Raw genomic sequence first — 144,179 nt, 5'->3', positions numbered from 1 at the left:
GATGTTAATTAGTTTCTTATATATATATTTTAGCAGCTTAGTCCTAGGTTCCAAAATGTCTAGGACTATATGTTAACTATTTTACTTGTTGCTACTGAAATTAAACAAAAATGTCATGCTGTGGTTGTTTGTTTGAGTGGAAAATTTTGATCTTATCATCTCAAATTTAAAATTTCCGGTGACATTCCATTAGATAAACCAGTACATATTGTTCTATTCTAAGAACGTTCTATTAATGTAAGAAATATTAAGAACCAATTATCCTCAAAGTCTAAATTGTTGGTAATAGGTAAAATAAATAATTTTATATTATTATTTTTAAAGTAAAAATCTGCCTACTAGCAGATGCCTAACTCTCTGTCATAGGCTCTGTTATGCTTGGAGAGTTGTGGCTTTAGGTGTGTAGAGGTTGAATCGGACTCTGCAGCTTTGGTAGCTATGGTGGAAGTTGAGAACTCAGACAAGTTTGACAATATTCTCAGGAAGATAAAATATTGGATGCGGCGGGTTTGGGAGGTAGATTTACGTTGGATCTAGAGAGATTGTAACAAAGTTGCAGATTAGCTAGCTCGAGAGGAAAAAGATTCACGCATTTTGGTGCTACTTTGATCGAGACGCCTTTTGTTGAGCCGGAGACTCTCATCTTGAGAGATACCATGCTTCTTCCTTAGTTCTTTTGTTGTGTCTAATTCTCCGATGTAAAAAAAACGTGTATATATCATTAAAAATGCAAGTTTATACATGGACATTCTCATCTAAGTGAATGTTCAAACATCAAAATTTAAAGAAATCTATTTTTACTTGTGAAGAACAATTATCCCAAAAATAATTTACAATGATCGAATTCTACACTTCTTGCTTAAAAATATTTAATGAATTAAAATATTGTTAATGTATCTATATGAAAATTTCTATTTGATGATAAAAAAAATAATATTTGCTAATTAGTAGCTTATTTATAATAATATTTAGGTATTTTAATATTTAGTGATATATTAAAACCAAAAACAAATAGAGTGCAAGATGAGTTTTAGTCCTTTCAAGTTCTATTTAATCATCTTCTTTTGCTCAATTTTATGACTGATTTGAACTTGTGTAGGGAACTCACACGTTCTTGAGCCCGAACTAGAGTTAATTATATGATTCTTTTCCATGATTCAATGATTTTCCCTTTTGTTTGATGTTTGTTTTGGATTCATCACCTAGAACATAAATTTATATTAGATAAGGTAGTGGGAACTGGATATTTAAATCTGAACTAGGTAACATCATCTAATAATTCTAATGTTTAGGATAAGGTTAGATCATTAGTCTAGTCAAAAATTCATGCTTAATGTTACTCACTATTGTTAGAATGAGTGTTAATATAACTAAGTCGAGAATTTTCTACGTCGGGGGACTAGATAGTAAGATAAGAAATGGTGGAAGAAATCAATTGCATAGAACAATATTTATATGTGAATGAATAGAGAGTACATAGAGGTCAAACAATGAAATTATAATCCGCAAAACTATCTACATTCGTGAAGCCAGCTCTTTTATCTGATTTCTATATAGTTTCATGTATAAACAAACAATAAACTATTGTGCAACCATCATTTAAGTTTGTTAACTATTAAACGGAAAAAAGTATTACACCTCTCAAAGGACGATAAACTCGCATCTACTTACTACGATTGAATCTTGATTGGGTTTAATTCAAAAGCATTACAAACAAGGAAAAAACATTTGACAAAGCGCAATTGAAATACCTAGAGAGCTATACATTTGTGTATTGATAAGACCATTCACTATTTCTTGAAGTTGTATCTCTCCCTGGATGAACCGTATAGCCAAGAGAAACCATGAACCAGAATAGAAGAGTGTGCCCCACCTATGAGTAAATATTTCGTAGTAGCCTCACTAGACTGTACATCTTTCTCAGTATATCCAAATATTAGATAGGAGCATAAATCAAAAAGATTTAGAGCTACAAAGATAGTTATAAAATCATTAGCACAGCATAAAAACATTCCTCATATAGTTGTTGTTAATACGAATAACCGAAACTCTTATAGTCATTTTTGTTCATTCAATGTACTCTACAGATAGAGGAATACATAGAATTGAACATAGTAAAATAAGAAATTGAAAGATTTAGTTGAAATTGTTCGTTACGAAATTTCCCAAAAAGCTAATTATAAGATGTAAAATATAATAGGTTGAGATCCCTCAATTTATATTAGATAATTAGATTTGAATAATTAACGTAGTGTGTTTAATGTAACAACATAGTAATTAATCAAAAAATAAATGTAGCAACATAGTCAAGATGGCCGAGTTGGTCTAAGGCGCCAGTTTCAGGTACTGGTCCGAAAGGGCATGGGTTCGAATCCCATTCTTGACATTTTTAAATGATAAATGATGTTTTCATAGTAATCAAATGCAATCTGAATTCATAGTGTCTAAAGGATAATGATCTATTTTTATTTTCTTTCACGAAGGTTTCATTTTCACTTTTCAGATACAAAATGTAGAGCTTGTTGTGTAGTACAATCATACACTGATACACTATGGAATAAGAAGAAACAACTAAACTAACAAACATTGAAATTGTGCTTTAATGTAGCCTACTATTTAGATGGTAAAGAATGAAATCTGTCTCTTCTGGCTTCAGAAACACTACTAGGCTTAATCTTACCATAAGTGATATCTGAATCAATGTCAGAAAATGAAGAATACTCCGCAACCATCCTATTCTTTTGTCCACAACAAGCCCAGTGCCTAGCACGCCTCATTACTCGACGACAGATTCTGCAAGGTAGCTTGATGAAACAGCCCAGAGAACCAATTGGACAACAGACACAAAGTAAACAACAGCTACCAAGGAATTCAACCAATTTATCTTTTATGGGATCTTGTTGCTGAGGAGGAGAGACCAAACTAGAACATGAACAAGGCTTATTGGCATGCCTTGCATCAACACAATCATGCATGTGCTTTCTCTTGTTGAGAAATGCAACTCTTCCTGTGTCTTCAAGGGCCAGTTTGCACTTCATTTGAATTTGAATTTAGTTAAGATGCACTTTCAACCCTTGGTGACGAGTGTATTTTATTTTTCTTCTCTACCTTGTTTCTTCAGTTTTGGGTGTTATTATACATCGACGAATCTTATTCGAAAAAGGTAAGATATAATATTGGACACTAAGTGCTAATGCTATGGTTCTTACCGAAAGTTACTAAATATAAAAGTAACCAATGTTTTCCATTCCTTTCTATACGCTAGGACCAGAAATTTTGAGGTTTACAATGACCAATTTTATTTTTTTGATCAAACATTACCATGTTATTGTCAACTTTTACTCACACAATCTTGGATCATAATTTGTAGAAAATCTTGAGCCTAAACTTGGAAGATAATGCACATGTGAGTGAAGATAAAATAAAAGAGGAACCATTACCCAACTCTCTTTTCAAAATTGTCATTTTTATCCTAAAAGATAAAAGATAATCAACTTGGACCTGCAACACTGAGGCACAGGCCAGAAAGTGAGAAGCCTCAAACTGAAGGAAGGCATCTTCAATCTTGCATCACTAGTCACTACTTTCACAGTTTAGTATAAACCGCATTTCAACAGTCCAATTCAAGTTTCTTTCCTTTGGTACATGTGAATTGGATTCTGGTCACGCCCACCAACCCTCATTCTCTTTATTCTTGAACCTTTATTCGGCATAATGATCTACTCACTTTAAACTAGAAATTTGAGTTTATTATCCTTTTAAATTTTATCAAGCTTACAACAAAAGCAAAATTTGAATGAGGCTCATAATCCAATGGTATTCATCATTCAACTAATCAAGTGCTCAAAGATTAGTATCCTAATATTCAGTAATCCCTAATCGACATCGTCCCGTTTGACCGCCATTTATATAGATGAAATTAAAATTTGATGAAGGAAGATACTAAAAATTATAGAACAAACGCAAGAAAATGTAGCTATTGCCCACTAGCCACCTAGTTATTTTTTTGTAAGGTGTGTGGAGAGGGTGGATTTTCCACCTGTAGGGGTTCGAATCCTACCTCTGAGAGATGTCTCTCAACTATTTTACCACTTTACTTCTTTTTGGTTAAAGGCTCCTAGATAAATGTTTTAAGAGCAGTCAAACGATACTTATATCCAAGGGTGATAAACCTCAAGAAATAAGAATACTACAATACTTCAAAATCAAAGAGATGCAAACATAAGATGCACATAACCACAAAAAACAACAAAAAGAAATGAGAAAAAAATTCTCAATTTGACAAGTATAATCTCTGATCCATTTTCTTCTTATATTTCATCATTCACTTTTTATTTGATGTCCTTATTTCCAGGGCTTTGCAGATTGTGCTAGAGCTGCTGCTGTAAAGAAATGTCTAACAACAAAATGTAATAGCTGAATGTGGTTTGTTTTTTTTAACCATACTCTCACAAGAGCTGACACAACTTTCATCTTCCTTCAGGTTAGTTCTCACACTAGTAGTAGTAGCTCCTTCGTATGCCTACAACTGATTTACTCTTTTACTAAAATTTTGTCTTAATATTTTTAGGTATATTTTTGGTTGATATTGGCAACCCAACACCAAATGAATATCAAATAATATGGTCCTGAGATACCACCTTGGTCCTTCAATATAACGCTAGCACCATCCTGAGATTAGGCGTTAGGAAGAACAAATTTGCAATTGTGTATAGCATGCTTCAGATAATATGTAGAACAATGCCTTAGAACCTAAGCATAGAAGCAGTGTGTAAGTACTATATATGATGTAATTTCTTAGTTGAGATTGAACACAAAATTCCAAAATTTCTATCCATGATGCTACAAACTAAGTGTAGAAATAGAAACAAACATAGTAAAGTTGTACTGAAGCATTCCAAAAGCCTCTTCTATGTGTTGCATTTACTGCTAACTATAAATCTTAAGAGTTGAGACTGGCATTGGCAATTGTGAATTGTGAGTTCATTCATCTCTTCTCAGTCACGTCACTCTTCCTTCCTTTAGAACCATTATCAAAATCCTCGTCTTCATAATCAATGTCACTCATTCCCTCCAAATCAGATTCCCATTCTTCCTCTTCATCATCTACATCTTCTTCCGATTCCGACACTGTTCCTTTCCCCAGAATTTCCTTCATCAACTCCGGGTCAGCTTCTATAGGCTTGTCTGTCAAGTACCTCTGCATTATTGCCTCAAACAACGAAGGTATCGCATCCTCATCACCTTCTTGAAGCCTTGCCACACGCCTCTTCAACTCTTCAACCCAATAAATAACACAACCAAACTTTAACCTTACAGTCAAAAAATTAAAACTTACTAATCAAAATTTTAAAACCGGAAAAGCCAATTCAATCGATCGGGCAATGAGAAAAAGGGGTGTTATGACTTATAAGTGTTACCAGTTTGATATCTGGGTTTTAATATATAGCATGAAACAACCAGGACTATTCACAGAAGCATTTTATCAAACAGATGGGGTGCACCCAGATAAAACGAAACAGAGAGCAATTAACAAGGAGAACGGTGAAAAATCCAAAATGGGTGTGTGGTATTACCTTCGTTGCTGATTTCCTCGACAACAAGAGGGTCTTGTTTCTTCTGGGCATGCGGGGGAAGAGGTGGATCACTCTGAGAAGAGAAGAAAGAGGAGGGTGTGCGGAGAGAGAGAAGGGAAAGAGTGGGGTTCAAGCTGCGATTGAAGGGAGAGAGAAGAAGACGGCGCGTGTGGAAAGCGAGGTTTCTGAGAAGGTTAGAATTCATGGCTGTGTTCCAAACAAGGTTTTGGTCCTCGACTGTTCTTCGATGAATGTTGTTGAAACCAGAAAAATGCTAGTTTGTGGACTTGGATCCTTCGTGGCTGTTGCACCTTCCAGCCTTGCAGCCCATGTGGAAATTACTATTTGTATATTTATAATTCTGCTGCCTCTATTAAATTACAATTATGATTGGGTTTAGGGTTTAGGGATGGCAACCGGTCCGACATCCGTACTCGTTCCTCAACCCGCGGGTAAATACTTATATCTGCGTTCGTCATCACCTAAACGGATATCTGTTTAATGAATTTCAAACATATTTGGATATTTATTGATAAGTGTGTTCGTACTCGTCTCATACTCGCGGATAATACTCATATTCGTGTCTCTGCCTTCATCTAAATCGATATTCATTTAATGGATTTGAACACATAATTCATGAGTCCTTTGGTTCTTTAAGGATATATATATATATATTAGATTGATGAAATCATATCCTAGATACCGTTCTTCTTAATTGTTTTTACTCATCGCAATTTCGTTTTGATAATTTAAGCAATTATTTCATTCACATCTATTTTTCACTCAAACCTTTGCTACCTAGTCTTTTTAGTGTTTCTTTAGAGGAAATTGATTTAGGCAACCTCAACCATTGAGTTCAATATCTTTTATTACTATGTAACGAATGGGTACACTTGTCTGGAGTTATCAATGAGGCTACCGAAGTTTATTTAACGCTCTTCCAGGATATAGCAGCACCAGCCAACATAAGATACATCAAGAAGTTGACTTTTGATCATAAGGGCATCCAGCAAAATCAAAATCAGAATCAGAATACCCTATAACATTTAAGTCATCAAGTTCTCTGTAGACAAGCATGTAATCCTTTGTCCTTTGCGAATACCACATAGCCTTCTTAGCAGCAACCTAATGAGCATGTCTAGGGTTAGATAAAGCCCTACCCAACACACTCACAATGAAGGACAAATCAGGTCTCGTGCATACGTGCATACATGGTAGCTTTATTGCCCTGTTAGAGGCAAATTTAAACGAGAAGAAATGGTATAGGAACAAACCAAAAAGAGAATGGAGATCAAAAAATCATCCCTGATTTGTGTTGAGAAATATGGAGAAATGAGGTGATTCTAAATATATTTGAATTGAATCAATTCGAAGAGTGAAAAACATAAAAGAAGAAGGGAGGGGAATTGGCCAAGAAGCCTAAGTGTTAGCGCCCCTTCGTATTAACCTCTAGCATAGGACGACTCTAAAAACATAACTGCTTCAAAGCGAAATGATAACCTGAGTAACATCATTCGCCGTACTCAAACCACAATATAGTGGTTTTGGAGGTGGAAATAGGTTTCTCTCCTTCTTTCAACCCAGAGAAGACCCAAAGCTATACTCTACATAATTCATCTTTTACATTTTTCACACTTTGAATCGATTCAATTCAAGTCAAAGGTTTTCATAACACCTCTTATGTCCTCCTGGCCCTACAAAAATATGGCACGTCGTTTTGATTTCCATTATCCATTTGGTTTTCCTGTATCCATCTTTTTCCATTTGAATTAGCCTCTTGCAAGCCATATTTCTCGTGAAACAAATGTCTTCCATTATGTCAGTGCTTGGAACTATTTCTCTCATATAGGATATAGTTGTTGCTTTGATTGTGCTGCTATGATTAGATGAGTCTAACCACAATAACATAAAATAAACAACGACAAACAATGACACAATCGAAGCCATTTGTTTCAATATGGTAGTTTTATTTCCCTGCTAGATGCGAATTTGAATGAGAAGAAACAGATACAGGAACAAACCAAAGAGACAATGGGAATCAAAATAGCATGCCTGATTTGTGTAGAGTGATTGGGAGAAAGGAAACTGATTCTAAAAATATTTGAAATTAATTGAATTGAATCAATTTAAAGAGTGAAAAACATAAAAGATGAGGGGAGGGTAATCGGCCAAGAAGCTCGAATGTTAGCGCCCCTTCATCGTCACCTCTAGCAAAAGGATGACTCTAAAAGACATAATTGTTTCAAAGCGAAACGATTGACTTGATTAGTCTTCGTCTCTCCCACTGTCTAAATTTCCCCGGGTTTTATGCAATTGGGGGGAAACACTCTTCCCTGCCCTTAAATCACGAAAATCCTACTTTATTGAAGCCATTGTATTATCCCCTACCAGTGGTTGTTGAATTCTTCCTTCTTCTTGCCTTTCTTTAACTTCATAAGCTGGTTCTTCTTCTCTATCTCTGGCCAAACTCGCCTAGTACTACTATCCGGAGTACAAATTTTCAGATCTTTTTCCTCCTAATACTCATGTATCTTTGTCTTCGTTTGGTTTTTCATAATTTTTCTTGGCTCCTCCTTTGATAGAAAACTTTCTACCATTAAAACAACAGAACCAGCTTTAACCTCCACTTCTGCTTCCAGACCCTCTCTAACACTCTGCCAAACTTTCTTCTTTCTATGGATTTCTTTCTCCTCAAAATCTTGACCTTGTACTCGTATGCATGGTTCCAATTTTGGTTGGAATTTCATCAACAATGCCTTCACAAACTCCCACCATTTTTCTTTTTGGTTGCGTCTTTTCGAGAATTACCACCAAAGTAAAGCATTACCTGACAAAGCCATCTCGGGCTCTAAGAACTTCTTCTCTTCAGCTATTCCCATAGTGTCACAGTGCTGCTCCACTTTGATCAGCCTTCTTCTGTAAGCATTTTCACCTTTAAAGTTGGTATTGTATTACTTTCTCTCTTGTAACTTGCTATCTCATTTTCCATTTCTTCATGATTCAATGGTACAAATTGATAGAGTCAGCCAAGAAGAAGAAGAAAATTTGTTTATTCAATTTAAAAAAGTACACTATTACTGAGTAATTCAAGAGTCTCAATTAGTCTCCTAAATCCCAAATGATCCCAAAAGATACTAATCCTTCTCAACACCCTATTGGCCTCTTATTTATAATTTTCCCTCCCCTAGACTTACCAACTCCGTAAGCTGAATTGCTAACTCCAACTAAATTTTTACTAACTAAATTAAGAATATCTAACTAACTAACCTAACTAACCTAAGGGATGCGAGTATCTATTAAGGTCCTTCACTAATCCCAAGTTCTCAACAATGTGATATATAATTCACACATAATCTCAAACAGTCTTGAAAATTTCTCACAGGATCAAAGAGGGATAACATGCTTAGGAAGTGATATTTATATTGTTAAAATGTAGTACCATGATACGCAATCTGCAAGTGTACAATACGATCAAAGTAATATAAAGAATGTCGAATTCACAGGAATTGTGAAGAAATAGTTGTTTAGAGCACAAGAATAGAAAAAGAAATATATATTCAATTTTGAAGTGAACTAGATTAAGAAGTAAAGAGATGATTGTGATAAAAGACTAGCACTTGGGTTTAGTTTCACCAAATCAAGTTATGTTCAAGACAACTAAGAGTGCATGAAGCTCACGGAATTCATTCTATGATTGATTTAGCCTAAGTCTTTACATGTTAACTCCTTAAGTCAAGCAAAGCTTTCAATTCAATCTCATTAGTCTATTTCCTTAGTACCTAGGAATGATTCAATTGAAGATGAGAGTTCTTTATCAGGCCACCAACTATTAGTCCATGCCCTTATTCCTAAGGTGCAAGCAACAAATCAAAATCTAATCTCAGGTTTCTTATTCAAAACTAAATTTCAATTTTTTGAAAAGAATAAGCAAAATTTAGAAACTTTATTCATAGAAGGGAAACTTTCAATTTCAAGCTGATTTTATATAAGGGAAAAGATTCATAGAAGGGAAACTTCATTCATAAAAACTCAGAAACTAAAACATAACAAAGAAAATGACTCACATCCCAAGTGCTAAAAGAAAATTTGCCAAGCATGGCTAAGGAATACATAATCAAATCTGGAATAAAGCTCCAAGAAAGCTCTAAGAACATTAATCCTAGCCTTTGTTCCGAAAATCTAAGATATAAACAAAGTTACACAAAGATCCTATTTGCAATAAAAGAAACTGGTGAGTCACGCATGTGCATGGCATACTTGCACGCACATCTGTGTCAAGTTGTCATGCTACTGCCCCTCCACGCATGTGTGTGACCTAAGTGCACGTACATGCGTGGCCTTCTCGACCAGCAAAGTCAAGCCTCTAACCCTCCACGCATGTGTGACTATGGTGCATGCACATGTGTGGGCACCTCGTTTGGCATCTTTTGATCTTCTTTCGATTCACTTTGCCCCATTCAATGCTCTTCAAGGCCTTCAATAGCTCTTACTCTCTTCATTGCTCAGTTCTGAAACCGCTAGAGCCTTTAACTTCTTCAACCTCTTGTCATTCTTCACCAAGAGAGATTCCAAGACAACCTATGATGAACATTTATGACTTGGTTGCACACTAAATGAACATCAAGCCTCACTTTGTAACAACAAACATCAAACAAAGCCAATGGAAGTTCAGAAGCTAATAATCACATGCTCAAAATTACAATGCTCATTTTACCCTTAATTGTTTAATCATGCTAGACCAAGGACCATAATACAAAAAAGACTCAATTCTAAGGACTAAAAGTGTAAATAAAGATGCTAAAAAGGACTAAAATGCAAATATTGACACAGAAACATAAAAAGACTCAATTATCACTAAAAATAAGACTAAAAAAGATAAACAGAAATAATAAAAACATAAGAAAAGAAAGGGAAAAAACCATATAATATTCATTGGTCATCATACTCCACACAGGTTGTGGTGAAACAAAGAACCTGACTTTATCAAATAGATCTACCATGCATCAGAAAACTGAAATTCTGGTTAATTGGAGGCCTCCTCGAGCACTTGGAAGTTGAATATTGATGAGTTTGTTCACCAATCTAATTGTAAAGCCTCTTGTGGGTGGTCTCATTCAAGATCATCAAGGGAAGGTGATTAGAGGCTTTTACTATAATTTGGGATTAAACCATTAAGAACTTCAATTAGAGCTAAATTATGAAAGATTTCAAAGGACTTAAAACTCAACATCCCTCGTTATCCCCCTAGCATACATGTGGAGATGGATTCGAAGGTAGTTCATGATCTTATCACTATATTAGATCGATGTTGCGTGCAAATTCAAAACATTAAAGTCCATGTTTCCAACATAATTGCAATTAAGTGATTGACTCAAGTGATTATTTCAATTTTGAAAAGCTAAGTTCTTCATTTCAATTTTGAAATTATTGACTCAAGTGATTATTTCTTAGAATGTAGCCAAAGAAAAAAAGAAGGTTGTAGCAAGAGGGACAAATTTAATAGAAAGTATGATCACCTAAAATCATATGACTATTTAACAAAGGCTTGTAAGATAACAAATTGGAATAGAAAGTGAAATGCACAAAGCATTCATGATCAACGGTATAAACAAGTTTGCATAAAAATAAAAAGTGGCAGTTAAACGGTCTTTGTAACTCTAAAATCTGTGTTGGGAAAAACTTTTGACCTTCAAGTTCCCGGTGATGATGGTGTGACCGTGACACCGGCAAGTGGTTGGCTCAATAGTCATTGACTGTGTTGTTGCTTCCATTGTGTCACTGTCACCTATTAGGCCAACAAATTGCAAGGTATCACGGTCACACTATCATCAATAGGTACTGCTGCTTGAGTTGGAAGACATAACAAGGAAAAGCAGATATATAATAGAAAAAGTTTCTTTTTTGAACCAGAAAAATTATGAAAAGAAGAGAGGAAGCGACTCTTTATATAGGACGGAAAAAACTTATCAAAAGAAAATTAAGAATTGCTCTCCACACATCCCGCTGAACAGTTAAAAAAATAGATGTTTTGTATGGACCAAATCAAGATCCCCAAAAATAGAAACTCGTTATGGATCAAGTCAGTATCACCAAAAGTCCAAAAGAATAGGTAATGCCGTCATTAAATTCTAAAAAAGATAGATAAAACTGAATTTAAGGTGCTGTAACGATATTCTTAACTAGATAGAATAGAATAGAATATTAGGCTATGTTTGGTAAAGGAATACAATTCCTTCAAGATACATACGTTATGATTGATGTGTCATTTCATTTAAAGCTTACTTGACTAGTTTATAAACTCTTTAAAAATTCTTTTTATTTAAAATAAACTCTTTAAAAATGTTTGGTAAAGGAAATGGACTTATTTTAATAGCTTAAATTTTTTAAATAAGCTAATGAGGTAACTTATCACATAAAGTTTACTTTTTAAATTAGCTTGAACCATACTAAGTTTATTGTCATTTTTATCCTTATCATTTTATTAAAACTTCATTGTTACTCTTTTTATATCTTGGGTTAAAAACTATAACCGTCCCTGAACTTTGAGCGAGATTTGAAAACCGTCCCTCGCCGGAAAATTATCTGAGAACCATCCTCAGACTTTTAAAAACAAATTGGACCCGTCCCTCCGGCCACCATAGCTCCGGCCAGTTGCTTACGTGGCTGTCCACGTCAATTAATGATCCTATGTGTAATTTTTATTATTATTTAAAATAAAATAAAAATCCTAATTAGCAATTAATCTAATTAAAAAATTCCTATTTAAAACTACTCATTTCCTATTCATTTAAAAAAATAAAATTTCGAAATTAAAACTAGCAATTAAAAATTAAATCTTTTTTTTTTTATGATTTCTTCATCTTCTTCCTCGGCTCTCTCTCTCTCTCTCTCTCTCTCTCTCTCTCTCTCTCTCTCTCTCTCTCTCTCTCTCTCTCTTCCTTCTTCTTCCTTCTTCCTCACCACCATCCTAATCTCTCTTTTTCCCAGCCACCACCGTACCACTTCTTCTTCTTCTTCTTCTTCTTCTTCTTCTTCTTCTTCTTCTTCTTCTTCTTCTTCTACTTCTTGCTGCTCTCCTCACCTCCTTTTCATTCCCTTCCATAAGAAAACCCTAAATCCCATTTTATCTTCCTGAATCAAACCTTAAATCCCTTCCCAAACAAATCGAACCCTAAATCCCTTCCCAAACGGCCAGATCTAAACGATTAAACTTTGATTTTCCATTTGCATGTTGTTGTTGCTGTGTTAGTTTCTTCTTCTCATCTTTTTTTTTTCTGGTTTTCTTGACAGATCTTTGGGGTTGGGTTTGAGTTTCTGGGTGGTGGGGGTTGTTCGATGGGGGTGAGGGTGGTGGGAGTAAGGGTGGTCGGTGCCACAAGATGTGCCATAGAAAAAAACAAGAGTACATGCCTCAATGCGAGGACAAGGAAAAAACAGAAACCAGCAAAACAAGAAAAACAGGGGAGAGAAAAACAACAGCAGGGTCTCACAATAAGGAGCAGTGTAAGACTACCCAATAACCCAACAAACAATGGGTCCCTTCATAAGAAATCGAAGCCCAGTTCCCACCAACAATGCTGCAGGTAGAAGACATAGCTTCGAAACCTATTGCCCTCTTCCAGAAACATTACGTGTGAAAACCAGTAATTTCGATGCCCTCCTTGCCCAAGCAAAAATCAATTATCCCGCTGCCTTGATGCAGAGGATCGGTTGTTGCATCCATTCTTAAGTTGAACAATTGAAACCTTTTCCTCTGCCTGATAACCACTGCCACACTCGAATTTGGGCCCTCTCTGATATTGACGTATGGGTTTCTGGGTTGGTGAGGTTGGGGGTGGTTGATGGGTGTGGTGGTGGTGGGTATGGGTTTCTGGGTTGGTGAGGTTGGGGGTGGTGGGTTTGATTGTTGATTTTTGTTTTAGTTAATTAGAGATTTAGGGAATCAAAGGGAGTTTAGGGTTAATTTGGGGATTTATGGGGCTTAATTTAGGGTAATTGGGTTAAATAAAAAAATTAGGATTTTTTTAATTTTAAATAATAAAAAAAATTACACATAGGCTCATTAAATGACGTGGCGTGCCACATAAGGGCCTCGCCAGAGGGATGGTGGCCGGAGGGACGGGTCAATTTAGTTTTCAATAGTCTGAGGACGGTTTTCAGATAATTTTCCAGCGAGGGACGGTTTTCAAATCTCGCTCAAAGTTCAGGGACGATTATAGTTTTTAACCCTTATATCTACAAAAGCATTCCACCCTAATAATTTTTATTTTGAAATAATTACTAATTATTTTTTAATATACATATATAATATCATTAATTTAACAAATATAATTTTATTTTGTTAAATTAAAATTTATTATATTTTTTATTCTCTTAAATTTAATAAAAGCATGAAAATGAAAATTAATTAAAAAATTAACATTATATTTTTTAGATGATAAATAATTTGAAAAAATTAAAATATTTAAAGTTGTAATTATTTTCAGGTTAATATCATATAGGTAATATAGGTAATGAAGTGTAAATAAAGTTAAATATATCTATAACAAAAGTAATTTTAAATATAAAAATAATTATTCAAGTATGTTTTTTTATGTCATTTTAAAATTCAGTTTGTTAAACAACCAAATTTACCAAACACTTTTTTCAATCAGGTAGTTTTTCAGCTTTCGAATATCAACTAACTTATAAGATTTCAGCTTTAAACTTTAACTTATAAGTTTTCAACTAATTTATTATCTAGATATCATACTAAATTAAGTTGATCAAAATCCCACAAAATTCTCTTTTTGTTTATACATCGGAATACTAAAGACAAGAAAAAGAGACTAAAAAAACAGTAAAACGATCTTTCAATAAGAGGATCTCTAAGTCCATTGGGGGAGCTTCAAGAAGGCACAAAATTCTCTATGTGGGTTTCAAGCTTTTAACACAAAATCATATTACCTTTTAAATGCAAACCGGCAAGTAATATATACTAAATTTAACATTTTAAAACCATATCAAATACTCAACTAATATAGTACTCCATTCAACCATTCCCTAACAAATGAATGTGGAAGGTTAACTTTGGCGATTGTTGCCGCATGCTTCTGGTTTAGCTAGTTTTAGCTTTGTTGCCTGAGATTATTGCGGAGAGGTTCTTGCTTTAGCTTCCTCAGATGTTGTGGAGGCCTCTCCGTTGTGATTTGGGAGACTCTATTATTTCGGTGGTCTCTCGCTTTAGTTGTTAATCTTTGCTTTCGACCGGCTTGTTTCAAGACGGATGACATGCTTGTGTTTGAGGTTTGGAAGAGACTTTTTAGGGATTATTTGTACTTGCCTTCTATGATCTGAGATTGTCAGGACTTAGGTTTATCTTTTGATTCAGTGGATCTTTTATTTGTCATTTTGATAACTCTATGGTGAATGTTTGGCCTAGCTTTCATTTTGGCATAATTTATTTTATTTGGATTGAGGAAATTTTATCAAGCAACAACACAAGTCATAACAACCACCACGAAGAAAATAGAAAATAAATGACTAAGATTACTTTTTTTTTACATTGGAAAGATGACTAAGATTACTTTAAAATAAAACATCACAAAACAACATATTGATGTAAGATCAAGATTTGGTCATGTGGTACAACTCTATGTTTTGATGATAACAAGTATTTATTTGTGGATGAACAACTATGATACTCTAATGTTTGTCTTGAGTGTTTTGACAAACAGGTTCTGATTCTGACACCAGAAGATATATTCGTCAGAAGTTCTGAAGATCAGAAGATCTGAGGATCAGAGGATCTGAAGATCTGAGGATCTGAGGATCAGAGGATCTGAGGATCAGAGGATCAGAAGATCAGAGGATCAGAAGATCTGAGGATCAGAAGATCTGAAGACCAGAAGCTCTGAGGGACCAGAGGCTCTGAAGGTTCAGAAGCTCTGAAGGTCCAGAAGCTGAAGTTACGAAGGTCAGAGGATCCAAGCATCCCTCTGACTCTGATCACCAAGCTTCACAAGTTCCAACACGAAGCATAACTCTGATCAGATGTCATTGGTTAAAGGCAAATGTCTCTATCAAGAAGTACAAGAGCAGTGTACTATTCTGACAAGCCTACCTACCAAGGTTCAGCCACAGCAGGTTCTGGAAGTTCCAGAAATGCCCTCCAACGGTCATATTCTCTCAACATAAATATCCTTTGCACCTTGGACTATAAAAGGCTGAAGAAAAGAAGAAAGCAATTGGTGTTATTTCAATTGGTATCAGAGCCAGGTCCCGTGTTCGAATCCCACAGAAGGCATGCTGTGCAGCTAGTTTGGCTGGCAGGTGCTGGGGGGGATTGTTGGGTCCAGGTGGGCCAGCATCCTGCCTGCTAGGTAGCGTTCGAAACGGGGCGCTGTCTGCTACGCTATAAGGAAATAACGTTGCGCCCTCACTAACACCAATTGGTTTTGGCGTAGTGGTAAGCGCGTGATCCTACAATTGATAATACATTAAAATACACCTTTTGAAATAATAATTAAAAATAGACACAACAGTTCTTATGTCATTCTTATTTACTTCATTGCAGTTCCATTATTATACTAGTGCGATAACCCGTGCGTTGCACGGAATTTTATGTTGTAACTTTTTAATAAATAAATAAGTTATTCGTTTATAAGTCAACCGTGTAAAGATATATAAAGAGAAAAATGAAATAAATCATTGAAAATGTATTGTATACATCAACCCTTTTCAAAAACTTCCTTAAACACTACATTTAGAGTACTGGTCTGTTGTTTGCCCGCGTCATCTAGTATACAAAGTTTAAGACCTTTTCTTGAGCGTGCTCTAGAGATAGCTACATATAATTGACCATGAGTGAAGACGGGCCTCAGAAGGAAGAGCCCAACCTGAGATAGTGTTTGTCCTTGGCTTTTGTTTATTGTCATCGCAAAGCATATTGCAATTGGAAACTGTCTTCTTCTGAATTTAATTGGAAATTTGGAATCAGAAGGATCCAAGTCCATTCTTGAAATGTGCACTTTGTCATTAGCATTTGTTCTCGTGATAACTGTTGCACCAATAAAACGTTCACCAAGTTCATCCACAATTAACCCGGTTCCATTGCATAAATATGCTGCTTGGTCTGTATTTCTCAAAAGCATGATTGAAGTACCAACTTTCAATAATAGTTTGTAGTTAGGGCTTTTTGAACTTTTACTGTCGTTCAAAAATTAGGTGGTAAACCACTCACCTCGGATTTCAAAAATTCTCATCAGATCGCAAGGCATAGTCGGAGCTCAGATATTCACGTTCTAATACAGGTATCATGCCAAGCATGTTAGTATTTATCATTTCAACAACCTCCAGTGTAGGGGTCAATATTGCTCTACCTTGAAAGAATTGAGTGTCTTTCATTTTGTGCGAAAGGTCAGGATATGTATATCTAATCAATTCCATTAATGGGTCATGACTAATTGAGATGACCAGATCTGGCGGGATTTGAACATTGTACTCTCCTGCTCCGGAATCAGGATGATCGCCATTTTCAATTTTAAGAATCCAATCTGCAAACTCTTTGATTTCTTTTGCTTCATCTGCCGTCTGGGCTGCGGTTAGCCGCATGTTCTTAGACAATTTCATAACTTTGCAATGCTTCCACAATGAGGAAGAGTTTACAGTAGTTTCGACGATTTTCTGTCTGCTTCCTCTAGTTATTACAGGTAGTATTTGTCTAAAGTCACCTCCAAGTATTTCTACTTTTCCTCCAAAATTCTTATGGGCGTTGTCTTCATTTTTAGACCTCATTAAATATCGGAGTGTAACGTCTAGAGCTTCGAAACAATACTTTTTCAACATTGGAGTTTCATCCCATATAATTAGGCTTGTTTCAAGCAGAAGCTTTGCTCTCGTAGACTTCCCTGCTTTATATTACATGTTGAGGTCTCTGTAGCATCTAATGGAATGCAAAATTTAGAATGAGTTGTTCTGCCTCCAGGCAAAAGTAATGATGCTATGCCACTGGATGCAACAGTAAGCACAATTAGTCCTCTGGATATAAGTGACGCCGATAAAGTGTTTCAGACAAAAGTCTTTCCAGTTCCACCATATCCATATAAAAAGTAGAAGCCTCCTGAGTTTGACAGCACAGATGTGACAACCCTCTCATATACAGACTTTTGCTCAGGTGTAAGCATATTAAGCAACTCTTCATATTATACCTTTAGTGCATCTTTGTCATAGTTTAGTTCATCGACAATAAATCTATTGTCAAATTGCAGGACTTCATCATATTCTGGAGTTGGAAAATGGGTAATCATTTAATGACCTACCATTTCGTTGGAGCAACTTCTCAATTTCAATGAGACATAATTTTTTCAAATCAGCATCTGCTATTCGTGGGCCTGCAGTCGAGAATAAAGATTACCAAAAAAATTTTTACTGTATCGAATATAACTAATGTTGTTCACACCCTATGCATAAGTATAACTAATATTGGCGGTTAAGTTTTTGAAATTGATTAAAAAGATTGTTTTTTTTAATCAAAAGAGTGTTTTTAATTGGAGTTCTTTAATATAAAATACATGCTAATCTTTTTTTTTTTGGGTTACAATGGGAAGATATAATACATGCTAATCTTGTCAGATATGGATACAATTAATTAAATATCAAAATGGCCAAACCATTTTCAATAACATATATTATCCCAAATAAAGGTCAAAATATATTACAATTTACTATATTTACACATGATATATACTTGCATATATAGATATGGTACTTAATTAAATTAGTTAGTCCTTAAAAAAAGATTTTCACGAAAGGTTGTTTATTTAGGTCATGAAAAATATTTAATGAGTGTTAAAAAAAGATTCTCATGATCAATTCTTATACACACAGCAGAGGTAACTCTTTATGGTGGTGTTCTAGTTCTCTAAGGGACTGCCTATTCTCTAGTTTATCAGTTCCAGCAAGGTATTGATCATTTGGGGCTTTGCCAATTGCGTGTTCTGCACTTTCACTGGTTTTGTTTTCTGTCTTTCTTTGTCTAGTGTACTCTACTGATGCTACTTTAGCTTTTATTTTCTATTTTGTAGTCTTTTGTTAGTCTTGGGTGGTTTAGGATAGTAACCTGTAGAGGTTTGTTACTCTTTATTGTCATTCCCTTACCTTGAGAGGGTTGTTCTCTTGGAAGCTTTTTATTTCAATAAATTATTCTCTTTCGAAAAAGAATGTATTCAACTAAAATGTCTAAACAATTGTTTACACATAGAGTGAGTGAACCATGAGTTCTAACTGCCCCCTAGATCAATGTATCAAGAATCCCCTAGTTCTAACTGCAACAAAGATCAACATTACATGTGGAACCAGGGAAATGCATGCTTAAAATTTTTGCAGCAAACTCACTTAACAGTAGCTATAAAGAAACCTGAGAAAAAACACCTTTTATGTGGCAAAAACAGCACCAAAGGACGAATATAGGGTATGTTGAATTAAATTTTGTCTTATGTAAAAAAAAGTGGAGCAATGGAGATACTTGAATGTAAATAAAACATCGAATTTGTCTGCGATATTGAAACATATAAAACTTAAAAGATCCATGATAATTGCAAAACACAAATAATCAAGAACTCAAACTGTGATAATGGGATCACAACTTTTGGTGAGAAAATGAGTCCCAATTCAAAGTCCCTGGTTCTTTCTTAATTGGCACCAACTTAACGCTTTCGGGAGTTGTCGCCTCAACTCCATCAGTCTGTTCATGGTCACCAACTTTTTTCGGTTTTTTGTGCTAGATCCTAGAGTAGCAGCATCATCTGAAATGGCGGAAAGATCGACGACCTCAGCGTCTCGCTTAACTTGAAGTTTGCTCACAAGGGTATCCTACATTTGTATTAAAATACTTAGGATACAACTTTTATATATAATACGGATGAAGAATGTTTCATGAATACGAAAAATGTGACACACCTTCATATTGTCACCAATGTACTGACATAGACCATCATGCTTTTCCAATTCAAAAGTAGATGTACTTGACATGTCATCAAATCCCTAATGAATATTATAATATGGAATTAGCATCAAAAGTTTAAAAAATTGTATGTAAAAACCAATGAATTTACAAATAAGTCACCTGAATTGAATGAATCCTTTTGAATTGGTCAATAAATTCCTTCTCTTTGAAAATTCTTTTAACAGCATAACTTTGATAACTCTCATTGATATTATTTTTTGTGACCTCTGTAACGACCTAAATTTTTCCCTCAACAAGAAATAATAGGAGTATTTTAATTAATTAGTATTATTATTATTATTATTATTATAAATAAATAACTAAATAAAATAAAAATAAAAAAATCAAGTTCTAGAAAATTCAAAGGATAAGGATGAGAATAAAATTTTTTTTCAGGAAGGACTAAACTGCAAACTGACCTAACTCTGAAGGACCAAAGTTAATAACCGACCTATTCTATAGGGACCTAACTGTAACATCAGAAATAGTTTTAATTCAAATTCAGCTAACCACCTATACCATTGAGTTCCTGGGAGTGAGAGGAAGCTTTTCCAACCGGTTTCCACCCTTAACTCCACCCTTCCGCCGGAGCGCCGCCGCCAGCCACCGTCTTCTCCGGCGAGCTCACCGGAAAACTGCTCAGAACTTGGATTTTCTTGCATAGTTCGAATCCTTGTCTTCCATAGGTTCCATATACATATTTGGTTCGGAAAAATTAACTTGGTTTGATAGGGTTTCAAGAGGAAAGAAGGTATGCAACTTCCCGGCCTTATAACTCACTATTCTTAATGATTCAATGCAAAGTAAGAGTTGATTATGATTCATGGGATTAAAATGAACATTTAGAAAGAAACAAAATGAATTTTGGAGGTCTAGAACAAAAGTTATGAAATTTTTAAGTTTAAGCTAAAATAGTTAATTTTATTCTTATTTAATTGGTTAAGTCGCTTGAATTTAAAGGTGACTCTGCCGCCGCATAAATATAAAGGTGGCTCTTCCGCCGTATAAATATAAAGGCTGGCTCTGCCGTCACACACATATAAAGGCCGGCACTGCCGCCTCATTTAAAAACTAATGGTCGGCTCTGTCGCCTTATCAAAAATACATAGTCAGCTATGCCGCCTTATTTAAAGTTATATAATGATGGTCGGCCTTGCCGCCTAATTATTTAATTTCTTACAAAATAAAAACGAATATTTGTTAAAAAAAAATAAATATAAAATTATGAAGAATAACATGGAATTTTATAACTTTAAGATGAAAAATTGACTAAAATGCCTTACGATATTATTATTGCAGATAATTATCAATTGGAGGATTTTTCCGAAGAAAGGTAAGGGGGGGAGAATGCTCAACTCATGAGGGAGTGTAGTGTAAATAAATAGGTGTTGGACCTCCCTTGGGTCCCTATTTGTTTTATTGAAATATTTTAAACAGGATTTATTTCTGGGAATTGATTCGATAGGAGCCTCCGAATCTTTTCCTAAACATTTTTTTACGAGGCATCCCGTTTTTTTTAAAGAAAATATTATTTGATCAATTCTCAGAATATTTCCATGAGATTTCTAACGGCTTGCAGGTACTCTATGAAAAGGAAAGGTCAGTGGCCCCAACTGGACAGTCAAGGCCAGACTGTGCCATTGGGTAACGCTGTGAGATCTAAGGGATACCTTTATGGTTGCGGTCCTTGGGGTGTGATTAGGTGGGACCTACCAACAGGTTGGAGATGAGATTTGTCCCATCCGGAACCTAATCACACTGCAGGCCCCCTGATGATCGTCCCAGCCGAGCGACTTCTCGGTGACTTTCCTGGAGAATGTTGGGCCCACATCCTTGTCTAGAGACCGAAACTATTTCTAATTAGATTTTTTTTAATGATTTATTTGATTATGCTATTACTTTTCACTTGATTTACTTGCTTATTTATTTTACACTATTCCTCTTGCTCGAGTGTGTTGGATTGCTTCTCACCCCTCTTGTTTTGGTTGGTTGTTCTAATTGAACAACTTAGGGACGGAGCCCGAGGAAAAAGAACTAGAATGAAAAAGTGACCAAGGCAGGAAGAGCTGTAAATAGTTGTGAATATACGAGAGGGTTCGAGTAGAATAAAGACCAGCCGATGGAAGAAGACGTGTGCGACTGGACTCGTACTCTATCAGACTGTAAAATAAGTATGAAAGCATTAGGTTTTTTGTAATTAAGTTTGTCAAAGTAATCGGGAAAGATTCAGAGGAGTCCATGCGAGACTCTGGGACATCTTGTCTAAGGAAAGGAATTGCTTTTAATGACGCTTAGCGCGGCTAACTTTCCTGGAGACGTTCTCAGACTATCAATTGGACAACGATGAATTCTGACCCAAAGGTCTTGTACTTTTTTCAAAGTTCATCAATAAAAGTGTTGTTTTCTGAAGATATTATTATTTTATAGTTTAGGTAGGGTGTGAGTTTGGTCGTCACAACCTCGACCTTGAATAGATATACCTTCTCTATTAAAGCATCGAATTGAGGCGGGAATTCAGAAGATGGGGCATCCTGTGGGGAACAATTAATTAAATAAAGAGTTTTATAAATATTGCATCTTAAAAGAACGTGAGGGATACAACATGTGAAAATACAACCTTTGGCATGGATGCTTTTAGTGCTTCCGCTGTTTGGTTCATCAGCAAGGATGCTACTCGATTAAATAGTACCAATGTGGCAGATCCGTGATCATCAATTACATTTATATGTAATTTGAACCTGACAGCGGAAATAGAGCATTCATTAATGATATCATATGCTAGCTATAGAATTGAGGCACACTTGCTCCAAATCTTCTAGGACTACATCTATACGCTTCAGGGTTCCTCCTTCTTTCTCCTTCTCCTTTAATTCATCTTTCTGCACGACTTGTCCTATAACATCTAAATTAAAAAATAAACAAATAAGAATTGATCAGTTATTTTGATAGGAAAATTAAGATCATCAGATAAATGTTAAAAAAAAACTAAATATGAAGCATTGAGTTTCAAGTTAGCTGGCAGGTAATATATGTGTTGCTTCTGGCAGCTCAGCGTCCTAATTTCTACAGACTCATTTTTATTTTTTGAAAGCTTATTATGACATTGATGAGATTGATGTTCCAATGATCAATTTTACGACTCATTTTCTATCACTTGCATAATGTAATAGACTCATTGAAAAATATACATTAGTAAATAGAAAGAGTTGATCAAAATCAAATTTTAGAACTCTCATGAATGAAGCATTATGTAAAGATAATTATTTGTTACTGCTTGTGAGTGGTGACTTGTAGCTTGTATTCTGTTTGGCTGTGGCTCCATCGGCCTACTAAGGTTTTCTATGCCAAAGTGCTATTTCGGTTTTGTATGTCCAAATTTAAAAATTGATCACACAATTTAAGTCAGTTTTGAAGGTAACAATGAGAAGAGTGATTAAATATATAGTAATTACATAATAAGTATTTGTACCTATCAAAGATGTTTGATCAACAGATTTTTCTATCAGTTCCGGAAACGGCACAAAGTTGAAGAAGTGTTTCGGTAACCCCTTGAATTCAGATCTCGACAGCCTTGTATTCCCGATGAAATTAAGTCTATACTTATTCATCGAGTTCTTGAATCGACCATCAACATTCGCCACCAAGATGTCCTTTATGATGTAGACATCATCTTCTGCTATACGCGATTCCAAATGTTTGCGATTTGACCCCAGGTGAGGGCCTTCTCGCCGAAGCCACTGGGCATCTTGGAGCAGGGAATGGAGAGGCACAGGAGATCGAACTTGGGTATACAGCAGGTACCGCGCATCATAGGAGGCAAAAAATTTGGGAGGAACAATCGATGGCGATGGCTCTCGTGTGACAGAGCAAATCAAACGACAACTCCGATCAAGCAGTAGCGATGCGAGGTGAAAGAAAGAAAGAAAAATGACCTGGAGAAGAAGGAAGGAATGGGAAGATCGAAGGATTTGCAGGAAGGCAGTGCAGAAAAGGAAGAAAAGCCCTTCTTCCGAAGAAGATGAAGAAGAGGAATGAAAAAAAATTGAAACGGTGAAATGGCGTAGAAGTAAGAAAGAGAACAATAATGTTATTTTTATTTATTAGGAAGAGAGAGAAAACATATATTATTGATTCATTGATTTAATTATTTGATATTTTTCAATTTTTTTTTTTGTCATCAATATGGACTAAATTAAAGTCATTAATGTATACCAAAAAGAAACTTATATTCCAAAAATAAGATGAACCAATTTTGAATCAATTTTCCACAGGTACTACGTAAATTAATGTTTTTTCAAATTTTGATTCAAAATTTGAATGTCATGTTTGAAAGGTGAATGATTTATTAACTTTTATATTTTTTGATTTATTAATTTATTTATTGATTTATGGACTCATTAATTTCAACCAATGAAAATTAAACAATGTGGACCAATCAGAATAAGCCATGTGGAAATTCAATAGTAACAACCAATAGAATGCAAACATTTGGAAATTATGTAGCAATGTGGCCCACTTTGGTGGATGAGCTTTATATATTACTAGTGTAATAACCTGTGCGCTGCACGGAATTTTATGTTGAATGTTTTTAATAAATAAATTATTTTTAATATATATGTAATTTTTAAATTATCATTAAGTCAATTGTGTATAAGTCAACTGTGTAATAATATATGAGAGAAAAATAGAATAAATAAATGAAATTGTGATGTATACATCAAACATTTCCAAAAACTTCCTCATTTACAATATTGGTCTGTTGTTTGTCCGACTCATCCAGTATACAAAGTTTAAGACTCTTTCTTGAGCGTACTCTAGAGAGAGGTACATATAACTGACCATGAGTGAATATGGGTCTCGGAAGAAAGAGTCCAACATGAGATAGTGTTTGTCATTGGTTTTTGTTAATATCGCATACTACAATTGAAAACTATCTTCTTCTGAATTTAATTGGAAATTCGGAATGAGAAGGAACCAAGTCCATTCTTAAAATGTGCACTTTGTCATTAACATTTGCTCCCTTGATAACAATTGCACCAATAACACGTTCACCGAGTTCATCCTCAATTAACCTAGTTTCATTGCATAAACCTGCTGCTTGGTCTATATTTCTCAAACGCGTGACTGAAGTACCAACTTTCGATAATAGTTTGTGGTTTGACATTCCATAACATTTAGTGTCGTTCAAAAATTATGTGGTAAATCACTCACCTCTAATTTCAGAATATTCAACAGATTGCAAAAGCAGAGTCAGATATCAGATATTCATGTTCTGGTGCAACTATCATGTCAAACATGTAAGTGTTTATCATTTCAACAACCTCAAGTGTAGGGGCCAATATTGCTCTATTTTGAAAAAAATTAGGGTCTTCATTTTGTGCGGAATGTCAAAATATGTATATTTAACCAATTTCATTAATTGGTCAGGACTAATTGGGAAGACAAGATCTGTCGAAATTTGAACATTATACTCTCATGTTCTGGAATCAGGATGTTCGTTATTTTCAATTTTATGAATCCAATCTGCGAACTCTTTGATTTCTTTTGCTTCATCAATCGTCTTAGTTTTCGTTAGCCGCATGTTCTTAGACAATATCATAACTTTGCAATGCTTCCAAAACGATAAAGAGTTTACAATAGTTTTCAAAACTTGTTGTCTACTTCCTCTAGTTATTACATGTATTATTTGTCTAAAATCACCTTTAAGTATTACTACTTTTTCTCCAAAATGTTTATGTACGTTGTCTTCATTTTTCAACCTCATTAAATCTCGTAATGCAACGTCTAAGGCTTCGGAAAAAAAAAACTTTTTCAACATTGGAGCTTCGTCCCATATAAGGCTTGTTTCAAGCAGAAGCTTTGTTCGTAGACTTTCCAGCTTTATATTGCATGTTGAAGTCTTTGTAGCAACTAATAAAATGTAAAATTTAGAATGAGTTGTTTTGCCTCCAAGCAAGAGTAATGATGATATGTCATTGCAAGCAACATTAAGCACAATTAGTCATATGAATTTATGTAACGCAGATAAAGTGTTCCAAACAAAAGTCTTTCTGGTTCCATCATAGCCATATAAAAAATGGAAGTCTCCTCAGTTTGACAACACAGATATGACAACCTCTCATATACAGACTATTGCTCAGGTGTAAGCATACTAAGAAACTCTTCATATTGTACCTTTAATGCATATTTTTTGTCATAGTTTAGTTCATCGACAATAAATCTATTGTCAAATTGCAGGACTTCATCATATTATGAAGGTGACAAAGATGGGTAATCATTTAATGACGTATCATTTCTTTGGAGTAACTTCTCAATTTCAATGACACATAAATTTTTCAAATCAGTATCTGCGATTTGTAGTTTTGTAGTCGAGAAGGAAGATTAACTAATGTTTTGTAATGGTTTCGAAGATAACTAATGTTCTTCACACACTTTGCAAAATTATTATGCACAACGTGATTTTCTAAATTTTGAATTTCATTTAAATTAAATCCAAGCAATAATTATATTATTAAAGAAACATTTCAAACCTAAATCATATAACTTGAAAACCTGCATACTTGTATTATGAAATGTTTTTCTTCTATGGTGTAGAATGTCTTCTGATAAGAGATGCCAGCATGCGTCATAAACATCATTAGGTTTTCAGATTGAATTCATCATTAACATTCTTACAAAGAGTTTCCCTATTTGTTTTTCGGAAGCTAAATCAAAGACTTCTTTAATTGCATCTATATATTCTTTCTCATTTGTTAGCAATCTCAATTGATCGCATGCTTCCTTAAAAGTATCATATGTTATTCCCTTCACCGTTCTCATACTTTTATATGATGTACAACATTTTTGCATAGTTAGCAGGATTCTCATGTAATATAACTCTCTGATGCTTGGAGAGATATATTGTAGTCTTCCAAAACCTTTTTTTCTTGGTTTTCAGATTCTATCCTTTTATGATTAACAAATCTACTGAAAATTCAGCATATGTTAGATTCCGCTCGTCCCGGTATTTCTCATTAGCTGCAAACCAAGCCATAAACTTTATGGATTTGTACCACTCTTTTCAAGAACATCTCCAACGTCTTCATCATCATTATTATATACCAAATATTCATTTAGAAGATTAAAATTTAGTTTTAGCACCTGATGCGGAAGTGGTTTCGAGCGAAAATGGAAAACAGATGGAGCCTAACTCAAAATCAAGTGAGTAAGGAGGAATTGGGTTGCAGTTGGAAAGCGGATGAATAAAAAAGTATTGTAATAATAATGTAGTTTCTTTTATTTCGTTTTAGAATAAAATGGACTGTTTTCAATTATTGTTATCACATTTTTATTAAGAACATATTCTAACAAAATTTACTCATGAATTTTCCTTATTTTTATCACAATTTTATTTGGTAATAGGTAATATAAAGTTATAATAATATAGGTAAAACCTATAATAATAATAGGTAATATATAGCTCCACATTCAAAACATGTCATGCAAGACAAATCAAGTTTATAAACTTAGAATGAAATAACATGATACTATTTTTAAAATAATAATAAGATTCCAAAATTTAAAATGCATAATAATAAGAAGAAAAAAAGTTGGTAATCTCATACAAAATCTTAACAGTATTTCACCCTTGTAAACTCTCACACCAATGGTTCTATACATACTATTGGAAATATTAAAACAACAGAAGTCGCCTTCATGGACGTTCATGAGGTAACATAACTTATTCCAACCGACTCCAAGCCTGATTTCTCATATTTTGGTTGACATAAGATTGCCGCAAACATCTTTACAAATTTGTGTGCGCAGGATAATCGGGGCTGGCCCAAATTCCATAAGAAATGGAGTAATAGTGGATGTAAAAAACTGTCATAAATAACAGTTTTCACTTTTAGCCAACAAACAATCAAATCGACGAAATGTTACTAATAAAAACATAAAGAATGCGACAAATACTCAAATGGAAAGTCCAACTTACGAATTGGACTCTTGAAGCCTCATAAGCCGAAAGTCTCACAATGATTTCAGGAAGTTTCCTTTTATATGATAAGAGCTCGGCGATCGCTATCAATTTTTGATTTAGAAGGAATATCTCTATTGTTAGTAAAAGGAACTAAAGGACGAATAAACATAAGATTTTTAGGTTTTGTGACAACAGGATAACTGTGATACGTTATCTCGTCTAAAGCCTCAATAGAGATATTAAAGGTGGATTTTCTTATTTGGCAAAAAAGAAACCAACAATTGAAACTGAATTTGTAAAATGATCGAATGTCAGTCCATCCATCGGTTATTACAGCAAACCCATCATGAACTTCGGACTTCAACACTAAAGTTTTTCCTAGAGGGTCAACAATGTAGCACGTCCCGACATTTAAAAGTTTAAGCTGCATTGCCTCGTATTCAATAACCAAGACAAAGTCCTGCAAATTAAAACAAAAACTAAAATTATATATGAGCCAATTGTTGAAAGATTTTTTACCACTCTACGTTTGAATCTCTCAAGACTCAATTGTAGTATAGTAAAGGGTTTTGTCGTATCCACAAGGAGGTGTAATACTTATGCCGTTCAATAGCTAACAGACTCAAATGATGGTTAACAGAGATATTAGGGGTTTGTTTAAGAACATGAAAATATAAAGAAAGCAGGTAAAGTAGTTGGATTCACCAAGGTAGATAGTTTTGCTGGGATTAGAGTTTCGTTGTTTGACCTCTATGTATTCTATTGATTCACATACAAATATCGTTCTATGCAATTGATTCCTCCCACCATTTCTTATCTTACTACCCAGTCCCCCGGTGTAGAAGATTATCAACTCCCTATATTAACCTTCAATCCCTTGATCGATTAACAATAATGAGTAGCATTAAGCATAGATGTTTGAATAGACTAATGATCTAACCCTATCCCTAGACCTTAGAATCATTAGATGATTTTACCTAATTCATATTTAAATAGTTAGTTCCCACCATCCTATTAAATCTAAATTCATGTTCTAGGTGATCAATCCAAAACAAGCATGAAGCACAAGGTAAAAATCATTGAATCATGGAAAAGAAACATATGATTAACTCTAGTTCAGACTCAAGAACGTGTGAGTTCCCTACACAAGTTTGAATCAATCAAAATACCCAAGGGGATCAAACCTAAGATGTAGCATGAAGCAAAAGAGAAAACCATTGATTCTTTAGCATAGAAACATGAAATTTGCATGAAAGGAAATCAAATAGATCACATGAGTATCAAAACAACTAGTTATAATCCCAACAAATGAGAAATTAGCTATCCATTTCCATGGATAGCTTTACAATCATAAAAGAGAAGAAGAACGATGAAAAACCGAATACGTGACGGTTCCCCGGCGATGAAATCGGCTCCAAAGCCTTCTCCCAAGTCTCCTATACCTCCCTTGATACTATCCTTCGAGTTCTCTCTTTCCCTAAGTGGTGGGTTTCAGTTATGATCCAAGAAGAAGTTCTTTCTGATGGGATTTTGGTCTTTTTATATAAAATTCGTGTACAGGGTGCTGAGCATGTTTTCTGGGCGCTCAGCACCCTGATTCCTTCACTGATGGGTTTTGCCACCGCCCTAATCATGCTGAGCGCACTTTTCATGTGCTGAGCGCATTTTGCACAGATTACCCTATCTATTGAAAAGGTGCTGAGCGCCTTTAAAGTGTGCTGGGCGCCCTTTTGACAGAACTTCCATTTTCCTCTTCTGTGGCAATGGTGCTGAGCGCTCTTCAAGGATGCTGAGCGCCTTTTTGACAGAAGCCTTCAAAACTATCCACTTCTCTATCAACTCTTGTATTTCTTCCTAATCACCTTCCTACACCAACAATTGAGATTGGAATCATATATAAAACATCTTCTAAATCAAAACTCTCATTTCTATAAATTCTAATCAAAATGGGGTCAATTTGCAAGATAATTTCCATAAATCACATAGATAAGTGCCTTAATAACAATGGAAAACTACGTAAAATTGGCACTTATCAACTCCCCCCAACTTAGCACTTTGTTTGTCCTCAAACAAAAGGTCAAGACTGCAATCAAGCAAGCATGACTGAAACATTTTCAAAGTTCAAATTGCAAGATTTCACACAGATTGTATGAATGATCCAAAATAGAAACATGATACCCACAAGAGAATTCATAACATTGATACAACTACTTATTCAACCTAAAATTCAATAGGCACACACTCAATTACTCTTGATCAGGAAAAATTTAATCCAGCCTAGATATAGAATATGAATCAGGCAAGGTTAGTGTCTTACTCATGTACATCACTGAATTACAAAAGTCAAGATTGTTACCTGTCTCCACAATCATCAAAATCACATGTGCAATCAAGGATCACTTAGGACTTTTAGGGTTGTAATGAGGCTAGGCTTCAATGAATTTGGTTTTTCTGGATAATCAAAGAAACTCAACAAGCTTAGAGAGCAATCATAGCTTACTTTCATGATATTCACTCCCCTCAACTTGATTTAAACCAACTCTCATTCACCATTTTCTTTCAACTTAACCCTTTTCTTTCATCAATCACTTCTTTATTCTCTTTTTGTTTTTTACACATTTTTTTTTATGCTTTTTCTTTTCTTTTACTTTTGAAGCACATACAAAGATATTGAATCCAAAGCATACATGAAATTTAGCACAAAAGCCTTCTCCCCCCAACTTGCATACAACTCACACTAGTGAATGCTCTCTTAGCCTATCAAGCTTAGGAAAATCGTTGTTTTTCTTTTAGGGATAGGGTTATAGTGAAGAACAATACACACAACATTCAACATTCAGGCTCAAAGGGGTAACAAATGGACTTCTATTGAAATAGGAAGGCTATTTAGCTAAGTAGCTATATATACATAACAAAATATGCCTTGATCCTTTCCTATCAATTCCATGCAGCCAATGATATCAGAGACTCAAACAAAATCAACCATGCAAAGAAGTGATGCTCTCTCAACTCACAGTGTATAGGAACACTCCCTCACAGGCTAAAAAGTTTCAAATAACCCTGATTTTCAAGTAATTTTCTTGTTATGCTTCAAGAATTCCAAGTGAATAATGCAATCATATCTAGTCATGACATCAATGAGTGCAAACACAACTTCTATCATAGAATCATTCATTTTTATATCATATATCAAGCAATTCTCACAACAGTCATGCTAGTATTGATAACAGTCAGAGAAACATGAAATCTAGGACACAAGTGCTATATATAAAACTATACTATTAAAAAGAAACTAGAAACAAGGTAAAGTGGACTCCCTCATGATGTGAATGCTTTGAATCCAAGATCACTAATCAAATCCTTGATGTCTCACTCCCTCCTTGAGAAATGGACTGTCCTCAGGCCAAACTTTATGATTTTCTTGTTAATCTGCCTTACAGTCACTTGAAACATGTTAGAATACAAGAGAGAAATGAGAAAATAAAAGTGTTATAATAGTAAAAACTCAAGTCCATATGAAAATAGACTTCAAGATCTTTCCAAAGAGTGGTCATTTTCTTAAATCCGATAAGAAATGAAGAAGTTATGTACATTTGAAGTAAAGCATGTATTGCTGTTTCAGGGGTGGCGCTGAGCGCCCAAACCTAGCGCTGAGCGCTAAAATGGCAGTGAATCCATTATGCTTTGCAAAATTCAGGGCGCTAAGCACCCCAAATAACACGCTAAGCGTGTTTTGGACAGAAATAAGACCTGCATAATGGTGTTGCAGTTGAAAACTCTGGTTTTTCACAAGTGCTATATCCAATGCTTGTTCTAGACTAAGTTTTCACTCCTCACCTTCACTAATACACTCTAAACACTCATTTAAACTTGCTCAAATCTTTTTCAAACTAAATTTTCAATCACAAATCCAAAATCAAAAGATCAAATTGACAATTTCCACAAGAACTCAAAACTCTCTTAAATCACAAGTGGGTAGGTCAAATTTTGAGTTTTGAATTTTCAGAGCATGCCAATTGATTCTTTCACATCCATTCATCATATGAAACATGCCTAAGCCTTAAAAATCAACACTCAAGCTCAATTCATCAGTGATTTACAATCCAAGCTTCAAAGTCAAGTTTCATGCATTTCCACAACTCAATAGGCCAAATTTTGATTCAAACAATTTTAACACATGCCATTTGGTTCAAACACATTTATATACCCTATGAAACTTGTGCATAACTTAAGATTAGAAATTGAAGCACATTTTGCACAAAAGTCACTCTAAGCTCCATTTAGGGTCAAATTTCACTTATTTCACAACTCAATACCTTATATTTTGAACTTCTTACATTTCCTTCATGCTAGGCCTCAAAACCATATATTAACATTATTTAAAACTTGTTGAGAGCTTTTAGATACACAATTGAAGCGCATGACATCATAACTCACTCCATGGACATGACAAGCACAAATAGACCTTCATTTTTGCAATTCCCTCACACCATCAAGAAGTTCACTAAAACTTATCCTAAAACTTGAAAAACGACATTCAAAACACATTATGAGATGGTTCACAAGCAATAGGAAGAAACTTTGCACAGTTTATGAAGAAAATACCATAGTGGGACTTGTTTTTCACTTAAGACCACACAACCACATACCTCAGATTTTACAATTCATACAAACCTTGCATACCATCAATCCATATGCATGATAAACACTTAGTTGAACCTGTAACAACCCCCAAACTCAAATTTTGAACAGAAATTTCACATGATCCAAATTCCATTCAAATTTCATGCATTTTCACAAGTCACCTCCTCAAATTCAAAGTTTATCATTTTCATTGCTTCCAAAGCTTATGAACACACTCAATATATCTATCAAAACTTGTGAAGCACGTTAAAGCACACAATGAATCAAAGCTTCACAAAATGACATTACCACTTACTAAAACACATAAAAACATAAATATAACAAAAGCAATAAAAACACTGGGTTGCCTCCCAAGAAGCGCTTGTTTAACGTCATTAGCTTGACGCAAGCACTATCACGGTGACCACAAACAAGGGTTATAGTATAACCCCTTCCTTTTTTTTGGCCTTTTGACTTGGATTTAATCTAGTTTTCTAACAAAGGTTTTCCAAGCCATCAGAATCTCATTCTTTTTCTTAATTTCCTCAATCAAACCCAATTCACCTATATTCAACTCACATGCCAATGTATTTACATGCATATGAATGAATGCAAATTTAAAGTTCTTTGATGAATTTGATGGAACTTTCTCGTCAAGCCTATCACCAAATACAGAGTCAATATGCTCAACATTAATAATTTCATCATTGCATTGGTGATGTGATATGCTATCAAAATCTTCAACGCTTACCTCATCCTCATCATGTTTTACCTGTGGAGGGCTTGAAGGAATCGGTAAATGGGGAAGGGTTGGATCTCTTTCTTCTTTTTTTGATTTTTCTTCTTCTTCCTCACTTTCTTCCACTTGTGCTTCAACCATTGCTCTTCCATGTTCAGCTACCATGTTAGCTAGCTTTCCCAATTGATCCTCCAAGTTCTTGATGGAAGTCTCAGTATTCCTTTGATTAATCATTGACAATTGCATGAATTGCACCAAGGTATCCTCAAGCTTAGAAATCCTATCCTCTTCGGAGGGATCGTATGTTTGAGACGGTTGATACATTTTGAGAAGGTAGTGATTCAGAAGCTTCTTGTCGCTTCTCCTCTTGAACTAGCTAACTAACACAAAAGATTAGTAGCAACAAGGAAAATTAAACTGAAAACAAAGACTATACACTATATTCACAATCATTCAAGAATGAAAACTATTGCAATGCAATAAGTAATGACACACCTCCCCGGCAACGGCGCCAATTTGTTGAAAGAATTTTTACCACTCTACGTTTGAATCTCTCAAGACTCAATTGTAGTATAGTAAAGGGTTTTGTCGTATCCACAAGGAGGTGTAATACTTATGTCGTTCAATAGCTAACAGACTCAAATGATGGTTAACAGAGATATTAGGGGTTTGTTTAAGAACATGAAAATATAAAGAAAGCAGGTAAAGTAGTTGGATTCACCAAGGTAGATAGTTTTGCTGGGATTAGAGTTTCGTTGTTTGACCTCTATGTATTCTATTGATTCACATACAAATATTGTTCTATGCAATTGATTCCTCCCACCATTTCTTATCTTACTACCCAGTCCCCCGGTGTAGAAGATTATCAACTCCCTATATTAACCTTCAATCCCTTGATCGATTAACAATAATGAGTAGCATTAAGCATAGATGTTTGAATAGACTAATGATCTAACCCTATCCCTAGACCTTAGAATCATTAGATGATTTTACCTAATTCATATTTAAATAGTTAGTTCCCACCATCCTATTAAATCTAAATTCATGTTCTAGGTGATCAATCCAAAACAAGCATGAAGCACAAGGTAAAAATCATTGAATCATGGAAAAGAAACATATGATTAACTCTAGTTCAGACTCAAGAACGTGTGAGTTCCCTACACAAGTTTGAATCAATCAAAATACCCAAGGGGATCAAACCTAAGATGTAGCATGAAGCAAAAGAGAAAACCATTGATTCTTTAGCATAGAAACATGAAATTTGCATGAAAGGAAATCAAATAGATCACATGAGTATCAAAACAACTAGTTATAATCCCAACAAATGAGAAATTAGCTATCCATTTCCATGGATAGCTTTACAATCATAAAAGAGAAGAAGAACGATGAAAAACCGAATACGTGACGGTTCCCCGGCGATGAAATCGGCTCCAAAGCCTTCTCCCAAGTCTCCTATACCTCCCTTGATACTATCCTTCGAGTTCTCTCTTTCCCTAAGTGGTGGGTTTCAGTTATGATCCAAGAAGAAGTTCTTTCTGATGGGATTTTGGTCTTTTTATATAAAATTCGTGTACAGGGTGCTGAGCATGTTTTCTGGGCGCTCAGCACCCTGATTCCTTCACTGATGGGTTTTGCCACCGCCCTAATCATGCTGAGCGCACTTTTCATGTGCTGAGCGCATTTTGCACAGATTACCCTATCTATTGAAAAGGTGCTGAGCGCCTTTAAAGTGTGCTGGGCGCCCTTTTGACAGAACTTCCATTTTCCTCTTCTGTGGCAATGGTGCTGAGCGCTCTTCAAGGATGCTGAGCGCCTTTTTGACAGAAGCCTTCAAAACTATCCACTTCTCTATCAACTCTTGTATTTCTTCCTAATCACCTTCCTACACCAACAATTGAGATTGGAATCATATATAAAACATCTTCTAAATCAAAACTCTCATTTCTATAAATTCTAATCAAAATGGGGTCAATTTGCAAGATAATTTCCATAAATCACATAGATAAGTGCCTTAATAACAATGGAAAACTACGTAAAATTGGCACTTATCACCAATACAAAAGAGATTTATACAATTTCATAATAAAAATAGGTAAGATTAAACATTCCCGATATCTTATAGAACAACAAAGTTTTGCAAAGCCATGGAGCAAAAGATATATAATTGCTGGGAAAAGATGAAATCAACAGTATGGAAGAAATTTTTTTTCGTGCTTGAACTGTAATGAAGTTGAGGAGTTTTATAGCACTGAGAGTATGAAAAAAGGGCACAATTTTTGAAAATTTTAATTTTTTTCAAGGCTTAAATATGTTGTAGGTCTCTCTATTATAGTGTTATTTTGGTTTTGGCCCTTCTAAAAAAAATTCTTTGGAAAATAATAGTGAGCTTTTAGCCCTTACCGTTAATGTCCGTAAAAAAATGATGATGTGGCTAATAGAAGGACTATAACCAAAACTCCATTTCATTTTTTTATTAACAAAATATAATTAATTTTTTTTATACATCATAAAATATATAATTAAATATTATTTAATCTTTCAAAAAATATTATTTAATTAGGTTAATTAAATTAATTAACCAATAAAACTCTTCTCAATCATCTTCTTCTCCCAATCACACACCCAGCAAAAATCCTTCTCCGATCCTTCATCTTCTTCCAATCATCACCTCACTACCAAACTTCATATGAAGCTTAATTATAGCCAAAATAAATATCTCTCCCAACACAAACATAAAACCCAAATCTTAAAGCTGAAGAGCACCGAATTAAAGCTACATCCGCCAAACAGAAACATAAACACATGAGGAAATCCACCACCAAATTTCAAAGCCACAAGCAGGAACTCAAATAAAAAAATTCACGAATAGAAGAATCAAGGTGAGAGAAGTTACGTTCAAAAAAAGGTGAGGGAAGTTATTTTCCAAAAACTTGGGGTGTTCTCATTTTAGAAGAATACCAATTCATTCATCAGGTGATTTATATGATTTATAAAGGCAGGATTATTCTAGTACTGATTTGTAGCATTTTTTCAATCTATTCATCTGGTGATTTAACCTATTGTGAGCTGAAATTTAATTTTTTGATTTAACCTATTGAAAGAAAACTTGCATTAGAATTTAGAAATGCGCCGTGTTTCAAATTGCCATTTGGTGTGTCCAAAATCAGTGCTAGGATTTGATAACGGGTTTGAATTCATTAAATCATAAATATTTATGGTGCGGTTATTTGGGAATTGATTTCATTCTCATTATTTTGGTCGATTTGGTTATATAAATGAAGCCATATTTAATAACTTTTCTTTTGAGGTGAATTTGTGAAAGATTCCATTCTCATAGTTAAAATTGCTTGTTTTCCTATTGTAAAAAAAAACAGTCACGTTCAAAAAACAAAACAAAAAGTCAAAATTGCGTGGTGGCTAAAAGCAAAAAAGTCAAAATCACATGTGTTAAGTGATAATAATTTTTTATCTTTCTTGATTGTTTATCTCCAGTGTTAATTTGTAGAACATAAAAGAAAAAATATTCTAGTCCTGTTTTCTAGCAACTAATTTGTAGAACATAATTATTTCCTATTTAAACATGTTTCAAAATTTAAATTTTAAATGTATTAGTTGAATGAATTAAATTTTGAATTTATTAATTTACTGAGTCATCAATTTGGACTAATGAGAAATCATCAATTGTGGACCAATCAGAAGAAGACATTTGGAAATTCATTTTAACCACTAATAAAATTAAAACATATATCATTTAAGTGACTATATGGCCCACTTTGGTGGATGGACTTTATATATTATTAAGATTTCGAATTTGAATAAAATTACATCAATTAATATGATCTTCCAAACATTTCTAGTTGACAAATTTTGCATTAAGTATTATTAAATTGATTTTTTTTTGGAAATAATGAGATTGTTAATCAATTAAATTCAGACTTAAAATAACGTGAATAACTTTTCATATAATTATAACATATTTAAACATGCTATTTATAGACTATTAATTAAAAAACTACTATTGATCACCTATTAATTATTCAAATTCGAATTCAACTTAATGAGTTAATAATATTTACTATATGTTTTTGAAAATTTTGGAGTGGATGAAAATAATACTTAGTTAAATTAATCCTTACTTTTTTAGTTTTTTTTAAAAGACTTTTTTAGTTTTTAAAATTATAATTATGTTTTAAACAAATAAAAGAATTATGCTCGAAGTGTTAAAAAAAAAAAAAAAAACTTCCTAGCTTTAAAATAAAAACTTTTATTTTGAGTTAATAATATTTTACATTTTTTTTGGAAATTTTTTTTTTTGATACATCGGAATTGAACAAAACAGAAACAAAAAAACTAAAGCACGCCTAACTTATCTTGAAGTACAAGGACCTCAAGTTCCTGGTCTAGAGAGTCAACAAACTGAGTCCCTTTCCACCTGCTTCTTGCACCTAGTTTGGCCATCCAATCTGCAACTCCATTAGACTCCCTTGGAATCCAGCAAAGCTCAACTCGCCAGCACCTATCGACTAGTCCATAAATCTCCTGAAGGAGCTTGAGCATGATGGGCAGTCTGGTCTCGCTTTTGTACTATATCAATCAATACCTTGCAGTCTGATTCGCACACGATCTGACGAGCTCCCTTTCTCCAAGCCATAACTAATCCCTCGCGGAGAGCCAAAGCTTCAGCCGCAAAAATACTTCCCTGCTCCTCATGACTAAAGAACCCGCAACACCAATCTCCAGCACAATCCCTCATCAAGCCTCCTCCTCCTATGTGCCCATTACTTTCAAGCCAACTGCCATCAACATTTACTTTCATGAATCCCAAAGGAGGAGCTGTCCAGCGGACTTTTAACCAAGAAAAATCAGTATCCAACATCTCTGGTTTAAGGAACAGATAGAAGGAGTCATGATCATGGCAGGCTTTCCTCCAGGCAATCTCTAGCGTCCAGGGTTGCGGATCCATACACATATTACACCTCCATTTCCATGTGCTCCAAAGTCCTGCTAGGAAGCGACGAGCGTGAGGACCAGTCGACAGAACTTGTATCCAATCTCTCAAATTTGTGGACCTGAAATTAGGCCATCTCCAAGCACCAAACTTTCCCCACAATTCGCGAGAATGGGGGCAGTCGCGGAGTGCGTGGAAAGCATCTTCGACACCTGAAGAGCATCTCGCGCAGGCACTCGAAGCTGCCAAACGACATTTATGTCTATGATCATTCACCGGCAGAGAATCATGAAGAGCCAGCCATATGAACATTCGAACTTTCTCAGGGACTGGGAGCTTCCAAACCCACTTCCATTCTTGGTGGACCTCTGCACCTGTACGCGCCTTTCTGATCCAAGAATACCCACTCCTCACCGTGTAGACACCAGAGTCTTCCCCACACCAGGTCCAATAATCCCCTACCGTCGCATCTAGAATGGGAGTGACACGCGAAAAGGATTCTTTAACATCTTCTGGTAGCAAGGTGTATAACCGATTAAGATTCCAAGAGTTATTTAGAACCAAATCCTTCAGGCATAGTTGAGTGTCAGAGATGTGGACAAACGGGAGCTTCATCCCGAGCTTCCCCTGCCCTGTCCAATCTCTGTACCAAATCGAAGAGGCGCCGTTTCCCAGCCGGAATTTGAAGCCTTCTCTAAGGCTATCACGGGCTCGCATGAGACCCCGCCAAACTGGGGAGGCAGACGCACGAACTGGAGCATTCAGCACTGAGTTTTCTTGGAGGTATTTGTGGGAGAGCGCCTCAACCCACAATTTCTCAGACTTGATCAGGAGATGCCAAATAGCCTTTCCCAGGAGAGCTATGTTATGGTCAGCCATGACCTTTACTCCTAAACCTCCAACATCCTTCTCTCGGGTTATGGTGTTCCAATTGACTAGATGCCAACCCCGATTGCCATTAGTTTTTGACCAGATAAATGACCTAACAGTTTGATCAATCCTGTTGGTAAGACGTTTTGGCAGCCAAAAAACTTGCATGGAGTAAGTAGGAATGGCTGACATTACAGCTTTAGAGAGACAAACCCGCCCTGCAAGGTTCAACAAATTTGTCTTCCAAGTAGCAAGCTTCTTAGAGATGTTGTCCAACAAAAAATTAAACCTCCCTCTAGTTGTAAGATCAAGTTTTGATCTAGTAGTACAACTCTATGTTTTGATGATTACAAGTTAACCTTTTGATATGAACAATTGTGGTACTCTAACGTGTTTTTCTGAGTGTGCTATTTACAGGCTCTGACCTCAACTCAATCTCACACAAATCAGAAGCACTGTGTATAAAGAGTGACCCAAGCAACGCTTTCGCATTCACCATGTTCAGTATGAACAGTGGAAAAGCTTCAGAAGTTCTGAAGCTATACAAACTCTGATGTGGACTCAGTCGCTAGAAGCTCTGAAGATCCAGAAGTTCTGATAACCAAGAAACACTGAAGGTTCAGATGTTCTGATGGTGTAGAAGACTCTGAAGATCCAGAAGCTGAATAGTGGAAACTCTGAAGTCCAGAAGCAAGAAACTCTGAAGGCCATGTTCTTCCCTCTGAGTTCAGAATCAGAAGATACAATGGTCAGAGGATCTGTGCTTTCCCTCTGACTCTGATCAACCGGCTTCACAAGTTCCAATATGAAGTATTCCTCTGATCAGAGGTCTCCGAGGTTAAAAGGTCAAGTCGCTATCCAAGTACAAAAGCAAGTGTACCTTCCTGACGACCTACCTAACGTTCTCAGCCACAACAGAAGCTGGATTTTCCAGAACTGCCCTCCAACGGTAGCATTTCCCATGCAACGCTCAACCCTAATCCTTGGAGTATATATAAAGGCTGAAGATTGAAAGAAGCGGCTAGAAGAAACTAGCAAGAAGCAATACACACACGCAAGACATATTCAAAAATATTCTAAGCTTTCTTTCATCTTGTAATTTATTTAGTTTACACTCAGCTTATTTAGAAGCAAACCTTTGTAAACACCAACCTCAAACAGTTGTTTGATTTTCCTTAAGGGACCGGGTAGGTCAGTATCCTTAAGAAGACTAAGAGAGTGAATCTTAGTGGTAGTTCCTTTAGGAGATCAAGGTTGATCGGATCCTAGAGAAGACTAAGAGAGTGAATCTTAGTGTGAGCTAAGTCAGTGTAATTGTTAGTCACTTGTAGGTTTCAAGTGCAGTTGTAACTCTTACCTGATTAGTGGATTGCCTTCATTCTAAGAAGGAAGAAATCACCTTAACGGGTGGACTGGAGTAGCTTGAGTGATTTATCAAGTGAACCAAGATAAAATCCTTGTGTGCTTTTCTATCTCTTATCTTTAGCACTTGAGTTCTCGAAAGATTTGCCAAAATCCTTAAGGTGGAAGTTTTGTACTGAAAACGTTATTCAAACCCCCCCCTTTCTATCGTTTTTCATACCTTCAATTGGTATCAGAGCGCAAGTTCTGATTACCACACCTAACAGTGTTCAGTGATCCGGGCCGGTGTGAAAAACAATGGCTGCCACCACCAGTGAAACTCAAAGAGATGGTTACAACGCAAAGCCTCCTATGTTCGATGGTCAAAGGTTCGAATATTGGAAAGATAGACTGGAAAGTTTCTTTCTGGGTTTCGATGCAGATCTCTGGGATATTATTGTGGATGGCTATGAGCGTCCAGTCGATGCAGATGGCAAGAAGATCCCAAGGTCAGAGATGACTGCAGAACAAAAGAAGCTGTACTCACAACATCACAAAGCAAGAGCAATTCTTCTAAGTGCTATTTCCTATGAGGAGTACCAGAAGATTACAGATCGTGAGTTTGCTAAAGGCATTTTTGATTCTCTGAAGATGTCTCATGAAGGAAACAAGAAAGTCAAAGAATCAAAGGCATTGTCTTTGATCCAAAAGTATGAATCCTTCATCATGGAGCCAAATGAGTCCATTGAAGAAATGTTCTCCAGATTTCAATTGCTTGTAGCTGGCATACGACCTCTCAACAAGAGCTACACAACAAAAGATCATGTCATAAGGGTCATCAGGTGTCTTCCTGAAAGCTGGATGCCTTTGGTGACTTCAATAGAGCTCACGAGAGACGTTGAGAATATGAGTTTAGAAGAACTCATCAGCATTTTGAAATGCCATGAGCTGAAACGCTCAGAGATGCAAGATCTGAGGAAAAAGTCCATAGCCTTGAAATCCAAATCTGAAAAGGCTAAGGTTGAGAAGTCAAAGGCTCTTCAAGCTGAAGAAGAAGAATCTGAAGAAGCATCAGAAGATTCTGGTGAAGATGAGCTGACTCTGATCTCCAAGAGACTCAACCGCATCTGGAAGCACAGGCAGAGCAAGTTCAAAGGCTCTGGAAAGGCAAAAGGCAAGTATGAGTCCTCAGGCCAGAAGAAGTCTTCAATCAGGGAAGTCACATGCTTTGAGTGCAAAGAATCTGGGCACTACAAAAGTGATTGTCCAAAGTTGAAGAAAGACAAGAAGCCAAAGAAGCACTTCAAGACCAAGAAGAGTCTGATGGTGACATTCGATGAATCAGAGTCAGAGGATGTTGACTCTGATGGTGAAGTCCAAGGACTCATGGCCATTGTCAAAGACAAAGGAGCAGAGTCAAAGGAAGCTGTTGACTCTGACTCAGAATCAGAAGGAGATCCAGACTCTGACGATGAAAATGAGGTATTCGCTTCCTTCTCTACCTCTGAACTGAAACATGCTTTGTCTGATATCACGGATAAGTATAACTCCTTGTTGTCTAAGCATAAGAAGCTGAAAAAGAACTTATCTGCTGTTTCTAAAACTCCTTCTGAACATGAGAAAATCATATCTGATTTGAAAAATGATAACCATGCTTTAGTTAATTCTAACTCTGTGCTTAAGAATCAAATTGCTAAGTTAGAAGAAGTTATTGCCTGCGATGCCTCTGATAGTAAGCATGAATCTAAGTATGAAAAATCTTTTCAAAGATTCCTGGCTAAAAGCGTAGATAGAAGCTTAATGGCTTCAATGATCTATGGCGTAAGCAGAAATGGAATGCATGGCATTGGCTATTCTAAACCAATTAGAAATGAGCCTTCTGTGTCTAAAGCTAAATCCTTGTATGAATGCTTTGTTCCCTCTGGTACCATATTGCCTGATCCTGTACCTGCTAAAGTTGCTAAACATCCTCTTAAAAAGGGATCTTTCTCTATGACTAAATATCATGCAAATATTCCTTTAAAATATTATGTTGAGACACCCAAGGTGATCAGAACCTCTGGGGTAACTAACAAAAGAGGACCCAGAAAGTGGGTACCTAAGGACAAGATCATCTATGTTGCAGATATCCTTGATAGCTCCACTGAAACACCAATCATGGTATCTGGACAGTGGATGCTCGCGTCACATGACGGGAGAAAAGCGTATGTTCCGAGAGCTGAAACTTAAGCCTGGAGGCGAAGTTGGCTTCGGAGGAAATGAAAAGGGTAAAATTGTTGGTACTGGTACTATTTGTGTAGATAGTAGTCCATGCATTGATAATGTTTTATTGGTAGACGGTTTAACACATAACTTATTGTCTATAAGTCAATTAGCTGACAAGGGTTATGATGTTATATTCAATCAAAAGTCCTGTCGGGCTGTAAGTCAGATCGATGGCTCTGTTCTGTTTAACAGCAAGAGGAAGAACAACATTTATAAGATCAGATTATCTGAGTTGGAGGCTCAGAATGTGAAGTGCCTTCTGTCTGTTAATGAAGAGCAGTGGGTATGGCATAGACGGTTAGGGCATGCCAGTATGAGAAAGATTTCTCAGCTGAGCAAGCTAAACCTTGTCAGGGGCTTACCCAATCTGAAGTTCGCTTCAGACGCTCTTTGTGAAGCATGTCAGAAAGGCAAATTCACAAAAGTCCCTTTCAAGGCAAAGAATGTTGTCTCAACCTCAAGGCCGTTGGAACTTCTGCATATCGACCTTTTTGGACCAGTGAAAACTGAGTCTATAGGTGGCAAGAGATATGGGATGGTTATCGTTGATGACTATAGCCGCTGGACATGGGTAAAGTTTCTAACCCGCAAGGATGAGTCTCATGCTGTGTTCTCTACCTTCATTGCTCAAGTGCAAAACGAGAAGGCTTGTAGGATTGTGCGTGTCAGAAGTGACCATGGTGGAGAGTTTGAGAATGACAAGTTTGAGAGTCTGTTTGATTCCTATGGAATTGCACATGATTTCTCTTGTCCCAGAACTCCTCAACAAAATGGTGTTGTTGAGAGGAAGAACAGAACTCTTCAGGAGATGGCTAGAACCATGCTCCAAGAAACTGGCATGGCTAAGCACTTTTGGGCAGAGGCAGTAAATACAGCATGTTACATTCAGAACAGAATCTCTGTGAGACCAATTCTGAATAAGACTCCTTATGAATTGTGGAAGAACATAAAACCCAACATTTCTTATTTTCATCCTTTTGGCTGTGTTTGTTATGTTCTCAATACTAAGGATAGATTGCATAAATTTGATGCTAAGTCTTCTAAGTGTCTATTACTTGGTTATTCTGATAGATCTAAAGGTTTTAGATTTTATAATACTGATGCTAAGACTATTGAAGAATCTATTCATGTTAGATTTGATGATAAGCTTGACTCTGACCAGTCAAAGCTAGTTGAAAAGTTTGCAGATTTAAGCATTAATGTTTCTGACAAAGGCAAAGCTCCAGAGGAAGTTGAGCCAGAGGAAGATGAACCAGAGGAAGAAGCTGGTCCCTCTAACTCACAAACTCTGAAGAAGAGCAGAATCACTGCAGCTCACCCTAAGGAATTGATTCTGGGCAACAAAGATGAACCAGTCAGAACCAGATCTGCCTTCAGACCCTCTGAAGAGACCTTGCTGAGTCTGAAAGGATTGGTGTCCTTAATTGAACCCAAGTCCATAGATGAAGCTCTTCAGGACAAGGATTGGATTCTGGCCATGGAAGAAGAACTGAATCAATTCTCCAAGAACGATGTTTGGAGCTTAGTGAAGAAGCCTGAGAGTGTCCATGTTATTGGAACGAAATGGGTATTCAGAAACAAGCTAAATGAGAAAGGAGAAGTAGTCAGAAACAAGGCAAGGCTAGTTGCTCAAGGCTACAGCCAGCAGGAAGGAATAGACTACACTGAAACATTTGCTCCGGTAGCAAGACTGGAGGCAATTAGACTGTTGATCTCCTTCTCAGTAAATCACAACATAGTTCTACATCAGATGGACGTAAAGAGTGCCTTCCTAAATGGTTATATCTCAGAGGAAGTCTATGTTCATCAACCCCCAGGTTTTGAAGATGAAAAGAAACCAGACCATGTGTTCAAATTGAAGAAATCACTCTACGGTCTGAAGCAAGCTCCCAGAGCATGGTATGAGAGACTTAGCTCATTCCTTCTGGAGAATGAGTTTGTAAGGGGTAAAGTAGATACAACTCTTTTTTGCAAGACTTATAAAGATGATATCTTAATTGTGCAAATTTATGTTGATGATATTATATTTGGTTCTGCTAATCAATCTCTATGCAAAGAATTTTCTGAGATGATGCAGGCTGAATTTGAGATGAGTATGATGGGAGAATTAAAGTACTTTCTGGGAATACAAGTTGATCAAACACCAGAAGGAACATATATCCATCAGAGCAAGTACACTAAAGAACTTCTGAAGAAGTTCAATATGCTGGAATCTACAGTGGCCAAGACTCCAATGCATCCTACATGCATTTTGGAGAAAGAAGATAAAAGTGGTAAAGTATGTCAGAAGCTCTATCGTGGAATGATAGGTTCACTTCTATACTTAACTGCATCTAGGCCAGACATATTATTTAGTGTTCACTTATGTGCTCGTTTCCAATCAGATCCAAGGGAAACCCACTTAACTGCTGTTAAGAGGATCCTAAGGTATTTGAAAGGCACCACTAACCTTGGCTTGATGTATAAGAAAACATCAGAGTATAAGCTTTCAGGTTATTGTGATGCTGATTATGCTGGAGATAGAACAGAGAGAAAAAGTACTTCTGGAAATTGTCAATTTCTGGGAAGCAATCTAGTCTCATGGGCAAGCAAGAGGCAATCAACCGTTGCACTATCAACTGCAGAGGCAGAATATATCTCAGCAGCAATATGCAGCACTCAGATGCTCTGGATGAAACATCAGCTGGAGGATTATCAGATCCTTGAGAGCAATATCCCAATTTATTGTGATAACACTGCTGCAATCTCGTTGAGCAAGAATCCTATCTTGCATTCAAGGGCAAAGCACATTGAGGTAAAGTATCACTTCATTAGAGATTATGTGCAGAAGGGCGTACTTCTTCTGAAGTTTGTTGATACTGACCATCAATGGGCAGATATCTTTACAAAGCCCTTAGCTGAAGATAGATTTAATTTTATTCTGAAAAATCTAAACATGGACTTTTGTCCAGAGTAAAGATGGATCAGAACCTCTGACTATGATACTCCTTGATCAGAAGATGTCTAGTCCAGAAGGTAACTCAATCAGAGTGTGTGTGCCCACTGGTGCTGACTCTGAAGCTGAGACAACAACACGTGTGTCAGAATTTCTGATGCATAGTTCCTTGTGCCCGTGTGACAGTCTGTTATGAGTGCGTGTAGATATGCTTATCTCCTGTGTGTGATTGTGTATTTTACTGTTACTATCTATCTTTAATTTTCAACCGTTGATCTTAAAGTGCTTTTTGAATCAACAACGGTTATTTGATAAACCCACTATACACACACGTTCTCTCTCACTTCCGGTTTTCACTCTCGCACTCTCTGCTTTTCAAAACCGCATCTTTCTTGATTTCTCTCTCGATCTCTCTTCATCTTTCAAACTTCATCTTCTACCTCAAACCTTCAACCTCTTCAAAATGGTGAGACAAACCAGAAGATCTACTGCAGATGCACCTCAGTTCCCTCACATGGTAGTCGGTTTGGCAACGGGTCAACGAGGCTCTGAGAACCCGGCACAAGAACAAGTTCAAGCTCAAGAGCAGGTTGTTCCTATTGCAGAACGGGGCTGTGCCGTTCACTGTGTATTTCCTCCTGAGGAACTCCAAGTCCTGGCAGAATGGAGATTCAACCTCGACAACTTGGCTGCAAATGGGTTTGATCTTCGTCCTGAAGTCCAAGCTCAAGGTTGGGGAAACTACTTCAATCGACTTCGAGGACCGGTGTATGAGAAATTGGTAAAGGAATTCTGGAAGCACGCAGACTGCGATGACACTCAGGTGGTCTCTCACATTCTTGGCAGGAAGATCTTCATCACGGAGAAGTCATTCGTGAATCTGCTAGGAGCAGAAACTGCTTATGGGTATCGGTTCCAACTGACGGAATCCAAGCTGAAACCCAGCACCAACGACATCGTCAACAAGGCCCTGTACACCACCTTCAAACCGGGCAAGACGAGTTACAAGGTGATGGATCTTCACCCCAAACTCAGAATCTGGCACAAGATCCTGCTCAACTGCATAAACCAGAGACCGAAGGGCAGTTCTCCAGACTACATCAACTTCAACCAGAAGGCGATGCTGTTCTTCATTCAGAACAAGGAGAAGATCTGCCTTCCCTACTTCCTGTTCTCCTACTTAAAGGAATGCATCCGGAAGTCTCGCACCACCGCCTCCATCAAGTCTGCAATCAAATATATCCCTTTTGGGAGGCTGCTCTCAGACTTTCTCATTGAAAGCAACTTGGTGCAAGATTTGATCGATGCTGGTTGCACAGAGGATTTAAGCACAATTGTCAGTGATGTCTTCACTGCAAACTCCTTGAAGAAGATGGGCTTAATCCAGAAGAAGATTGCTCCTGCTCATGAAGACTCATCTTCCGAGATCAGAGGAAGAAGAATGTCTCTGAATGACTACCCTCTGTGGACTCAAGCAGACCATCCTGAAGCCATCCGATGCTATGTTGAAGACCTCAGGGCTCAAGGTTTCGAAATTGACCTTGATGATTTCATCAGCAGACTACCGCCAGCTCCAGAGTATTCTTCTCCTCCAAAGAAGAAAACCAAGAGGAAGATGATTCTGGAAGAATCCTCAGAGGAATCTGATGTCCCTCTGGTCAAGAAGACAAAGAGAAAGTCTGATGATGATGATGATGATGATAGTGAGGATGGTCCTCCAAAGAAGAAGCAGAAGAAGGTCAGAATCGTGGTGAAGCCTACTCGGGTGGAACCAGCTGCTGCAGTGGTCAGAAGGACTGAACCGCCTGCCAGAGTGACTCGATCATCAGCACATACAAGTAAGCCTGCACTTGCTTCTGATGATGATTTGAATTTATTTGATGCACTTCCTATTTCTGCCTTGCTTCAACACTCCTTAAATCCCCTCACTCCTATTCCTGAATCCCAGCCAGCCGAACAAACCACCTCTCCACCACATTCTCCAAGATCCTCCTTCTTTCAACCTTCTCCTTCTGAAGCATCACTCTGGAATCTGCTTCAGAACCCAACCTCTAGGTCAGAAGATCCAACCTCTCTCCTTACCATTCCATACGACCCATTATCTTCTGAACCAATAGTCCAAGACCAACCCGAACCCAACCAAACAGAACCACAACCCAGAACGTCTGATCACCCTGCTCCCAGAGCATCAGCACGTCCTGCTGTCAGAACCACGGATACAGACTCTTCATCAGCCTTCACACCTGTATCATTCCCAACCAATGTCATTGACTCTCCTCCCTCCAATACCTCTGAATCAATTAGAAAATTCATGGAGGTTAGAAAAGAAAAGGTATCTGCCTTGGAAGAGTATTACCTTACCTGTCCAAGCCCTAGGAGATATCCTGGCCCTAGACCTGAACGTCTAGTTGACCTAGATGAACCTATCTTGACCAATCCTATCCAAGAGGCAGACCCCTTAGTTCAACAAGCTCATCCTGTCCCTGACCAACAAGAGCCCATTCAACCAGACCCTGAACCTGAACAATCAGTGTCTAACCAATCCTCGGTTAGATCACCTCACCCTCTGGTTGAAACTTCAGACCCACACCTTGGAACCTCTGAACCCAATGCTCCCATGTTTCACATTGGTTCTCCACAAGGTGCCTCTGAAGCCCATAGCAGCAATCACCCAGCCTCTCCTGAACCCAACCTCTCCATAATTCCCTATACTCACCTTCAACCCACATCTCTCTCTGAGTGCATCAATATCTTCTATCATGAAGCCTCTTTGAGGCTCCGCAATGTGCACGGTCAGACTGATCTCAGTGAGAATGCTGACAATGTGGCTGATGAGTGGACCAATCTGAGCACTTGGCTAGTGGCTCAAGTTCCAATTATGATGCAGCTCCTGCATACAGAGGGCAGTCAGAGCATTGAGGCTGCAAAGCAAAGGCTTGCTAGGAGGGTGGCTCTTCACGAACTAGAACAGAGAACTAAGCTTCTTGAAGCTATTGAAGAAGCCAAGAGAAAGAAAGAACAAGAAGAAGAAGCTGCACGTCAAGCAGCAGCTCAGGCTGAACAAGCCAGACTTGAGGCAGAGCGTCTTGAAGCTGAGGCTGAGGCAGAGCGACTTGCACCAGTTGTGTTTTCTCCTGCTGCTTCTGCTTCCATTCCAGAACCTCAAGCTGCTCAGAATGTTCCTTCCAGCTCTACTCAGACAAGCTCTTCCAGACTCGACATCATGGAACAACGTCTTGACACTCATGAATCCATGCTGTTTGAGATGAAGCAAATGATGATGGAACTTCTGAGACGCACTGACAAACCTTAGTTTTTAGGATCTCTTCTTTTTCTTCTTTTTCGTTAACTTTGTTAAACTCTGTTTCCTTTTATTTATTTATTCTCTTTTGTTCGTTTGTGATTATATATGCATACATAACTATATACTTATGCCACATATGTTTGCTCAACTCGTTTTATTCATAATTGTTCTATGTTTACATCATAATTCTTTCCATCATACATTATTCCCTACATCTAGAATGGAGGATCCTTCCTCATTCTTCTGCATTCTTGGCGCTGCTCCACTCTTTCCTTCTCCAGACGATCCAGTGTATACTCTATGTTGCCGAGTTTGATGCTCAGCTCATCTCTCTCTAGACTATCTTCTGTCGTCTTGAGTCTCTTTTCCACAGTCTCCTTCTCTTCCAGCAGATTCAGCTCCCGCTGGCAAAGCTCCTGAATCTCCTCCACGAAGCAGAGGAACTCCTTCAGATCTTTCTCCATCTCTGGACCAAGATCTTCTTCCAGCAGTGTCTTCGTCAGCTCTTGTATGGTCTTTGTACCATCGGGATGCCTAATATTGAGGAACATATCTTCCTCAAAAGCCTTCCTTCTGAGCTCTTCTAATGCCATTCTGTATGATGCCATTTTTTCTTACTGAAAATTATTCGAGGTGTGAAGCTTACCTTTCTCTCCAACGCTTTTTATAGGCTTCACTTTCTCTCTGAAAGTTAATGCTATTACAGTTTCTCGAGGTTAAGTTCTTGGTAACTGACCCTTCTATTTACTCACTTGACCGGTGGTAAACGTTCATCCCTTGCATTAACTCTTCTATTTATTTTCGCCTAACTCTGATTCTTACATCGTTTTCATTTTCTTTAAACTTAGACCTTCTCTAAGGGGGAGTACCTTGTACTTCAAGCTAAGTTTTTCACACCCCAAGCTTTTTGCTTATGACAAAAAGGGGGAGTAAACCCAGTTTTTGATGTGTAAGATGTGTTAGTGTGACTTATTTTTCTTTTGGAGATTTTAAGAGTTCCACCTTCATGACCATAGATGTGTCACTGGGCAAATACAAGGAATACATTTCACTTCTTCTGAAGTGATTCTAAGTTGACTCTGATACCCAAGACTCTGATACCTTGTCCATGACTCTGATCACTTATGCGCTCTGATTATTCGTTTTTCATCTATGTCATAAGTTTTTCACTCTGAACTCTTACACCATTTAGCTCAGAATCTAGACTTTACTAACGTTTTCATCAAGTATTAGATTCAGGGGGAGCTAAGCTCAGAATCAAGCAGTGACTTGAATTCAGAATGAGCAAGATAAACTATTCACATCAGGATAAGTATTATTCTATATCTCTAAACTCTGAGTGAATTCAGTTTAATGTTTAAGAACTGTTCATCAAAAATCTTAGTTTTGTCATCATCAAAAAGGGGGAGATTGTAAGATCAAGTTTTGATCTAGTAGTACAACTCTATGTTTTGATGATTACAAGTTAACCTTTTGATATGAACAATTGTGGTACTCTAACGTGTTTTTCTGAGTGTGCTATTTACAGGCTCTGACCTCAACTCAATCTCACACAAATCAGAAGCACTGTGTATAAAGAGTGACCCAAGCAACGCTTTCGCATTCACCATGTTCAGTATGAACAGTGGAAAAGCTTCAGAAGTTCTGAAGCTATACAAACTCTGATGTGGACTCAGTCGCTAGAAGCTCTGAAGATCCAGAAGTTCTGATAACCAAGAAACACTGAAGGTTCAGATGTTCTGATGGTGTAGAAGACTCTGAAGATCCAGAAGCTGAATAGTGGAAACTCTGAAGTCCAGAAGCAAGAAACTCTGAAGGCCATGTTCTTCCCTCTGAGTTCAGAATCAGAAGATACAATGGTCAGAGGATCTGTGCTTTCCCTCTGACTCTGATCAACCGACTTCACAAGTTCCAATATGAAGTATTCCTCTGATCAGAGGTCTCCGAGGTTAAAAGGTCAAGTCGCTATCCAAGTACAAAAGCAAGTGTACCTTCCTGACGACCTACCTAACGTTCTCAGCCACAGCAGAAGCTGGATTTTCCAGAACTGCCCTCCAACGGTAGCATTTCCCATGCAACGCTCAACCCTAATCCTTGGAGTATATATAAAGGCTGAAGATTGAAAGAAGCGGCTAGAAGAAACTAGCAAGAAGCAATACACACACGCAAGACATATTCAAAAATATTCTAAGCTTTCTTTCATCTTGTAATTTATTTAGTTTACACTCAGCTTATTTAGAAGCAAACCTTTGTAAACACCAACCTCAAACAGTTGTTTGATTTATATTAAGGGACCGGGTAGGTCAGTATCCTTAAGAAGACTAAGAGAGTGAATCTTAGTGGTAGTTCCTTTAGGAGATCAAGGTTGATCGGATCCTAGAGAAGACTAAGAGAGTGAATCTTAGTGTGAGCTAAGTCAGTGTAATTGTTAGTCACTTGTAGGTTTCAAGTGCAGTTGTAACTCTTACCTGATTAGTGGATTGCCTTCATTCTAAGAAGGAAGAAATCACCTTAACGGGTGGACTGGAGTAGCTTGAGTGATTTATCAAGTGAACCAGGATAAAATCCTTGTGTGCTTTTCTATCTCTTATCTTTAGCACTTGAGTTCTCGAAAGATTTGCCAAAATCCTTAAGGTGGAAGTTTTGTACTGAAAACGTTATTCAAACCCCCCCCCCCTTTCTATCGTTTTTCATACCTTCACTAGTTGTGCTTCCTCCTGAAAGAGGAAAACTCAAATATTTGCCAAGATTTTGAACAAAAGGGACAGGAGCAATTTGCCTAATCTCATCCCTCACAGTGGCACGTACACCTTTAGATGCCAGCGCCTTCGATTTCCCAATATTTATTTTTAATCCGGAATGAGCACAAAAGTCTTGGAGAGTCTCGGCTACCACTTGAACTTGGTTAGTGCTTGCTTGACAGAAGAGCAGGACATCATCAGCAAAAAGTAAGTGGGAAATAGGGAGGCCTTGCGGAGCAATTCTGACTGGCTTCCAGATGCCTGAGTCAACCAACTGGTGAATTCTCACTGACAACCTTTCCATGCAGAGGACGAACAAATATGGAGAAAGAGGATATCCTTGGCGGAGGCCTCGCCCAGGATGGAATGCAGGGAGCCTGATACTGTTCCACAAGATCGACAAATTAGAACCTTTAACACCACACATAATTAAGCTAACCATCTTTTGGGGGAAGCCAAATAAGAGTAGTGTCTCTTCTAGAAAATCCCAGGAAACACTATCATATGCCTTTTCCAGATCTACTTTGAAAGCAAGAGTTCCCTTTTGAGCTTTAGAGGATTCCATGCAGTGAATTATCTCCTGAGCCAAGAGAGTGTTATCCATTGTGCCACGCCCAGGTAGGAAGCTGCTCTGCATTGGACCAATCAAACGGTTCATCATGGGACGAACTCTATTCACTATTACTTTCGTAATGATCTTGTAGATGACATTGCAAAGACTAATTGGACGGAGGTCTTTGACAGAGGAGGGATTGTCCACTTTTGGAATAAGTACTACCAGTGTGTCCAGCATGTTGGCATCAACTCCACCTGTCTCAAAAGCATCCTGCACAACTCTAGTTACATCCTCGCCCACTAGTTCCCAATACCTTTTATAGAAAAACGGTTGGAAACCATCTGGGCCAGGAGCAGTGAAAGAATTCATAGACATAAGAGCTTTCCTAACTTCCTCTTTAATGACTGGATAATTTAATCTACCTTTTTCCACCGTGGACAACGAGGGGAAGTTGCGATGCTGAAAATTCGAGCCCTCCTGGACTGGCCGAGCAGCAAATAAGTCTCGAAAGTGTTGCAGGACCTCGTTTGCCATGGCGTCTTGGTTGCTGCACCACGTACCATCCAAAAGCTTGAGTCTGTGGATCTTGTTCCTCCGCTTTCTGATAACTGCATGAGTATGGAAGTATGCCGTATTACGGTCTCCGAAGCGAATATTATTTCCCCGGGCTCTTTGAAACCAAATCAGTTCCTCCTGCTTAAGAATAGCTCGATATTCTGTTTGAAGTTCTGATTCCAGACGCATCATATCTGAGGTAATTCTATGATTTAATTCTCTTTGAATCCCTCGTAGTCGGCCTTCCACCCATCTTTTACGTCTGAAAATGTCTCCAAAGATTTCCTTGTTAAACTTTTCTGAATCCAATCTAACACAATCAAGCTTTGTGTGGATGTTATCTTCCCCCCGCTGCCAGGCATTCTTCACGACTCGCTCGTAAGAAGGGTGGTCTGCCCATGCTGCTACAAAGCGAAACTGACGAGACCTTACCATGTTGTTGGTCACGCCACAGTGGATCAAGAGTGGGCTATGATCAGAATGGACTCTTGGGAGAACTTCCACGAAGGCATCTGGAAATGCCGTTCTCCAATCAACATCACCAAGAGCCCTGTCCAAACGCTTAGAGAGAACTATTGTATTGTTGATTTTTCTAACCCAAGTAAAGTTGCCACCTACAAGCCCTAAGTCCATCAGGTTGCAGTTACTCAGGACCTGAGCAAATTTGTCAGCCCGGTTAGGAAAGAAATCACCCCCTCTCATCTCCGACGGGTAGAGGATCTCATTCATGTCCCCAACAAGAAACCAAGGAATGCGAATAGAGTCTCTGATCTGACATAAGTGATCCCAAAGAACCTCCCTCTGAGCTGGCGTTGGAGAGGCATATATTGCACTGCAAACCCATGAAAGGTTATCTCTCCATATCTCAAAGGTGATAGCCTGGTCGTGGATATGGAGTAGTCGGCAGGAAAAACTTGCATTGCTCCGTTTAAGCACCCAGATGCCGCCCCTGAAGCCCGCTGCTTCCCCAATGAAGGATGAGGAGAAGCCCAGTGAGCTCCAGAACCTGCTTACTCGAGCAAATTGGCAACGGGTTTCAAAGAGAAAGAACATGTCAGGTTGATGGGACCTAATCAATTCTCTAACATAGCGCTTCCCATTCTCATGGAGAGCACCTCGAACGTTCCAAGAAATAAATTTCATATCTTCAAACCCAATCATAAATAACTTGGGCAATTGCATGGGTACCACCCATGGGGGCTTGGAGGATAAAGCCTCATTCATTATTCTCTTCATGGCACCCTGAGGCACCAATTTTCTTGATATAATCATTTACTTCATAATCTGGCATAGTTGATTGGCCGAACACTATTGCCTGGTTTCCTCCTTTCATCGCATCCTGCCCTAGTCGTGTTTCCTTGGGAGGCATAGCTTGCTGGCGGGACCCACTGGTTCTATCTGTAGAAACAAATCTACGTTTCTTATTTTCCTGAGCTTTCTTTTCAAATTGGTCTGAGGGCCCCACTTTAAATAAGGCATAATTATGAAATTTAGGGATTTGAATGGGGATTGAGAATTTGGGCGAAAATTGAGGAACTAAATAATTTTAGAAGTTAGAAGGGAGGAAGAAAAAGTCAAGGCGAAAATTAAGAAATTAAGGTAGACTTTGCTGAAATAAAAACTCAAAAATAAATTAATGTTTTTATTGTAAAAATTGATTTTTTTTTTTTTACTCTTTATTATGAATTACAAATTTAATTTTTTACGGTAACATTTAAATTGAAAAGTTATACAGTGGTATAATCGAATATCTTAAGATGTTGTATTAATTCGTTTTTTCAAATTTTTAGTGGATAATGATAACTTTTTTAAGTTGATAATAATTAGACATTATATATAGTATTTGACTACATTTTAGTCATCCTATCTCTTCAAAAAAGAGTAGACATTCACGTTCAAGTTCACAATTTTTTTAATATGCTTTTTTTTTACTTTTAAAATTTTTTAACAATTAATTGCAAAAAATATAGAGTAGACATTCACGTTGCACTACAAAAAAAACGTTATTTAGCGGGGTTTTTTTTTTCCTTTAGTGGGGGTTTTCAACCCCCGCGAGTTACTTAGCGGGGGTTTTGAAAAATCCCGAAGTTACACTCCCCACGAATCATTAACGGAGTTTTTCAGCAAACCCTGGTACATGCATATAAATTTAGCGGGGGTTTTAAACCTCCCTTATCTGCAAGCATTTTTTAACGGGAGTTTTCAACCTCCCTTAAATGTAAGAGATTATTTACACTGTTTCTATGTCATTAGGGACCTCTAGCATCTCTAGATAACTTATCATCCCTCATGAAAATTGAAACATAGAATGGTCTAGAAGTCTACTTACTTACTTCTAGGAAAAGTCTGCAAGCTTCATGATAGACAACCAACTTAACTAATTGGTGATAGTAATAATACTCAAAATCAACTAAATGTGCAAAAGTACAGAACCTCAGTAAGAGAGCATTTCTTTGTTATACTACCATGTGCAAACCAAGTTCATCTAAGTTAACCAATAAATACCTACATATATTGACAGAATAGACAAGAGTTAGATAAATACTTTGCTGAGAGTTTCTTCCAAAATACAGCAGCAGCAGTTTGAATACTTCATTTCGTTTCCTCTTTCGATCCATCTAGCTTAAGCATATCTCCATTCATTCACAACCCCTAGATACATGAAAAAGAAATATTGAATGAGTTATTAACCCATTAATTAATTCTTCAGAAACTGATATGTGAAAACTAGTCGTAAAAACCATACTTGGAAAACCGGTGACTTCACCGGTGTTTGCGGCATATCCCACTAAGATCGTTGGTCTGTTGTATCAAGGAAAGTAGTAGGTCGTTGAACTTATCGGCTAACATCTCAAAGTCTTTCATCTCCATCTCCTTAACCTTCATGAGCCCCTCATCCAATTCCTTCCAAGATGAATTAGATAGTGAGATAGTAAATAGAGAGAGAGAGAGAGAGAGAAGTTTAGAGTGAACTGAATGAACTCTTCTCTTGAATTAACACTGTGATTTACAACATATATAAAGTTTTCAACAGTAGCTAACCATCTAACTGCCTCTAACAAATTGATAACTCAGCATAACAAAAATTTATGGTGATGTCATCATTCAGTTACATAGAAATCCATACACACTAGACTAACACATTAGTATAAGGTAAGATTTTATAATTTGCTGATGAAAAGTGTCTATCTCATTTTTTAACTAGGCACATGAGCAATACTTTCAGGGCATCTATAATCTGAAAAATTAGTAAGAGTTCATTTTAAACTTTTTTTTTAATTTATCGATTTGAACTAAAAACAGTTTTTAAATTGCAGAACACTTTTATAAATGACATGTAGTACTTTGGTCAGAGTTAGGAACTTAGGATGTGGAATAGAAGACTGGCAATTGCAAACTGGAACAAAGTGAAGTAGCACCTGAAAACAGGATACACAGTATCCATATAGGCTGGTTCATTACTGGAAGAGAATATACTAATACTAGACAATCTTCCATTCGTCTCCTCATCCTGGCTGTGTTCATCCAACTTATTTGTTAACAAGTCCAAGCAGTCACACATACTATCACAAAGCAATGAGAACTGAGAGAATATTAGGAAATGAAGCCAAATCATATATACTCTAACATGTGCTGATTTGTTTGTCATTTTTTAGGCAAGTATGAGGATAAAGTTAAATTTGTCCCACTAAGCTTAAAGTGGTTCCATCATCAGAGATCTCATTATAATAGTGTATATTGCATAGTTGTTACATGGAAAATGCAAAGTGATATCATCCATGTAACAGGTTTATGAAATTTATGCTCTAGGTTTTATGAAGGTAATGAAGTTAACCTGACTCGCAGCCTCAGTTTCACATTTTTTACTAATAATTTCATGTCAAGGGTTAAGTGTACATAACCTGAATCCAAGTAAGCAACATTAAAACATTTTTTACTAATGCTATAAAAGAAACTACGGAATCATGGAAATTCATGTATGGTGCCATATGCACTGGTGGTCACAACGATAAGCTATTGGCTTTGAAAGACAAATCAACTCGATGAAGTTTAAGTAGAAACTATATCATGAAGAAACAATGGATGTACCCAAGCTTCCAATAGACAAAGTCATAGCTTAGAACCTGTTTATCCACCATGTGGAAGTTTCAGTACTCATTATTTTGTGAGTAATAGTATTAATAGGATATGTCAGATTTCATCAAAGCAAACATGTTAACTCACAAGTCTAATATTTCAGCTATTTAAGATTTGACAATCATTCAAGCGACAAATCGACATAGCATATTCAGATTTTCATGTTCCATTACGAGTGACAAAAACCATCAAATCGACATAGCATAAGGAAAGTTAGATTGTTCAAACCCGGAGTCCCATTTCAATCCAGCTTCTCAGCGTTCTCGGAACACCATCAGCAAGCATCATACTGACTTGATTCGCATCAAAAAAACTCAACGGAGACATGAAGGGAAAGAGAGAAAACCAGTCAGGAATTTTGTCGAACAGTTTATAGGCATTAAAACTTCAATGGTAATATGCTTATAAATTCAGGCAATCAATTAACCGAACAGTGTGTATGCCTCAGAAACCAGGATAAAAATACCAAGAAAATTAGGTATCTACTCCCAACGCAAGCTAAAAATTCCATAGATAGTATCAAACAATTTTCAAATGATTTGAAACTGTTACAACAGCAACAGCGAAGGTTGCAGAGAGAATCGAAAACGCATGCAGCGAAACCAAATCAGAGAACAGAAAATGCTGAAATTGAAGGAACGATTGACGAAGAAAGAGGGTTGAAGAAGAATGAACCAACCTTTGAGCAGTGAAGCCATGAAACAGTTGAGCAGTGAATCGAACTCAATCGCTCTTCAAGAACTGATTCTGCGCTCGAAAACAAAAATCCGTGAGAGAAGAGAGTGAACGATCGGTGAGAGAAGAGAGTGGAGAAACAACGATCGGTTGCTAGATCTAGGGTTTCATGGTGAGAGTTGCAGAGAGATGAGAGGTGTGAGTCGTGAGAGAGGTAATTAGGAAAGGGATCTGAAATAAACGAGGGAAAATTAGAAAAAATCCGCGAGTTAATTACGGGGTTTAGTAAAACCCCCCTTAACTTTAAAAAGTTAACGACATTTGCGGGGGTTTCGAAAACCCCCGTTAAAAACCCCCCACTAAATGACAGTTTTTTTGTAGTGTTGGAATGATTCATCATGTGCCATTATCACTATCTATATTCATAATTAGAAATGATTCAAATTTAGAATTTCAAATTTTGTTGATTGAATGATTAAAATTTATAATTAATAAAAATAAAAAAGTCAAACCAATGGTATCAAATTAATTGATTCCACATGAAAGGCATCAGAAGGTATCAACTATTAATTAATTAATTTATTGATTTATTTAATTGTTGATTTATTGACTCATTAAATTTGACCAATGAAAATTAAACATGTGGACCAATCAAACGATGCCATTTGGAAATTCAATGGTAACAACCAATAGAATGCAAACATGTGGAAATTATGTAGCAACTTTGGTGGATGAACTTTATATATTATTAAGATTAAGATCCCATTATTTATAGATATTTGATTTCATAGGACTATCACGATTTCAAAGATATTTTTTTTTTGGTTACAAAGGGAAAGAAACCAGACAACAGAACTAAGAAACTATTTCTTGACAAAGAAAAGGCACCACCGTCGGCGGGGGAACCCGCCAAACCTTCCAATCCCAATCCTCCGTGATCGCCATCTTAGCTAAAGCATCCGCAACTGAATTCATCTCTCGAGAAATATGGGTCACAGACACAGTCCAATTCCTAGACACCAGGGCACGAACCAACAGAATCATCTCCTCATGCCAATAGTTTTGGACATCGTTATTGTTAGTAACAACCTGCTGAACCTCAAGGCAGTCCACGTAGCACTTCACCTTGCGTAACCCGAGCTCCCAAGCATGCAGCAACCCTCTATGAAGCGCAGTCAATTCTGCCTTAAAAGCATCACCGGAACCCATCATTGAAGAGAATCCCGACAACCACCGTCCGTTGCTATCGCGAATTAATCCCCCTCCTCCCATGCGATTTGGGTCACCCTGCCAGCTACCATCAGTATAAAGACTTGCATGATCACCATCGTGACCCGTTATCACCGTGCTCGGCGTCAACCCAGGTCCCCAACGCTGGAACTCCACAACGTCTATCGTTATGCGCTGCAGAACCTCTGTTGGTTGCCACGGCCGCTGCTCAAAGATGAAACTATTCCTCCACTTCCATAGATTCCAAGCTATGGCGCAGAAAAGAGCATGTTGCTGGACCTGCAAATGAGAGAACAACCATCCTCGAAACTGCATGGCTTGCGGAACTTTAGCTATCATCCCTCTGAATCTGCTCCAAACCCAAACCGAACTAGGGCATCGACGAAGAACATGCTCCGCATCCTCTGTACCCACACCACACCTGATGCAAGCTGGGGAAGTAGCAAGCCGGCTGCGATGTCTCTTGCTATTAGTCGGGAGAGATTCCCTACTGGCAAGCCACAGGAAAAACCGAACCCTCTCCGGTGCATCTGCCTTCCAAACCAGTTTCCAGAATCTGCTCTCATGGCCACCATCATTATTGAGGAAGTTATAGGCTGACCCAGCAGTATAGATCCCATTACTGGCCTCTGTCCATAAAATTTTGTCTTCTCCCGTCGGAACACTCGGTATCGTAACACCCAAAACCTCTTCCTTCACGTCGGTTGGTAGCTGCGTATACAGTGCAGCAAGGTTCCATCTTCCTTCGTGCCAAACATCTGCCACTGTCAAGGTCGTGTCTGAAATGTGAACATAGGGTACTCTGGCCGCCAACTGCCCCGAGCCAAGCCAATTCGAATACCAAAAGGATGACGTTCCAGCCCCTAGCTTCGCACCAAACCCTTGTGCCACTGCGTCCCTGACCTTGAGTAAGCCGCGCCACACATAAGATGACCCCAACCTCACTTGTTCCGTCAAAACAGAATCTGTGCGCATATATTTCTCTCCTAGAACTTGCACCCACAGCTTGTCTTTCTCATTCATCATACCGTGGACTAGTTTGCCTAGCAGCGCCTCATTGCTCCGCCTTGCTCCCCGAATCCCTAACCCACCTTTAGCCTTAGGTTGGATCAGGTCCTTCCATGCCACAAGGTGCCAATTTCGAACGTCCCCTCCTTTCCCCCACACACATCTTCGTACCAATTTGTCAACGTGTTCACACACAGCATCAGGGAGCCAAAGTGACTGCATTGCATGCACTGGTAAGGACGTAAGCACCGATTTCGCCAAGCACACCCTTCCTGCCCTATTAAGGAGGCTATTCTTCCAAGATGCAAGCCTCGACGTCACCTTATCAAGGAGGGGAGCAAAGTGTGCCTTGGTGACTCGTCCCTTGAGCAATGGGAGGCCAAGATACTTCCCAAGATTACTAGCTCGTGCAATGCCAGCAATATCAGAAAGCTCTCGTTGTCTCCTTTGGTCCACTACTTCAGAGAAGAACATTCTTGACTTGTCAAGATTTACCTTCATCCCGGAAGCCTCACAAAACGCTTGCAAAGTGTGATTTATCATCCGCAACTGATCTTTAGAAGCTTGGCAAAACAGTAGAACATCGTCTGCAAAAAATAGGTGTGAAATGCCAATCCCATCCTTTGTCACCCTAACCGGTTTCCAAGTCCCCTCTGCTACCAAATTCTGAATCTGAATAGCTAGGCGTTCCATGCAAAGCACAAACAAATAAGGAGATAGTGGGTCACCCTGGCGAAGTCCTCTTTGTGGAGTGAAAGGTGGTAGTTTGGATCCATTCCATAGTACCGAAATCCTTGGACATCGAACACCCCACATGATGAGATCAACGATTCTGGGGGGAAACCCAAAGTCATAAAGAGTAGCACGAAGGAAATCCCAGTTCACCCGATCATAGGCCTTCTCTAGGTCAATCTTGATTGCCACAATACCACCTCCCCTCTTTTGTGTATGGATAGTGTGCATCACTTCTTGTGCCAGAATGATGTTATCCCTTGTGCCGCGCCCAGGTATGAAACTACCCTGCAAAGGATGAACTAGCTCGTTAAGAAGAGGCCTGAACCTATTCACTAGCACCTTCGTAATCACCTTGTAAGCGGCGTTGCAAAGGCTTATGGGTCGCATATCCTTAAGCCGAACTGGGTTATCGACTTTAGGGATAAGAACAAGGAGTGTCTCCAATAGGTTCGGATCTGCCTCTCCATTATGGAAGGCTGCATTCACCATCTGGTGGATATCCTCACCCAAGATATGCCAGTACTGCTTAAAGAAGATGGCTTGAAACCCGTCCGGTCCAGGTGCTTTGTAGGAATGCATAGCCATGATAGCACCTCGAACTTCTTCCATGGTCACTGGTGCTGCCAGCTTCTCTCTCTCTTCTAACGAGATAGTGGGAGTTGGATTCTCCATGATATGATTTCTCCTAACCTGTACATCAACAGCAAACAAATTAGTATAAAATCTCCGTGCTTCCTCCTGCAGCAAGGAGGGTTCCGTGCACCAGCTTTCGTCCTCCACAAAGAGTCCATGTATTTTGTTCCTCTTGCGCCTCACTATGGTTTGAGCATGGAAGTATTTAGTGTTACGATCCCCGAATCTGACCCAGTTTTCCCTGGATTTCTGATACCATAGCATCTCTTCCTGATACAAAATGTCACCATATTCCTTCTGTAAGGTGCTTTCCAATCGGACCAGGGTTTCCGATCCCCGCCAATCCAATTCCCTCTGGATTCCCTGAAGACGCCTCTCTACTCGCCGTTTGCGCTTATGAATGCTACCGAAAGTGTGCTTGTTGAACTCCATTGCGGCCTCTTGAACATGGTGAAGCTTCACACTCACGTGATTCTGATGTCGTTGCCACGATTGTTCCACAAGCGCCTCAAAGGAAGGATGAGTTGCCCATGCTGCTTGAAATCGAAAAGGACGGGATGCATAGTCTCCCTGAGGAGTATGTAGCCTGAGTAGAAGAGGTGTATGATCGGAGTAGACCCGAGCCAGGTTCTCCACATAAGCCTCATCATAAAGCATCCTCCACGCCATATCGCCAAGAGCCCTATCCAACCGTTTTGCTAATGTTCTTCTCCCATTCACACGCCGTTCCCAAGTGTACCTAAGGCCGGTGAAGCCTAGGTCAATGAAATTGCACTCCTCCATCATCGTCAACATGTTTGTAGCTCGAGAAGTTACAAACTCCCCACCGACCACTTCAGATGGGGAACATATCTCGTTCCAGTCCCCCACTGCCAGCCATGGTCTCGTGCACCGCCTTCTGAAATCGGAGAGGTATGCCCAAAGCTCAAGACGCTTTACCGGAGTAGGACTCGCATACACCGCTGAGCATACCCACTGTCTTCCATTGGCAGTGATTTCGACTGTGATTGCTTGATCACATTCTTCCATGTAAGTAATAGTAAAGGTTCTGCCGAGTGGAGCAAGAATCCAAATGCCCCCACGATGACCAACCGCCTCAACTTCATGGATGATTTCATAGCCTTGCTGTCTCCAAAATCCAGCAACTCGCTCAAACTTGCAATGAGTCTCACACAATGCAACTAGAGAAGGATGAAAGGATTGAAGTAGATCCTTTATTCTCCTCCTACCACGGGCTCCTGCACCCCCACGAATGTTCCAAGCGATTATATTGAATTTGTCACTATCCATATAAACCAAATCCGCAGGGAACATAGCTATGACATGCATCATAGCCCTCCTTGTGTGGTTACTGGTTCCCCTGGGTCAAAGGGTTTGTCACCCCCCAACACATCTTGCATAGGGACTATTTGGCCCTGCTGGTCCTCAACTTGATCAAGCATCTGGTACCTATTGCCACCTTTCGCCTCTAACAGCATAGTAGAAGGGGTTCCATCCGTCGTGGTAAATATTGGTGTGGTACCAATTATCATTGGCAGCGTTGGTGTATCCCTCGTGATTGGTTTGAGCACGTGAGTGGGCTGTTGTATTATGGGCCCATCCGCTATACCCACCTCCTTTCTCAATCTTTTTTTCCGTTGTGTTATAACTGCTGGCTCCTGATTACCTTCTTTAGGAGTAGCTTGCGCCGTAAACTGCATGGGTGTAGGTAATTTCGGGATTGTTTCCGTAACAGTAGGAGGCTCCACTGGTTTCGGTTTTGTTCCTGTTTTAGCTCCCTTATTCCCCTCACCCGTTGACTGCTTCTTAATTCCCTTTGGCCCCGTCATCAAAGTTGGATTCTTAACTGACGAGACCTGTTTCTGCTGAGTATTCAAGCCCACATTCAATTTTTTCTTCCGTTTTTCCACAACCATCCATTCCCCGCGCGCTAAATCCGGGCACTTGATTACCGGTTTGATTGCGGTCGCAGCCTGTGCTGGCTCTGAGCTGGCAGCGGAATTCACGGCAGTGGTCATCACTGCATCACCAGACGGCTCTAGGGTTTCCCCTGAGGCTCCCTGAGTGGCAGCCGCCGCTGCAGCAACCTCTGTTTCCGCTTGCAATCCAGCGCTTTGGAGGTTCACCACCGGTGTCTGAATCGGCGACCTGCTTTCTTGATTTGTAGGTGGGATACAGTTGCGGGCAAGGTGCCCATAGCATCCACACTTGTGGCAGAGCAAGTGCAACCCCTCATACTCTACATTATACCACGTCCCCTCAAGGCCAACGACTCCGAGAACTGGTTTCGTCAAATCAATCTCCACGCATATGCGAGCATATCGATCCCTTTGCATGTCTTGCGTGTTCAAGTCTACCTTAATCGGCGTGCCCACCGCAGAAGCTAGCGTGAGCAAGATATTCTTATTATAGAACTGGATTGGTTTGCGTAGGACTATCACGATTTCAAAGATATGAAAACTATTGAGTATTTTATTTTTGGTCGCAAATTAAAACTGTTGAGTTAATGTATGCGTTGCAACTTCATGAGCCATTTGAAGGAGCACACACCTTTCATATGAATCAAAGGCCATTATTCAAGTTACAAGTATTTTATTTGAAAAAAAAAAAGCAATGAATAAATAAGTTGGGTTATGGACTCGCCGGTTTTATAAGAAAAGCAAAATTAATAAAAAAATTTGTGTGGAATATAGAATGTCATTCAATTTGATTTGACTGAAGATGTAAACGTGTATGTAAGAGCATGATACTTTATTTACTTCATTGCAGTTCCATTATTATATCCCATTATTTATAGATATTTGATTTCATAGGACTATCACGATTTCAAAGATATGAAAACTATTGAGTATTTTATTTTTGGTCGCAAAAACTGTTGAGTTAATGTATGCGTTGCAACTTCATGAGCCATTTGAAGGAGCACACACCTTTCATATGAATCAAAGGCCATTATTCAAGTTTCAAGTATTTTATTTGAAAAAAAAAAAGCAATGAATAAATAAGTTGGGTTATGGACTCGCCGGTTTTATAAGAAAAGCAAAATTAATAAAAAAATTTGTTAGAAGTCTCACATTAGTTGAAGATAAGGCATAGACATCTTTTTTAAGGGTAGAGTAATCATCAACTCTTGAGCTAATTTTTTGGTTGAATTCTCCAAAATTATAATAAAAACTGCAACATTTTATTATAAGATGTAAAAACAAATATTGGAATGTTTCTCAAATTGAAAATTTTGTATCTATCTCATTCTATAAAACCAAATCAGTTCACGGTCGAATGATGGCTGGAGTTAGCTGCTCCAAGTAGGATTTTCAAGGCCATTTTGGGAAGTCCAGCACCCTCAAAGTTGTGGCATTTGTTTGGGGTTGGCACTGCAAAGAATCCCAATAATGGAGAACTTGATGAGGAGATGAATCAGTTTTGAGAACAATATAGATGAAAAATGCTACTTCTTCCACGAATATGAGCGTATTTAGAGAGGGACAGATAAGGGTCACATAACTTCCTCAAAGAATTTTAATTTTTCTACCATTATATCCTTTTTACTTACCAAAAAAATCATTTCTTCATATATATGCATTAATTAGGTACATATAAGTGAAACCCTTCAATTATTTATGAAAAAAAAACATATATACAAAACTTTGAAAGAAAAAAATTTCACATAAGAGAATTTATATTTCGAAAAACAATACCTTAAAATTTACAAAGTACTGTATGTACATACATAATTTTCTACTTGTAGGTGATCATATGTAAAGTAATAGATCATTTTTCTACAAATTTGCTTTCATTTTCTGCTAATTTATTTAGCTGCTTTTTTTTTGTCAAACTTATATATATAGAAGGAATGGGCCACATTCCTTGAGTACTGAGCAGAGGCTCCGTCTCGCTCTTTTGTGATAATCAAAAGTACACATTGAAAAAAACAAAAAGGTTATTTACTTGAGTTTAATATTATTCAGTATTAATATCTAGCCTTAAGATGCTGACACTTGTCAATCAACAATCCATTAATTATAGGATTTGGGAAAAAAAAAATTAGATGTTAGTAGTTAGTTGTTAGTAAGTTACAAATATCTCTCATCATAGTTCGAACTCTGGACCTGTTCTAGCAATGAACATTGAAGGAAGGTATAGTACCTAGAGAGTGGAGAATTGTGCTAGAGAGAGAATGAGAATGAGAGAGAGAATGCTGAATTTCATGCGTGATTTCATCAAATGAGCAAAAGTCCCTTACAATTGATAACTACCTCCTATTTATAGAGCTTGGGTACTACCTATTGGGCCAATTGGGCCTCCGAGATCAAGGCCCAATTTAAGGCCAGGGCCCTGCCTCAGGGCGGGCTACATGCTGGGCGTTGCCCCTCTAGGGGCTCGCCCAGTCCACTAGTCCACAAGACACCGAGCTCGAAGTATGAGAGCTAAGTGTGTCTTTTAAATGCCTTTACATGTGTCCTATTGTACACTGGGATCTAAGCTGTCAACATGACTTGAGAAAAGTGCGGTAAACTACGTCGCCAACATGGCGTGAGCAAAAGGAAACTAACATCTTTAGCCACCTAGTCCACTGACTTGGCGAGCGACCCGAGCCGGCAAGTCTACAAGTCCACAAGTCAACGAGCGGCGAGAGCGATCGCTCCGTGCTAGCGATTAACTGGAGCAGGTACATGATCGTTCGCCGGCGGGAAAGGTGGCAGGCACTGGTCACGTGCTGATCATCCAACCATGGACCGGCAGTATTCCCGGTTGAGCGACTAAACTTTGTTGCTGGTATCACCTGTCAGGCGATGGCGTTTAGTTTCTTCAGTGGCGAGGCCTTTCGCGCTTTCCCTTATTTCAAAACCGAATGGCGAAGATAAGGGGGATGGCAAGCAGCAAAGGCAAGATAAAGGGAAGGCGGCATTGAGGCCGACCAAGGAGCAGTTGTATCCATGGCGTGATGATTATGAACAACGTCGGCCGTGGCAATCCAAGTCCCATCGCCAGCGGGAGGAAGCTGACATGGTGATGAATACTGAATTAACGGATATACTCCGAGAGGCGAGGGGCGCAAATCTAGTGGATGAGCCGGAGGCCCCTAAGTATCAATCACGGGACGCCAATCCCAAGAAGTGGTGTGAATACCACCGGTCCGCCGGGCACGGCACGGACGACTGCTGGACTTTGCAGCGGGAAATTGATAAGTTGATTCGGGCGGGATATCAAGGGAATCGCCAAGGCCAGTGGCGCAACAACGGCGATCACAACAAAACGCTTAAGCGAGAAGAGGAGCGAGCGGACACTAAGGGCAAGAAAAAGCAAGAATCAGCGGCTATTGCCACAAGAGGGGCTGATGACACGTTCGCTCAACACTCAGGACCGCCCGTCGGGACCATAAACACCATTGCTGGAGGATTTGGCGGCGGTGGCGACACCCATGCGGCGCGGAAACGCTATGTTCGTGCGGTTAATTCCGTTCATGAGGTCGCTTTTGGATTCGTGCACCCTGACATAACAATCTCGATGGCAGACTTTGAGGGAATAAAGCCTCATAAGGATGACCCGATCGTAGTGCAGTTAAGGATAACAGTTTCAATGTTAGAAGGGTACTCCTGGATCAGGGTAGTTCAGCTGATATTATCTATGGTGATGCATTTGACAAGTTGGGACTAACTGACAATGATCTGACTCCATATGCGGGAACCTTAGTAGGTTTCGCGGGGGAGCAAGTAATGGTGCGAGGATACATTGATCTAGACACAATATTCGGGGAAGATGAGTGTGCCAGGGTTTTGAAGGTCAGGTATCTGGTTCTCCAGGTGGTGGCATCTTACAATGTCATTATTGGGCGAAATACATTGAATCGCCTTTGTGCTGTAATTTCAACAGCCCATTTGGCGGTCAAGTATCCGTTAAGCAGTGGAAAGGTTGGAAAGCTGAAGGTGGACCAGAAGATGGCGAGGGAGTGTTACAATAACTGCCTTAACTTGTACGGCAAGAAGAGTGCGTTGGTCGGTCATAGATGTTATGAAATTGAAGCTTCGGATGAAAATCTTGACCCACGTGGCGAGGGGCGGGTAAACAGGCCCACGCCAATTGAGGACACGAAGGCGCTGAAGTTTGGCGATCGCACTTTGAAGATTGGGACCAGACTGACGGAAGAGCAGGAGACGCGCCTGACAAGGCTGCTTGGGGAGAACTTAGATTTGTTTGCTTGGAGCTGCAAAGACATGCCTGGAATTGATCCAAACTTCATCTGCCATCGATTAGCATTGAATCCAAGTGTCAAGTCAGTTTCACAACTCAGGCGGCACTTGGGAGGAGACAAGGGAAAGACGGTTCAACAGGAAGTTGACAAGTTGCTGGCGGCAGAGTTCATCAAGGAAGTGAAGTATCCGACGTGGTTGGCGAACGTCGTAATGGTGAAGAAGGCGAACGGGAAGTGGCGAATGTGTGTAGATTACACAGATTTAAACAAAGCATGTCCAAAAGATTCGTATCCCCTTCCCAGCATTGATAGCCTCGTTGATGGTGCCTCGGGCAACGAACTGCTTAGCTTGATGGATGCTTATTCTGGCTATCATCAAATCCGCATGCACCCGGCAGACGAGGACAAAACGGCTTTCATGACCGCCAGAGTCAATTATTGCTATCGCACCATGCCGTTTGGACTAAAGAACGCTGGGGCGACCTACCAAAGATTGATGGATAGGGTTTTTGCTGGGCAGGTGGGGAGAAACATGGAAGTTTACGTCGATGATATGATCGTTAAATCAGTACGTGGTTTGGATCATCATCAAGATCTGGAAGAAGCATTTGGCGAGATAAGGAAGCACAATATGCGCCTCAACCCGGAGAAATGCTCTTTTGGTGTTCAGGGTGGCAAGTTTTTAGGATTCATGATCACATCCAGAGGAATAGAGATAAATCCAGGCAAATGCAAGGCGATTCAGCAGATGAAAAGTCCCTCTAATGTGAAAGAAGTCCAACGTTTAACCGGGCGAATAGCAGCTCTATCTCGTTTTCTCCCTAAGTCTGGCGATAGATCTTTCCCATTTTTCAAGTGTCTTCGGAAAAATGCTGCATTCGAGTGGACAGCGGAGTGTGAGGAAGCTTTTGTTCGCCTCAAAGAACTCCTGTCATCACCGCCGATTTTGTCAAAACCAATGCAGGGGCACCCGTTGCACTTGTATTTTGCTGTGAGTGATAGTGCTCTGAGTTCTGTGATATTGCAGGAGGTGGATGGCGAACATTGAGTTATTTATTTCGTTAGCCACACACTCTAGGGCGCAGAGGTCAGATACCAGAAAATCGAGAAGGCAGCATTGGCGGTCCTCGTCACCGCCCGGCGGTTAAAACCTTACTTTCAGAGTTTTCCAGTAAGGGTGCGAACGGATTTACCCCTGAGACAAGTGTTGCAAAATCCGGATTTGTCAGGCAGATTGGTCGCCTGGTCGGTTGAATTGTCCGAATATGGGTTGCAATATGATAAACGAGGCAAGGTTGGCGCACAGTCGCTGGCTGATTTTGTGGTCGAGTTGACTCCAGATCTGTTTGAAAGGGTGGACACTCAGTGGACTCTCTTCGTAGATGGATCCTTCAATAGCAGCGGCAGTGGCGCGGGAGTAACGTTGGAAGGACCGGGAGAACTAGTATTGGAGCAATCGCTGAAATTCGAGTTCAAAGCAACGAACAATCAGGCAGAATATGAAGCTCTCATCGCGGGATTGAAGTTGGCGCGGGAAGTGAAGATCGGGAGCTTGTTGATAAGAACGGACTCACAATTGGTGGAGAATCAGGTGAAGGGAACTTTCCAGGTCAAGGATCCCAACCTGATCAAGTACCTTGAGCGCGTGCGATATTTGATGACACTTTTTCAAGAGGTTGTGGTGGAATATGTTCCTCGGACTGAAAACCAGCGGGCGGACGCGTTGGCCAAATTGGCGAGCACACGGAAGCCCGGCAACAATAGAAGTGTGATTCAGGAAACGCTGGCGTTCCCCAGCATTGAAGGCGAGCTCGTGGCATGCGTGGACAGGGGAGCGACGTGGATGGGACCTATATTGTCCATCTTAGCGGGGGACCCAGCGGAAGTGGAGCAATGCACGAAGGAACAATGGCGAGAGGCGAGCCACTATACTCTCATCGATGGACATTTGTATCGCCGAGGTTTTTCGGCGCCATTGTTAAAATGTGTACCGCCGGAAAAATACGAGGCGATAATGTCTGAGGTGCACGAGGGAGTGTGCGCAAGCCACATTGGGGGGAGATCTTTGGCTTGCAAGGTGTTGAGGGCGGGATTCTACTGGCCCACCCTCAGGAAAGATTGCATGGACTTTGTGAAAAAATGCAAAAAATGTCAAGTGTTTGCTGATTTATCTAAGGCACCGCCAAAAGAGCTGGTCACGATGAGCGCCCCATGGCCCTTCGCCATGTGGGGGGTGGATAGTGGACTGGGCGAGCCCCTAGAGGGGCAACGCCCAGCATGTAGCCCGCCCTGAGGCAGGGCCCTGGCCTTAAATTGGGCCTTGATCTCGGAGGCCCAATTGGCCCAATAGGTAGTACCCAAGCTCTATAAATAGGAGGTAGTTATCAATTGTAAGGGACTTTTGCTCATTTGATGAAATCACGCATGAAATTCAGCATTCTCTCTCTCATTCTCATTCTCTCTCTAGCACAATTCTCCACTCTCTAGGTACTATACCTTCCTTCAATGTTCATTGCTAGAACAGGACCTCTCACTCCATACCTCATACATATATCCTCCAACTCTTATCAGTAGAAAAAAAAATGAGTTGCTTATAAAAAAAATTAAAAACCAACATTAGAGTAAGAGTTTGGATCCTCTCAAGCAGGTTCCTCTTCATCATTCCTCAAGCAAAATCCCATCCGTTGATTTTTATATTTAATGGCAATGATTAACTAAAGTGAAGGACCAATTTGTTGCTATGTTCTCCCACTTACATTTCTTGTACATTTGTGGGAGGATATTTAAATCTTTAGAGTAAAATCTGCATAAATGGCTTATGTGGTCATGCTTTGCTTAAACAATAATGTTTTTCATTACGAACATACATTTTCCTTGTCTTGCATTTTGTCTCGTAATATATTTAACAATACTTTTACTTAAATCATATGTGTAATGTGTCATCTTAATCTCACAAAAATAATATTAAGCAATTCAAATAAGCAACCACCGTTGTGAATGTTCTAAGAGGTCTATGCTGTAAATTACGAGTAATGATATATACACACCTCCCTTTTTAAACACTTCATTTCTACCTATTTTTATTTCTATCTCTCTCCTCTTATCATCTATCATATCTCATACTTTCTCTCTCTTACCTTTTCTTTTCTTCCTATCTCTCTCTTCCTTCCACCTCTACACACCTCTAAGGTAACATTATTCGTAAATCACTTCCTCAGTGAAAAATACAATGAACTTACATCAAGGTTGCTTTACTTGGAAGGCATTTCTCACCTCAAAATTCAAGAGGCCACACATCACAACAACTATTTATGTTGGTAAGTAGTATAATGATGGGTATGATCTATGATGCTACAACCCCAGAAACATTTATGATTTTTGACCTCGTGACTTCTCTGTGGGACCCCCTTCCAATGCTGTCTCCACTATAACCTCTGAAATTCTGACTTTCTGTAATGTTTTAATTTTGTTAATTAATTAATTAACATGATCCCTGTCCCCCTCTACCTTTTTTCCATTCTAGTTCAAGCCTCACTCCAAGCTACTACACTCCAAGCAAGCACAATGAGAGAGGAAATTAAGGCACTTGAATCAACTTTTTCTTTTGATAGGCAGCATCATCAGTGTAGTGTGGCTTAAAAAGCACAAAAAGAAGCAAAAGATGGTCACAGATTCCAGAGCCTCATGCTACTAATTGGATAGCAGATGCCCACAATTTCAGCAACATGACAAATTAGAGCCCCACCTAACATACAACAACCCCATATAGAAAGCAACCTTACAATTAAAAAGATCCAATTTTCTAATCAAATTACACGCCTGTTTGTTTGGTTTTACAGTGAGAAAGTGATTTCACTTAAGGAAAGTCCAGAAACTCTCTTAGGTTTTAGACATTAATGTGCAATCTCGAATTTCAATGCTTCAAACAGATTTTTAAAGTGAGAACCAAACATAGTCCACATTCTTTGTTTTCTTCTACAAAGTCTCCTAGTTCAATTTCATTCATTCATTCACAGACCCAGTTCCAGTTCATGTTTCATTCTCTTCTTTTCTCTTCTTAAATCTGAACATTTCATACATTTTCTCTCTCTCTCTCTCTCTCTCTGTAGACCATGCCTGTTGTTACTCAACACATCAAATGGAGAAGACCCAGAAGCCATTTCAGGCAAAGAATTTCAGAAACTGATCCAAGTCCACAGCTCTCTCCAATAACCCAATCCACTCGCTGCAAATCCACCATTTCCTCTCTCCTCTCAACTTTCTCCACCATCTCCAATGAAACCACTCATGACAGTGGCCAGAACAGGAAGCAGAGGAAGAACACCACCAACAGCAACAGCAATGGCAATTCCTCTGCAGGAACCTTCAGAGGGCTCGGTTGCACCGCCGGTGCGTCCCAGCAGGTGTCGGTGCCGGCGGTGATTCGATCCTCCGCAGACTGGCAAGCAAAGAAGACCAGGAAAAAGAAGCTCAGGAAGAATAGTGACAGAAACAACAGAACAGAGTGTCCATGTCATGGCTCTGCCACCTGTGTGGATTTTCAGGATGTTTGGTGTAGCCCCGGAATTGGGTCTGTGGATTGTGTTGTGGCCAGGAAGAATGTGTCTTCAAGACTAAAACTTGATGCAGAGAGAATCACACACAGGGAGGTATCATGTTTTTTTGCATAATGATCCTTCTTCTTCAATGGTTTAGCCTATAATGACTCAATCTGTTGAATTTTTTTTATTTTTTATTTTTACTTCCTCCTTAGCATTCTCTTATGTTCTTCCTTGATTGAATGATTTCTAATGTTTTGTTCAAAAATCACAAATAGCATTGTGTGAAGTTGGGTCTAGAAGAAGTATTGTTCAATTTCAGCTGGAACTGCTTTAGTTTTTGGTTTATTTTTTTAGGGAAGTGTTTTTCTGATAGAAAATACATATATAGATCATATATAAAAATGTGTCACCTTCTTCTAAGGGGAGTTGGGTTTGGAGCCCCACCCCTTAGGCTTTGCACCCCACTAAAATAGATACGGAATTTAAATTTCCGTATCAATACGGAAAATAAAATTTCGTATCTGTTTTAGTATATAATGAGTGGTTGAAAATGTGACACGCATGCTTAAATACAGTACGGAATTTTAAGTTCCGTATTCAATATGGAGAATACGGAACTTTAAATTCCGTATTTGATAAAGTGGGGTGCCAAGCCCCATAGGTGGGGTGCCAAACCCAACTCCCTCTTCTAAGAAGGCGTGCACGCATTCAATTTTATAGTGAAAGACGCATGGGGCAGTTCTTGATTGGCTTATTGTGGACCCCTTAAGAAGAGGGGCCTGCAATAACATATTCATTGAATCAAGACTTGAAATTAAGGAGGACACTCATCAATCATCACTTGTTTTGTTTTATTAGCATATATTTGTACGAAACTATAGGAATTGGAACCGACCAGTTTTCACTTTGTTGTCCAGATTCACATTATATACAAATCAGTACACTTGTGTATTTTAAAGTTAAAATTTGAATATACAAGATTAGATAAGAATCTTCCATATCCTAAATATGTGGAATAGTTTCTGGTGGGTCTGTTGAGAATTGAGATTTACTCTCTCTTCAGTTACAAAAAAAATCGATAGCATATTAATTTTCATCATTTTTTTTGGTTTCTGTTTGCTTCGGTATGGTCTAATTGTGCTGAATATATTGGCAGCGTCCATCCTATTTGGCAAGGCGCATGGTAAACCCAGAAAGTATCTCATTTTTGGATGATGATTCTGACGTTTTCCCAATACGCCCTGCTAGATTCTATCGCCACAACATTCCACATCCTTCTGCTGATCATCTTGCTGAGGTTGGCTCTTTCTCCTAATCTCAGTTTTGTGACATGGATCAGGTTTATAGACACCTGATCACAGTGAAATTTAGATTATTCATATTAGAAACTTTTGTGTGGAATATAGAATGTCATTCAATTTGATTTGACTGAAGATGTAAACGTGTATGTAAGAGCATGATGCTTTATATGCTATACATGATATCTTGGCTTAGGTTTTTAATTTGTTTTCGAGAGGTAATATTGAATATCTTGATTGTTGTTGTTGGCACCTTGAAGATAGTGAAAATTCAAGGAAGACTGATGGGGGGAAGATTGAATTCACATGATCAATTTAGAGACTGGAGACTTGATATTGATAACATGTCCTATGAGGTGAGTTCTTTCTCCAGTATTATGTTCTGATTGTAACACCAACCTATTTATAGTGTTTGTGTCCTCCATCTTCATTTTGTGCTCATAAAAACTTGTGTTGTTTTTAACAGCAATTGCTTGAGCTGGGTGAGAAAATTGGGTATGTGAACACGGGAGTTAAAGAAGATGAGATGGAACTCAATATAAGGAAACTTAAGCTTTTCATTTCAAATGATACATCAAAACATCAACTAGACAGAAAGTGCACCATTTGTCAGGTGAGTTTGTAAATTTGAAAAAATCATCAAATCACTTTAGTTCAAAGTTCAAACATGTCTTGCCAATCTAAGGAAATTTAATTGCATCAAAGCTTCACTCAGAATCATCTCATTTAATTTGTAATTACTTAGTCACAGTTTGTATCATTTGATTTTGGTTAAGGAAAGAATTTTCTAATCCTAGTGTAAATGTATACTCCTTTGTTTGTTGAAATTATCAATTTTCACAATTTAAAATTCTATTCCTTTTATGGTATCAAGAGCTTCCTTGTCTAAAGACCAATCGTTCCCATGGCTGCTGCCTCCTCTCTCAAGAGCACCCACACTCTAACCACAAAGTCCATCGAGACCCTGATCGCCATCAATGCCCACCAACAAATTTCCTACCCCCTCAAGGGTGACAAATTACCCGCCTTGGTGTAACCTTGTTGTTTCCCTCTTCAATGGTTACGATATGCCCGAATATCTGAATGAATCAACTGTTTGCCTACCAAAAGGCAACGATGATGCCCCAACTAGTGAATACATCCACTGGTTCTGTCAGGACATGCTGATACTTTTGGTGCTTCTTGGCTCTCTCCTAGCCGAACTTATGCCCATGGTGGCTTTGGCTGACACCTCTTGCAAGGGGTGGTCTATCCTGTCGTGTTTGCTTCCCAACAAATCTCAAACGCGTGTTATGAAGCCGAAGGAGGATCTCGCACTCACAACCTTTGGTACCCAATCTGCTGGTGCTTCCCTGCAAGGCCGTAACTCATCAAGGATGATCAGACAACTCGATTCACAACTTGCCAATCAAACAACTCGATGTGAGTGATGCTTTTCTTCATGGTTCACTTTTAGAAACTGTCCACATGCAGCAAACACCAGGTTTTGTTGATGTTGCACACCCTTCTCATGTATGCCACCTCCGGAAATCTCTGTATAGCCTCAAGCAAGCACCTAGAGCATGGTATCATGCACTAAACGGTGCGCTTGTCAATCTTGACTTTGTTCAGTCACGATTGGACAACTCCTTGTTTCTTTATCATCATGGTAATACTCATTTATATCTTCTGTTTTACATCGATGATACTGTATTCACATGTTATGATACTCCATTGATCTCCACGCTCATCAAGCAACTTGGCGAGACTTTTGCACTAAAGGACCTTGATCATCTTCCATACTTTCTTGGCATTGAGGTAGTCTCCTGCAAAGAAGGATTACTGTACATCTCAGACATTCTTCATCGCCACAAAATGAACCCTAGTGTAGGCGTTAGTCTCTTGCTAATAGAAAGAATCCATTTTCACAATTCAAAATTTACTCAGTTTATATATCTGCATTGCAGTCAGCTTTGTGAAATGTTTTTAAACAATTTAATAAGATGTTAATTTGTCTTCATTGTTTGTTCAGGAGGAGTATGAGTCAGATGATGAGCTGGGGAAGTTGAAATGTGAACACTGCTTTCACTTTCAGTGCATAAAACAATGGCTAGTGCTTAAAAACTTCTGCCCTGTATGCAAGCAAGAAGTTGTGGTTCGACACTGACAGTTCTAATTTTATTTTTTTGCCCCTTAAGATTAGTGTATAGTTTTTTCATATGCAATATAAGCATTATTGGTTGCATCTTTCAAAACTTAGAAGCATTATATTTATATATACATGTTATATCTGTCCATGGTCTCGCAATTGGACTATGCTTTCTTTTCGGATTGGATGAGGTTATTGTCATTTTTCACTTTCTTAATGAAATTGGCATTTGAACACTTTTCCTTAAGTTTCTTCTACTTTGTTTTATGCATGGTTTTGTGATTTGAATACAGAGAGGTAAAGGAGCACTTACTATTCCTTTTTTCTTATATTTGACCAAAGAATGGAATATTGACTGAAGGGAAGATGATGTTAGATTTTACAGATGTAACATCCATTACCTCTATCGTTTGTCTCATTTTCTCTCTATAACCTCTGCCGATCCTATATCCCTCTTCTGTAATTAATGGTCTCAAACGAGGGTTCCAAACAAATGCCCGGAACTCATGGGACAATATGTAGTGTATTGATTCGTGTCAAGTAATTTAAGAGTTTACCGTCTGTTCAGATTGTCAAGGTCTCGCTAGTTAGATGCTAGTCAAAAGTGAAATTGTTTTATTTAAGTAACGTGAAGTGGTAAAGAATACGATAATAGAAGTTGATAAAGATAAACAAATAAGAAAAATGCGCTTGGAGAATGATTTCATTTAATCCAAACTTGTTCTCAACCAATACTATAAGGTAGAACTATTCATTTAAGGTATCACTAAGAGTTATCACCTACTAATTCTTCAGCTAAGTGGTTCTACGCCTCAATCTCTTAAGTCCTAACAATCTCAAAAGGAGTAGTAAACTACAAAACCACTTGATGAGACAAGCCCAAAATTTTGTTCCTAACCCAAGAAATTGGTGTACTCGTGGATGAAATATCTAACTGTCACTCGAGAGATACCTTTGATTCTTGACCTAAGATAATCATATCATAGTATTGAGATTTCAACTGTCATTCTAACTTACGATAATCATTTCCTATGATGATCGATGTAATGAGTGGTTTCCCTCTTAAACTGAACTTACACCAGCTTCCTATTCTTATGCAAGCCCTAAATATCATCACATGGCCAAAAGATACACGAAGCACAAAGAGAATCCACAAACCTGACATGGGTGCATCCCAATCAACTAAGTATACATCAATTCATATAATTTTTCTAATGTGCCTCTGGACAAGTAAAACCCTAGAAATCATTAAATGACAAATATAAGTATTAAACCCACCAATTATATTAGAATAGAAGCGTATTGAACATAAAAAGGAATAAATTACAACATTCTAAGTACAAAAATAGAGTCAAAATAACTAAAAGAGGACGTGGAGGAAAATGAAACCCAAGGGAGATTCAAGTCATAGCGTACCGAAAGAGGTTACCCATCCTCCATGGAACTCTAGAGCACCCTCCAAGAGTCCAACCTCTTCAAATTTTAAAAAACTAGAGGGTATATCAAATGAGAAACCTCATGACAGATCAAATGTAATTTGCCCTTACTACTATATCTATACTGTCTCTGAACAAAGTATAAAAACAGTTACCTTTTTTTTTGGTAAAAAAAAACACGATCAACCAATTAAAAACAGTTACCTTAAAGTGTGAACAAAACGCATTTTTATGACTTTAATTCTGATGCACAGATAATATAAAAAAAAACACAAGATCAACCAATTAAATTTTAAATATATCACATCAATCAAATAAATTAAAAAAAAATCATTTTCCTACATCTTTAAAATCTAATTGGTCTCTTTCTTTAAAAAATCTAATTGGTCAATAATGTAAAAAGTCTTAACACTACTTGACCAACAAATGTCTTACCCTTCATGTTACATGGTCACTGTGTTACCAATGTCAGCAAATTTACGATCCTCAGAGATTAAGAAGTTATGCTTTACTGCAATCTTCAATAGGATAAAGCATACATTAGACAACACTACTACACCAGAAATATAGAAGATTCCTTAAAACTTACCACATATGGCAGTCATAGTCACATGACTCGCATTTAAATCACCATTTCTTTTTTTTATAAATGGTAGAAATATTTTAGTGTTACTAGTGAGAACAAACCTTATCACCGATATCCAAAATGGTAAAGCAATGGGCATTAATCCTCTCCAACCATCCAAATTATTTATTATTTTTTTTCTAACATATTTTGAATGATTGAGATTTCTCTCCAATGGTCATGTCGCTAGAGAGAATTCAAGTTGTGTATATTATTGCTGATTCAAAATTCAATTATTAATGCAGGGTGTAATTTTCATAGTAAAAAATAGTGTGAATATAATGTTTTTGAATCTCAGGCTCCGAATTGGAGTGAGAATTGACAATGACAGTGAAATTTGGGTTAGTAAAAAGCCTAATATGATTGTTATACAGGAACTTCTTAAATAAAAGGTAAGATTCAACTGAGGACAAAAGAACTACGTAAGATCCAACTGAATAATTTAACATTAAAATAACTAAATTCCATTGCAACTTCAATTCAACTTTTGCAACTTACAATTTAATCAAAAATACATCCTCATTCCTATTACCTGCTTTCTTGTAAATTGAAGCTGGTAAAAATCAGAATGATACAGTGCATCCATCCCCAGAATTTGTTCACAGTACTACTGCATACAAGTGTCACCTTGTATACTCTATTTACAATGTGTATTTGTACATGGTCTTCAATCATGTTTGGGTCACCTTCACTTTCCTGATAATCAACGTTGACACCCAAAGGCTACTCACAAGAAGAAACTTCTCTCCAAAATTTATTTTAACTTTAGAATCAATTGTGAAAGGATCTCCAAACATGCACTATGACTAGATATAGGACATGTATATATACATTGGTATTTGGTAGGATCCTGAAGGGGGTTCCTCTCTATGAGGTTCTTCAACTAGCTATATTCTTGATGTAGAAAAGAATGAGGTATTATACAGGGGCCATGTCATGATGAATGAGAAATTCGGTTATACATGGATACAGTTGTTCTGCTGCCTGCAATTGGAGTTGAAGCAGTGACAAAAGTTAAACAAATCTCAAGGTGGTTTAACTAGAGGTGCTTGTAACTCTTTCTCAAAAGAAGAATGTTTGGAAAAAAAAAATCATACCAAACGACCACCCACTAAGTCATAGTGAGCATAGTGTGGACCTCCAGACTCCCCAAAGACTTTGTATGTAACCAGTTCCTCAGGAATAAGCTTCACCGTTTCTGAATCACATTTATGAATATGCTCGTCATATTAACAAAATTTTCTTATTTTGAAGAACAGGTTTTAAAAATTGTTTCTGAGAAGAGAATCAAACAAGTCCTTAAGCATTTAATGGTTTGGCTATTGAAGTTGCAATACCGTATACAGCTTCGGGAGGACAAATTAAGTCTTGGTCACCAGCAACTGCTAAAACAGGAACTTTACTTTTGTGCAGATGGTCCTTGTAGAAGAATGTTCCGCTCCTGTCACGTAAACCACCTTTATAGAAGGCTGTTTTTAACTGCAAGAGAAGCTTACAAGGTACAGTACCTGTAAAGTCATGGTCCAGTTGTTAATTGTTGAACAATCCACAGTTGGGAAGATAAAGAAATTGCAAGAGTATGCATATATTACATTATTTAAGAAGTTGCAATAAAATCAAACTAAAGTCTGCAAGATCTGACACTTAAATAAGTATTAACTAAAACCCAAGCTAACTAGCTAGCACTTTTCTATGTATGGATTTGATGTCATGAATGACATTTATATAAAACTGCAAGGTCTGGTATGTTAGTATGTGTTTGACTGTTTGGACAGCCACTTTCATCCCAAATCTCAATCCATGAGAAGAGTTCCTTTCACTTTTTGTTTTGAAGTAAGTGGTAACGTCCGTTTGCACCGGTTACAACGGATATCAAACATATTTAATATTGAATAAAAGGACCAAATCAACTAGTTCTTAAGCATCCAAGCATTAGCTTGCTAGAGTTGAAAATAAACACCAGATCAGGCTAAGGGCTGTTGTGACTTGAAACTACATCTAACTATAAAGTATAAACTTCAATATTGTCAAGGGAAAAGGAGGAAGATAACTGTAGTTACAGACATGAGTTGATGGTACCATCCAAAAACATTTATGACAAGGAGTCTAACAAGACGACCACTACACGGATTGATGGTGCCGCTCATTGAAGAATTGAAATGCTGCTGACCCATATTTACAATAAGCTGACTGAGGGTATGAATCATCTCTTATGTTATTTTAGATGAAACATGTAGCGATGTACTTCTCAAAGGAAGTCCCAAATGCCCTACTATGTAGAGTTCTGAGCGAAAGTCAGTTGCTAAAAAAATGCATATTCATTAAAGGGCACTCCATCACAAAAAGTTAGTAAACAAGCAGAGCAAAAGTGAAAATTTGGGACTTACAGAAGTTGTTCATAACAAGCTTCTCAAGCAACTTTTGATCCATCATGTCTTGAGCTGAAATCTGAGAAATTAGCCAAGATAGAGCAAATGGAGCACTGTTCGTAAGAGGATAAGTAGTAGCCATCAATGGTCCAAGTGGAACAACAGGAATGTTTAAAGCCTGAGCAGGTTCTGCCTGCAAAAAAAAAGTAGTTCACATATATATTTTTTCATCTTTAGCAAGTTATACAACTAACATGGAATAAAGTGAATAAAATTGGTCACCAAAATCAGTTTCTTTTATCACTTGCCAGAGGTAAAAGCAACTTGAGAGATGATCTTGAAGGAGTATAGTCAAGTGATGATCCTAAAGTAACAACTGATGCCAACTGAGAATCCTTTCCATCAAAACCTGACATATAAATTATATATATAATAAGAAATGTTGAACAAGACAATGACTCCCAGAAATAATGTGAAAATGGGGTCCTTCACTAATCCCAACAATTTGATTTATACTCTCACAGAATATCAAATTGTCCTCAAATTCTCACAGGACCAGAGAGGGATAGCATGCTTGGGAAGAGATATTCATATTGTTAAAATGTGCTCCACATAGGTTGCGGTGAATCAACTCAACGAACAACACTATTTTTGTCCCTCAATTTTAATACAAATTAGCAATCTGTAATATAATTAAGCTACACACATATGGTTCTCAATAAAAAGGAATGATTGTAATAATATATGTTTAAGCTCAACATAGTTTATAATGTCCTCAAGTGAGTGGCCAGAGTGATGGTCACTGTATTAGATGCGGCAATTTCAAAACATTAAAGCACTTGTTTCCAACACAATTGCAATATAAAATGATAGAGTCTACACATGAAAGAATAAAGATAAGTTCTCCATTTGAATTCCAAAATTCTAGAATCAAGTGATTGCTTCTTACAATGTAGCCAAAGAAAATAAAAAAGATGTAGCACGAGGAACAAATTTAATAGGAAGTATGATATCACCTAGAATCATTTGACTATTGAACAAAGACATGTAAGATATCAAATTGGAATAGAAAGTGAAACGGAAAGCATTCATGTCAGGATCAACAGTGTAAACATTAAACAGAAAAAAGCAAGTGAATTTGGTTTTTGATAGACCTGTCAAATAAATCATGAAAAGTAATGCAGCCCCATAATTACAGAAGTTGCAGAAGAAATAAAACAACAGATCAGTGGGACTTACAAGAACGTGAGAGCTTTGCATACAACAAGATACCACCCATTGAGTGACCAATTGCCAGCAACTTTCCATCCCTTGGTTGGCATTGAGCCCTTATGTACTCCATCTAATGTATAAAAGAAAAAACAAATAAAGAAAGTGATAACATACAGCTCCTGTCTAATAAGAATTCATGTACTCATGTATCACAAAGGAAAGTCACCTCACCGCAGCAGGTATATCCTCTTCCAGATAATGGTCAAAGTCCCAATCATACTTAACAATCAGCTCAAGCTGTTCCTGAAATTCTTCTAAAGTGGCAGTAAAACGGTCTTGCAACTCTAAAATCGGTGCTGGGAAAAACTTTTGACCTTCAAAAATAGTTCGAAGTCTCTGATTGAAATCCTTGACTTGACTAACAACTGCAGAATTTTGTCTCCCTTTAGATAAATCTGAAAAATATTAGTTTTCATACTGTTAGTGTTCATATAATCATATAATGTTTAAATGACAAGTTCCCAAGATTGCTTTCACAAACCTCCATGGAGAAAGCCTGCAAGCCTATCAGATGCCCTTGTAAAAATCTCCATCAACCTCGTTGTTGGCCGTACTTCTTCTGATTTAGTTACTAACTCTGATCCGAATTCAAAAGAAACACCAAGGTTCATAAGAACATGTTTGGAAATCATTTTACAATTGAATTTAAAGCCAAAATCAATCATGGAGAGAAGCTTATGTGAGTAGCTTCTAGATGCCAGAATTGATTCAGAGAAAGAACAAAAAAGCTGATCTAAACATGCTACTCTTGCATAAGAAGCACTGCTTTTACCATCATTAATTGCAGAATCTATTCCATACAAATTCTTGAGGCACTCTTCATCTTCCACTAAACTGTCTCCTTTTGTGCTCAACCCAGCTCCTCGAAGCTCAAGAGTCCACGTATCAAATCCTTGCGCCGACATGTACCGGGCAAATGAAGACTGAAGACAAACAATATGCACTTAGCAAACTAAACTACTGTCACAAATAAACATGCTTTAAGACTTTAAAGGCAAATTTTGTACTTATGAAACAATGAAAGTCATATTCTATGGGTGCAGACTCTGCAATTCTCCATCAGTCATTTCCAAAAAAGAAACAAAAAAAGTTCTATGGCTTTTCAAATTTCAATGGAAGAAACACAGTCACCTCAGGGGAAAGATCATAACCAATAGCATTGGTTGCAACCCCTGACAACAACAAAAGCGGGTGATTCCTCAAAGGGGCCTGCACAATACATGCAAAATCTTAAACCTTCAACAAAACCATCACACAACCACCTAAGAATCATGAGAAACTAATGCAAAACATGCTAAAAGTAAAGCCTTTTCGACAAAAACAATGAAAATCGAAGAAACCCAGAAGATATATCATTGCATTACTAAAAGGGTATCCACAGAAAGCACAAAGTTCATAGAAAACCTTGGGAGAAGGAAGGTAGCGCCACAGAGCAAGCTTCCAATCGGAGTTGGAAACAGATACGCGGTGAAGCTCATCGGCGGTGCATATTGATCGGTGCTTGTCGCCCTTCCTCTCCCAATGCACGCCGTTGGACGCCGCAGACCTCACCGGCCGCCGGAAGTGAAAACGGGTTTGGCGGTTCGGGTCGGTTTGTGGCCGGTGGGAACAGGGGAATGCGGTGGCAATGTTGTTAGTAAGAATCATTTGGTTTTGATTTTGAAGAGATGTTTGATGGGTTTAGCAGCTGAAGATTATTTGTTTGTTGTTTCTTATTCTGAAAGGAGTAACATGAAGATGAGATGCAAAAGGGACAACCATGTTTCGACAAAGATGGTGTGAAAAATAGTCCTTGAATTTAGAGGAGATTTGTGTCCCCTTTTATAAAGAGAATAAAAACATACAAAGATAATTACAATGAATTTTATAATTATTTGTATTTGGGAAGATATCCGAAAACATCTCATGGAAAAATTATCCTATTTGGTTTTAGAAAAAAAAAATGTAAGAAAGGAGTTAAGAAGATGACAAGAGAAAAAAAGTCCATAGTAGAATTTGAAGCGGTCTGTTTGTGGTGTTTAATCTGACTTAAAAGATCAAGTGGTTCAATAGTATCTCGGTCGATTCAAATGTCTCACATTTAAGTGAGTATTGTATGGATGGACTATGCGATTTTACTAAGGAAACAGGGCTTGCCCACGACCAATATTGCTCTTGGAAGACCTTGTACATTGCTTCCTGAAGACATGCAAGGACATCTATGATGGATTTCGAGCCTATAAATACATGTGTAGTCATTCATTTATATAACACTAAGCATCCTTAACAAATGCGTTTTAACCCCTCTGCTAGGGTTTCAGGGTCAGGTGCTTCAAGGACAGTGGCGGTGAGTCGGAAGAGATCGTCAATTGCTCGCGGCCAAGGAAACGTGGATGGCGAGACGGAAGACGTGAGCTGGACGGCGATGCAGACAGTGGTTTGGGTGGCTTGGGCGGATACAACGGTGGAAGGAGGAGCTGTTTCTCTGTGTTAATCGACGGGATCGAGGAAAAGACCGACTACCTTCAGCTCCGCGAAATCTGTTCGAAGTTTGGCAAGGTTATCAATCTCGTTGTCCAACGATAGAGAAAGGTTGGAAGGATTTTTCAGTTTGGTTTTGTACGGTATGGGTTCCGTGACCAAGCGTTGAAGGCAGTTGATGGTCTGAATGGGGTTAGGCTGGGGAATGCTTCTCTGTTGGCTTCCTTGGCCAGGTCTCCTCGGGAAAGTGGTTCTATCTCGAGCTTTTCTAGGTCGGGGTCTCAATCCGTTTTTGTTCAGGGGCATGGGCACTCTGCTTCTGTTCTCTACTGGCGAGACGTTGTATTGGGACATAGGAAGGCTAGTGGCTTGATTCCTATTTCTCAGGATGAGTCATGGTTGATTAATGGTGTTGGGTGTCTGGCTGAAGAGGTTTCAAGAATTCCGGTTAGTTTTCTTTTTCCTGAGATTTCAGGGGTGGGGTTTGGTTTGGGTGTTGGAGCGAGAGTTGCAGATGAGAGAGCTGGTGTCGTTAATAGTGGAGTGGTATTGGATTTGGCTCGGGAGGAGAGCTGGTCTAGCACGAGTTGTGCTGTGGTGGGAGCGGAGGGGGTGCAGAGGGTTGTTTTCTCTGCTGCATCTCTGTCAGGATTGAGGGGTATGTGCGTAAATGGCTTGTCCTTTCTGCTCCAAGGGACCTCAGCGGGGAGATTGAACAGTTCTTTGGACCTTCGTTTTTGTTTGGTTGTTGTTCCTTCTCTTCTGACGAGGTATGTGGGCTTTTGGCCTTCGTTGGCTTCGAGGTCCATCCCCATCTTGAATCTGTCTCATCCAGGTTTGAGAAGTGGGATTGGTTGTTGGGTGAGCTCCAAGTCTGTCGGTTTGGTCACCCATGGTTCTTGTTCTGCTGCGGTTGATGCTTCTCCGCATTTGGTGGTCTTGTTGGCTTTGCCAGTGGCTTCTCCTCCCTCACCTTTTGTTGGGGAGGTGGAGGGTGCTGGTTCTGCGTTTGTGGATGGGCTGCCTGTTGAGGAGCCAGTTCAACAAGCCCGTCGGCGTGGGCGTCCTAAAAAGTCTCCCCCTTCTCGCGAGAGAACCGTTGCTCGTCCACCGGCTTGTGAGGAGGTGCGGGCTGTTGCTGAGGTTCCTTCGCTCTTGTCATCGGCGGCTCCTATTCTTGCTAGCGGTGGACCTTACTTTACGCGTTCGAAAAAGACGTGGATTCTTGGCAAAGTCTTGGGGTTAGAGTTTGAGGGTAGCGACGTAGAGGCTATTCGAGGTTTGGAAAAGGTTTATGAGGATCATTTCATGACTTGATTATTGGGTTAGATCGGGCTATGTTTTGGCTAATCCTGGGTGTACGGTCTGTTTGCTAGTCCGACTTTGTCCCTAGTTCGTGCGTAGAGGCTTTCTTCGGTTGAGAGGGTTTTTCTTTTGTTCGTTGAGAGGCCTCGTTTTTTTGGGGGTTTTCTCCGCTCCTTAAGGGTGCTGTCCTTAGGGATTTTTTGTGGATAATAATACTTTTTCCTTTATCTTTCAAAAAAAAAATATGAGATTCTTTCTTTACTCTCACTCTGACTTAAGTGTTTGAGAGTGTCTTCTGCAAGTACCATATTGTATCAACATAGCTTAGTTGCTCAAGTTAAGTCAATCAAGGCCACGTGCCACTATTGAAGACAAAAAGAATCGAGTAATCTCATTTCTAGAAAAATTTGGTATGTAAAAGTAAAAGATAAAGTGAAACAAAATAACTAGTATGTTTTCATCTTGTTTGGTTGAATAGAAAATGAGAAGAAAAAATTACTTTTCATAGCAGAATGATATTTTGGCTAAACAATGGAAACAACGGAGTAATTTATGAATATTGATGAAATGTAAAGAGATTACTACCTTAACAAGGAAGATAAAATAATCCATCCTTAACCAATTCCTTCACATATATGAGAAGACACAAAAGAGTAGGTGAAACTCAAACTATTTTCCCTCTCATATCTACAAAATAGGGTTGGTCACTTCATTCTTTCAAAACTCTCTCTTTCTTTACAAACTATTTCCTAACAAAGAAGCTCGAAATGAGATGAGAGAGATAAAAAAATATTTAGAGAAGTGAAATATGTTATAACTAATATAGGGTTAAATAAGTTTTTCGTCCCTGAACTATAACGAGTTTTTGGTTTTCGTCCCTCAATTAATATTTTGATGTTTCCATCCTTTAACTTAGTAAACCGTTTGATTTTCGTCCTTTGACCATTATGACCGCTGATGTGTGCTGCCAGCGTGTAGGTAAACGGTGACGTGGTATTTTTTTTCCGATTTTCATATATTTTTAATTACACCTGGGATAATTTTATCATTTCTATTTTTTTTAATTCCACCTGAGATATTTCTTGGACAGCCTATATTTCTTTCCCCTTGAATAATTTTTTCCCCCCGAAATCATTCTAGGGTGTTCTTCCATCGTGACTTCAGAGAGAAAGATAAGGGGAGACGAAGCAGAAGAGAGAAAGAGGGAGACGACGAAGTAGAGCGTTGACAGTTCGAAAGCATGTAGGCGAACACAAACAGAGCAGATCTGGGTTATGCCCCCTTTTCAACCGATGTAATATAACTCATGTTCTGCTTGGTATGGTGATTATATCTGTGTAGACGAGAGGACAGGAGGCTTCGCCGGAACAATGGCCGGCGGTGGATCGACGGGGAGGTTACCGACGTCGAAAGAGAGGGAGAACAAGAAGAGGATAGGAGGCTTCACCGGAAAATTGCTAGCCACTCGCCGCTGAGCCAAAACCCCTAATTCAGCGTAAGCCACCAAACTTGAAATCCTTCCCCTTAAACAAATCGCAAACCCCCACTGCAGCAACTTTCGCGAACTCACCATAGACCTCTGTTAAGAGCTGCCGCATCCTTGCTCTTCCAAGCTTCGATCTTCTATCGATCTCACTCTTTGTCGAGGTGCTTTCTTGTGGTGAGGGTTTAGAGGTGGTGGTTCTCGTTATGGTGGTTGGAAGAGAAGTTCATGTTGTGTGTGAGGCAAGGGTGGCTGGTTGGCTGCGCTGGTTTTGGAAGAGAGCAAAGGTCATGGTTTTGTGGTAGGGGAAAAGAGGAAGGGAATTTTAATTTTAGGGATTTTAATTTGGGGTTTGGGGTTATTGAGGGTAAAGGGATTTTAATTTAGTTTGGTATTTAGGTTTTGAGTAAGATTAGGTTGGTGATTTAAAGATGAATGAAGAAGAAGAGAGATGAAGATGAGGATAAATTTATGGATTTTTGTGTTTAGGGGTTGAAGATGGAACAAGTTGATGGAGGTTGAAGATGATGAGAGATGATTGAATTTCATCCCTATTAGTGTTTGATTTTCTGGCTAGTTTCCATCTCCTGGGAGTGCTTGCTTCGTCCCTTGATTGTTTATGATTTTTTGAAGGACCTTTCCAAATTGAACTGGGGTACAAAAATAAAGGAAATATGGGAAAAAAAAGAAATTGGTAATTTCCTTCGTGTAATTAAAAAAGAAAAAGAAAAAACCGGTAAAACTTGCTAACTAACTGACACGTCAACAATCACCTACACGTTGACAAAACACATCAGCGGTCAACATGGTCAAATGATGAAAATCAAACGGTTTACTAAGTTAAGAGATGGAAACCATCAAAATTTTAATTGAGGGACGGAAACCAAAAACTCGCTATAGTTCGGGGACGGAAAACTTATTTAACCCACTAATATAATATAACACGTAGAGCGATAACTTTTTCGAGTAGTACCCAAACATGTTAAAGATTTTTTAAGGGTGTACACGATTTAATTTGATTTTATGGGAGAACAAAAGCTGAACCAATTAAATTTGGTTTGATTCGATTCCTAAAAAAAAAAAATCAAACCCAAACCAAATCAACCTGATAAAGAATAGGTTGGCTTGGTTCTGTAAGAAATCTGGGTGTGATAATCCTGGATAAAGTCAAGAATCGTGAGCGTCCACTTTCCGAACAAATTATTTCGACCCTGTAATTGCCTGGGTTCACGAAATCTTTGTTGGGATAATGCTTGACAATCAATCTGTTTCTTGGCACAAGAGAACAAATAAAGAAAATAGAGAGATATTGTGTTGTTCGAATATCTGTTTCAGAATACTGTTTCTGGTTTTCTGTGTTTTTTCCTTAGGCTGCAAGCAACCTTATATAGAAGGTTGTGTTTGCACGAATGGTCACAATTGTTCTGAAAAGTCACAATTCTTCAAACAATTTCAAACTAGGGTCACAACTGTTCAGAAAAAATTTCGAGCGGGACCCCAGCCAGGGGCTCCGCCCCTTGGACCCCGGTTCGTATTCGCGGTCAATTATGCGTTGGCTCACCGAGCGTGCACTCCGCACTAACCTGACTCGATTCCGAGCCTAACGCGTAATTGCATCAGCCTATAGTGGATCACATTACTACTAAAATACATTGATGATTCTAAAATCACCAACAGGTTCATCCGGTTCATGGGCAATAAAAATGTAAATAAATGAAAATTTCCTTCGAATAAACAATATCTCAATAAATCACAAAGTTCCTTCTAAAAAATCAATGATAACAAAATGAGATAAATAAATTTGCAAATACATCAATAAAATGAGACAGAATGAGTGTGTTATTTTTTTTTCCAAAAACAAAAAATGTATTGATATAAAGATGAGGAAATATACACGATATTTACTCTTTTAAAGGGAGTCAAAAAGCAAAGTCAACCAGAAAAAGCCATCGAAGACTCAACAAACTCAAACAACAAAAACCCACTCAACCTCCTTTAATTAAGTTCTTTTTAATAATTTGGCAATATGTTAAGATGTTATGTTACTTCAAGCAACATGAAGTGGTGATTAGCTTAATTTCAAATTCTGAAAACAAAATAACCCGTTTCAATAAAGGGAAATGATAGACAACAAGACCAAAATAACGCGTTTACGCATTACTTTACTTGAACTGGATCGTGTTAGGCTTAGATAACAAAAAGTTCAGGGTGGTCCTGTATATTCAATTCTTCATAAAATATGGATCAGTAGGGTCTGAAACTTTATCCACTTCAGGAATAGACGTTAATAGCCGGTTTTCATGTTGGTAATGCGTGGAATAATCACTTACGTGGAGTAGTTGACCAAAAGAAAGAAATTATATCATTTCTCTTCACAGTAATCACAGCTTTATGTTTGTTAATTGTGTAGGTTCATGTTTGTGAAAAAAGTTTCTAATAATTTCATTTGACAGCAAAATGTATGTTTCTTATACTTCAATTTTGAAGAAAAACTCACTAAGGATGTGTTTGTCTAGTACAAGTAAGCTATTTTTCGTAAATGTTAGAATAAAATATTAGAATAGTATATTATAATATTTATTCTTGATTTATTTTGATGTAATTACGCTTGTAATCTAGCCTGGTTTCATTCCCTAGTTGACATTAGCCTATGACCTTTGCGTATATATACTGCGTTATTTATCAATGAAAAGCATGGAATACAATTTATTCATAATATCAGAGCTAGCTTTAGTGGTTGAGTATAAGCCTCTCAATTTCTAATATTATATTCTAACAGTAACGATGAGAATATAAGTTTGAATTCCGAAAAATATATTGATTGGGAGGGACATGCAACCAGGGGTGTTCATCAGGCGTGTTTGACTCAACTTTCACCATGCGACAACCCGAAGAAACCCGATTATGCGAGTTTAAATTGACCCGACCACAAAAGGACGAGTCCGAGTCGGCTTGAAGGACGAAGTTGGCGAGGGCGGGGAGAGATCTGATGCAATAAGGCACAGAAAATGAGCGTCTCTTGGCAAGACTTCTAGGCGTAAGATATATGAATGAACCGATCCCACATCCGAACAAGAGGTATTTTGAAACTTTATATGTATGAGACTATACATTTGAGGAGCGCATAAGGTGCATCTTCTTTTCGACAGCCCAACTCATAAAAACTCCAAGGTTAAGTGTGCTTGCTTTGGACCAATATAGAGATGAGTGGCCTCAGAGGAAGTTTTATCCGGAAGCATGTGAATGAGAACAAAGCGTGTTGGAAAGACTTGTGTTGTTACTGTGAGGTCAGTCGTCAAGTCAGGATGTTACAAATTTCAAATCTCACCAAAGAATTATAAATTACTTAACGTTCTGGAAAAAAAATACTATTTTCTTATCATGTTGATAAATTATGAAACAAACCACAAGTTTTTCATAACAAAATATTAAATTAGAGAAAAAATACAAATTTTATTCACTTGAAATCTACCTATTAATGAAAATATATATACAAAACCATGTTTTGAAGCTAGTGGGTAAGGAATATTTGTGGCACGAGTTGAAGTTGAATTTCACCTGGTATTAAATATTAATCGATTCCAAACCCTAACCCATCCTTAGACCTGAAGAAACTCAATGAGATGCGGTTTAAGAGACCTGGGTCTGGACAGGTAAATTGATAAGATCGAGTCATGTACATCATTTTTCAAATGTGACGACATCTGTCAAAAATAAAAAAGATGAACTCCTAACATATACGAAAAGGTTACATAAAAAGATGAACTCCTAACATTTTTCATTTATGCTTAATATTCAACGAACATATGATTTAGTGGTGGTTTTTAACCGCTTCAAAAACATTAGCGTCAGCTAAAAACTATTGATAAAACACATGTCCATTTTTGTGGGAAGTGAATGTGAACCTATCATTACCCTTATTACCATAATAATTTATATGATAAAGTAGTGATTGTGAAAGGTCTTCTTTGTTATTTATTATATGATTTATGATGAAAAAGCATTTGTTTATCAATCAGATCAGTGTTATATGCGTAAACAAGAAATCCTTCTATTCAAAGCAAGGGTGCTAAAGTAGTGGGTGGAGTCTGGCAGTGGCAACATATTGATGATGGATGAAAATGTCTCTTTCAAGATATAGATCGAGACAGGGTTTTGACTTGGGAATTCTCCATGTGAATACATATAGATTGTAGAGTGTCAAGAGGGTTTTCTTCACTAAGATAGTTAGATAGGTTGAAGAACATGGGCAATAATAATACTACCCCCAACCTCTCATGCTTACAAACCAACAGATCTGTTAAACAATTATAACAATAAATTCAGAAAAAAGCTTCAAACTTGTAACTTAAAAATGGATAAGAAATGCACATGAATTCAAATAAAGGCTGTCACACAGTAGAGATCAATAGGTGAATGTATTGCAAACTTACAAACAACTGATTTCTATGAAGCTAATGATAATCCAGGGATAAAACTTGGGCATTGATGTGTCAATGTGTCATATCTCCGTTTAAGTCCTTGCTTAAGAAAAAATATACTATAAAGACAAAAAGTAATGTCTTAATTCAGGTTTAGAAAATGAGAGTGAAAAAAAAAAAAAAAGCTTTCTAGTCTGTAGATCTCAATCTACAGCTAGATCTTGGGCACGCTGCATGCATGTTCATAGATTCTCTTCCATTATATGCCAATAATAAATATCAAAATAGAGTGATACTTGCATCTTGTCGATTCTGAAGCAATTTTTGTGGAATAGAGTGTTACAAATGACAAATCTGATGTTGGTTTTGTTAATCAGAAGAAAACAATGAACGTGACTGTCTAGTGACTCAAGTCTACAACAATGTAACATAACTTAAAAGGAAAAGAATTAAAAAAAAGGTCCCTCCAAAAGGGTAATGGCAACAACTTACCTTATTTAATTAAGTAACTGTGATAACCAGAAAAGAAAAGTTTGCAAAGATATGATCTTACATGTCATTCAATTTCATATCGGTAGCAAGAAATAAACTATGATTTGGTCCTAATTTTTCTGTAGAAAAAGTAGGCTCCATATATATGTTCATCATAAAAGAATGAAAGTGAAACTCCAACTAACCCTCCTTAAGATCGTCTGTGTATGTTTGATGACTGATTCGATGTCCGGCAAATAGAATTGTGACATGTTAGTTAACAAAATGCGAATATGACAGTTATAACCCTATATGAGTGGTTTCTAAATGACATTACACAACTCTATTGGTCGGACAAGGTACGAGACACCAAATGGAGACAGAGAGGATTTCAATCCCCAAATATGCCTCATGTTTCTCCTGATTGATTTATACTGGTTGTGAAGTTCTATTTTGCTGCTGAACATTGTTGTCACCAGGGAATTGTATTGAAGCATCTGATAGTGCTGCTGCAGCTGCTGCTGGGGTCATGGATTGGTATTGAGAAAGCAATGGAGCACTAGTTTGTTGTTGTTGTTGTGGTGTTGTGTAGTATGCTTGGTCTTGCACAGGGCCACCATATTCATAACCATAATTAGCACCTCCAGAGGGAGCTACATTAATTGGCTGTTGTTGAGGATGGTATTGAGGCAAATTCACATTCACATACTGTTGTTGCTGATATTGATTGGAAGGAATTTGAACAAATGTTTGATTTGTTGCTACAGGGGAAGTTGACTTAGTAGTGGGGTAAACTGGTGGAGTTCCATCCTTGTTGTATGCACTTTGGGGTACCACAACATTTGGGTTACCTTGCAATGTCATGTTGTACTGTGGTGTGTGTCCTACAGGCATTACATAAACTGGGAACTGGTTTTGACCAATTTGATGGAGTTGTTGTTGCTGTTGCTGTGGTGGTTGGGCATAAACTTGGTAGTAGGAGGGTGGAACTGGTACTTGACCTGTGGCTGCAGGGTGGTGCATGTAGTGGGTGCTGGAATGTACAAATGCCTGTTGCTGCTGCTGCTGTTGTTGCTGCTGCTGTTGTTGTTGCTGCTGGAGTTGCTGATTTTGATCCAATTGTGGGGGTAACATGTAACTAGGATCCTGAATTTGTTGTTCCCTTTGTAGTCCATACACAAGATCAGACATTTCACTCTTGGCATATGATTTGTTGTCTACATGTCCAGCTGGGACTTGTTCTTGATAGTAAACTGTCCTAGAGAAAGAATTTGTAGATGCAATACTACTACTATCACTGAAAATATTAAAAACAAAAAAAAGTTGTCAAAACAAACATTTCATCCATCATCTAAATTGCAAGTTGTAAGAGTTTCAATGAACAATATATTGAAAAATTGAAAAACTGTAAGCAAAAAACAAAAGGAACCAAAAAGGCAGAAACAACTAGAGATAAGTGTTTAAAGCTTTTGATCAATTCAACTTTTTACTAATTAATCTGAACCATCTAATATAAGAATAAAAGGGTCATGAATTCACAGTATAGAGAGATGCAGAGAAAATAGCTGCAGAGAATCCATGTGGAAACTTAACATCAAAAAAAGGGAAGATGTCACAATAAAAAATGAGAATGATAGATACCTTGCAACTGAATCTGGAGAAGGCAAACTCAAACCACCAGCACTAGTCTTAGGTTGCACAAGCTGCAATGGTAAAGGGGGCTTTCTGGACCCAACAGGTGCTCCATGATCTGATCTCTCATCATCAGAAACAACCCTATTCATATACTCACTAGTAGGAACCACCCCAGCTGATACAATAGTCACATTAGATGGAGTCATTGTAGGCATAGCCATAGCAGAAGAAACAACAAACCCATCATCTGGTTTCACCCCACTTGCACCAAAGGTCATCTGAGCAAACTGCTCTTCAATCCTCTTCTCTTGCTGAAGCCTGCTAGTCCCACCATTGTCGTCGACGCGAACCTGAATCGGAGGCAAATTAGCCATTGAAGGAGATTGAGAAGAAGAAGAAGATGAACTATTCTCCATCATAGGTGAACCAGGCGTTGAGATAACATTAACAACATCAGCAACATTCTTAACATTCTTGTTGGTGTTGTTGTTGCTGCTATCAAGCAGAGTCAAAGACTCTGCAGTTGTAGCACCACCCTGAGCTTCCAAGCTATTGCTTGAACCGCTAGCCGGAACACCATCAAGGTTCACGACGGAATCCCCGGCGGCGGAATCTGACACGCGCCGGGAGAGGATCCCGGAGTTGTTAAGCGCATCCACGAACCATGTCTCAGACTTTGACTCATCCAGAAGAGACCCCATTGAAACTGTGGCCTCTGGTTTCGTGAAGAACAGAAAAATCCTGAGGCGTGAAGGTGGAGACTTCACGGCGGAAGATGCTGCTGCTGCGGCGGCGAGACGGTCGTACTCCTCGATCATGTTGTCGAGGTCTTCATCGGCTGTGACAGTGATGAGGTTGTCAAGGTCCTCATTGGGTAGCTGGTATTTCAGAGTGAAGGGTCTTCCATGGAGGATGGTTCGGGAGAGGCGTGAACAGAGGTCTCTTAAGGAGGAGTGGCGGTCCACCACCACTATCCGGGTGTCTCCGCCGACGTAGCAGAGGGTTTTGTCGTGGGGGCGTGGCATGATGTGGCCGCCGTAGCTGCACATGAGGCGGAGCTTGGAGCCAGGGACAGCAGGGAGAGGCTCATCATAACCTTGTGATGGTAGTGATGGTGGTGGTGATGAGGAGTCTAACATGTCAGGGTAATTTTGTTGGGTGGTGGTTGGAGCTGCCGTGGCGGCGGAGATGGGTGGTGGATCCATTGGCAATGGTGGAAGTGGAAGCTCCTCTTCTTCTCACTCTGCTTTAGTTTGGGAGCAGAATGAAAACAGAGGAGAGAAACAGAGTTAGTTAGTGGAAGTTGATATTCTTATAGGTTGATAATATATTAATATACACTATGCTAATGGGAATTATTATTTTCTTTTTATGTGACTTTTAACTGTGAAAAAGGTAAGCAATGTGAGATACCTCACTGGCAAATAGAGCTACCAGACTGTTTCACAACTTGTTTGGAGCTGGATTTAGTTCAATCCAGCTTTTGTCAAAGTATTCAATGACAAGTTTCAAGGATCAAAAGAAGAAGTGAAAATAAAAGTGGAAAAAAAATATAGTTTTAAGTCATAGACTCAAAGAAGTAAAGTGACATGGGATGACTTCAATTCAACCTTTGGCTTGCATATAGGGATTTGGTGCTTCATTCTCATTTTTCAATGCTGATATTCTGGTTTAGCCCCTTGTATCATTATTTTTTATTGGGGTGAGAGTTAGCTGATGAATTAAGTAAAGCCTTCTAAAACCAATTGAAAGTTTTTAATAGATTTTATTGAAGTGCTTGGTTTGTAATGCAGTAATTCTGCACAAAATTACCAAAGCTAATATATCAGTTTCAATTAGAGGAGTAAATGAGGAAAGTAACACTTTTGAGTTGGAGTTGTGTTGTTTTCACCTCTCATCTCTTGCTTTTTTAGAATCCTTATAATCTAAATATAAGTCAACTCTAATACTAATTTTTCAAAATAAAGTGTTCACTTGTTTATAATATATTTTGCAACAATCATAGGTGAAGCTGATTAGGAATGTAACCAGATCTATGTGAATATTTTATTCACAAGTTTTCTCCTAATAACTCAATTTTCTTTCTTTTATAATGAACATTTCCATTATTGAAACAACACTCAATATGCATATTTGGGAATACATTATTCTCTTTTTACAGTGATAAATCATTTCCTTTGACTCCTCCCATGAATGTAAGATTTGTCACCGTCTACCCTTACACTTATTACTTTGTATATTCCCTTTGTATATTCCCTTTGTTATTGTTGTTGTAAGAGAATTTAACTAGTACACATAGCACATGCTGATTATTGATACCTGTGCAGACCTTGCAAATTTACAGCCAGAATTGGCTGGTTATAACCACAATGTTATGAAGTTCTTGTCCTTTTGAGTTGGCCCCCCATCACGGCACACGCACGAGGGGTATGCTTAAGAAGAACACAACCCAAGAGAGCAACTATAGGAGACTAACGTGGTCAACAGTAGTTCCTTATTTTTTTCATTATTTATTGAAGTGCGTAATGAAATGAGAGTTGATCCTCTTATCTATGACAAAAATGAGATTCAATTCTTGGTCATTTCTCATATGCATTGGTTGGAGTGCTTGAATTTAGTGATACATTTTCCCCTATATTAATATGTTCAAAGTTTAGGCTAAAATGTTTGTCAGATATTAATTTTGTCATGTGTATAACAGTGCTTCTTATATTCAACTATGTATACCCGTGCATCGGCACGGGGACATATTTCCAAGTATATAATAATTTGCTTTTAATATATAAAATTATTTATTTTGTATGAATGAACAAAAAAATCTAAATATAATTTATTGTGTTTTTAATTTGTTTATGATATAATAATACAATAATGTGTATGATTTTTGTTTTTATCCTTTTATTTTCGTTTCTCATATCTCCGAATAAAATGATAGAAAATATGACTGACATATTAAATTACATTTTTTACACTATATCATTGTGATTCCCTAAATAATTATACACAATTTATAACGTACGGAAAGTACGATAGAAAAAATTGATCACATTAAATTACATTTTTTTACACTATATAATTTTGATTTCATAATCCCGAAATAAATACGGACATTTAAAAAAATATATAAAGAATGAAACATATAGCTCATTCGGAGCATTTGAAAAGAAAGCTTTGAAATGAGGATATGCGGAAAAAGATGCAGAAGCTTTCATGTAATTTGTGAATTGCTCTTTCTCTCTCCCTCTCCTCTCCCCCTCCCCCTCCCCCCTCCTCCTCCTCTCTCTCTCTCATTCAACCCATTAAATTATAATAAAATTTGTTTTTTTGTTTATTTTAATTAGAAATAAGTTAATGTAAACGTTCTTCCTCGACGGATCCTATTTTCACAATCAAATTGTAATGCTTTTGTATATATACTCTTAAAAATATTTAAAAAGTCTAGAAAAAAATATAAAAATTATATTAAAATATTTTCTATTAGTTTTAACTTGAAGGTATTTTCTTGCAAAATGGTTCTCATCGTATCAACATTTTACCATGTAACCTACACCAATAAAAAGAGACTATATATTTTCAATCCCTGTGTGACTATATATTTATATATATTTACTTCTTAAAATTTAATTTTGATTATTTTTAACTTGAAAATATTTTACTGTAAATGTCCTTCCCTGTGAGATCCTCATTTTCACAATCAAATTGCAACGCTTCTGTATATCTACTCTTATAATTATTTAAAAAGTCTGAAAAAAGTACTAAAATTATAACAAAATAATATTTATATTAATTTCAACTTGAAAGTATTTTCATGAAAAAATTTCCTCCCATATGAGCTTCTTAAAATATAACTTAAACATAAAAAAATTTAAACTATATATCTTCATTTATTCCAATTCTCGTCGAAATTTCATTTTTTATATATATATACCTTCAAACTTATGAAAAAAATTCTAAAATTACACTTTTTGTTATTTTCAAACATAAAAATAGTTTAATATTTTGATTGTGAAAAATAGTTTAGTATAAATGTTCATCTCGTGAGATCTATATTTTCACAATCAAATTAAAATGGTTTTGTATATCTACTCTTAAAATTATTTAAAAATATGGATTAAGTACTAAAATTTTATTATAACATTTTCTATTAGTTTCAATTTCAAGTATTTTCATGCAAAATGTTCCTCATGTAGGAATTTTCTACTATATAATTAATAAGTATAGACTAAATATGTTTATTTTTCTCTAATTCCCCGTGGGAGCCCTATATTCAGAATCAAATTATAGTGTTTATGTAAATCAAACCGTTTTTAAAGTATTTTCATGCAAAATGTTCTCATGTAGGAGACTTTTATTATATAATTAATAAATATATAGTAAATATGTTTATTTTTCTCTAATTCCTCGTGGGAGCCCTATAATCACAATCAAATTATAATGCTTATGTATATCTGCTCTTAAATTATTTAAAAACGTATGAAAAATTACTAAAATTATATAAAACATTTTATATTAATTCTAACTTGATAGTATTTTTAGATTCAAAAAAAAAACTTCATTGTATTTTCATGCAAAATGTTCTTCATGTAGGAGCTCTTTACGATATAATTAATAAATATAGACTAAATATGTTTATTCTACTCTAATTCCCCATGGGAGCCCTATATTCACAATCAAATTATAATGTTTTAAATTATTTTAAAGGGAATGAAAAATTACTAAAATTATATTAAAACATTCTCTATTAGTTTCAACTTGAAAGTATTTTCATGCAAATTATTCCTCATGTAGGAGTTTTTTACTATATAATTAATAAATATAGACTAAATATGTTTATTCTACTCTAATAATATAATAATATTTAAAAATCAGAATAATTATTCCTAATTTCCAATGCTGAAATAGTTATAAAACTATCAAATTTTAATTTTTAAGAAGTTTATTTGAAATTAATAAAAAAGTTAGTATTTTTGTTAACATAAATATTTTACCAGCTGATTAATGTATCCATACGCTCGTATACAAACAATATTTTATTTATATAATTTAATTAAAAAACTTTGTATCTTCTTAATCTTTGTTCTCAAAGATGTGATTAATTCATCATTTTATTCTTAAAAAATATTTAGTATCAAAAATTCATATTTAAGGGGAAAAGATAATGAGCTAAAGCCAATCTAAGTGAATCATGATAAATGCACCAATCCTCTACATGGATACATTTTTAATGAACAGAGATATATTATATTAACTTTCTGATACATAGGAATAAGGAAAAGTCATGTTTTAGCCTCCAAATATAAATGAATGCCAAAGCAGCACCTTAACCAACATAGTATTCTTTGTATGTTTTGTCCTCCTTCTTTATCATGTTTCAAAAACTGGAAGATAGAGAAAGCTTCCCTTTGGATAGAAAGAGATGTTTCTTTTTATTGAAGTCATCAACCTCTATATATTCATGTTTTCTTTAAATTGTCCTCCTTCTTTATCATGTTTCAAAAACTGGAAGATAGAGAATGCTTCCCTTCGGATAGAAAGATGTTTCTTTTTATTGAAGTCATCAACCTCTACATATTCATGTTTTCTTTAAAGCAAGAGAACTCTGAAAATTTCTTTCTCAAGTTTATCAAAAACACTTACAGAAAGCCTTAACAAAAAACATGCATCATTGAAGATTAATGTATTAAAAAAGAGATGACAATGCTACATTTTTTAACATTTTTTTTCTAGTTCATTTTCTCTATCCAAAATCATTTCTCCCATTGACTTCATATGTCCAAAATCATCGAGTTTCCTTGATGTAGTTTCAAAGCAGCTCTTCACATTATCAAATCATGTCAAACCTGTTCAAGCTACGCGTATTACCTAGGGAAAATAGTAGTATTAAATGCAAATGAAAATGTAATTAATTACATTCAGCCAAAGAAACAACCTGGAGCTATGCACAATTTTTAAGTAAGTAAAATACAATTTCAGTCCTCTCCTCCCTTTTCTATCTTCTATAGTCAAATAATTTTTTCATCTTTAATGGTTTATCCAAGTGAAAATCTAATTACATTCACTATCATGTACCTCTCTTTCCCACTTCCCTGTTGAATTATGACCCTAAATCCCATCTTCTAGAGCAGTTATCATAATTACTACTATTATTATTTAAGTTTTAAAATCAAATGATCCACATTGAAGTGCATACTTTTACACACGACAAACCGTATTTTATTTCACGGGAAAAAGTACAAAATTTTTTATTAAAACATTTTCTATTACTTTCAATTTAAAGTATTTTCATGCAAAATGTTCATCATGTAGGAACTTTGTACTATATAATTAATAATTATTGACAAAATATGTTAGTTCTTCTTTAATCCTCTGTGGCAGCCCTATATTCACAATCAAATTATAATGCTTATTTATATATACTCTAAAATTATTTAAAAAGTATGGAAAATTTACTAAATTGTATTAAAACATTTTCTATTAATTTCAACTTGAAAGTATTTTCATGCAAACTGATCCTCATGCAGGATCTTTTTACGATATAATTAATAAATATAGACTAAATATGTTTATTTTTCTCTAATTCCTCGTGGGAGCCCTATATTCCCAATAAAATTAAAATATTTATCTATATTTACTCTTAAGTTATTTAAAAAGTATGAGAAAAGTACTAAATTATAACAAAACGTTTTCTCATGTAGGAGCTTTTTACTATATCCTTGTGGCTACCATATATTCACAATTAAATTATAATGCTTATGTATCTTTACTCTTAAATTAATTAAAAAGAGGGGGAAAAGTACAAAATTAAATTAAAACATATTTTCTATTAATTCCAAATTGAAAGTATTTTGTTGTAAAAGGTTTCCACCTGTATGAGCTTTTTAATATGTAAACCCTCTAATTATTCTCCTTTAATACAACCGTTGCAATTCCTACCAAGAAAACATTTTAAATTTAAATTTCCTTATTTAAAAAAAAAAGCGTGTAGACAAACAGAGTAATATTCTTCTATATTCAAATGATGTGCAATGGAGACAATTATACCATATAATTATGCTATTTTAAATCATCAGCACCATTTCTTATATTTTAATGGACTTAACCCAACACCTTACAGCAAGAGCTAACAACACCTATGTCCGAGATCTCGAAGGCACCCCTCTCTTTTAAAAGGATTCTAAAACTAATTTCCATTGTGAAACCCAATCAAGTTTATGGTGCCCACTAGGGTGCTCCTTTTAAAAACTGGTCCACCGGTGCACCAATGCTTAAAAGCCGTTAGATTCAAGATTCTTAGAATATTCTACACATGGATGGTTAGGATTAAATTGATGAATAAAGGGTATAAACGTAAAACCTTCCAACCCTAAAATCAGCCAACTGCTCTCTCTCTTCCTCTTTCTCCCTCAGCCGCATCCTATCTATCAGTTCCCCTCTCTCAGATCAGTTCTCTCATCCACGATCAAAGCTTCAACACTTCTCAAACGTGATCCTCTTCCCCTGCCTTACTCGATCCACATCTTTCTCTTCCTCGCTCGATCCCCTTCTTCTTCCGTTTCGCTCTGATCTCATGTCGTCGGCCATCTTTCTCGCTCCCTTTTCTTCTTCCTTCGGTTTTTCACTCACAAAACCTTCAGATCAGAGCGAATCGGTGTGTTTCGTGTCGCCAACCATCAAATCAGAGCGGATCTGCCGCCGGAACAACCAGATCGAAGAGGTGTTGCCGTCCGAACGGAACTGTAAGGCACATGCAAGAAGCCAAACGGATCGGAGGTACCACCACATCTCTTGTAAGCAGTAGATCAGAGCGAATCCAACCCCCTCATCTTCTATTGTAAATTTTATGATTTCAGTTGTAAATGTTGTGAATTGAGTTGTAAATTTTTTGATTTGAGTTGTAAGTTTTATTTTTTTTTCTCTTCAACGCCCTGGATCTGTAAATGGGATAGTAAGATAAGATCATTTTTATTTGAATGTGTACAACAAGATAAATCTTGGAGGCCTCTTTTGTAGTTTGCAATGGTTCTGACGACCACCTAGAAGAGAAAAAACTCCTATCAGATTTTGTTATGTTTTTGTCTTTAATTTTGAATGTCATGGACTCATGTGTTATCGTTAAATAGTACATAAAGATAAATCTGGAGTTGAGCAAACTGGGTAATCTGGGTTCAGTGGAGGTTGTTCAATGAATCTGGACTCATGGTGGAACCTCAACATCTCTATTTTTATATATTTTTAGTTTTTAATATTTGTAGATTACCAAAATAACCTTTGTGCACCGGTGGACCAATTTAATAAATGGTCCACCCTAGTGGGCACCCAAGTTTATAACTTGAAAGTATGTTCATGCAAAATGTTTCTCATGTAGGAGCTTTTATCATATAATTAATAAATATAGACTAAATATGTTTATTTTTCTCTAATTCCCCGTGGAAGGCCTATATTCACAATCAAATTATAATGTTTTTGTATATCTACTCTTAAATTATTTAAAAAGTATGGAAAATTTATTAAAATTATATTAAAACATTTTTATTAGTTTCAACTTGAAAGTATTTTCATGCAAAATGTTCCTCATGTAGGAGCTTTTTACTAAATATGTTTATTTTTCTCTAATTCCTCGTGCAAGCCATATATTCACAATCAAATTATAATGTTTCTGTATATCTACTCTTGAATTATTTAAAAAGTATGAGAAAATTACTAAAATTAAAATAATACATATTTTCTATTAATTCCAATTGTAAAGTATTTTCATGTAAAATGTTCCTTCCCATATGAGTTTTTTACTACGTAACTTAAACATAAACAATATAGACTATATATGTTAGTTTATTTCAATTCCTGTGACAAATTTTTAGTATCAAAATTTTATATTTATATATATATTTACTTTTAAACATACGAAAAATACTCTAAAATTGTGTTAAAATATTTTTTAATTTTAACTTTAAAATATTTTAACGTAAATGTGTTCTTCCCCATGAGAACCTTATTTTCACGATCAAATTGTAATGCTTTGGTATTCACTTAAAATTATTTAAAATGTATTGAAAAAGTACTAAAACTCAACACTTTCTTTTAGTTTCCACTTAAAAGTATTTTCACCAAAAATATCCATCTCGATAAGGATTTTCTACATTCGTAAAAAAAAAATTATATTTTTATAGACATATTTAGTATTTTAAAAAATTGGTCCATTCCGAAGTTTAAAATAATGATAAGTTGCAATTCTAAAGGGTCTTGCCCTTAATTCAACATAAGCTTCTTGATTTATAAAACTGGAATTCCAGCAAAATATTTTTAAACAGATCAAAACGATTGTTATTATTTTCCAATTTCAACTACTTGTGTTATTAACTGGCACAATTCTACCCAAAAAAACTTTCTCCATTAATATAACATCGTGTTATTTCAAATGTATAACTTTCAAATAAAAATAAAAATATATAGCACTGTGTTCTGTACAACTTTTATTGCATTTTGTTTCAAAAGATTGGCTTCCCAAAAAATTAGTATCTCTAAGAGCATCTCCAATGCTAGTTCTTATTTCTTAGTTCTTAGCACTATTGATGTGGGCCCGTATTACCACATGTGTTTAAACAACTCTCAAGCAATTTTGCTCCAACCATGAGTTATTAGTTCTTAGTTCCTACCACTATTCATTTGATCTCACCAACCGTATTATTTATATTTTTTATTTTCATAAAGTAATCAAAAAAACTCATAAAGTAATAAAGTAATTTGTATGAGAGAGAAATAATTAATATTTTAAGCTAAGAACTCAAAAAGCAAAACTTCTTATATAAGAACTGAGTTCTTATTTTTAAGAACTAAGGAGTCCATGTCAGCACCTCCAATGGTAAAGTTCTTAGTTCTTAACTCCAAAATAAGAACTAAGAACCTTGCAATGAAGATGCTCTAATACTTCAAAGATTTTAATTCCAATCTCTTTTCAAGACCAAGAAGAGTGGAGAATAATGAAAAGAACAATAATATATATATTAAAAAATCAACATTGGTTATATTTTACTCCCTCCGTTCCTAAATATAAGACCTAGTTTCAAAATTTTGAAGTTCCTAAATATAAGACCTAGTTACAATAATCTAACAAAAGGTTTGTACTCTTCCATTTTTACCCTCCACATTAATTATATGTTTTCAATTCCCAAGTTTTGATTACCACTTACCATTAATTAGTGAGAGAAAATGATAAAAGGTAAATATGGAGGAATGTATGCATTTTTAAAAAATCAATACACTAATTGAACACATTTAATGTTTTCTTAATAAGCGCAATTTTTTATATTAGGTCTTATATTTAGGAACGGAGGGAGTAACTGTCTAGACAGTCTAGTCGTACCAACCAAGACACAATGGTGTATTTCTTCAAGAGAAATGACTAAACATAAGGACAAAAGTATGTCGAATTGACATAAGAGCCATATTTTCACTTATAAGGATACATTGGAAATTTTGTTACTGACTTCATTTCAACAACGTTGGAAAATTATTTTCGGCCAATGCGCGTCCCTGGAGCTTTTCTAGCAAAACAGAAATTGAAAGGTTATTATACTTTTAATTAATTTATTCATTTTAATCTCTAACATGCATATTTTTGTCTTTAGTGTCTTGAAATCCTCAAGCTTCAATGTACTTATCCCAAGACTTCTTTGCACTGTTATTATGTAAAAAGAAAGTCAGTTACTCATAAATTAGTTCATAGTCCATGACTCAAAATGTAAAAAATAAAAAAACTACAGGGTTCAAATATGTTCTTTTGGATGCAATCAGTTCAGTTCCATTGAAATTAAATCAGCTAGAACAAATTGGTGGCCAACCATCATACTCAATCCTCATATGCTCGAGCAAGCATTTTAAACTACAACAGGGTGCAAATACAAATATCAGGTTTGGATTTACTTGGCCGCTCGTTCTTATCACTGTAGAATTAAAATTCCCAAAAGAATGTAGGTAATAGTTCCAAACAATTTGTGAATATTTGCAAAGTAGCTTAGACAAAGGCAGTAAAGAAACAAAAAGGGTGCAGAGCTGTAGCAGAAACACCAGCACCAAAGGAAGTCCTAACACACCAGGACCTTTTCACGAACACTGAAGCGCCCAAGCAAGTCACGAACCACATAGACCTTCGAACAGAATCAGAAAGAGGTGGAAGCACCGTAGTGATCTGAAAGTGCAATTAAAAAATATGAGAATGATAGAACTTATGAGAAACAAAGAGTAAATTTAGAATTTGAAGAAAAAAAAGATAAAAGCGGAAAAGAACGCAGAAAATGAAAAGAGTTTTTCCAGATTCATAAAGGAACAGTCTGATGCAGGGAGAAGCTAATAATTCAAAACAACAAATTCAGAACATGTAGCACATGTTCTTGTTGGTAGATTTAATGAGCAACTCCGATCCAGAGTGGCATTCATAAAGTATACTAATGCAAAAACTTCTCTTTTTCAACTTCACTTCATGTAGATCACTGCATCATTTACTTTAAAAAAATGGTGAGAAAGAATACACAAACCTCTTTAGCTCATAACTGACTTTAACTGCTTAACCAAAATAAGAAAAAAAATACATGAACAGGCATAATCAATCCAAGGAGATCAACTATGACAATAAAATAGTAATGGATACACAATTGATAGATGATTCCGTGAATGTCCTATAAAATATATAAAAGTCTCTAGAAAATATACTGAATTCCAAAATGAAAGTAAGTTTCTCTCATCTTTTTTAGCAGAACTGTAGAGCTATCTTCAAAGTAAGTGTGAAAGTACCAAGAAGCAATATAAAGAATAAAACTTAATAAGAACCTGGGTGTAACCGTAGGAATTTGGAATTGCCAAGAGCCTAAAATCCTAGCAGCAAACTTTCATATCTCTTTCCATGCAATGACTTCACTCATCCTATCATACAAATTCACCATTAGATTAGGGTTACTATGAATAAGAGAGGGGAAAGGAAAATTACGCAGTACAGAAGCTGGATAGTAATTGACTCGGATTTAAGTGTGAACTGTGGATGGAATAAAGATTATTAGAAGCAATTTATAGCAAGAGATAAAATTGATTGAGTAATTGAGCATTTAACCTGGAACCTTCACTCAGACCAATCAGAGGAAGATGAATTTGAAATCTTCAAGCACAACATAGAAATCGAAGAGACTATAGCAGCTATCAAGAATACTATCGTAGGAGATAGGAAAAATGTTCATGCATATTTGTCTAACCTAGAAGGCAACGTGGGAAAAAACAAATCAATCAAATGAGCTGTCAAATATTGAAAAGAGAATTTGGGGTTTAAATGAGATTTTGAAAAGAGTAATTAACGTTTAAAAATGATTGGGTATCAAAGAGGTGAGATTTAAAATTATAAAAATGTAAGATAAGAATGTTGTAATCTGTTTTAAAAGAAACAAAAAAAAAACTGTTTTAAAAGAAAAAAAAAAGATGATTGGCTATAAATATGGTAGTGGTAGACAAATTGTGTTTAACCATTAATATGGGATATAATGCAAGATTGAAAAGATATCCCATTAATTTTTTTGGTAAACAGATATCTCATTAATAAACGTGCATGAACTTCTCTCAAAAAAAAAAAAAAACGTGCATGAACTATTTTAGCTATCAGATATTAATAATTAAGAAAGTTTGAATTAATAATTAAGAATTTTTTTTAAATGATTTAAGTTGTTAAACAGTGATTGGCTTAGAAGTAGGTAGTGGATAATTAATGTGAAGTAATAATCAATGTTAGTCAAATTTAAGATTAAAAATATTTCGAAAATAAAATAAATTACAGGTGCTATTACATGGCTACCCTTAGATAAAAAAACAATTAGCAAAGATGCCACTCCCAAGTTTCCAAAAGTGGTAATAAGATTTTTTTTTTGATTTTTTTTAATCATGGAAAAATTGCTGAAACCTCCTTCATTGCTTGCCAAGTGTCAAAACTTGCCATCTTTTAGGTTCTCTTTTATATACTATTTAGATTTCTATACTCGGAGATATGAATAAGTTAAAGGTTAAAGCCATTAATCCTTAGTATTCGTGGCTGATATGAAACTTTGTGTAGTCCTATGTTTGGGAATTCGCAAGTTTATATCTGCATCTAAGCATAAAAAATCAGATTTGTTATGAATCTGGTTTAGCTTCATTACAAAACAATGTGAAAACTTTGGTGAAAAACAAGGAGCCAAATTAAATCTCGTGCTCTATACAATGCATCTATAAGTGTTGACCAGATCTCCATAGAAATTACTGCTTAAAACTCCTCTCAACTGCACCACTTCCCGGCCCCCTTTTTTTCTTTCTCTTTTATTACAGTGCTCTCATAATTTCGACTGAGTGTGGTGAAGGTTAAAGGTCTCCATAAAAATATGACCCATTTTCTAACCGATCAAAATTGTATGAGTCTGTGTTTAGGTTGTAGACATGCCGTATTTGTATTTACAGTTTCTGGTTTGATAAATCTCTTTTCCAAAATTTGAACAAGAATGAGAGTGAGAATATAAAAGGAGGTAAAAGTTCACATTTAAACAAATGGTGACGTTTATTATTTGAGTTTAATTAGCCTCATTCTTATGTATGTCATCTTGTCAACCTAAAAAATAAAATAAAATACCAATTGCAATTGAGTTTAATTTCTATGCACTTACACCGTCAACCAATCAGAATTCAAGGATATGGGAAAATTTTTCTTTTTATTTAATTTTATTAATTGACGTGGTACATCTTTAAAATCTAATTGGTTGACGGTGTAAAAAAACTTTACACCGTCGCTGCATCGTCATTTTTCTCATTGTGATTTAATAATCAAGATCTCTTACAAAACCTTATATCATGAATGCTGCTGACTCATTGACACTGGAAGCCCTAGATTCTTCAATAAGAATTGAGAACGGCAACCCTGTTTAGGGCCAGCCGGCCCTTTTGCAAGATAGGCTGATTTGGTCCAAAATAACACCAGGCAGTCTATTTTTACTCAATAGTCTAATTGGATCTTATTGGCTGAAAGTTTCGTATGAATAAATAACTCGTAGCCGGCCCAATTTATTTACTATATCACTGAGCTTTTTTTCTTCTTACAATAAAATAGACTAAAATGTTTGAAAAGAAGAAAAGGGTAAAAAATGCAGTGGATTCCATCTTTTATGGGCTTATGGGAAGAAGAGTGAATATATTTTGTAACAATGTTCTTTTTTTAAAATTTGGCGAAAAAAAAGATATTTATAAAATCTGGTCATCGAAATCGAAATACTAGTTCAAGGTTCAACCGAGATTGAATTGTGAATGAAGCGGTAATAATAGTTAATTAATATTTTCAAAATTATAATTTTTTAAAAAAATAAATGCTTATTGTTCTTCCGAGAGTGAGATTCAAGAGGGGTAAATGGTCACATTAATCCTCAAAAGTGTCAACCGACTTCACATTCGTCCTTGAATGAATTTTATTCACCTCGCGGTCCCTCAAAGTGTCAAACGTCCGTCACTTTAGTCCTTGACGTTAAAAAACACAAACAATGATGAATCTCCATCTCCTTGACGTTAACAGAAGGTTGAGTTGGAACGTTAGGAAAGTTTGAAATGCTTCAAATTAGTCCTTGATCTGGATTTTATCCCAAATTTAATTAATAAAAAGATAAAAACCAGAAACCCAGCAACAATGATGAATCTTCATCTCCTTTATCATGAAATAATGAAACCTCAGAAAATCCCAAAACCTCTCACACTTCAAATAAATCAAAAACATCTTCAACACCTTAAAAAAAAGAAAACAAATACTCACATGTAGAAACACTTTAAAACATCTTCAACACCTTCAAAGATGTGAAAGGAAAAAATAACAGTGTGCTCCAATTCTTCATCCAAAAAATCAGAACCATACCCTCTTATCCCTTGAAGCTTTGCCCATGGTTTATCAATTACTTGCCCTGCCTCAAATTCTGAAAAATAAAATCCTTGTCGCCAATAACAGACACAAGAAGAACATGACAAGAAGCTCATGTAAAACAAAACACAAAAACCGTTCAAATGCAAACAAATTCACAAGAATAATCACCCAATTTTGAAAATCAAACAATGAACGAACCTCTCGTCCTGAATTGAACGACCCAACAACGGCGACGACACCGGCGGTATCAATTTGAATTTGAATCTGATAGCAAAACAAGCTCAGCAACAATTCATCATAAACCCTAATCCCCAATTTTTAAACCCATTGCTGGATCTTCTATCAAACTCCAAAGATGCATTCTTTCGCCTTGCCCAATTCATCATAAACACTTTTTCTAAGGTTTTGAAGAAGTTTTTGGTTTATTTTAAGTGTGAGAGGTTCTGGGATTTTATGAGGTTTCATTATTTCATGATAAAGGAGATGAAGATTCATCATTGTTGCTGGGTTTCCGGTTTTTATTTTTTTATTAATTAAATTTGGGGTAAAATCCAGATCAAGGACTAAATTGAAACATTTCAAACTTTCCTAACGTTCCAACTCAACCTTCTGTTAATGTCTATTTGTGTTTTTTAACGTCAAGGACTAAAGTGACGGACGTTTGACACTTTGGGGGACCGCGAGGTGAATAAAATTCATTCAGGGACGAATGTGAAGTCGGTTGATACTTTTGAGGACGAAAGTGACCATTTACCCGATTTAAGAGTTTTCTTCTCCTCCGGCAGTGGTGTGGTTCGACTCAACTAGCGTATCAGAGCTGCATAGTCATGATGAGGGGTGTACTTATAGAAGACACTCCAACGCAAGTCAGTGAGAGAACTGAGAGAATATTAGAGTCTTATAAAAACTCAGAGATTAGTAAAAATAAGTAATGTCTTAAGTAAGTGAACAACCACACTTATATTTATATGTTTGAGGCTCGTCGTCATCGTCTCTACAAATTTATAGGAAGCTCCAATGAAGGATCTTTTGAGTGTAAAGTTAGACTTGAGTTGTTTCACTTGTTCATTATTTATCAAGTGTTGTGAGACCGGTCAACATCAATCTGGATAGACTAATTAAGTCATCAAATCTGCTCTTATGGTGCTCACTTATCTGTGAGACCTTTTGGGTTGGCTTAGGTGCGATTTAACCTTTTAGCCATTTAGGTCGGCCACAACACTTATATATGAATATCTAATTGCACATGGTGTTTAAGCACTCATGTATACTAAAAAATGGTTTTAATTCATTTACACTTCATTTTTTATTTCATATCAGTTTTACTTTCTTACTCTTCTTATTTATCATTTTTATTCGCATCACATCATTTATCATATCTCTTATTTTTTCCATTTCTCTTGTAGGATATATAGATGTAAGTGTGAAGAAATTTTATCACTAAAGAAAGTATATTTTTTTGATAGCTATGCACAACCGTAAGGCTCTTTCATGGGAAGAGTAATAATTCCCAATATTTTTTTATTAAAATTTAGTTTTATTATGTGATTTGATGTTTTGTTTACTCAATGTTTTGTAGACTATAATACTCATTAATAATTAATTTTTTCTGATCAGATCAACTACCACCGCTTCATGTTAGTTGGACTTTAACTTGGAATTTAATTAGAGCCTTTTGGCATAAGCTGCATGACAGAAGGTTGGTGGCATCTTTCACACATGTACTGCACTACTTGGTCATTGCATCTTCCACATTACTGGTCTTATTGAATTTCTCATCTGTCACAAACTTTCTCATCACATCATGGGTCGTAGTAGTTTCTTCTGGAGTACTCTATGTCTATCATAAGGTTAATGATTTTTTTACGATCTTTTATAATGGTATATATCTCCACTTATAGATAATTTGTTGAAGTTAGGAACATTTACAATTTATTGGGGTTAGTTTTTCCGGCAGAAGTTTTTTCATTCACAATCAAAAGTTTTTACGATGAAGATAAAAATGTTAACTGAGGTGGTAAGGATAAAAGCAATAAAATAATTATAATATTTTTTATATTTTTAATTAAAATTAAAATAATAAACAAAGTAGTTAGTTTTACTCGCAAAAAAAGTTACTTTTATTTAAATACTAGTGATTTTCAATTTTTAAAGTTTGGTCAAAGAAATTCATTTAGCCATGCAGCTATATATCACACTACCCCACTCACCTCTGTTTCTACTCAACTCTGGTTTTGTTTCCTTTCTTTATTTCTCTCTTTCTTGTCTGTGCACACACACACACTGCACAAGTGCAGCATGGGGATAGTTGATTTGATTCCCATGTGTGGAAGAAGCATGAAGAAGTACAGAACGAGATCAACATATCACAAGCTAAAGAGCCAGAAGGAGGTCAGTGATTGCAGTGAAAATGTTGCAATATTGTCGAATCCAAATGTGAAAGTGGTTCAAGTGAAAGTGAAACCAAAAGTTGGACTGAAGATGAGGTTATTATCCATAAATCTCATGAAAAGGTTCAGAGATGCTTACGTGCAGGGCATGCTTGGTTTGGCTGCACATGTGGTTCACTTGAACAATGGCGAAATTTGCTTTCTGAAGAAGATCCATCAAGATGATTTGATGGCCATCAGAACTTGACAGCTTCATGGAACTTTCAAGGAAGGAAGCACTATTAGTCTATTACTATATGATGTAAATTGTTAAGTAACTTGATGTTTTTTAGTAACTTTTAAATTCTATTTTAATTATCATTAATTTTATATAATATATATATATTTATATATCAATTGACTAATAATTGAATCTTTTCCGGTTAAATCCTAGTATCCAAATTCTCTACGAACCTCCAACAAAAATGCTCCCTCTGTTGACTCGATCTGGATCATAAAGTTATTACATGAGAACTTTTTCCCTAGATAGTCCCTTTCATTTCCATTTCTTATCTTTTTGTAAATAAAAAAAAGACAGCCTTAAAAAATTATTTATTGAGAGAGAAATTAATTGACATAAGAATGATAAGTGGTTGAGAAGTTAATTAACATCTTAATACATAAGTTGTGTTGGCAATATTGTAAGGGTAAATCAACAAATAATTGTAAATGAATATTTTTTGATACATCGGAAAGATAAATTGTACCTTCCTAGGATTGATCTCTAGTTGACCTTCCTTACGAAACTCATATGTTCCCTGGCTCTTACCATTAGAGCTATAATTCGGGGACTGTAAATGAATCATTGTTTGAGCTATCATTGGTATGAGTAGGCTTGGCTTCTGCAGCAACTGGATTGATTGGATAAAAGGTTGTGTACAATCAGGGTCTGTGATGGTCCTAGTGAATGGTAGCCCATCGGTGGAGTTCAAAATGGAGAAAGACCTCTGACAAGGAGACCCCTTGGCTCCGTTCCTCTTCTTGATTGTGGCGAAGGGAGTCTCAAGCATGATGCGACAAGCATTAAATCTGAATCTTTTTCAAGGCTTCAAAGTAGGAAGGCAGGAGGTGGTAGTTTCACTCCTTTAGTTTGCAGATGATACATTGTTCATTGGGAAACCTAATACTCAGAATATTCTAGTCATAAAGAGCATTCTAATCTTCTTTGAGCTCATGTCGAGGCTAAAGGTGAATTTCTTCAAAAGTAAGGTTGAAGTAGTGTCCATGGCTAGTGGAGTTATACAACGGTTTTCACAGGTTCTAAACTGCTCAACCATGGAAGTGCCTTTCACCTATTTGGGGATTCCGGTAGGCGCCAATCCAAGAAGGACAACCACATGGGAGCCGATAATTCAACACTTAGGAAGAAATTGTCGACCTGGTAGTAAGTCCTTGTCTTTTGGGGGAAAGATACGCCTTCTCAAAAGTGTGCTATCTTCAATTCCCCCTTTTTTATGTCTTTCTTCAAAATGCCCAAGTGTCTCTGTAAAAGGATTCAAAAGCAATTCCTATGGGGCGAGAGGATGGGGAGAGGAGAGTAGCTTGTGTGAAATGGGAGAGAGCGTGTCAACCTAGGGAAGAAGGGGGCTTAGGCATTAAGGATGGGGAGACTTAAAAAAAAACACTTTTGATCAAATGGAGGTGGCGGTTGATGAAAGATTTTTACCAATCTACTTTCAAATCCCTTTCAAGATTCAATTGTAGTATAGTAAATGGTTTTTTCGTATCCGCAGGGAATTGCTAATACAAATGTCGTTCTTTAGTGAAATTACCTAAGCAATGAGTTCATCAAAGGTGGGTTGATTGTTTTGTCAAACTTACAAAATTAAAGGAAAGAGGTAATAAAAACAGGTTGTGAACAAGTCGGGAAAACGACTGGAATCAGAGTTCACCAGTTAACCTATAAGTATTCTATGATCTCACATATAAACCATGCTCTATGTTTGATTTCATCACACCATGTCTTAACTTCTTCATAGTTCCCTCATGAAAAAGATCATCAACTCACTAACTAATCATCAATTCCTTGAATAATTAAGAAAGCAAGTAGCATTAAACTAAGGTGTTAATTGACTATTGAACTAACCCTACTCCTAGATCTTATATTCAATAGATAAGATTATCTATTCCAGATTCAAGAACAAGGTTCCCACTTAAGCTATCATATCCAAGATCAAGTTCTAGTTGATCAATCTAACATTAGCATTAAGACCAAGATAACCCATTGAAATCATCACAAAGAACATGAATTTATACATGAACATCAAGATGAATATATAGAAGTTAAAAATTACATCCAATCCCAACACAGAGAGGTTTAGTTATCTACTTCCATGGAAGCTTTAAAGCTTACGAGAATAAAATGAGAAGAAAAAGATGACTCGTGTCGTCTTCGGCATGTCCCCAGCTCGACGGAAGGTACAAGAGCCCTTTTTCTTCCTTCCTTTCTTCCTTTCCACAAGTTCCCCTATTTTCCCAAGTGATTATCTATCGTTTTCTGAATAGGTCTCTCCACTTTTGAAAACAGATATGAACATGGCTTTTATAATAAGATTCTGCCACTTTTAGGCTTAAGACAACCATTTTTGGCTTAAGTCAAAAGGTTTCTTCAAGGCTAGGAAACAATTTTTGGCTTAAGCACAGACTGATATGGCTTAAGCCAAAATCTCAATCATCACACATAGCGTCTGTACTTCGATCTCATGAATCTTTGGGCTTAAGCCATCCATGATTTGGGTTAAGCCAAAATTCCTCAAATTAGCCAACTCTACTATCTCTTCTTTAGCTCTTCTTTAGCTTAAGCTAAAATCTTCAATTTGAGCTATGATCTTCATTTTGCTTGGATCCCTTTGATATTTCTACTACAAACAAAAACAAAGGATTTAATACTTATCACAATCATATTTACTATAATATCTATACAAAAACTAACTATCTACTACTCTAACCTATTCAGGGATAATTGAGAGATATTTTTAGCATTTAGAATGAATAAGTGCTAAAATAAATATATAAAATTGAGTAAATTTCGCACTTATCAGCTGTTGTTGATCGAACAGGGTGTATCGACCTAGGGAGGAAGGCGGTTTGAGCCTTTGGTGAAATTTTCTGAATGCAAAATATGGTGCTTTTCATCGAGTCTGTGATCATGTGGAAGCAAGTTCAGGGTCTTTTTGGTGGAGCGAATTAAAGAAAACTAGTGGGCATGAAGTGGACTGGTTTGTTGGTAACGTGAGGAGAACCGTGGGTCTTGATGATTCGACCTTGTTCTGGTTTGATAGATGGACAAGGGAAGAGACGAATTTGAAGACAAAGTTAAGAAGACTGTTCGATTTGTTCTCTCAGAAAAATTTCCTTATTAGCGAGATGGGAAATTGGGTTGATGGGCGGTGGGTATGGAATTTTATATGGAGAAGGAATATGTTTGAATGGGAGAGACAACTTCAGGAAGAATTGATGCATGGTATTGGAGATTTCCAAATCCACCCAGGGAGAATCGATCGTTGAGTTTGGGAAGCCTCACCCAATGGAGCTTTTAGTGTCAAGTTAGCCTATGAAGTGCAATTGGTACTAGATTAATCGGTAAATGGGGATGTGTTTAAGAGAATCTAGAAAGTTGCGGTCCCATCAAACATCCAAGCATTCATCTGGCAGGTAATGTGGAATACATTTCAGACTAAGACCAACCTCAAACAGAGGAATATCATACAATCGTGACCAACTTGCCTTTGTGTTTCCTGTCATGCACATGAGGAAAGTGTGAATCATCTTCTCTTTTCTAGCAAATTCGCATGATCCGTGTGGGCAAGATGCTATAATTGGCTTGGTGTTGACTCAGTTACCCAGGAGGATATTCAACTTCACTTTCTGCAGCATGGCCAAAATCTCTTTTCTATTGGAAATCTGAGTGGTGGTTTGTCTTGGCAGCATGTGTGTTGTCTCTTTGGGAACAAAGGAATGGGATCGTCTTTAAATTAGGAACAATCTGTGTTGAGAAGGCAGGGAGATTGATAAGGTAAGAGCAGAAATAAAAAAGTTAAATTGTTCCTTTGTTGAGTGAGATTCAATCCCAAGCCTGTGCATGGGGAAGGGCAATCTCCGGCCAAGCTATCGTTGTTGTTCTGCTACTATTCCACTGTCGCGGGGCCTGCCTTGTGCTTGGGTCTGCTCTGTTCCTGTAGGGTCTCACGTTTTTGTTTGAGCAGCGTGACCTCTAGCTTTACATGGTCTGTTTTCCCTTGTTTTTGTTTTCTCTTTCTTTTTACCTTTTTCTTTTATGTAGCTTGTAGAGGGTGTGGTACCCCTTGTACCACTTCTTTTTAATACTCCCTCCGTTCCTAATTATAAGACCTAGTTTCAAAATTTTCATGTTCCTAAATATAAGACCTCTTACAATAATCTAGCAAAAGGTTTTGTGCTCTTCCATATTTACCCCTCACATTAATTGTATGTTTTCAATTCCAAAGTTACCACCTACCATTAATTACTACTAATCCAACTAACTATGACTTTTGGTATAAATGCAATGATTATTGGTGAGAGAAAATGACAAAGGGTAAATAGGGAAGAATGCATGCATTTTTAGAAAACCAATACTCTAATTAGTCACATTAAGTGCTTTCTTAATAAGCGCAATTTTTTGGAATAGGTCTTATATTTAGGAACGGAGGGAGTATATCATTATCTGACTTCCAAAAAAATAAGTAATTTTGTAAAACATGAAACAACTTATCGTGCTCTAGGTGTGCCAATTCCTTCGTGCTCTATAGCAATGCTCATAAATTTTACATTGACAATGCACAACCCTTTTAATTCATGAATGTTTATGTAAAAAAAATTATATTGTTTGTGCATAGTAATTAAAATCTATGCTTTTCTATGCTGGGATTGGAATATCAGTTTCCTTCATATTCCCCATGAGGGGAACATCGTCGCCAATGCTTTTCCTAGACAAGCTTCAAGGCATGTGTCTCTTTTATGTATTTGGAAGTTTCCTCCTTCGTTTGTTATTTCTTTTTTTTTTTGGTAAAGAATTTTGGGTGTGTTTGACTCCAGTCAGCACCATGGGTCAGAGCATCCTTATGGGACCATGTGAAACAGTCTTCACATCAACAACGAGAGTCGAACACACAATCTTATAAGAGAAATGGTTCGTTCTTACCAACAGAGTCAACATGTGTTGGTATTATTTCTTATTTGTGCCTAGAATTGCTTGAGTAGTTTTTTAGACTGTGAAATTTTATTGTTGATAGCGAATGATCCCTAAATTTATTAAGCAAAAATATGTCGCAAGAGGTGGTGTCCCTCTTCAATTGAACCATTCCCAAGTCTCGCGAGGGGGTGATTGTTGGACCTAGGGTAGCAGCAGTTCTGGAATTTACAAATTGAAAGATGCTTATGACTGGCTTACGAATCATAATCAGGTAGCACATCAGGCTGGAGAATGGGAGTAGGTTTGGAAATATGAAATTCTTGAGAAGGCCAAGTTGTTAGTTTAGCGCACCCTTGATGATGCGTTGCCGATCAACTCGAATCGATTTTAATGTCAGTTAGAGACTTCGCCGACTTGTTTGCATTTCTCCTTTCCCATGGAAGACGTGTTTCATTACTTACACGACTACCCCTAATCATTGGGACTGTGTTTGAGGATGAGGGCCCTTGCTTGACCCAACTTCATGAACAAGAACCTCCCTAATTGGTTTCGTAAGCATGTAACTTTAACAACAGTAAGTATGTTGCGTGCCTCTTGTGGTACTTGGAAGTGGTGTAATAACACAGTGTTGCAGTGTTAGGTGATACCTTGGACTGTGAGCGAGGTGTGGCGGCATGCTTGCCACAACCACAACGATTTTTATAGATTTCTTGATCTCGTGATGATGGAGTTCATGGTCAGCAAGATGAGTTTGGAATGGAATCCTCCACTCCAAGGGTTTGTTAATTGTAATGTTTGATTTTAGCTATCGCAAAGTGGAGAAGTGCATGGGCTTTGGCACTCTGATTCATGACGAGTGGAGTGCTTGAGTTGACAGTCAGCTTGGACATGAAGATGGAGGGTAACCCCTTACGTGCTGAAGCATTGTCGTTACGTCACGACCTTACCTTGGCTTGGAAGGCTATGGAAGAGTTGAGTGTGAATCAAATTGTGCGGACTTGAGAGCTTCTATAAAGGATGTAGCAAATGGCAGATTTGTGCACACTCTTAGGGACATTAAAAATCTCCTAGAACGGGAGTGGATTGTAAACATTCATTGAGTCCCTCGGGCTTGCAACATTTCTGTTGGCTGGCTTGCAAGATCCGGTGTTGAGCTATCCTTTGTGTTCCCGTCGAACTGCAAACTCTCATGTTGAGATGTTATGTGTCTCCTCCTTAGTTTTTTTTGGTACATTGGAAATATAAATTACACTTTCCAAGGATCGATCACTGGACCTTCCCCTCCCCAACCCATATGTCCTCCTTAGTTTTTGTTTGCTTTGTATTGTTTTTCGATGAATAAAAAAAGTTAATAAGAAGAAATAGTTTTAAAAAATTATACTCTAACACAATGAGTATCTTTATGGTTACATTATCTTCCACGGGATGAGAGGTAATCATGTTTGAGTCGAGAACATTCACATTATGGTGGAGCTAAATCTCATAGCGGAGTTTTTCTTATCTATAAGACTCGAACCCGAGAAACTGATTAGTGAGTTTAAACTCATTTACTGATTTTCTTTATTGTAATCAAATAAACTTATTAAGTCCAAGCTAACTATAAAATACATTTTCAAACCAAGCTACCCGGCCCGTGCTGGACATAGGCACTTTAAGCTCTTACATCTTTGTTGCCTTACCGTATTCCTTATTGCAAGTATTTTCATCCACTGTAATGATCACTTTCGCTACTTTTAATTGGGAATAGCATTGCATTTCCCCTTCTTCATTAATCTTGAGCTTTCCGAGATGATAAACTAGAGGGGAAGCTTCTCTCAGTTCCCAAACAAATTTATAGAAGTAGTAGCTAAAGTGCATATATGTTCGATGATTGGGCATATCTTAAAGGAACCCAAAAGTAAACTGAGTGGGAATTCCTGCCGGCACTGATATGTGATTATAAATAAAGGCACTTGACTTGTAAATTGCAAGTGTACGTCCACTGTGTAAGAGAAAAAGAATAATGGATTATCAAAGCTCTCATAGGATTTTGCTTGTGGGAGAGGGAGACTTATCCTTCTCCCTTAGCTTGGCAAGGTCATTTGGCACAGCTTTGAACATCGTTGCCACCACCTTGGACTCTAGATGTATAGTTTGAACCACATACTTCACTTAATAAGCATACATTAATGCATAATGTTTTCATTCTGCTAATGAAATTTTTTTATTTTTTTGAAGTGTCTCTAATTACAAAGTATGCAAGTGCATTAAGCAACTTGGCTCAACTAGAGTCTCTTGGCTGCACCATTCTTCATGAAGTGGATGTTCATACCATGAGCCAACACCCTCGTCTCATGCACACTCGCTTTCATCGAATAATCTTCAATTTTCCTCATGCTGGTTTCATTTGTCGTGAAAGCGATGCCTTTATGATTCAGTAAGTACTTAATTAACCAGAAATATGTGATAATTAATTTGCTTATAAAATTTGTGAGGATTAATTTACTTTTTAACATGCATTATATTGCAGGCTTCACCAGAACTTAGTAAGTGGATTTCTGAGTAATGCTAAACAAATGATTTATGGTGATGGGGAAATTCATATAACCCACAAGACTACGGGTCCCTTCAGTATGTGGGATATCGAGAAGCTGGGAGAAATTAAGGGATTGATCTTGAGGGAAGAAGAGGAGTTTTATCAATGGGCATACCTGGGTTACAAGAACAAGAGAGGTTCTGGCAGGAAATGTGACAAGAGTTTCCCTATTGGAAAGAGCAGTACTTTTAAATTCGCTTTCTATAAATGTGGAGTGTAAATTGACTTTTAATTTCTAAACAGCAATGCTGTTAGGAGAATGGAATTCCAACAATGTTAAACGATGATTTCTTGATTTTCATTTGAATTTTTTTTACAAGTTTTGCTTTATCACTCAGTCACCAGGAAGCATTTTATATGATTAACTAATAACAAAAGAAACACATAATGCTTATTTAGTTTAAATGATGGAAGATGAAATTAAGGATTAATTAAGTTTTTGGTCCCTAACCTTTACACTACTTTTGGTTTTAGTCTCTTACCGGAGCAAGTGTGAGAGGTCGTCTCTAACATGTAGGGTATTGTTCGGTTTTAGTCCCTTCAACCGGGATGGTCAACATCGGAGCTCCGGCAACCAAACGTGTGTCTGCCACATCATTTAATGAATCTAGCTGAAATATTTTTTTTTCAAAAATTCTAAAAAGAAACCATAAGGTCGAGAATTCATATAACCAGAAGACTACGGTTCCATTTAGTCATTGGGATATCAAGGAGCAGGGAGAAGATCAGGGATTAGTCCTCAAGGGAAAAGATCGAAGAGTTTGATCAAGAGGCATACCCAGGTTACAATAACAAGAGAGGTTCTGGCTTCAAATGTGACCAGAGTTTCCCAATTGGAAAGAGTAGTACTTTTAAATTCGCTTTCTACTAGTACATCTCGTTTGGATTATGAAGGTCTCTCGGGGCCAAATTTTGAGACCATATTCTATCTAATTGTCGCGTGTTCCGTATATCTATCTTCTGGATAAGCATTCATGTTTGAATCTCATTTTAGTCGCTCAAAATCGATTGTTTCATAGAAATTACATCTAGTTGTTGTGAAGTTAAAATTTGTTCTCCAGCAACGTGGATTTAAATTGATTTTCCAAACAGCTAGCAATGACAATGAAATTCCAACAATGTTTAAACGATGATTTCTTGACCTTTTATTTGAATATTTTTACAAGTATTGGTGATAATACCAACATTTCAAAATAGGCTAAGTGTTAAGAGATACTGTTTACACTGATTTTTGGTAAACAAATAGAATCCAAAAGCAATTTAAGGACCGGATTCGGAGTCCTTTCTGGGTTCTTTAGTGAAGACGTTTTAAATGTCAAGGCTGGGTTTTTGTGAAGAACGGTATGAACAAAAGGGATAAAAGAGTAGAGGATCGAAAGGAAAAAGAAGAACGAAAAGTAAAAGGAAATCAAAATGGCAAAGGAAATGAAATTGCATTGAAAATTAAAGGTGAAAATCACAGCACACTCTTAGTCTCTTTGTAGCCATATGTCACATGAGACTTGGAGGCATCCATGGAGAGTTTTGAGTAATTGTGTGAGTCTGAGTAATTTTACAATCAGATTTGCTACTTATAGAACTTGGAATGAAACTGCAACTAGATCCTACGGTAGAGATTAAATCCTAGAAAATAACTCCCTACACTAGAGCCATACACTTGGCATAATTACAAATAAAATAACTTGCAGCCACTTTTTCCACTACTCCACTTCAATAGCCACTGGTAACTTCCACTAGCTTCCATTTTGCTAACTGCCATCTTCAGTTAATCCCATTATTTCTTCAAGTCAGTTACACCTTCATTCCACTTGAACAACCACTTCTATATTTCTGCATTGGGTCGAGGCAGTTGTCGAGCTCTTAGAAATCTTAGTCGAAATACTCTTGGTCGAAGTACAAAAGCTTTGTCGAAATATACTCCAGCTAAATTTGACCACTTCTCACCAACACTGTTTATGCCAAGTTTAAATCCAATCACAAACTCGTTGGCTTAAGATTTCAAGTATACCATGTCCTTCGATTCCCATCTTAATATCATAATGGCAACTAAAATCTGGCATCATAAAGCCAAAGCTTATATATCAAAATAAGAAACAAAGAAGTCTAATTTAACAATGAGTTAAATTGACATTGTACAATTGTTTCGAAGTGCTCTATCAAAATATAATTTCGACTAACTCTTGCTAACACCATATATTTCGACCAATATATATTTCACAATAATTTGGCACTAGGCAGAAATTATACTGAAACATGTCATGCATTCATGTACATCATATCTCAATGATTAATTTCCAAACCTGTAAATTTTGGTGCTAACAGATACGTAACGTATGAAAGATAACTGGACTGGGCGAGACCCCAGGGCCGCTCGCTCAGGGGCGCTGGCCTAGGGCGAGGAGCGCGTCAGGGACTTGGGCCATCGTCTTGAAGGCCCAACCGGCCCATTAGGATGGTTTAGAGGCGTTAGGCCCAACTCCCCCAACTATACATAGGGGACGGTGACCGACTGTAAGGAACTCTGGGCTCATTTGAGAAATAACAAGCTAAAAATTCAGTTACTTTTCCTCTCTAAGCAGTTACGTTCTCATTCTCTCTAGGAATCTCACATCACGTTCCTTGCACCTTTGGTACTATACCTCATCTCTATGTTCATGATGGAACATTTGGCGCCGTCTGTGGGGAACGGTAGATTTCGATTCCCGGACTACGTGGAGCATGGTTTAGCTGAGTGAAGTTCGTTTTTTCGTGCGATTCTCTTCGGTTTTCGATTTCTGAGTCAAATTCTTGATTTGCTGGTGGCACGTAATGGAAGCGCAACGTCGACAAAGGGAACGAAGGATGAAACACACGCGCAATCCGCATCAAGCATATAGAAGGCGACGCGAGAAGGAGGCGAAATCTTCAGTCTCCTTGTTGAAATCCTCAGGAGGAAAACCGCCGTCACCCTGGCCGTTGGACACTCTCAGAGATTGGAGGTGGCTGATTCGCGACATAAGTCATGGTTTGGAGCAGCAGGACACGGAGGCCCGGGAAGCAAACACAACGGCGGAGCTTCGGATGTTGCAAAGGGAAAGCTATAGGAAATTCTCGAAGGAATGGAGAAACTCATCTCTAAAAGGAAAGCTGGCGCGCCTGGACGAACCGTCTACATCGGAAATCCTCCAAGAGTCGTTAACAACGTGAATAAGCGGCGAGTTGGGAGGTGAGTGGTGCGTTTATCACCAGGCCATGGGCCACGTCACGGAGGAGTGCCGCACATTGCAGCGTGAAGTCGGAAAACTGATAGCGGCGGGAAGACCTACTAGAGTGCAGGGCGGTAGAGCTCCAATACCCAAAGGAGTACACACGATTGCCGGAGGGTTTGGAGGAGAAGGAGTCACCAGTGCAGCTAGGAAGCGGTATGCTAGAGCAGTGAACACGGTAGCAGAAGTTTCTTTCGGTTTTTTACATCCAGATATTACCTTTTTCATCCGATGACTTCGTTGGAATAAAGCCACATCTAGACGATCCGATTGTAATTCTCCTTCGCGTCAACCAACTTAATGTACAACGAGTACTTTTGGATCAAGGGAGTTCAGTATACATCATTTACGGCGGGGTATTTGATCGACTCGGTTTGAGTTAGGCAGATCTCACTCCTTATGCAGGGACTCTGGTGGGGTTTGCGGGCGAGCAAGTATGGGTGAGAGGCGTCCTTGACCTTGATACCACATTGGGCGAGCGAGAGCACGCTAGGACGATGAGGGTGAAATACTTGATCCTAGGAACAGAGGGATCATACAACATGATAATTGGCAGAAACACCTTGAACCGGTTGTGCGCTGTGATTTCGACGGCACACTTGGCGGTTAAATATCCTTTGCCGAATGGACAAATTGGGAGAGTGGTTGTGGACCAGAAAATGGCGAGGGAGTGCTACTGCAACGCGGTAGACCGGTACGGGAAAATGAACACTTCGGTGGGACACCGATGCAACGAGGTCGATGCGCCAGAAGAAAACCTAGATCCAAGGGGCGAAGGGCGAGCCAACAGGCCCACGCTGATCGAGGAGACCAAGGAACTGAAATTTGGCGAGAAGATACTCAAGATAGGGACCCGACTAACTAAGGCCCAGGAACAGAGATTATCAAACCTATTGGGCCAGAACTTGGACCTTTTTGCTTGGAGTCACAAAGACATGCTAGGGATAGACCCGAACTTCATTTGCCACAGGCTGGCGCTAAATCCCGGAATTAAACCAGTGACCCAGACGCTCCGGCGAATGGGTGATGAAAAGGAGAAGGCAATCTAGCAAGAGGTGAACAAATTATTGGCGACGGACTTCATCCGGGAAATTAAGTATCCTACTTGGCTGGCGAATGTGGTAATGGTAAAGAAGGCGAACGGGAAATGACGCATGTGTGTAGACTACACAAACGTGAACAAGGCGTGTCCAAAAGATTCTTATCCATTACCAAGCATAGACAAGCTAGTGGATGGAGCGTCGGGAAATGAGCTGCTGAGTCTGATGGATGCCTATTCGGGATATCACCAAATCAAGATGCACCCGTCGGATCAAGACAAAACAACCTTCATGACCGCTAGGGTAAACTACTATTATCAAACTATGCCCTTTGGGCTGAAGAATGCAGGGGCGACGTATCAGCGGTTGATGGATAGGGTATTTGAGGGTTAAGTAGGAAGGAACATGGAGGTATATGTCGATGATATGATCGTGAAATCGGTTTTGGGATCAAGCCTTCATGAGGATTTGACGGAAGCTTTTGGCAGGCTCCGAAAACATAATATGAGGCTCAATCCGGAGAAGTGTTCATTTGGTATACAGGGCGGGAAGTTTTTAGGCTTCATGATTACATCAAGAGGGATTGAGATCAATCCAGATAAGTGCAAAGCAATCCAAGAAATGAAAAGCCCCAGCAGTGTAAAAGAGGTGCAGCGCCTGACAGGGCGGATTGCGGCCCTGTCCAGGTTTCTCCCTCATTCGGGCGACAAGTCGGCCCCATTCTTCAAGTGCTTAAAGAAGAATGCGACGTTCAAGTGGAGTTCGGAATGCGAAGAAGCCTTTAAAAGCCTCAAAGAGATGTTGTCCGCACCACCCGTGTTGTCAAAACCTGCCCAAGGCCTCCCTTTACACTTGTATTTTTCTGTCGGTGATCATGCAATCAGCTCCGTTATTCTTCAAGAGGTAGACGGAGAGCAAAAAATAGTTTACTTCGTGAGCCACAGAATATCCTTTTTGTATTTCATTTGTAAAAGGCTTTTTGTACATCGAGGGATGCCTCATTAAAAAACTCCCGTGTCGGAGAAAAAGAGTGCATCTTTATTTTGGTCCTTGCTTTTCAATCAGAGTAGTACTCCTAGCATCCTGTCTTCCTCGCCCTCTTTGCCTTCTCTGCCATGGCGAGGGATCTGTCCCTGCCCTTCCTCGCGATTGGCGGGCCGAGCTGACTTCGTTGGTCTTCTGTTCCCATCTCTTTGTTGCTCGGCCTCTCTCTTGTTACCTTTTCCTTGTGCTCTTTCCTTTCCTTCATTCATGGTCTGGCGATGAGTTTCTCCCTTTCTTGCCTTCCGAGGGGGCCAAGCAAATGTAGGCGGCCCCCCACAAACAGTTCCTCTTTTCCCCCAATTGAAGAGGTAAACGTTCTCTTCTACAAGTCCACTCAAGCGTTGTTCTTGGTCCTTGGTGAGTCTGGGCTCGATTGCCAATATTCCTCTACTGGTAGCGTTCACGTCCCCGTCCTCGTCATACCACTCATTATCTTTTTGAGCATAGAGCTTGCTTTCTCTTATCCTACGAGATTCTTCGCCCTAATTCCTCCACTTCCTTTCATCGCCGTTGCTCTGGCTTTGCGCTCCCAAACGCTCTTGTTCGCCTTCACCGCCTTCAGACGTCCCAATCTCGTGGCACCTGTGCCCATCGCCAGCTCCTTTTCTGCCATACAGGTTGAGGCAATGGCTATGGCACTTCCTCGCCCCCTTTTGGTCTACTGCCAGTTTTCCTATCCTCCTGCAAAGTAGGGAGTATTTTACCACAAGGTGGGCCATATATATCACTGCATGGAGGCGATTTAAGGTACGTACCTCGCCCTATGATGACATTTATCCTCAAGAGCTCGGCATCCTCGCCCACTCCAAAAATTGTATCCAACTCTACGTAGCCACGTACCTGAACTTGTTTCCCGGAGAAACCTACCAAACTTCCCGCGTATGGCTTTAAATCCTTGTCTGTCAGCCCCATCTGTCTGCATGCGTTCTCATAGATTATATCCGCCGAGCTTCCTTGGTCTAAAAGCACCCTCTGTACATTAAAACCTTTTATTCTTACCATTACCACTACCGGATCATCCGTATGGGGCTTGATTCCCTCGAAATCTGCGGTCGATATCATTATGTCTGGAAGTGAGCACCCAAATGGTTCTGGATACACCTGTACCGATGTTGTTGCCCCCACTGTCTCCCGGCCCGCCGCCGATACGTCGTTGCAAACTTCGAAACCTCCAGCGATTGTGTTCGTTGCTTCAACCGCTCCTTCGCCCTCGCCGCTGTCAACCTCTTCAAATTTCTTTCCCTTCGCCGCTTGCGGATGTCTTGGCTCTGATTTGACCCTTCAGCATGAAGCAGTCGGTGGTGTTATGGCCCTCTAAGTTGTGGTACTCACACCACCTCAACAGACTCCCTGCCTCGCTTTTAGGGTCCTTTCTACGCTCACCGACTCTGTTCATGTCCTCGATTTCGGCCTCGAGAAGTAACTTTGCTAGATCCTTGTTTGAGCATCCCTGCGACCTCGTTCGCTGGTTTACCTTCGCTTCTCTGCACGAGCACCAGTGTGTCCTATCCCCCATTCTCGGGCGGAGTAATTTCCCTTTTTTCTTCTTTATGAAACGGCCAGCTTGTCCGAACCCGTGCTCGCGACTCGTTTCCTTGTCATGTACCTTTTCCCTGGCCAGAGTTACTGTGACACTCGGGGCTGACGAGGGCGGGGAGTGATCGCCGGTGCAGTGAGGCACGGACAAGGAGCGGCTCCTGGAAGGCTTCTAGGCGGAGGGTCACAGGAATGAGCCGATCTCACACCCGAACAAGAGGTATTCCGAGACTGTGTAGGGATGGACTATATAGTTGAGGAGGGCATAAAAGATTTGATTGGTACTACTCATGACAACAAGTTGCAACTTCTTTTCGGGAGCCCAACTGATAAGAACTCCATGGTTAAGTGTGCTTGCCTTGGAGCAATATCGTGATGGGTGACCTCCTGGGAAGTTTTCCCGGGAAGTGCGCGAGTGAGGACAAAGCGCACTGAAAAGACTCGTGTTGTTACCGTGAGGCCAGTCGTCAGATCGGGATGTTACAGTTACCTTTGCTGCTCGCTTGCCCTTCCTCTTGTGTGCTTCAATTTCCTCTTTTAAGATGTGGTACTGCGCTCGGGCGCGGACTTCCATCATTGAGCATGCAAGCTTCCTACTCAACACGCAATAAAATTCTGCCCGGGCCAAACCGCCTTTGAAAGCGCACACGCACACGTGCGGCTGCAATTCCTCGAACCTCGCGGATATGGCACTATATCGTGTCACATATTGTTCCAAGGTTTCACGTTCCTCCTGCCGAGTATCAAACAGATCCTCGACCTTCCTTGCAGAAAAATGGTCAAGGAATTTTGATGAGAAATCTCGGAACTTAGCTATGGATCCTGGAGGCAGATTCGTGAACCATTCCTTTGTCGCGCCTCAGAACGTTGATGGAAACATCCTGCATTTCACAGCATCCGAAACCGCGTACTTCGCCATCTTCCCCTCAAAACGAGACAGATGATTCTTTGGACTGGTTTGTCCGTCATACGCCTCCAACACGGGGCTCGTCATGCCGTCCGGTACAGTCACCTCTCGTATTTCCGCCGAGAAAGGCTTGGTTCCGGCTGTAGCCGCAGCTTCCTCCTCCTCTTGATTCCACTGCCAGAGGTGATAGTAACTCAACTGCTCCTGTAAACACTCATTTTGTATCTTCAAGTCGCCACTTAACGCTCGACGTGCTTCTGCACGGCGATGTCTATCCAATCTCGCGGTGCGCGGGGAAGAAATGTAACTTCGCTCCGGTTCCTTGCCTCGTCGTTGATGAGAGGGCTCCATCAGGCTCTGTTGGCGAACCGAGAATTCAACCACTTGCCTCTAAATCGCACCAGTTTTCACAGAAACTTGAACTTCTCGAAATCAAATTGCGAATTGCGCGGGAATCAAATCACGATCCATTAAAAAAAACTATAGATAAATCACACAAAAAAACGAGCTTCACTCCACCGAATCACGATCCACGTAGTCCGGGAATCGAAATCTACCGATTCCCACAGACGGCGCCAAATGTTCCGTGCTAGAACATAGAGAGGGAAGGTACTACCCAAAGAGGGAGGACGGTGATGGGAATGCTTAGAGAGAGAAGCTCTAGCCACTTAGAGAGAGAAAGTGTAACTGAATTTCAATGTTATTATTATTCAAAGGAGCTAAGAGTCCTTTACAATTGATATTTCCCCCTATTTATAGAAGTGGGGTTTGGGCTTTGGCGCCTTTAACCTGCATAAATGGGCCAGTTGGGCCTTGGGATGGGTGGCCCAAGGCCATGGTGCGTCCCCCGCCCAAAGTCAAGTCTCCTGGGCGAGGGACCCAGGGGTCTCGCACAGTCCAATGGCTTAGCTTGCCAGGTCGAAAATGGAAGGGGAACGCGGTTTTGGAGTGATGTTTGGTGTGGCGTCTCGTCGCTGCAGACGATGTTTCCCGGGCCTTATGCATTGTCTCTAAACAAGGGGGCAGCAGTGGCAGATGTAGGGAATTGGGTTGAAGGGAGGTGGGAATGGAACTTGAGCTTCAGGAGGAGCTTTTTTGATTGGGAAATAGACCAGTATCATAATCTTTTGCAGCTGATACAGTCTTTTGCATCAAAAAGAGGGTCAAATAAGCTGTTCTGGAAAGGGGATGAGATGGGTATTTACTCGGTGAAGGGTCTGTGCAGTGCATTGGAGGAAAAATGGTTTACAGAAGCTGGTTGGGTGGTCTCAAGACAATTGAAAAAAATGGTGCCTGCGAAGGTGTCTACGTTCATGTGACACCTGCAATTGGATCGTATAGCAACTAAGGCTGGCCTTCTGTCAAGAGGTTTCAGCCTTCCAGATGAGGGTGTTTGCAGCCTGTGTGTGGCAGCTCTAGAGACCTCTTCCCATCTGTTTCTTCACTGTAAGGTGATCTGGTTAGAATGGTGTGAAGTCATAGAGAGAGAAGGCACTTGTTGGGTCATGCCTCATTCTGTAAAGGACCTTCTGCTGATGTGGCCAGAGCTAAAGGTTAAATCTGATGGCATCTTGTGGGACATGACTCCCTTCGCTTTATGCTGGTCGGTGTGGGTGGAGCGTAATGACATGGTATTTAATGATAAGATATTCAATGCTGATGCTGTTTGGGACATGCATCTTACTCGTATCACAGGATGGGTGAGAGCGTGGTGGAATCATTGTCCTTACAGTGCAAATCCAATTGTCTTGGGAATTCAGCATATTTCGCTGCCTAAAAAGAAAAAGGTACAGACGGTGCAGCAATGGGTTCCTCCCGCTGCGCCAATCCTAAAGTTTAATGTGGACAGGTCGACACTAGGAGGCCCAAGCAGAAGTGGTGTGGGTGGGGTGTTGAGAGACTATCGGGGGGTAACGCTGGGTTATTTTGCTTTGGAGGTGGGTCAAATGTGGGCTTTTGAGGCTGAAGTACATGCGATCTATCACGCTCTTATGTTCTGTAAGCAGTTCAAATTCACAATGGTAGTTATTGAAAGTGATGATTCGAAAGTGGCAGTTTGTTGGGTGGGGAGCAACGAGAGGAGACCATGGAGGCTTTTCCAGCTACTGTATAAAATTGATCAACTTATACCTTCAGTGAACTGTTTAGGGGTTAGACACATTCTCAGGGAGGCTAATGAGGTAGCTGATTTTTTGGCCAAGAGTGGGAGGGATGGCAGAGTGGTGCTGTGGCAATTGTGTAACTGAAGTACTCTTCTCCTACCATTGTACTGTCTGGCTTACTACATTGAAGCACTGGTACCTAGTTAAGATGTGCAGGGAGTAAATTCTCTCTGTCTTCGAAGGAATTAACTCTTGCAGATCATGGTTTCTATAGAATGAGGTGGTACAGTATTAAGAGAAGGATTTATAACATGGAGGTTACATATTAATATGGGATCACATGGTGTTTCATTCAAGTCATTGGGCCAAAAGTATTTGCATGTAGTCTGGTTTATGGTACTTGCTATCTAAATATATGATTGAGTGTGGTCTGATGAGGTTATGTTCAGTCTTAGGAGGGATATTTTAATTTGGTTTCATTTGTAAGGGATGACCTCTTTGAGATTTGGGTACTCTTTTTCCTTACCTAGGATTTTTCCCACTGGGTTTTTCCTATGAAGGTTTTAATGAGGCCATATCTCAAAGTTTCTTTGTGGTCATTGGGTGGGGTTTGTTCACTCTAGCTGCGCAGGTTTGTCAGTTGTTGGTCATGTTTCTTTGCATGTTTTAAGGCTTTCAATAATATGAATTTATGTTGTAAAAAAAATAATAAATTAAGAGAAATATTTAAAATTCAAATATCAAGTATTGCTTCATTTAAAATGAAATATATATCAATCATGGCTTACCCTATTTAATATCATTTAATGTAATTTCAATTTTTATGCAACTTTTATTTAAAAGTCCAAAAAATATTTTAAATCATTTTTAATTTAATTATCAAAGTAATTAATGTTCTAATTTTTTATTATTTAATTTCAATTTTTTATGTAACCTACGAAAGTACAGGTTTTCAATATTTAATATTTATTTTAAGTTTAAAATTTTTATGTAGAAACCTTTACTTGGAATTCTATTTGAAAATTTATCTAATATAATAAGAAAAAAATTAAATTCGAAAATAGAACAAAAATAATAACAAATCAGAAAAAATCAATTTAAGTCATTTTTAATTTAATTTTCAACGTAATTTATGTAACCTTTACTTGGAATTCTATTTGAAAGTATATAACTTTTTTTCTAGCTCAGTTGGTTATTTGAAAATATATTAAAAGGAATGTTATAAATTAAGTAATTCTTAATTTAGATTTCAAACTTTAAATTTCACAATTATTAATTAATTTGACTAATATAAATGCAGTGCTAAAATTATGCAATTATATGATTATCAGAATCTAAATTAGATAAGTTTTGCTATATCACGGAAAGTTTTTACATCTCAAGCGAATTAAATTTTAAGGACAATTTCATGTGACACGTCCAAACAATTATGATTCATATTTTTTAGTTTCACATCAATGTAATTTTATTAAGTTTTCATTGCAAAACTTCCAATGCAAATTTATTAAGTTCAATGCAAAACTTCCAACAACCAAAGTGTTCAACAACTTCAAAATGACTTTAAAATACAACTTCAAAATGAAGTGCAAAACCTTTAGGCATTCACCAACTTCCACCAAGGTTTTACAAATCATATTCTTTCACTTCACTTTTTTTTAGTTTTTATATTAACTTTCTAAATCAAACATGTCCTACGCAATATTATACACTAGTATTTTTTACCCGTGCGATGCACGGGGGATATTCTTTTTTGTTTTTCGTGTGTAACTTTTTTAAAAAAATTGGGTTAATTTTATTTTTTTTATTCAAATAATAATAAAATTGTGTGTAATAACTATCAAGTGTGAGTAAGTCTGTCTTAGAAAGAAAACGACAATTTTGAGCTGTTTATAAGTAAGATGTTTCATAACCTAATGTTTTTAGGTTTTGGGTGAAAGATGAGGTGTTTAACACACTTGTGTCTGCTCTTTACCCCAATGTGATGATGTGATGATCTCTTATAACTTTAAACATATTTTTTTGCCCTAACATCACCATGATATAAGTGTTCCAGCTCAAACAGTATTGTGTCCCAATGAGGGTATTCGAAATCAACGAAAAAACATATGAATATTAAGTAGAGTAATGTCTCCCTTATAATCTAAATACTTGAATGAAATTTATTATCAAAATAAACCTCATTAAGGAAGAATAAATTGATTTTAAAAAAAAGAAGAAGAAATTGGGTCAGCTATAAACCATGATGCAAATAGAGTAGGATATCAGGTTACTAAATAATATGACCTAAATAGCAATTTACTAAATAATAATAAATCTATTTAAAAAAAATTGAGGTCAATAATTAAAATTTTAATAGAGTTAAAAACCAATTAATTTAGTATTTGTATAGTTGTAGGGAAAATAAATAATGGGAAGGTTATTTTTTGCATTGATATCATATTTAATATTAAATTCACAATCTTTAATTTTTATGGATTAATATTAATATTAACTATTATTATTTAAATAAAAATTCAGTAAATCAAAACTAATTATGTGTGCCCTTAAAATTCCCTAACTTATATGATTGAAACCGTCAAATAAAATTTCAAGAGGAAAGGAATAGTGGAAAGGTTAAGTTTTGCATCGATATCATATTTAATATTAAAACCACCACATTCAACTTTTAAGTTTTTCTATGAGTACTCTCTTAATATTGATTAATATTTAATTAATTATTATATAAATCAAAATTAATTATGTGTGACCTATGTAATTCTGGAACTAACATTAACCTAATTTGTGTAATTATAACCGTGTTATTTATATAAGAATAAATCTTTTAAATAAGGAATGTACTCCCTCCATTCCAAAATGGTCGTTGTTTTAGCTTTTCATATATATTCCAAAATGATTGTTGTTTTAGAATTTCAAGATTATTTGTCACATCTTTTTCCATGTATACCCACATTTGATATTTTATCTCTCACCTACCACCTTCAATTCTCACCAATCACAATTCTCACATATCACTTACTCTCTCTGTTCCTATATAACTGACACTTTCAGGTTGTTGCACAAGTATTAAGAAATAGCAATTAATGTTCTTGTTTTATTAAAATTACAATCTAACTTCCTACGTACTATACCCTTTATCTCTCTTATTAATTCTAACTTTTCAATTTTCCTACCACCAATAAATGAAGGGTACAATTGGTAAAGTATAATTAATGCTCTCTTGAACTTTGTAAAGTGACAGATAATTAGGAACAAAATTTAGCTACAAATAGTGTCAGTTATTTAGAAACGGAGGGAGTAAATTGAAGGTATGAAAAACGGTAGAAAGGGGGGGTTTGAATAACGTTTTCAGTACAAAACTACCACCTTAAAGATTTAGACAAATCTTTCGAGAACTTAAGTGCTAAAGATAAGAGATAGAAAAGCACACAAGGATTTTATCCTGGTTCACTTGATAAATCACTCAAGCTACTCCAGTCCACCCGTTAAGGTGATTTCTTCCTTCTTAGAATGAAGGCAATCCACTAATCAGGTAAGAGTTACAACTGCACTTGAAACCTACAAGTGACTAACAATTACACTGACTTAGCTCTCACTAAGATTCACTCTCTTAGTCTTCTCTAGGATCCGATCAACCTTGATCTCCTAAAGGAACTAAACAAACTGTTTATCAAAGAAATGTTTACAAGAGATTTGCTTCTAAAAAGCTAATAGTAAACACAATGAATTTCAGATGAAAGAAAGCTTAGAATATTTTGAATATTTCTTGCGTATGTGTGTTGCTTCTTCTTGTTCTTCTCACCGCTTCTTTCAATCTTCAGCCTCTATATATACTCCAAGGATTAGGGTTGAGCGTTGCATGGGAAATGCTACCGTTGGAGGGCAGTTCTGGAAAATCCAGCTTCTGCTGTGGCTGAGAACGTTAGGTAGGTCGTCAGGAAGGTACACTTGCTTTTGTACTTGGATAGCGACTTGACCTTTTAACCTAGGAGACTTCTGATCAGGGGAATACTTCATATTGGAACTTGTGAAGCCGGTTGATCAGAGTCAGAGGGAAAGCACAGATCCTCTGACCATTGTATCTTCTGATTCTGAACTCAGAGGGAAGAACATGGCCTTCAGAGTTTCTTGCTTCTGGACTTCAGAGTTTCCACTATTCAGCTTCTGGATCTTCAGAGTCTTCTACACCATCAGAACATCTGAACCTTCAGTGTTTCTTGGTTATCAGAACTTTTGGATCTTCAGAGCTTCTAGCGACTGAGTCCACATCAGAGTTTGTATTGCTTCAGAACTTCTGAAGCTTTTCCACTGTTCATACTGAACATGGTGAATGCGAAAGCGTTGCTTGGGTTACCCTTTATACACAGTGCTTCTGATTTGTGTGAGATTGAGTTGAGGTCAGAGCCTGTAAACAGCACACTCAGAAAAACACGTTAGAGTACCACAATTGTTCATATCAAAAGGTTAACTTGTAATCATCAAAACATAGAGTTGTACTACTAGATCAAAACTTGATCTTACAATCTCCCCCTTTTTGATGATGACAAAACTAAGATTTTTGATGAACAATTCTTAAACATTAAACTGAATTCACTCAGAGTTTAGAGATATATGATAAGACTTATCCTGAAGTGAATAGTTTATCTTGCTCATTCTGAATTCAAGTCACTGCTTGATTCTGAGCTTAGCTCCCCCTGAATCTAATACTTGATGAAAACGTTAGTAAAGTCTAGATTCTGAGCTAAATGATATAAGAGTTCAGAGTGAAAAACTTATGACATAGATGAAAAACGAATAATCAGAGCGCATAAGTGATCAGAGTCATGGACAAGGTATCAGAGTCTTGGGTATCAGAGTCAACTTAGAATCACTTCAGAAGAAGTGAAATGTATTCCTTGTATTTGCCCAGTGACACATCTATGGTCATAAAGGTGGAACTCTTAAAATCTCCAAAAGAAAAATAAATCACACTAACACATCTTACACATCAAAAACTGGGTTTACTCCCCCTTTTTGTCATAAGCAAAAAGCTTGGGGTGTGAAAAACTTAGCTTGAAGTACAAGGTACTCCCCCTTAGAGAAGGTCTAAGTTTAAAGAAGATGAAAACGATGCAAGAATCAGAGTTAGGCGAAATAAATAGAAGAGTTAATGCAAGAGAAGAACGTTTACCACCGGTCAAGTGAGTAAAGAGAAGGATCAGTTACCAAGAACTTAACCTCGAGAAACCGTAGGAGCATTAACTTTCAGAGAGAAAGTGAAGCCTATAAAAAGCGTTGGAGAGAAAGGTAAGCTTCACACCTCGAATAATTTTCAGAAGAAAAAAAATGGCATCATACAACGTAGCACTAGAAGAGCTGAGGAAGAAGGCCTTTGAAGAGGACTTGTTCCTGAACATCAGGCATCCAGAGGGTACAACGACCATCGCGGAGCTGACACGGACACTGCTGGAAGAGGACCTGCGTCCAGAGTTGGAGAGAGACCTGAAGGAATTTCTTTCCTTCGTGGAGGAGGTGCAAGAACTCAGCCGGCTTGAACTCAAGCTGCTGGAAGAAAAAGAAATCTTGGAAGAGAAGCTCAGGACTTCAGAAGAGATTCTGGAGAAAGATGAGCTAGAGGTCAGACTCAACAACAGCCAGCATGTACTGGAGCGTCTGGAGAAGAATAGGTCAGAGCAGCGCCAGGAGTGCAGAAGAATGAGGAGGGATCCTCCATTCTAGATTTATATGATGTAAAGAAATATGATGTAAACATAGAACAATGATGAATAAAACGAGTTTGGCAAACATATGTGACATAAGTATATAGTTATGCATATATAATCACAAACGAACAAATTAAAATAAGTAAATAAAAAAGAAACAGAGTTTAACAAAAGGAAAACAAGGTTAACGAAAGAAGAAAAAGAAGAGATCCTAGAACTAAGGTTTGTCAGTGCGGCGCAGAAGTTCCATCATCATGTGCTTCATCTCAATCAGCATGGATTCATGAATGTCAAGACGTTGTTCCATGATGTCGAGTCTGGATGAGCTTGTCTGAGTAGAACTGGAAGGAACATTCTGAGCAGCTTGAGGTTCTGGAATGGAAGCAGAATCAGCAGGAGTAAACATAACTGGTGCAAGTCGCTCTGCCTCAGCCTCAGCTTCAAGACGCTCTGCCTCAAGTCTGGCTTGTTCAGCTTGAGCTGCTGCTTGACGTGCAGCTTCTTCTGCTTGCTCTTTCTGTCTCTTGGCTTCTTCAATAGCTTCAAGAAGCTTATTTCTCTGTTCTAGTTCATGAAGAGCCACCCGTCTAGCAAACCTTTGCTTTGCAGCCTCAATCCTCTGACTTCCCTCTGCATGCAGGAGCTGCATCATAACTGGAAACTGAGCCACTAGCCAAGTGCTCAAATTGTTCCACTCATCAGCCACATGTTCAGCATTCTCACTAAAATCAGTCTGACCGTGCACATTGCGGAGCCTCAAGGAGGCTTCATGATAGAAAATATTGATGCACTCAGAGAGAGATGTGGGTTGGAGGTGAGTATAGGGAATGATGGAGAGGTTGGTTTCAGGTGAGGCTGGGTGATTGCTGCTATGAGCTTCAGAGGCACCTTGTGGAGAACCAATGTGAATCATGGGAGCATTGGGTTTAGAGGTTCCAAGGTGAGGGTCTGAAGTTTCAACCAGAGGGTGAGGTGATCTAACCGAGGATTGGTTAGACACTGATTGTTCGGGTTCAGGGTCTGGTTGAATAGGCTCTGGTTGGTCAGGGACAAGGTGAGCTTGTTGAACTAAGGGGTCTGCCTCTTGGATAGGATTGGCCAAGATAGGTTCATCTGGGTCAACTAGACGTTCAGGTCTAGGGCCAGGATATCTCCTAGGGCTTGGACAGGTAAGGTAATATTCCTCTAAGGTAGACACCTTTTCTTTTCTAACCTCCATGAATTTTCTAATAGATTCAGAGTTATTGGAGGGAGAAGAATCAGCAACATTGGTTGGAAAGGATACAGGTGTAAAGGCTGTTGAAGAGTCTGTATCCGTGGGTCTGGCAGCAGGACGTGCTGATGCTCTGGGAGCAGAGTGATCAGACGTTCTGGGTTGTGGTTCTGTTTGGTTGGGCTCGGGTTGGTCATGGATGATGGGTTTAGAAGATAATGGGTCGTATGGAATGGTAATGAGAGAGGTTGGATCTTCTGACCTAGAGGGTTGGTTCTGAAGCAAATTCCAGAGAGGTGCTTCAGTAGGAGAAGGTTGAAAGAAGGAAGACCTTGGGGATTGTGGTGGAGTGGTGGTTTGTGCGGCTGGCTGGGATTCAGGAATAGGAGTGAGGGGATTTGAGGAGTGTTGAAGCAAGGCAGAAATAGGAAGTGCATCAAATAAATTCAAATCATCATCAGAAGCAAGTGCAGGCTTACTTGAATGTGCTGATGATCTGGTCACTTTGGCAGGAGGTTCAGTCCTTCTGACTACTTCAGCAGCTGGTTCCACCCGAGTAGGCTTCACCACAATTCTGACTTTCTTCTGCTTCTTCTTTGGAGGACCATCCTCACTATCATCACCATCATCATCATCAGGCTTGCTCTTCGGCTTCTTGACCAGAGGGACATCAGATTCCTCTGAGGATTCTTCCAGAACCATCTTCCTCTTGGTTTTCTTCTTGGGAGGAGAAGGAAACTCTGGAGCTGGTGGAAGTCTGCTGACGAAATCATCAAGGTCAATCTCGAATCCTTGAGCCCTGAGGTCTTCAACATAGCATCTGATGGCGTCAGGATGGTCTGCTTGGGTCCACAGAGGGTAGTCATTCAGAGGCATTCTTCTTCCTCTGATCTCAGAAGATGTGTCTTCATGAGCAGGAGCAATCTTCTTCTGGATTAAGCCCATCTTCTTCAAGGAGTTTGCAGTGAAGACATCACTGACAATTGTGCTCAAATCCTCTGTGCAACCAGCATTGATCAAATCTTGCACCAAGTTGCTTTCAATGAGAAAGTCTGAGAGCAGCCTCCCAAAAGGGATGTATTTGATTGCAGACTTGATGGAGGCGGTGGTGCGAGACTTCCGGATGCATTCCTTCAAATAGGAGAACAGGAAGTAGGGAAGGCAGATCTTCTCCTGATTTTGGATGAAAAACAGCATCGCCTTCTGGTTGAAGTTGATGTAATTTGGAGAACTGCCCTTCGGTCGCTGATTGATGCAGTTGAGCAGGATCTTGTGCCAGATCCTGAGTTTGGGGTGAAGGTCCATCACCTTGTAACTTGTCTTGCCCGGTTTGAAAGTGGTGTACAGGGCCTTGTTGACGATGTCCTTGGTGCTGGGTTTCAGCTTCGATTCCGTCAGTTGGAACCGATACCCATAAGCAGTTTCTGCACCTAGCAGATTCACGAATGATTTCTCCGTGATGATGATCTTCCTGCCAAGAATATGAGATACCACTTGAGTATCATCGCAGTCGGCGTGCTTCCAGAATTCCTTGACCAGCTTCTCATACACCGGTCCTCGAAGTCGGTTGAAGTAGTTTCCCCAACCTTGAGCTTGGACTTCAGGACGAAGATCATACCCATTTGCAGCCAGGTTGTCGAGGTCGAATCTCCATTCTGCCAGGACTTGAAGTTCCTCAGGAGCAAATACACAGTGAACGGCACAGCCCTGTTCTGCAATAGGAACAACCTGCTCTTGAGCTTGAACTTGTTCTTGGTTCGGATTCTCAGAGCCCCTTTGACCCGTTGCTAGACCAACTACCATGTGAGGGAACTGAGGTGCATCTGCAGTAGATCTTCTGGTTTGTCTCACCATTTTGAAGTGGTTGAAGGTTTGAGGTAGAAGATGAAGGTTGAAAGATGAAGAGAGATCGAGAGAGAAATCAAGAAAGAGGCGGTTTTGAAAAGCAGAGAGTGCGAGAGTGAAAACCGGAAGTGAACGAGAACGTGTGTGTATAGTGGGTTTTATCAAATAACCGTTGTTGATTCAAAAAGCACTTTAAGATCAACGGTTGAAAATTAAAGATAGATAGTAACAGTAAAATACACAATCACACACAGGAGATAAGCATATCTACACGCAATCATAACAGACTGTCACACGGGCACAAGGAATTATGCATCAGAAATTCTGACACACGTGTTGTTGTCTCAGCTTCAGAGTCAGTACCAGTGGGCACACACACTCTGATTGAGTTACCTTCTGGACTAGACATCTTCTGATCAAGAAGTATCACAGTCAGAGGTTCTGATCCATCTTCACTCTGGACAAAAGTCCATGTTTAGATTTTTCAGAATAAAATTAAATCTATCCTCTGCTAAGGGCTTTGTAAAGATATCTGCCCATTGATGGTCAGTATCAACAAACTTCAGAAGAAGTACGCCCTTCTGTACATAATCTCTAATAAAGTGATACTTTACCTCAATGTGCTTTGCCCTTGAATGCAAGATAGGATTCTTACTCAATGAGATTGCAGCAGTGTTATCACAATAGATTGGGATATTGCTCTCAAGGATCTGATAATCCTCCAGCTGATGTTTCATCCAGAGCATCTGAGTGCTGCATATTGCTGCTGAGATATATTCTGCCTCTGCAGTTGATAGTGCAATGGTTGATTGCCTCTTACTTGCCCATGAGACTAGATTGCTTCCCAGAAATTGACAATTTCCAGAAGTACTTTTTCTCTCTGTTCTATCTCCAGCATAATCAGCATCACAATAACCTGAAAGCTTATACTCTGATGTTTTCTTATACATCAAGCCAAGGTTAGTGGTGCCTTTCAGATACCTTAGGATCCTCTTAACAGCAGTTAAGTGGGTTTCCCTTGGATCTGATTGGAAACGAGCACATAAGTGAACACTAAATAATATGTCTGGCCTAGATGCAGTTAAGTATAGAAGTGAACCTATCATTCCACGATAGAGCTTCTGACATACTTTACCACTTTTATCTTCTTTCTCCAAAATGCATGTAGGATGCATTGGAGTCTTGGCCACTGTAGATTCCAGCATATTGAACTTCTTCAGAAGTTCTTTAGTGTACTTGCTCTGATGGATATATGTTCCTTCTGGTGTTTGATCAACTTGTATTCCCAGAAAGTACTTTAATTCTCCCATCATACTCATCTCAAATTCAGCCTGCATCATCTCAGAAAATTCATTGCATAGAGATTGATTAGCAGAGCCAAATATAATATCATCAACATAAATTTGCACAATTAAGATATCATCTTTATAAGTCTTGCAAAAGAGAGTTGTATCTACTTTACCCCTTACAAACTCATTCTCCAGAAGGAATGAGCTAAGTCTCTCATACCATGCTCTGGGAGCTTGCTTCAGACCGTAGAGTGATTTCTTCAATTTGAACACATGGTCTGGTTTCTTTTCATCTTCAAAACCTGGGGGTTGATGAACATAGACTTCCTCTGAGATATAACCATTTAGGAAGGCACTCTTTACGTCCATCTGATGTAGAACTATGTTGTGATTTACTGAGAAGGAGATCAACAGTCTGATTGCCTCCAGTCTTGCTACCGGAGCAAATGTTTCAGTGTAGTCTATTCCTTCCTGCTGGCTGTAGCCTTGAGCAACTAGCCTTGCCTTGTTTCTGACTACATCTCCTTTCTCATTTAGCTTGTTTCTGAATACCCATTTCGTTCCAATAACATGGACATTCTCAGGCTTCTTCACTAAGCTCCAAACATCGTTCTTGGAAAATTGATTCAATTCTTCTTCCATGGCCAGAATCCACTCCTTGTCCTGAAGAGCTTCATCTATGGACTTGGGTTCAATTAAGGACACCAATCCTTTCAGACTCAGCAAGGTCTCTTCAGAGGGTCTGAAGGCAGATCTGGTTCTGACTGGTTCATCTTTGTTGCCCAGAATCAATTCCTTAGGGTGAGCTGCAGTGATTCTGCTCTTCTTCAGAGTTTGTGAGTTAGAGGGACCAGCTTCTTCCTCTGGTTCATCTTCCTCTGGCTCAACTTCCTCTGGAGCTTTGCCTTTGTCAGAAACATTAATGCTTAATTCTGCAAACTTTTCAACTAGCTTTGACTGGTCAGAGTCAAGCTTATCATCAAATCTAACATGAATAGATTCTTCAATAGTCTTAGCATCAGTATTATAAAATCTAAAACCTTTAGATCTATCAGAATAACCAAGTAATAGACACTTAGAAGACTTAGCATCAAATTTATGCAATCTATCCTTAGTATTGAGAACATAACAAACACAGCCAAAAGGATGAAAATAAGAAATGTTGGGTTTTATGTTCTTCCACAATTCATAAGGAGTCTTATTCAGAATTGGTCTCACAGAGATTCTGTTCTGAATGTAACATGTTGTATTTACTGCCTCTGCCCAAAAGTGCTTAGCCATGCCAGTTTCTTGGAGCATGGTTCTAGCCATCTCCTGAAGAGTTCTGTTCTTCCTCTCAACAACACCATTTTGTTGAGGAGTTCTGGGACAAGAGAAATCATGTGCAATTCCATAGGAATCAAACAGACTCTCAAACTTGTCATTCTCAAACTCTCCACCATGGTCACTTCTGACACGCACAATCCTACAAGCCTTCTCGTTTTGCACTTGAGCAAAGAAGGTAGAGAACACAGCATGAGACTCATCCTTGCGGGTTAGAAACTTTACCCATGTCCAGCGGCTATAGTCATCAACGATAACCATCCCATATCTCTTGCCACCTATAGACTCAGTTTTCACTGGTCCAAAAAGGTCGATATGCAGAAGTTCTAACGACCTTGAGGTTGAGACAACATTCTTTGCCTTGAAAGGGACTTTTGTGAATTTGCCTTTCTGACATGCTTCACAAAGAGCGTCTGAAGCGAACTTCAGATTGGGTAAGCCCCTGACAAGGTTTAGCTTGCTCAGCTGAGAAATCTTTCTCATACTGGCATGCCCTAACCGTCTATGCCATACCCACTGCTCTTCATTAACAGACAGAAGGCACTTCACATTCTGAGCCTCCAACTCAGATAATCTGATCTTATAAATGTTGTTCTTCCTCTTGCTGTTAAACAGAACAGAGCCATCGATTTGACTTACAGCCCGGCAGGACTTTTGATTGAATATAACATCATAACCCTTGTCAGCTAATTGACTTATAGACAATAAGTTATGTGTTAAGCCGTCTACCAATAAAACATTATCAATGCATGGACTACTATCTACACAAATAGTACCAGTACCAACAATTTTACCCTTTTCGTTTCCTCCGAAGCCAACTTCGCCTCCAGGCTTAAGTTTCAGCTCTCGGAACATACGCTTTTCTCCCGTCATGTGACGCGAGCATCCACTGTCCAGATACCATGATTGGTGTTTCAGTGGAGCTATCAAGGATATCTGCAACATAGATAATCTTGTCCTTAGGTACCCACTTTCTGGGTCCTCTTTTGTTAGTTACCCCAGAGGTTCTGATCACCTTGGGTGTCTCAACATAATATTTTAAAGGAATGTTTGCATGATATTTAGTCATAGAGAAAGATCCCTTTTTAAGAGGGTTTTTAGCAACTTTAGCAGGTACAGGATCAGGCAATATGGTACCAGAGGGAACAAAGCATTCATACAAGGATTTAGCTTTAGACACAGAAGGCTCATTTCTAATTGGTTTAGAATAGCCAATGCCATGCATTCCATTTCTGCTTACGCCATAGATCATTGAAGCCATTAAGCTTCTATCCACGCTTTTAGCTAGGAATCTTTGAAAAGACTTTTCATACTTAGATTCATTTCTACAATCAGAGGCATCACAGGCAACAATTTCTTCTAACTTAGCAATCTGGTTCTTAAGCACAGAGTTAGAATTTACCAAAGCATGATTTTCATTTTTCAAATCAGAAATAATTTTCTCATGTTCAGAAGGAGTCTTGGAAACAGCAGATAAGTTCTTTTTCAACTTTTTATGCTTAGACAATAAAGAGTTATACTTATCCATGATATCAGACAAAGCATGTTTCAGTTCAGAGGTAGAGAAAGAAGAGAATACCTCATTTTCATCGTCTGAGTTAGGATCTCCTTCTGATTCTGAGTCAGAGTCAACAGCTTCCTTTGACTCTGCTCCTTTGTCTTTGACAATGGCCATGAGTCCTTGGACTTCACCATCAGAGTCAACATCCTCTGACTCTGATTCATCAAATGTCACCATCAGACTCTTCTTCGTCTTGAAGTGCTTCTTTGGCTTCTTGTCTTTCTTCAACTTTGGACAATCACTTTTGTAGTGCCCAGATTCTTTGCACTCAAAACATGTGACTTCCTTGATTGAAGACTTCTTCTGGCCTGAGGACTCATACTTTCCTTTTGCCTTTCCAGAGCCTTTGAACTTGCTCTGCCTGTGCTTCCAGATGCGGTTGAGTCTCTTGGAGATCAGAGTCAGCTCATCTTCATCAGAATCTTCTGATGCTTCTTCAGATTCTTCTTCTTCAGCTTGAAGAGCTTTTGACTTCTCAACCTTAGCCTTTTCAGATTTGGATTTCAAGGCTATGGACTTTTTCCTCAAATCTTGCATCTCTGAGCGCTTCAGCTCATGGCATTTCAAAATGCTGATGAGTTCTTCTAAACTCATATTCTCAACGTCTCTTGTGAGCTCTATTGAAGTCACCAAAGGCATCCAACTTTCAGGAAGACACCTGATGACCCTTATGACATGATCTTTTGTTGTGTAGCTCTTGTTGAGAGGTCGTATGCCAGCTACAAGCAATTGAAATCTGGAGAACATTTCTTCAATGGACTCATTTGGCTCCATGATGAAGGATTCATACTTTTGGATCAAAGACAATGCCTTTGATTCTTTGACTTTCTTGTTTCCTTCATGAGACATCTTCAGAGAATCAAAAATGCCTTTAGCAAACTCACGATCTGTAATCTTCTGGTACTCCTCATAGGAAATAGCACTTAGAAGAATTGCTCTTGCTTTGTGATGTTGTGAGTACAGCTTCTTTTGATCTGCAGTCATCTCTGACCTTGGGATCTTCTTGCCATCTGCATCAACTGGACGCTCATAGCCATCCACAATAATATCCCAGAGATCTGCATCGAAACCCAGAAAGAAACTTTCCAGTCTATCTTTCCAATATTCAAACCTTTGGCCATCGAACATAGGAGGCTTTGCGTTGTAACCATCTCTTTGAGTTTCACTGGTGGTGGCAGCCATTGTTTTTCACACCGGCCCGGATCACTGAACACTGTTAGGTGTGGTAATCAGAACTTGCGCTCTGATACCAATTGAAGGTATGAAAAACGGTAGAAAGGGGGGGTTTGAATAACGTTTTCAGTACAAAACTACCACCTTAAAGATTTAGACAAATCTTTCGAGAACTTAAGTGCTAAAGATAAGAGATAGAAAAGCACACAAGGATTTTATCCTGGTTCACTTGATAAATCACTCAAGCTACTCCAGTCCACCCGTTAAGGTGATTTCTTCCTTCTTAGAATGAAGGCAATCCACTAATCAGGTAAGAGTTACAACTGCACTTGAAACCTACAAGTGACTAACAATTACACTGACTTAGCTCTCACTAAGATTCACTCTCTTAGTCTTCTCTAGGATCCGATCAACCTTGATCTCCTAAAGGAACTAAACAAACTGTTTATCAAAGAAATGTTTACAAGAGATTTGCTTCTAAAAAGCTAATAGTAAACACAATGAATTTCAGATGAAAGAAAGCTTAGAATATTTTGAATATTTCTTGCGTATGTGTGTTGCTTCTTCTTGTTCTTCTCACCGCTTCTTTCAATCTTCAGCCTCTATATATACTCCAAGGATTAGGGTTGAGCGTTGCATGGGAAATGCTACCGTTGGAGGGCAGTTCTGGAAAATCCAGCTTCTGCTGTGGCTGAGAACGTTAGGTAGGTCGTCAGGAAGGTACACTTGCTTTTGTACTTGGATAGCGACTTGACCTTTTAACCTAGGAGACTTCTGATCAGGGGAATACTTCATATTGGAACTTGTGAAGCCGGTTGATCAGAGTCAGAGGGAAAGCACAGATCCTCTGACCATTGTATCTTCTGATTCTGAACTCAGAGGGAAGAACATGGCCTTCAGAGTTTCTTGCTTCTGGACTTCAGAGTTTCCACTATTCAGCTTCTGGATCTTCAGAGTCTTCTACACCATCGGAACATCTGAACCTTCAGTGTTTCTTGGTTGTCAGAGCTTCTGGATCATCAGAGCTTCTAGCGACTGAGTCCTCATCAGAGTTTGTATAGCTTCAGATCTTCTGAAGCTTTTCCACTGTTCATACTGAACATGGTGAATGCGAAAGCGTTGCTTGGGTTACCCTTTATACACAGTGCTTCTGATTTGTGTGAGATTGAGTTGAGGTCAGAGCCTGTAAACAGCACACTCAGAAAAACACGTTAGAGTACCACAATTGTTCATATCAAAAGGTTAACTTGTAATCATCAAAACATAGAGTTGTACTACTAGATCAAAACTTGATCTTACATAAATAATAATATCATTCTCTCTTTATACTCCTTTAAATATGGGTCTTTTAGTCAAATTTTATACCAATTAGTGAGCTCTTAAACTGTGTGCATTACCTTAAACAACTACTCACTCCGTTTCTTATTATAAGGTCATTTTTGAGTGTTTTTCTTGTTCCTTATTATAAGGCCATTTTTGAGTGTTTTTCTTGTTCCTAAATATAAGTCCATTTACAATATCAATGGAGCATTAATTATTTTTTCCCAAAATTATCTTCATATTTAATATGAAAGAGACAATGAGATTTTGAAATAATAACTTGGAGAGAGAAATTTATAAGAAATTAAATAAGGGTAATCTAGGAAAGTAAATAAATTCTTTTACAAATTTATTGCTTGTAACTACTTTTCTTAATCTAAGAGAATTGGGTAAAATAGACTTATAAATAGGAACGGAGGGAGTATCATTTTGGAACGGAGGGAGTAACATTTATTGCATTAATTGCATTCATAAAATAGTTTAAATTCATTGATCACCATCATTTATTTTATGTCTTGTAAATCAAGAAAATAGTTTTAATGCATTGAACACAATCATTTAATTTAATTATTAATCGTACATAATTTAATACATTATCATCTTTGCTGACATTTATATCAAATTTAATGTTAAAACTCATAATTGTTAAATACTAGTTTTTAACCCGTGCCTTGCACGGGGAATTTAATTTTGGATTTATTTTTTTTAATTTTTATTAATCAATTAATATCTTTTTTTATTTATTCTATATAGGTATTTGGTTTATTTTTCTTTTTTGCACATTTGTGGTGTAGGTTATTTTTTTTTGCAAAGTAATGTGTTTAAGGTTCGAAAGCACATTTAAATTGACGTATGCACGAAGATTTGCAAACATAAAATGATTTATTGAATATTTTAGGAACATGGTCAATATACGAAGAAAAAAAGTCAAAATGTTTGAAAGTGACCACCGAGGTCAATTTACCAAAAAAAACAAATTCTCAACGTAGGTAAAGACATAAAAGTGAAAGTTTAACACAAAAGCTATTTATTTGCAAACAACCTTAAGGAAATGCAACTAAGTCTTTGAAACCTTGATCTTTTTCAACATTTCTGCATCTTTACTTCCAACAACTTCTGTTATAGAATCATCGTCTGAACGACGTTTTATAGGTGTGTGGGAGTCCTCAACTATAGCTGGAGGTGTGTTTTGTTTACCACTTTTAGTGATTGTCTGCAAAACAAACCTATTTTATAATAGTGATGACCAATGTCTAAACCAAACCTATTTTACAATAGTGATGACCAATACCTCAGTCAGAAATTTTACATTTGAATCGGAAATATCAGAAATCATGATGTAGATATAAATAACCATTATGAATTTAAAACGTGT

The 144,179-nt window shown here is 37.9% G+C and overlaps 5 protein-coding genes, 1 long non-coding RNA gene and 1 other non-coding gene across 8 annotated transcripts; 3 read left to right on the top strand and 4 right to left on the bottom strand.

Moving 5' to 3' along the window:
- The first annotated feature begins 2,305 nt into the window (after window positions 1-2,305).
- Window positions 2,306-2,386, top strand: TRNAL-CAG (transfer RNA leucine (anticodon CAG)). The gene has a single exon. It is a non-coding gene; the product is annotated as a tRNA-Leu (tRNA).
- Window positions 2,387-4,753: 2,367 nt separating this feature from the next.
- LOC130738839 (uncharacterized) lies at window positions 4,754-5,901 on the bottom strand. Its single transcript, XM_057591006.1, has 2 exons — window positions 5,577-5,901; window positions 4,754-5,277 (listed from the first exon to the last, which is right to left on the bottom strand). Exons 1-2 carry the CDS (start codon window positions 5,779-5,781, stop codon window positions 4,988-4,990), a joined length of 495 nt encoding a protein of 164 aa, XP_057446989.1. The 5' UTR covers window positions 5,782-5,901; the 3' UTR covers window positions 4,754-4,987.
- A 64,922-nt stretch (window positions 5,902-70,823) lies between these two features.
- LOC130738838 (uncharacterized) lies at window positions 70,824-75,208 on the top strand. The gene is made up of 5 exons (XM_057591005.1): window positions 70,824-71,654; window positions 72,703-72,843; window positions 73,105-73,200; window positions 73,311-73,457; window positions 74,856-75,208. The coding sequence occupies exons 1-5, from the start codon at window positions 71,118-71,120 to the stop codon at window positions 74,988-74,990; spliced, it is 1,056 nt and encodes a 351-aa protein (XP_057446988.1). The 5' UTR covers window positions 70,824-71,117; the 3' UTR covers window positions 74,991-75,208.
- Window positions 75,209-77,452: 2,244 nt separating this feature from the next.
- On the bottom strand, window positions 77,453-82,473 carry LOC130738837 (uncharacterized). 2 transcript variants are annotated; one of them, XM_057591003.1, is made up of 11 exons: window positions 82,079-82,473; window positions 81,806-81,883; window positions 81,447-81,597; window positions 81,156-81,251; window positions 80,846-81,069; window positions 80,642-80,744; window positions 79,707-79,811; window positions 79,421-79,591; window positions 78,371-78,541; window positions 78,131-78,231; window positions 77,453-78,017 (listed from the first exon to the last, which is right to left on the bottom strand). In XM_057591003.1, the coding sequence occupies exons 1-11, from the start codon at window positions 82,319-82,321 to the stop codon at window positions 77,952-77,954; spliced, it is 1,509 nt and encodes a 502-aa protein (XP_057446986.1). In that variant the 5' UTR covers window positions 82,322-82,473; the 3' UTR covers window positions 77,453-77,951. The 2 variants fall into 2 exon arrangements, with proteins under 2 accessions (XP_057446986.1, XP_057446987.1); XM_057591004.1 differs by lacking the exon at window positions 81,806-81,883.
- An 8,345-nt stretch (window positions 82,474-90,818) lies between these two features.
- Window positions 90,819-93,760, bottom strand: LOC130738835 (uncharacterized). The gene is made up of 2 exons (XM_057591002.1): window positions 92,456-93,760; window positions 90,819-92,111 (listed from the first exon to the last, which is right to left on the bottom strand). The coding sequence occupies exons 1-2, from the start codon at window positions 93,652-93,654 to the stop codon at window positions 91,244-91,246; spliced, it is 2,067 nt and encodes a 688-aa protein (XP_057446985.1). The 5' UTR covers window positions 93,655-93,760; the 3' UTR covers window positions 90,819-91,243.
- Window positions 93,761-103,240: 9,480 nt separating this feature from the next.
- Window positions 103,241-104,735, bottom strand: LOC130735551 (uncharacterized). Its single transcript, XR_009018495.1, has 3 exons — window positions 104,550-104,735; window positions 104,273-104,365; window positions 103,241-103,634 (listed from the first exon to the last, which is right to left on the bottom strand). It is a non-coding gene; the product is annotated as an uncharacterized LOC130735551 (long non-coding RNA).
- Window positions 104,736-116,934: 12,199 nt separating this feature from the next.
- On the top strand, window positions 116,935-117,727 carry LOC130736833 (uncharacterized protein At4g26485-like). The gene is made up of 3 exons (XM_057588613.1): window positions 116,935-117,058; window positions 117,150-117,348; window positions 117,442-117,727. The coding sequence occupies exons 1-3, from the start codon at window positions 116,935-116,937 to the stop codon at window positions 117,725-117,727; spliced, it is 609 nt and encodes a 202-aa protein (XP_057444596.1).
- Window positions 117,728-144,179: the final 26,452 nt, after the last annotated feature.

The sequence above is a fragment of the Lotus japonicus genome, chromosome 2 (genome assembly GCF_012489685.1).
Source record: "Lotus japonicus ecotype B-129 chromosome 2, LjGifu_v1.2".
Classification (NCBI taxonomy): Eukaryota; Viridiplantae; Streptophyta; class Magnoliopsida; order Fabales; family Fabaceae; genus Lotus; species Lotus japonicus.
The sequence above is the reverse complement of the archived record's forward strand: the minus strand, read 5'-3'. Positions and strand labels throughout refer to the sequence as shown.

Excerpts from the sequence above, each read along its gene's own strand:
- LOC130738839 (XM_057591006.1), bottom strand. The coding sequence starts at position 5,781 with ATGAATTCTAACCTTCTCAGAAACCTCGCTTTCCACACGCGCCGTCTT. Across the intron at positions 5,278-5,576 it reads CGAGGAAATCAGCAACGAAG|AGTTGAAGAGGCGTGTGGCA; the intron begins GTAATACCACAC and ends ATTGGGTTGAAG.
- LOC130738838 (XM_057591005.1), top strand. The coding sequence starts at position 71,118 with ATGCCTGTTGTTACTCAACACATCAAATGGAGAAGACCCAGAAGCCAT. Across the intron at positions 71,655-72,702 it reads AGAGAATCACACACAGGGAG|CGTCCATCCTATTTGGCAAG; the intron begins GTATCATGTTTT and ends ATATATTGGCAG. Across the intron at positions 73,201-73,310 it reads TTGATAACATGTCCTATGAG|CAATTGCTTGAGCTGGGTGA; the intron begins GTGAGTTCTTTC and ends TGTTTTTAACAG.
- LOC130738837 (XM_057591003.1), bottom strand. The coding sequence starts at position 82,321 with ATGATTCTTACTAACAACATTGCCACCGCATTCCCCTGTTCCCACCGG. Across the intron at positions 81,598-81,805 it reads GTTATGATCTTTCCCCTGAG|TCTTCATTTGCCCGGTACAT; the intron begins GTGACTGTGTTT and ends GTTTGTCTTCAG. Across the intron at positions 79,812-80,641 it reads TGCAAAGCTCTCACGTTCTT|GTTTTGATGGAAAGGATTCT; the intron begins GTAAGTCCCACT and ends TTTATATGTCAG.
- LOC130738835 (XM_057591002.1), bottom strand. The coding sequence starts at position 93,654 with ATGGATCCACCACCCATCTCCGCCGCCACGGCAGCTCCAACCACCACC. Across the intron at positions 92,112-92,455 it reads TCTCCAGATTCAGTTGCAAG|TGATAGTAGTAGTATTGCAT; the intron begins GTATCTATCATT and ends TAATATTTTCAG.
- LOC130736833 (XM_057588613.1), top strand. The coding sequence starts at position 116,935 with ATGGATTATCAAAGCTCTCATAGGATTTTGCTTGTGGGAGAGGGAGAC. Across the intron at positions 117,059-117,149 it reads CACCACCTTGGACTCTAGAT|TGTCTCTAATTACAAAGTAT; the intron begins GTATAGTTTGAA and ends ATTTTTTTGAAG. Across the intron at positions 117,349-117,441 it reads AGCGATGCCTTTATGATTCA|GCTTCACCAGAACTTAGTAA; the intron begins GTAAGTACTTAA and ends ATTATATTGCAG.